This window comes from Phalacrocorax aristotelis, chromosome 7 (genome assembly GCF_949628215.1).
Source record: "Phalacrocorax aristotelis chromosome 7, bGulAri2.1, whole genome shotgun sequence".
NCBI lineage: Eukaryota > Metazoa > Chordata > Aves > Suliformes > Phalacrocoracidae > Phalacrocorax > Phalacrocorax aristotelis.
The window spans coordinates 14,648,089-14,769,984 of NC_134282.1; the positions used below are offsets into that span (position 1 = coordinate 14,648,089).

Sequence of the window (121,896 nt, forward strand, 5' to 3'; positions counted from 1 at the left end):
CAGTTATTTCAATGCTTCCCCATATTTTTCTAGAACATTTAAGTCCTCTGTTTTCAAAACCCCTGGGGCCTGACATTGCTGAGTTACATTCATGTATGCGATGTTTGCCAAAAGGGAGGAAGCTTCATGCTGCAGGAGCTGCCTCATCCATATGCAGAAAACATAACTTGTGCTCCAAGACCAAAACTGGCCCATGCAAGAGCGCCTTGATGACAGAAGCCAGGGCAGTCATTCCTCCTACTCCAGTATTGGTCCAGTAGATGTTGGACCTAGACAAAAATTCACACCGGGAATGAATTATCCAGACTCCAACTACAAAGGAAAAACAAAGGCAAGAAAGGGCTCATCAAGAAGCAAAAATTATATGGGTTACCAAATACAAGAGCAAAATATGGATACAGCAAGATACAAAGGAAACAGCAGTATGCTCCTGGAAGAGTCTTCCTGTCTTGTAATGCTGTGAAGTAAAACTTCAAAATGTTATGATGTGGGATATTAGGATGAAATGAGGAATCAAAGAAACTCTGCCAGGGGCAGGGTGGGGATCAAACCAAAAGAAAACTAGAGATATTTAAGAAAGTAAGATGTAAATATACTTAGATTTTATGTAGGCAACAGTTCCAGCAAGTTCTGGTTTATTTCTAAAGACTGAAAATTTACAAAGGATCAAAAATTATAAAACAGATTACATTTACAAACCATTATGAGCTAAAGATTGATAAACTAATAAATAATGCATCTGCATCTGAAACAGATTAGATTGTCCTTGTTTTAATATTATTTGTAATTTTAAAATAACATACATGAAAGTAATGCATAGCATATGCTACTCCACAACCAGTGTTTATTTATAATTCACCAGTTTAATGAGACAAAAAAAGGCATTGCAGTTTTTCTTTAAGGTGACTCTGTAGGAGGAAATTGTTACTATAACTAAATCTGAATGGACTCTTTACAACTCTCTTCCCCACATGCTTTTTTTTTCCCTTTTTATTCAAAACAGCCCATAAACAGATAGTGGAATTCTAATAACTAAGTTGAAAAATCCCAGCAATAATTCAATTAATAATTAAATTCTTCAATGAAAAGCTATGAAAAATAATGGCAAATAATTAATTTCATATATATGTGAACTGGAACATGCATTACTTTAACCAATTGCCAAAGTTAATGTATCTGTCATCTGTAGTTGAATGACTTCTGTAAGTACTACAAAGAAAATCCTGAATTCTGAGTTTTACAGTAAAGTACATACCAACAAAAGATTTCTGCTAAGGAAATAATTTATAGATAGAAAATTCATTCAAATGCTGTTGAATTAATGTTAAGGACAAGCCGTGCATCTAGAAAATGAACACAGCTGCAGCTGCCCTAACAAGCTTTTCAATACCTCTCTCACATTTTCCTCAGAGTTAAATTTTCTATCTCGATCAGACAGAATCAGCCCCCTGATTAACACTGCCCTTACCGCTGGGGACTAACTTAACCAACAAGCATCTCTACAGCTGTGTCACGTAACCAAACAATCTCATACTACACTGAGACACACCAAAGCTGGAAGAGAATGCAGACTGCTCTTACAATATTACGAAGTCAATTACTTAACTTTTATAAAGAAGAGAGACTAGAATGAGTGGGTGGTCAGGGGTGTTAATATGAATGCTCTAAAGCCAAGCAAGCCAATTACAAAAAGAAAGAGAGATGCATGTAATTCCACACAGTAAAAGAAGCTGCGAGCATTGCGGGAATCATCCTGTGTGCGCTCCAGTTTGCTTTTCCCAAGAGGAACTGCAAGACCTAGATTTTATCTCAGCTTGAGTGTTCATTCACTGATCACTTTCCCTTTCTTTGACATCTGTTACAGTCCTCAAAATTTGTGTTAAGATCTACTGCATGGAACTCCCAAAACTGCTATTCAAGAACATAAGGGTTCAGTTTTCTTCATATACTAACCATCCAAAGAGCTGAAACATAACATCTGACATAAGTGCAGTTACAGCTCAGTGCGAATATCCAAAATAACAGGACCAAGTACAGTTTACATTTCCACAACCAATATTGGACTCCCTTAAGCAAGCAGACAAGGAGTGAGTTCAGTGCTGAAAGGTCAGAGATCTCGCACTCTCTGTTCTCAGCACAGGATGAAAGAGATAGAGAGAGACTACTTTTCCTGCTCTACTTCCATGAGCAGAAAAAGCAACTGTTCCCAAGAACTGTCTCCTTGGGACAGACAAAACATAGCTGATACCACAGATCTTCTTTTTATTCACAGAAGGCTTAATATTATACATGCCACTAAGAATAATTTCCTCCTAAGGCAAAAAAATCCGTGTGCCTTTTTCCTTCCTCCTCAAGTGTCAAAGCTTGCTCCATTTGCGAAAGCTTGCAATTCAAATAGTTTTTCACTGAAAAGGATGTTTACAAAAGTGGTTTTCAACTATCTTTTGAAAAAATATCATCCCCTTGTTTCCATTCATTTGCCCCTTGAGTGCAACTAATGAATGGCTTTTGTTTGCATATATAGAGTGGTTTTTTGCCTTCAGTTTTCTTTCCTCTATTCAAGTTTTTAACTGAAGACTTCCCTCCTGCTAAATTTTTTATTTATGAGTCCTATAGAACTGTGTTCAGGAGTGCACAGAAGGCAGCAGCACATTTCTCAACACATGGGGTTCCATATGCGAGGCATTTACACATGTCCATTTATTGGATGCGCTAAAAGCGCTCTGACTGCAACAAATTGAACTGCTGCCAGTCACTACAGCATAAATGAAAAGTCCATACCTTCTTCCAACAATGACTTTAAAGACTATTTTGGTGCTTCTTCAAGTACTGCAAATTAAAAAAAGTGATATCCTGATCAGAAAAATATTATACAGTTTACATAGAAAAAATAACTGAAAGGTCCAGATATGTTCTAAAGTTACTTCTCCACAGAGTCTATTTGATCCACTGCCAATGCCATGAAAAATAATTTCTCAGTAGGGAAATAAAAATTGGACCATATGAAAATAGTACATACAGCACTGGTTGCAAGTACAGTAATCAGAGCTACACTACATGCCCTTCCTGATGGGATTACTGCTCCAGGTTTGCTCATTAAATTGTGAAGAGCTGGCTGTTCAGAGTCTTCTGGCAGGTGCTATCTGATGATCGGAAGGTCTTCCCAGCACATTACAGCAACCAAGTGGCTTGACAAACGTCCTGCAAATCTGGAATATTGTATCTCAGCAGTATGCAGTGGAGTTTTGCCAATTGCCTAACAGCCCTATTATTTCTCCCTGACAGGCTGTTTTACAGAAGTTATTATTTTCTGATTACACTAAATTAAAGCATGGGTTGCTGGACAGAACAGAAGGATATTTACGTTGGACCTCTGCAACCATTATAATGAGATAAAGGGCAAATACAAACCAGAAATGCTCCATTCAGAGTGACATTACAACTTGTTATACTGTATATTTACAAAAAAAAGATAAAGTAATTTAATCCTATTGCAATACAGATTTTTTTCCTCCTAAAGGTGAAGCCACCAAAAAAAGAAGATAAAGAAGCTAGCAACAGGAAAATACTCAACATTTCATAGAAGTGGGAAGAACTTAAGAGCCATGGGGCTGTGATAATTCAGACCAGCTGGAGATCCAGTCTTAACAAAACATGTCTATTATACTCAAACTGATTAACCCTCAAGAGTCAATAGCATATATACAACTGGACTGTGAGACAAATGTATGTCTTAACGAGTACAAAAAGTACATTGATAACAAGACCCTCCTTGATTTTAAATAAACTTCAGACTGAACTTTCCCTACAGGTAGTTTATGTTGAGGAGAAGTCTCTCTCTACTGTTGTAATTTGTCTCACTTTGTAGACACATAGCACTAATCTGGCAGTATTGGGTTCCTATGACAAACAACCCCCATGGAGATACAAACTATGAAATTCTGTTTAATAATTCGCCTTCTTTTCTGTACCACTCAACTGGGCATGGAGCGGATGAAAATGGATATTGAATGGGCAGAGTCAGCTCTGCTGTCCCATCAGCGTATCATCCAACAAAGATGAGGTGGCATCTAAAAGGAAATAGTAGTATGGCAAACAGACAGAACTATTTTTTTTAGACAATGAAGAGCAGGAGACTGTTTTTCTGTTTTGCATGCCTTCTGCATGGAGACGAAAGGTACATGAGTTCAGTATACAGCATGCTCTATTCATACGTTGATACACATAGCAAACAACCATATATCAGTTTCTAATTTCAAAAATATCAACCTAATTGTAAACGGTAATTAAGACATAATTATCCTGGCCCCATATCCATTACCATAAAAATTAAATCTTTATGACATTTGTAGTTTCCAACAATACAGTAAAATAATGCTGCATAGAAAAGAAGCAAGGCTTACATCTGTTACTTTAACTATGGGAAAAGAAGAATGGCACATATGTTAAAGACTAATCCTGATCAAGTTACATAGAAATCTGGGCTCATAGTAAAGCCAAAGGTGAGGAAACTGAAAAATCTATCAAGGGTTATATGTGAAATCTAAGAATCAGAATATAACAACCTTTCCACGTTAGTTTGCAACGCATCACTGATCCATGTAGGGACCAGTACTGTCGTACCAGAAACAGAACAGTGTTGTTGGTTTTGAGGCTGAACTTCCTGTGCAGGTTCTAATGGTTATAAAATCCATTTGATAACAATAAAGATACTTCTGATGTGCACCAGACTAACGCCTTGACAGCTCCAGTTACTTAAGTTGCTACCATCACCCTTTACGCTATCCACAGCACAAACAGAACTGAACATCATCTTACCTTTAAGTTTAACTAATTTTTTTACTCTATGCAACACCAAACATCAAATCTAGAAATCCTCGCTTGACAGAGAAGCCTGCTGTCTTGTTTGTCTGCAGTTAAGAGAGAAGTGACCATAGGAAAAATGAAACCATCAAATTAAAAATCTTGATAACATCATGAATACAGTCATTCATGTGGCAACTTTAACTTTACAGCTCCAGCCCAAAGTCTTTCAAAGCCAGTAAGACTCCCATTCAACTAAAAGGCATATGCAACAGTGAGATTCCCAAGGATTTAGAACGGGTATCACTATTACAGCTACACAGTTTGGAGGGGAAAAGGAGGCTGGGAAGGGAAAGGCAGAGTGCCTCTCTGAGCTGGATGCAGTGGTTTCACACTCCAAGATTCAGGTTTGAAATACACAGGCTGCCTAGAAGAGTCACGTCCAGGCAGAACCAGCTCTGACTCTTGACTAAAAATAGAGCTGGGCATATAATGTATGTAGTGAGTATCAGTTCTTTCTGGCTGTAATTTGCCTGCACCTAAATAGCTGAAGTACAATACCAATTTTTCTTTTTTCAAAATTCAGTTTCTTGTCACATACTTGTTGGGCTGCAGATCCCTCCTGAACTATACCTGCAAGATAAATCAAGTGGTATTTCTTTGGGACTTTCACTGTATGGTCTTCCAAACAGAAAGTGATCTTAACATGCCAAAGGAAAAACTAAACAGTCCTCAAAATATGTTAAGTACTCTGCTGATTAGTTTTGTGATTAAAACCCCAGTTTAAAATTCTACATATGCATTCCATGTCACATTCTGTTATTAAAGAAAATTCTTCTATATCAGAGGTCCGTATAAAGACTCTGTGAATGACCCATGTAATGTGATGCAGAGATCACTGTGTTCCCTCCTCTGGATTTTGAAAGTGGTTTGAATTTCACAAGCTAGCAAAGATTGGTCAGCAGTGAATTCATGGAAAGCAAAGGGCAGCAAATACTCTGTTTTCAAATATGAATTTGCATTTTGTTTTCTTTCTGTCCTGGACCATAGTCCTAGCAGTCATTCAAACCTGGATAGTAATGTGCCAAAAATATCAGGAGAGCTGACCACAACTGGCATGTTCTGAAAGGGGGAATTGTGTTTGTCAAATCATACTGAACTAAGTCATTAGTTTCTCCAGATATGCTACTGGAGCCTAAAAAGAAAATAATAGCCACAGCAATACACAGTTTCAGAACAGCAGCTGAGTCCACAGGGGCAGCTAGATCAGAGAATCCACAATTGGTTTGGGTGTTCCCATAAAAGGAGTGAAACATTTGAGGTGAGGAACTTCTCGGAGATCAAAAACTGAAACTATATTTATCAGGATAAAGTATTTGCCTGAATACTTTTAAAGGTTTATCTCAGCATGGCTGAATGAATTATTTTTCCTCCCCATATAATTTTGTGCTGCACTGCTAAGGATCAGGTAAATGAGTTGTCTTGGGCCACCAACCTGGAGCTTCAGCCTCAACGTACAAAAAGTGTTCAAGCAACCATTGCTTCAAAAGCATTGATCCACTGCCTACTGACTACTGCAAACTTGGGATTAGACCTAGAAATTCGTTACTCTTTTGTGGTGTCGAAAACACAACTTTCCGCAAACAACAACATGCACTGTCTGAAGGGAAAGGGATTACCTATAACATCGACAAACACATTTCAGTTTCTCCTTCTGTTTTTAAAAACCAAACAAAAAAGTGCTGAAGTAACTGGGCAATTCCAAAACCTTCAAGTTGTTGTACTAAAAAAACATTTTTAAAGTTTTTTCCAATTACAACTAGTTGTAAATTTATGCATGGCTATTTGGTACCATTTAGACAATATTAGGGTAAGTACAAAAAAACCTCTTCGCCTTCCTGATATAAACAGCCACAACAGCTGTTGTGGTTGAGGTTGAAGAGTTGTTATTGAAGAGCCTCTTCAGCTCTTCTTTTTTGACATTGAATACGTCATGTTTTTTTCACCTCCTCTTGTACAGGGAGTTCTCCATTCCTCCGATGATCCTGGCTGGACATTCCAGTTTGGATCGACATCTTTTGATCATGAGTGATTAAAATTGCTCACACCATACCCAGAGAGGTCTTCTGAGTGCCTGAACATGAGTATCAGTACTCACCCTTTGGGAGCACTTCACTGGATACACATTTCATTTTTCCACAGCCATGTGACACTGATGGCTCAATACTCTTCCTGTGTAGGAAGATTGCCAGGTGCCCAGCCCTGGGGTTTGATTTATTGATTTTCTATTAGTTTGGTCTCCAAGACTGTCCAGTTCTTTCATTTGTAATAAAAAATTACTGTCTTTAGGGTCCCTCCTAAGTTTTTGTCATCAGTAGATTTCATCAGCATAATCCCATTGTTTATGCCAAAGTCATTAATAAAAAACATAGAACAAAAGCAATTCTCTCCAAGCTAATCCTCAAGGAAATAAGAAGTAATCTCCATCCAGACAATCTTTTTTGTTCATAAGTATTCATTGTTGACGTACTTTAAATAGTTCCTTATGTGCTGTGTACATTTTCTACCACTTACCATTATAACTAAAAATTTGCCATTATTTCTCTGTCCCTAACTAATAGTTTCCCAGTGTTAGATTTAAATTGCAAAGACTCCAGAGAACGGTATAGAGTATTTAAAATTTCTCTGTGAATTCCTGCATTGAAACTATCAACTCTATTGTTCAACCCATGGGAGATGTATTTTCTCTTTTCCCTCCTGCGCAAAGAGATGCAGAACCCAGTTGCAGTGAGACTTTGAAGGAAGAGAGCAGACATAACTATGGAAACAGAACTTGCAAGAATATTTAAAATATCCATGAAGTTGAGCAGAAACCCAATGAGCTCCAGCAGGAAAATTCTACAGTAGGGAGTTAAACCAATCATCTTTGACAAATCTTTATCTAAAACAAAACCATGTTGTATTTCAAATTCTAGCCTCCTTAAAAGCTCCTCCTTTAGGTGTCAGTATGTCTGGAAAGGGTTCTCCATGAATCCTGTACTATGGTCAGCTCTATTTATAAACTATCAGTTACATATTCAAACTTTTATCAACATAAAATCCAGAGAGTAATTCTGTATATCTATTACTCATTTTGCAATTATCTTGGAAATAACAAATATTCCTACAAACATTTACCTCCTATAAAGTAGAAGTCTGCACATATTTAACTCAAGCTTCTTTCAAAGAACCACCCCCACACCGAATCACCCAACAACATCCCCCCTTAGGTTTACAGTGTCCTGAATAAACTTTATTTCTTAGACATTCTAGCTCAAAACCATTTAATTATTATTTTTGAGGCTAGTACTTTGGTCCACAAGTTCACTATGCATTTACTCGTTCACCATTCTTCTGGCATCTCTTCTAACATCCATACCTTAAAAGTTTAAAACTCAGCAAGATTCCCCCCAGTATCCACCTGCATGAAAATGTTTGCACTGACCTGCAGCATAAAACTAACACACGTGGTAGGTAATAACACTTCCTAAGCACGTATGAAAATACTAGCCACATAGCGCAGGAATGCTGGCTTGTAGCCCTTAGCCTCTCTCTCATTCATTTCCAAATACTTTTAGATCAAATGCTGTGTGTACGTGAGAGATCCTTACTGCAGTAAGTATAGCTACCAAAAGCAAGAGTTATTCAGCAGCAAATTCTGAAATAGATTGTCTGAGGTTTTTCATGTATTTTTCCGCTTCAAAGACCAACAGACTTTATAAAAGTAAACAAGGTTTTGGTAACAGATTTAAAGTTTCTGGTTTTAGCAATACTAGAAGAAAACCACAGAAGGTCATGACAGAAGAAATTGATTTAGGAAATCTCAACTCTTCCATTGCTTTCTAAACTCAGTTTCCCATCATCAGAGAATAATAGCACTTTTTGCTGTAACAGTCCCTGACAGAACATCCCAGCTTTCATATACTTAACAGGCTGATTTTCAGGGATCCAGCCACTAAAAATTCCAATATTTTTAAGCACTAAGAGCCTGGTCAGAGTCTAGGGTCTATCCATGAGTCTTTGGAGCTCTAGGAAAGTTTTCTAACTCAAGCTTAGTCTATCACATCCTCATGGGGCAGCTGGAACCCAAAATGACAACGCCTATTGCCAACACTCATCAGAGCTGCCTCTTCACGAATTCTCACTACAGATGTACATCTCCTGCTAAAGATTAACTCTTCAGAAGTCACAGCATAAGTATATCCAACCAGATTTACACATAGAAAAAAGGTTTGGCACAGAATTTCTAGAAACTACTTTGTGAACAAGAGAACAGAGACTATGAACCACTAAAAAAATTCTGGGCTGCTACTTCTATGTAACCTTTCCTTGAGAATCCAATCCTCCTCAGAGATGACTGAAGTTCACTGCTTTCTCAGACCTTTCTTCCGAAACTACCGCAACTATCCCATCTCTAAGAAGCATGTTCACTGTCTCCCTTACCAATCAAAGATTATGCCCCCCACCTTCTCTTTCAAAGACCTTTTAAAATTATTTTTTATACTTTCTCCTGCTATTAATAGCTTTCCACAATTTCAAACACCATTGCTTCACTGTTTTCATAAATACTGGCAAGCTGTTGCTGAGCTTCTGTTATCCAGCTTTCTAGAATAGTGTACACCACAGCAGTCTCCCTCTAAAAGTAAAATTTCATTAAAATTTAACAAACCCATTAAATAATACAATCCTACCAACTCACAGTAAAAATACAAAATAGAGATTCTTAGGCTTTTTGTGTATTCTTACACACATCACTTATTCTTTCTATGTTTCATTTCCTCATGTATAACACCGGAGCAATACTTTATTGCTCCTGTTCTTTGACAGGTCTCTGTAGACTCAAATCCTGCAATGCGGTGTATTTCTGAGGAGTCCCACAGTACATTTTCCTACTACATGTCTACAGCATCTTGCAGACAAGGATTTAAATCCTGGCAAAATCATTTCACTACTATTTTAATAGAAATACTGGTGCAAAAACATAACAAAAAAAGTTTAAGCACTTGATAAATAAGAAAGCATCATAAGTTAAATGATTTCTTACATAATCCCTTGGATCCCAGGCACAAATACCAGAAAAACAGTTCAAGAAGTGATCTTCAGGAACAGAAAGCTGGGAATTAGATTAATAACAACCCAGGACAAAAGAATACCAATCTTACTTAAACTTAGGTTTAAAAATAAGATGGCTTTATTTTGTAGTATTAACGAAGTCAGATCTTGCCATGAAAAGAACAACTGCATCAGTAACACAAGAAATCCATTAGAATAAACACTAGTGAATTAGTTTTCCATAGAAACTATAAAGAAAAAAAAATGATACAAAAGCAAAAACTTCTGTAGGGAAAGAAACTCATGATAGTGTATGATGATGGGCGTTACATGTGGTCATCGGTCATTACAATAGAGCGGGAATGTACCACCGCAAGCTTTCTGTAAACCAAGGCATAGCTAGTTAATGAGGCCATTAGCTACATCAAAAGTTGGATCTTTGATAAAACCCAAAATATTCAGAAGGTGAACAGCAAAACAAGGTGTCATGGTTTTAGCTGGGATAGAGTTAATTTTCTTCACTGAAGCTGGCACAGTGCTGTGCTTCGGACCTAGCATGAAAACAATGTTGATAACACACAGATGTTTAGGCTGTTGCTGGGTAGCGCTTGTACTAGTCAAGGACTTTTCCAGCTTCCCATGCTCTGCTGGGGGCACAAGAAGCCGGGAGGGGAGGGGGCACAGCTAAGAGAGCGGATTCAAACTGACCAAAGGGATATTCCATATCATGTAACGTCATGCCCAGTATGTTACCTGGGAAGGGCTGGCTGGGGGGAGGAGGGAGCAATCAGGGCTCAGGGACGGGCAGCATTGGTCAGCGGGTGGTGAGCGGTTGTATCGTTTGTGTTTCTGTTTCTTCCCTTTTCCTTTTTATTATATTATTATTATTGTTCTTATTACCATAATCATTATTATTATTATTTTATTGCAATTATTAAACAGTTCTTATCTCAACCCACAAGTTTTTTTGTGTACTTTTGCTCTTCTGATTCTCTCCCCCATCCCACAGGGATGGGGGGAGTGAGCGAGCAGCTGCGTGGTGTTCAGTTGCCAGCTGAGGCTGAACCACAAGGAATCAGTGAAGAGTAAATTTTAGCCACAGTTACTGTAAAGTAACTCTAATCACAGACTGGCAAGGATGAGATGTAGATACAAAAAGGTAATGTTATTATGTAAGATGGGACCTGCCATACTGGACCACTGCTCTAATTCAACCATGCAAACATACAGCCTCTGACAGCAATTTCAAACATTTCTCCAGAGGCACCATAACCACCCAAAACTGATAATTACAGATTATTCTGCTCATATAAATTTTTACTTAGATTCCTATTGTGGAATGATTACTGGGAGTGAGATTCCTGAGGTTGAAATTATTGAAGCTAAAGTTACATCCACATTTCATAAAAGTTAACTTCCAGAGTGGAACGCGGTTGGCATGCTGGAAATGGGTTCAGTGATTGTCCCCTAAGCAACACCACCTGCACTCTTAGATGTTAGGAACACTGAGGGAGCTCAGTGTCCTAATCTAAGGGAGATAACTGGAGGAAGGAGTGAAGCAAAGGCTTCATTGCCAAACTCGTCCAAAAAATCACTGCAGATATGGGGGCTGGATGGAACTATGGAACCATGCCCAGACATCATGCCCTGTGGGTGAACTTTGCTCATTATAACCTCATTGTAATACTGAAATACACACTTCCATCCCAAAGTTACCCGCCTCCAAGATACGACCACCCCTCACTGAGCATGCACTCCGAATTTCTCTTAGTCTATACCTTTGAATCGATGTGAGGAGTTTCTACACCAATCAATAACAAAAGTATGTATGACTAGAGTCATTCAAGCTCCACCTAAACATAAAATAGTATAAAAATGACCCCAAGAGAGAGGGACATTAGGGAAGATACCATCACGGACTACTGGGATCAGTCGACGGGCTGAACCTCTCTTCTCCCCCATAGGGATGCCTATTGGGTAAGACTCAAACACTTGGTTATACTGAGTGATTCCCCAGGAAATTTAGAGAAGAGGCTTGTTATTTTGTGTTTTGTGTTTTAGCACTTTATACCTGCACATGCTTTGCAGACAGTGTATTTATCACTGGTAGTCTCATAAGAACCTGCATTTTGGTTGCTTCAGTAAACTGCACTATTAGTGAATCTGGCCGTGAAGCATTATTGGGCACAACTAGACCAATAGCAGTTGTACTGTTAGTGAATCCCTCACAGACTAACAGTGCTGAATTGGGTATCACTCGGAATCTAAGCCCAGCAGCCCCAGCCCCACTGACATTGGAGGACCAGCTGGATATCAAGGGAGTTTATTTTCTGCCAAATTTCTTCATCTATTGATGCAAAACTTATAGCTATGTTTTCACCATGGCTTAAGACATGCCCCAAGAACATTTTAAGCACTGGACTAATTCTTCAACAATATAGCTAATACAAAAGGTAAGAGAACCATGAGAGGAGGCTTTGGTCCCCTACTCCGTTACTTGATGTAGGCGGGGGCTAAGAGGCTCAGCAGTTCACTCAGCCCATGCATCATTTTTGTATCATAGGTGCAGCAGTCAAGAAAATAGTTCCCTTGATGGTATTTCAGAAGACCTACTGAACAGAAGGACACCACCTTAAGCTCAAAGGAGCTCAAAGACATCAGAGAGGCATAGATAAAAAATATCCACCATCTAGTTGCCCTGACAGGCTCAGATTCAACTTTTTATTCCTTTTCCTTGTGAACAGAGCGCTTCCTAGGATCCAGGAGATGGTCTGTTTAATACCAATCCCAGTAAAACTGGGACCCCAGGATACTCCTACCTATTCACATAAGCCTGTACACGCCTCTAAAATCCTTTCTTGTAACCAGAGGTCTGGATGTTTTGTGGAAAAGAGCTTAATCTCATTCTAAACAAATATGGCTGCACACCAAAGCAGGCAACCAACAGCAAATTGAGAAAGCTAAAGACATTAGTGTGCGTCCAAAGTCAGCATGCAATCAGCCAGATTGTCAGATAATACAAACCAGCATTAACCTTGTTAATTTCTTTGGCTCAGAATCATATTCTAGACTTAGAGGACACACAACGCATATGACTTCTCCCATCAAATCTTTCACAAGCGGAATCTCAGCCTCACCCACCTCCTTCTCCCACAACCCCAGTTGTATCCTGTTACTGACACAGCTGGGCTTCATTACAGCACCCTCTGCAACCCTGTGAAAGCACGTCCTGCACAAAGCTAAGTGCTCCTTTTGCTTCTCTCCTAGTGCTTGAGAAGCTTGAAAGCACCACCTAATGGCACAAGTAGCATCCTGAATATTAATTTTTAAATTAATGTTTCTAGAGTACTTTCAGGAGATATGGGTTCATGTAAGTAATTTTAGTGGCCACTTTTCATAGAACATAAGGTACAAAAATGGGAAATATTATTTTTATCCCACATTAGGGACAAGGCATCGCACTTTGCCAAGGTATATTTATACAAAGGCATATCTTTCTATATTGTGTGTCAGAGTTCACTGATATCCTCAGTTTCCAAAATGGCTTAAATATGGAGTTCATTAGTGCAGTGACCACAATTCTGCATCTGCATTTTAGAAGCGAACTGAGTGAACTGTACTACAGATAAGTAAACAAGAACATTTCTAGTGTTAACTGCATCTCAAACAACAACAAAAAAAGTGCTGCACAAGATATTTCAAGAGCTCAACTGTGGCCTGACTTATATCATTAGTACTTACTAAACAGAAATTGGAAAAACTGGAAGCTGTCCAATTTCTTACTTTATCCAGGGTTTACCACTTGGCTACTGTAATGTTCCCAGCTACTTTCAAGAGTACAAATGAAATTGAAAACTGTGATTTCATTCACAACAGTTTGGAGTGGATTTTGGCAGGACACCACAGATTGCTGTGGTCAACCTCTGACTCTGAAATAAACTGCCTGTTATTTTATTCAACTCTGAGCAGAACCAAAAAACACCCTCTTGCCTCCACTCTCGCCATAGGAAGCCAGTACAGGAGTTAGTAGTCTGTGTACGTCTATTTACATCCTTCATATTTTAGTATCCAAACATGCAGAAAAGTGGCACATCATGACTAATAGAACTCACATTGCTCCAGCACCATCCAATATTTGTATCTTTATAGAAATAGTTACGCTAGATGAACTGATGATACTCTATCATTAACAGTAATGAGAATTCTACCTTCCCATCTAGAAGGTTTATTTAATGCAAAAAACCATTGTAATACTATTTCTGCAGGTACAGAAACTAAGACAAGAAGAAATTAAAATATTTACCCACATTTCACAGCAGGTCAGTAACAGATCAAGAAACAAAATACAGTATCCCAGCCCCGTTCCAAAGCTCTATTCACTCAACTGTATATAAAGCACATGTCTTCTAACAACTTTAATCAAAGCAATAGCATAGCTAGACATCATCTTCCCAGCTTCCAAGTCTTTCAGATTAAAACCTAGAAATATTGTCAATGCCGTTCTGGTTCCAACGCCTGGATCTGTCTTTATTAAAGAAAATGAGTTTCCTCTGTGAAAGTAAATATGCTTTAAAGTAGGTCTCCAGCACTGTGCAGGAACTTGAGTTGCCTACACGCACTAGGGGTTGGAAATATGAAACGTAAATAAAAACGTCAAGAGAATAAGAGACACAAAAGAGAATGTTTTCTTCAAGAGCATCAACATTAAGGGTGAGGGTGTTGGAACAATTTTATCATATACAGGAACTTTCTTCCATGTAGACTTTACAGCTCCCAGCAGTCTATAAACTTTTAATACTGAACGGATGACAACAAAGTATTCAGATGTCACATGGCCTCCACAGACACAAAGGAACAATAGTGTTATTCCTCCTTAAAAAGTATTCAACTGTTGATCCAAACACGAACATATCTGTACAATCTTTAACATCAGTTATTCTTAACTATTGAGATACTGACGTTGTCTCTAGCTAGGTTTTTTTTCTTTTGTTCATTTAAATCTTATAAATCCCTTAATCTGATCCTTATTTTAATTTCCATTTGATTCTGCTACAATAGTTGTCTCTGACAAGTGGCTACCAGATGAAGCTTTCTTTTATAAAGAAAAATTTAACCTACTTTGACATAAGCTGGTACTGAAGCTGTTCCCATAGGAGCTAGGCAAAAACCTGCACCTGTAAATCCTTATTGCTTATTACCTACCTTGCAGCTCCTTTTTTTCTTTTTTAATTAGCCAAGTCATAGTTTTCCTATATGAAGACCTATTTTATGGAAGACACATTCCTCTTTGGAACCTCAAGGTTTTCACTAAGACAGATCCAAAGCACTTTGAAGTTTAACTAGGGCTTTGGAGTTTACAATGAAAGATATTTTTGACTCAGCCATACTGACTATATGTTAGTCTTATACTTGCTTTGTATTTTTTTCTTATTTTGATTGCACAGTGGAAATATTAATACTACCCAAACAAATAGAGAACCAACTGGGGCCTGGGATCATCCATGAACAAGCAACAGTGAAGGAAAAGAGATAAACCCATTTGTTAGAGATTATAACATTTTTACAATGTGTTTTGACTTTTCTATAAGATTGCCGGTTATGCTGGGTATATGCACTAAACCACAACAATATTTAGCATACTGAGAACTGCTTATATATCTTGTATTTAGAAGTGCTTGCTGTGTTTGTTTAAACCAGATAACACAGATGGTTTCCCCCTCCACAACCATGTAATAAATCTAAATTGTAAATCCCCATTTATTTTGACTGTCTTGACATGGCTCCTTTGAAATTATCATGTATTTCATTTAAAGGAATTTTTCAATCTTCCCATGTTAAGGGGAATCTCCTGGGAAGGGGAAAAAAAGAGGCACTTTCAAAACAAAGAAGTTCCATTAATAGAAAAAATATTTTAAAACCATAAAAATGGAGCAGATTCAGAGCTTATTTTTTGTCTACAAATTGAGCATAAAGGTTTATTCTTTTTTCTTCCCCACCCCGGATTTTTATTCTTTTAATTAATATAAATTGGGCTAGTGGAAGAAATTTTTTGCCTGGGTTTTATAGCTTGCTTTGTAACTGAAGAATGAGATGCCATTGAATATTAGGGCCTATTTTCATTTCAGCTATACCAGATCAACAGATTGCCAAGTGACTTAGCAGGTACAGGACTGGAAATTGGAAAATCCATGCTCTACTTTTGTTTCTGGCACTGTCTGTTACTCCATCTCAGTTTCTCTAGAATTCACTGGCATTACACAAGGAACCACATTCTCCATTTTGTCCGTTCAAATTTCACAATAAAACATAACTATACAAGGGGAAACAAGTTATTCAAAGCATAACAAGTCAAATCATTAAGACAAAGTCCTCAGCTTCATTCAAGGGGTATATCGGATCTCTGTACAAGACATTTACCAGTCAGGTGTGCTAAAAACCCAGCATAATTAGATGGAGATCAGGATTGCTATTTAAATAAACCTAGGATAAACAATACAGTAGAAAAACATAAAACTGTTAGGAAAGTGTAAAAATACACCGATATAGGGTTGAAAATACAGAACTCCCAAAGCTATGCTGGATTCACCATAAGCATATTTCTGTCACTCCCTGTAACACCTCCACACCTATTTCTTGTTTGCAGAGCTCAAAGAACTTTTGAAAAGCTAGAAAATTATAACCAGGCTCTGTTTACAGATGGGGCAGCCAACAGCCGAAAAATGAATGTTCACGTAAAAAGCCACTAGAAGAACTAGGTATTAGACTTTAGCTATCAGGCCACTAAAATTCTCAGTTAAAAAGTTCACCAAAAAATCAGTGTATTAGAGCAGCAAAGAGGTGCTTGGTCCTTTTGCTTGCCCTTCTATGCTCCTTACCCCACCTACACCCTAAGTGTATTTCTCCATGGCAGTTTCACTTAAAACAAACATGAACTGAAAAACAGGAAGTGAGAAGGATGCTGTAATGAAGACAGACAGACCAGAAAGGATGTCAAGGCTGCCATGAAAAGGAGCCTGGCAGCCAAAGATAAGAAGGTTCTACAGCAAATGCCTGGGGCATCATGCAGCCACATGCTGCCCCTAAAGCCACTTTTTTCATGTGCAGCAGCCAAGAGTCAGGGCTTTCTACAGACTTTCCAAGCAGTCAAGAAGAGCAGCGAGCTTGAGAGAACATTGGCAGGTCAGTCATCATAGGCACAGGTCTGGTGTGTCCTCCTGTCCATAGGCAGGAGAAATGTGGGACCATATGTCATAATGTAAGGAAGCCAAGCTTCATTGGTTTTATTACTCAGAAACCTCTTATATGCAAAGGGGAATCCACAAAGGAGAAGTAACTAACATTGTAGACTTTTTTATCGTTCATATTGATAAAGAGTAGGATGACTGGTGGTAAACTTAATTTCTTTTCCTTTAAAGTATTTACTCAATTCATCCAAGCCTTTTACGACCTTGAAAATGGGTATTGCATTACAAAGTGACCCAAAAATAACCTCATGAAAGCTACAGCAGAAACTTGACCAGGTGTATATAGACAGCGCTCAACATCTACATAGCCATACCTGCCTGCCACCCTTCATATTTCCATGTTGCCAGGAGCCAGCAAGACTGCTGGCAATGCTGATACTTCCTCCACATCACATTTTTCCCTCTCATGAATTGATGCTTACCATTTCGCTCTAAGTGACCTTTGGGGTGGGGGGAAAGTAGGGAGAAGGAGGAAAAATAAAAAAATCAGCACCTGGTCTATTAGTTCTCCATTATTCTCAACATATACAGAAACAAAATATCATTTTTTGCCTTTCATAGACTAAAAGGTTTTTTTATTTAATATTTAAGTGGTGTACTTGGGAGTATAGTTTTCCTCTCACATCACTGCATCTGATGAAATACAACCTGATTTAAACAAATACAAGGGTTGGAACAGCCTAAGATTGCAAAACATACTTAAAGCTCTGTGGAACTCAACCAGAGGCTGTACATCCAGGAAGCAAGCAAAAATTAGACAAAAAAAAAAAAAACCCAGAATGACTGCCAGTGATTAGTTTTAAAGAAATTTTCATGTTTGTTAAATAACAGAAGTTAACAGAGCATTAGCATTGATTTTCTATTCTCCTATTTTTTCACTCCTAAAATAACCAGCATGGGCTTGCCGATACTAGTAAGTATAGTTATGGTTTTCAGCATAAGAACAAAAATTTCATTAGATTTTACTGAAAATAAATAATTCAAAGAACACTAGTTCTGGAACACTAAAGCACTCTGACTCAATTCAAGTACGGAACTAAATTATTAACTCTTTACATTCCTCCAGTTTTTTATGTAATCAAGGGAGCCTTTCCGTTACTTCAAAGAAAGGCAGATTTAACTCTCACCGACAGAGTTAAGGTGGAGACTGGGCACTACAATCCCCTAATACACACAAAAGAGAAGAGTCTTTTGTGTTTATACCAAACATACTCCATAGAAACCACTCAGTGATGGCAAATTATAACACTAAGTAATGCTGGGGACACACAAGAAAAACAAACCCAAAAAAACCCCCACACTTTTTCATAGGAACTGAAACTAAATCTTAATTTGGTTCTAGTTTGGTAAATTTAATCCAACAATAATTTTTTAAAATATCAAATATCAAAACAGTTCATTAGCTTATTGGCCAACATTTCATTGTATTAACAAATGGATTTTGTTTTGAACGCGATGCCTTAGAAGATAACAATGCCTTTGCAAGTACTAAATCAGCTGTTACCACACAACTGAGAGAGGACCTGCACCTCACTTGTATTTTGAGCTCAAGGTTCAAATTGGTTTTCTCGTCCCGGGATTCAAGACTGTCCTAATTACTGCCCCAGGATATTCTTGGGTGAGGATCCCCTTTTCCATGAAAACAGATCATCTCAATTACACAAAATCTGTAGAAATTGCCTAGAGATAAAAAAAGAAGAAAAAGTTTATCTGAAAAAATACTGCTGATCACACAAACCCACCATTAACTTATTATAAAGAAGAAATACTGCCTACACTTATTCAGAAAATTTAGCTCACCAAGAATGCCTTTTCTAAATAACTAAGAGTGAGAGATCTCTAGGGCCAAGAAGGAAAACACATTATTTCAAATTTGTCAGCGTCAATGGAATATGGGCTTGGAAGGACGTCAACAGTGTAGGAAGAATGAAATCTTTCAGTTCCCTTTACATGCTTCAGTATATTTAACTATGTTAAGATAAACTTGCAGTGCAAAAAAAAACTTGTCAGGTATTCTCTTTCTGAGCTGTTTCTATTGGTTGTCTTTATAAATTTTTTTAAAATGTTTATATCCTTCCCTCCTTCCAAGTGTTCCAACTCCACTATAAAAAGAAGATGTTGTTTCACAGAGAAAGGGTCCTAGTCAAAATAACTTCAAAAACTTCTGGAAGAAGAACTTGAAGAGGCCTAAGCAATTCAGTGCCAAACCTTCTCCTACTTCTCCTGTGCTCGGTGGAGGAGCCGGCTGGATGCACTGGAGTTACAGTGTGTGACACTACTCTGCAACAACTCCATCTCGACAGTCCTTTTAGGATTATTGTGCATTACTCCATCAGTCTGCAAATCAGGCTTTTCTTAAGTGGAAGACGGCAGGGGGTGGCAACAGACATGGAAATCCATAAAATTACCATGTGCTGAATAATCTTTTTTTCTGTTAGCTGATAAACCCCTACAACTCTTCCATGGATACCTCTTAGATTATTTCATGGATCTGTTGCTGAAAGCAAAACCTCCACAAACAGAATTAGGATGTATCACAAGATAGTAAAGCACAAAGCCTGAGAGAACCAGATGCAATTTCATCTTTAAAACATTTCAGTTGACTTTATGGATTTTAGAATTTACTACTTTATTTTATTGCACAGCAACAAGATCTACGTGTGAAGGAAGAACTGTTTCATAAAAGGCTGAATATATCCTTTGATACCATTTCTACATTGTCTTTTGTTTAGAAGAGTTAGGAAAAAAGGCAGATCACTGTATGGAGTTATGTATCATAGCAAGTACCTCTAAAGATTCAGTAGTGAGAAATTCAAAGATGTGTATGTTCAAAGACATCTCCACACTTAAGGTCTGTTCAAAGCTTTTGTAGAAACTACTTCAGCACATGCAAACACCCTTTAAAAGGTCTCCTAGCCAGTAAATTATGTTGGCTGCATGCTGTTGAATAGAGATAACTATACCGCAGGACTGCAGAACAGAGTGCACCTTCTTGAACAATGTGTATCAGTCTCATCTTTCCAAAGCTGGTATATAACTTTCATATATGTAAACCACTTCACCTTCCAAATAAGAGTACAGCTAGGGTTTTCCTTTGGTAACATGGATTTTGGCCAATGTAACGTTTACAGAAGCAAGCATTTGAGAAGTTTTATTACTGAGTATATTCCCAGAAAGAGCAGAAACTTTAAACCATGCCCCATGCCAGAGCAGAAGTGAAGTTAAAACTCCTTACTGCCTCCCTGATTCCTGATATTTACTAGGCTGGCTTTATAAAACCAGGCTGAAGAACAGATAGTTCTTTCAACAACGTGTTTGTTAGCAACAGGTTTTCACGATTTTTTTTCCAGACAATCCATCAACTAACCAAATTTTTTGCCCTCATCATCAGCTTGCAGATGTATGAATAAGTAGGAGAAAACCAGTTCACAGATCACAAAACAGAGAACACAAAATTCACAGACACAAGACTTTAAATATGCAGATTTACACAGAAATCCCCACCACTTGCACTGCTGACCAGTAACTACAATACCCGTGGCCTCCCTGCTCTCCTTATGAAGCATCAGACAACACCCTCCCTGCCTTCAATCCCAACAAACTAATACAAGGCGTCACACATGAGAAATTAGAAAAGGAAAAGATATTTTTCTTTTTTTTCCACAAAACAGCATGCGCAGAATGCCTCTACTCCAAAGCATAGGGCCTCTAATATAAATGTTCACTAAAATATATATTCCTTTTATTAAAAAAAAAAACAACGCTTTCAAAATCCAGTACACTGTTCTAACTAAAACCTTGCAAGATTTCTCAATTTCAGGCAGGAAACCATTATGGAAAATAGCAGCACATGAAAGCACAGCAAAAGATGGCAATGTTGCAACCTTCTAAAAACAGTAACAGGAAATAAACACCCAGCTCTTGGTCTGTAATGGAAAACACTCAAGAACAACCTGCAGCTTCACCTCTGTAATAATTCATTTGGTACTTACTGTCAACAGGACTAAATTCCTGATCTTATTGAAGTCAGCGGCATAACTCCTGAGTCACTGCTCTTCACAAAACTCTCTGCCCCCAGTTTAGCTTGGGGATGTTTGTTTGAAAAAGGTTTGAATCTTTCAAATGTACATATTATTATCAATCAATAGGACATTTATATTTCTCCTAAATGCAACATTTCGTATTAATCACCAAAATACAAATAATTTACCCCATATATCTATCCAGGACCTAAATAGTTTTCCTTGGAAACACCAGCTTTACTGTGTTGTGGGTTAGAGAAGAAAGCCTTAAAATATTAGCTTCTGAATTGAATTTAGACACTTTCTGAAATAAAATATCATCTCCTGTACTGAATTTAGTAATCAATCCTGATACTTCTCTTGAATGTAATTTTTCTCCTGCCCCAGACAGAGATAACAAGAGTCCTGAATCATCCGTTTCTTCGTTTTTCACACATTTAAACTTTCAAATCTCATAACAGTTTAGCTCTGATGCCAAGGGGAAATGACCACGTAAATGTGGTTGTCAAAGAAAAAACCACCACCTTAGCTTGACAGTGTTTTCTGAGACCGAAGTCTTTCCTTCAAGGGTCATAGGTTTCATTTAGAAATAGAAGGAATGTTTTTCATTTAAACTCTTAATTAAACAATGACTAATAATGCAGGGAAAAAATCATCCTATCAGGCTGTCTTCTGTGTACGAATCAACACCTCTGTTTCAATGATTTGAAGTTAGGTATTATTTTAGGACCTTGATAGTAACTACAAAAATAAAGAACAAAAAAATATACTCTTGGGACGGGAAGGAAGGAGCATTTTGCTTTGCTATACAAGCACAATATCCAAATTAAAATGTCCAGCCACACTGCAGCTTAAGTAAGTAATATTACTGGAAACAAGAGTGTAGAATTTGGAGAGGATTAACTATTCTGTGATGCTATTAACACATTATGTGCATAAGCTGGACCTTCATGCACACACACCGGCTGCAGTGAATCGCCAGCCACAGCAGGGATTCCATCCCGCTCTTAGCTGGAAAGGACTGACGTATCCCCATTAGTAAGGACCATTCATAAGGTCTGTAAATTGACTAAACTTCTGCACCTTTCAAATAACAAGACAGACTGCATGCCTAAAGGTTTTCTTTCGCCCTTCACATCATGTGTCTGATATGCCACTGTTCTTCATGGTTACACAGCACAAACACAGACTTTCACTAACTAGTTCCCATAGATGGGTAGATGCATGGGTACCGTCCTTAGGGTACTGTAGGCTTGTTCCTAATAATAAATATGCTTTGTACCTCTTTTAAAAGCAGCATTGGCAGACAGCTTACATCATTCTTTTCATGCCATGGGCCCCATGGCTCAAAATCTTTATCTGCATCACTGCTCTCAAACATATTACTGGCATTTAATATTTATGGGAGAGGGAAAAGCCACGACCTTTTCCATCAGGAAGTTGTTCATCACTGGATTTTATCCAAGAGGAATATTAATGATGATACAGAAAAGTGGTTAACCATTTTTCATAAATATAAAAGGCACTCCTGTTAAGGATATGTTTCTACCTTAATGTGGGAAATACACTAAGAGATGACATATTACCCTTGGTTTGTTTGTATGAACTCTTATCTTCAAATATGGACAAAACAGCTCCAAAATTATTCTACCTGACAGCTGAGGCACTATTCCAATTTGTCCACTTGAGACAAAAGAAAGATTTAAACTGATTACATAGGTGATTGGACCAGGCCCCTGTCCATATGTTGTACTGCACAAACATACTCCATGTGAGAACACTACGAGAAACTATTGGGAAGAGCATACAAGCACGCCCTATGTAGTCCCTTTACCTTGCCCAGTATCTATAGCTTACCTTACTTAGGAATACCAGAGGACACATCTCTACCTATTCCCTTCAGTGTCCTAACAGATACAGGCAATGGCCTCTGCCTCCTTCTCAATAATCTTCCTGAGGATCCCCAACATTTTCTTGGCTTTTTTGACCACTGCACACTGACACGATGACTTCAGGGAACTGTAAATGATAGCTCAAAGACCTCTTTCTTGAGTTTTAACTGCCAGCTCCGAGTCCAAGATCATGCAGGCATATTCCCACCACAATTCACTAACTGCACTGCTTACACCAAAGCTTATCTACTGCCATCTTGTCCACTTGCACAGTTATAGAGTTCCTCCCTATGTGCTCTAAGAAAATGAACTCAAAGGAGTGTTATAACACAGACACATTAAAAAATATCTGGTAACTGAATGGCAAAAATTGATAAAGGAGAACCAAAGGGGTTGTTCTGGTTAAAAATGAGAATTTTATTTGGAGAAATAGGCAATTTTTAAAATTTTTTTGATTCAGATTGGTAAACTAGGAATTTAAAATACATCATTCCTTTCATGTAGTAAGTGACTAGGACTTGCAGTTGAAGGAATAAATTAGGTTTGTTATGGCTAGAAGACAGAAACCATAAAAATCCGTTACTACTTTCCTTCTATGAAATTTCAGGGGTGACGTGGTGGTATTAATCTATAGAGGATGAGACAAGCCATCTATTATTATTGTCATACCCTTTATTTGGCTAGTGTTGGGAAAACTACAGTTCCCTTTTGCAGACTTCATGGTGTTGTGTTAAAAAAAGAACACTAGCACTGGCTCCGCAGCTGCTTATGCTGTGAGTAACAACAGGTAGCTTAATTGCTAAGTCCTGACTTTGGCTGCACCACTGAAGTTGACTTGGGCAGCAGTTCACATACAGCACAACTAAGAACAAGCACAGCCAAATACAGGTCCCATGATACAGCTCCCCAGAAGCAATAAATAAAGCACGAAGCACGTGACCTACAGTGTATTAGATTTGGCAGCTTTTTATAGGTCCATCTCTGCGGCACCTATGCAGTTGGAGAGGTAGAGGCATTCTGCTGGTGAAAGGAGCCAGCAGAGCTGCAGGGGGCTTTTTACTCTGTAGCAGGGATTCCTTTTGTCTGCTGTCCTCTTAAGAGAGTAAGCCTACTCACTCACACCCACCATGCTGAAGAACAGAGCAGAGCCACAGAAGACACTCAATATTCAGATTTTTCAAACAAATTTTAAAAGAAAGATAATTTAATCCATTTTGGAGATCTCTGGGTTTCTCTCCAGCACTTCCCTTTTGCTATCCAACTCTGATTAATAGGAAGATGCTCTTTGAGTCATTTGTAATACAAAATGGACCAAAACACAATCTCCTCCTTTGCCATACTGGAAATAAATTAATTTTGCTCAACTTCAAAGCAATCAGCAATTTTATGGGTGTTAAATGAAGTTAAGTCCTTATTTACCAATGGCACTGTTCACACAAATGAAGACAGATTACACAATAAAAATGTCCAGGGTTATATCCTTTAATAATGTCCAATTACCATTAGGTTTTGCTGTTTGGGACCTATTTTGCAGAATGTTGAATACTGTTGTATTACAATACATTTAAAATCTTTCACTTTCCAAAATGCTATTGGTACAGCGTTTCCTGTATTTCAGAATTGAATTATTTAGCAATTCATTAAATAAATCAGACAAATCAGATTCTAGCACAGCATGTAGTAGAATGGACTCCAGTCACTGATATTTATAATGCTTTGCAACTGAAAGCAAACATGCCCTTCCCAATTATATTTATGAGCTTTTTATTTGTAATTTTGTTTATATAAATAGTAGCTGCTTATACAAACAGTAGCTGTCAGATTGCATTAGAACGGAATGTTTGTATACACGTGGAAGGTGCATAACAAGAAAGGTTTTTTTATATACTTATGTAAAATATATATACACAATGAACCTAAACTGCAATAGCAGCTTTTTTATTGCAGATTGTCGTGAAGTATGAATCTTTATTAATTTAAGGTTCAATCTGTTAGTATAGCAGAAAGCCAGTTTATCAGCCTTCTCAAATATACCAAGTTATTTTATTACTAATATAAATCTTTCACTCTGTTGCTCTGCAAATCTCCTTTCCCTGCAAATGAAAATATGATTAGACATAGCGCCATGCAGTACTCTGGAGGTGAGAACAAATGTGCGAAGTGTGAAATAAATGTAACAGAACATGGATCTCACGTTCCTAACAGCTGTTTGGCAGTACAATGTGTGTATGTGACGGTAATGACAACATACTGTCCTCCAAGGTAATGAGGCTCATACCTAGACGAGCACAAAAGATGCGTCATAGTTCCAGGGAGCCCCAGGACAGACATCTTGCTGCACAAGATGTACCACTCTGGGTTTCAGGAAACCAGGGAGCAGGCATTCCTACACGCAACAGTGATTTCCCTACCCAGGTGGGAAAGCGGTATTGATTTGTTGTGTCACTCCCAGAGTGGCATGGTTAATGGTTAAGGCTGACGTAATAATATATTATTCTTTGCTGTTGTTAGGTACTGAATGCCCTACACTGGCCTCCTTTAGGACAACAGTATATTTGATTCCATTTCAGTGAGTAAACAAAAATAACAACAGCAAAAAAAGAGCTTTTTTCTTTTATCAGCTAGAAGGTGCTCTCATTGCTGACAAGGGAATAGGGCAATGCAGCAAAGGTGGAATGGCTACATCAGAGAGAAGCAAGATCATCGAGAGCTTCTAGTAGAGTATGAGAGACAAAACATCCATATAAAATGCACAATCAGAAAGCCCAAAAGACACCTCCAACATGGAAGGGGAGCAAGCACGACGAAAGCTTTTTTCATGGTTTCTATTATCCCTTTGCTCTGGTGAGCTCTTTCTGAAAACAACCCGGGTCATGAAAATTTGCAAACACCATAAAGGTCTATTCATCCACAGAAGTAACCAAGCTCACCTGGGAGGAACCACACTCTCCTCCATGCAGATTTTGCATGTACTCCTGTTGCGTGTGGGAACCAACACCTCAGGCAACAGAAGAGGCACAGCTGCCCAGTTCATCATGCTAGAAAGACACATGCTGTTACACGACAGGGGACACGCTACCTTGCTCAGCTTAGGTATGAGCCTTCAAATGCACCTTCTCTCAGCGTGCAGCATCACTGGGACTGCTCAGTGAAGGGGCAGTGCCTCTTCCTCAAGGAGTCCGTATCTCAGGTACCAGTGAGTCCCTCTTCTTGTTAGGAGAGAAACAATACACAACGTGCCAGAGATGGAGTGCAAGATCCAAGGGTCACCACAGCGCATGATTCACATTGCCTGCCAAAATCAGCAGGGAGCCGCGTGACCCCTCAAGTAGAGAGCAGTTGATTGCAGCTCTGTATCATCAGTTACTCTTTAATTTTAAATACCACATACTCAAAGGAAAGCATCAATAATAGCATTTTCTGTTTCTGACCCAAGAAAAGTTTTGTCCTGCAAAGCTTGAGAGGGTATTTGTTAGCTCACAAGGTGTTACTTTCTGTTGCAAGCACAGGAAAAGACATGCAGCTGATGCATGTTTTTCACAGATGAACTATGTGGAAGTTTCTGAAGGGTCAACACTGCCAAAAGATTGTTATTAGCCATACATACATGCTGAATATCCTGCAAAGTCAGTATTTGATAGTACACAGACCAGTCCCATAGTCCTCACTCGTATCAACGATCAATTAAAAAACAGTATTATTCTAACAGTAATGCACTTTTCAAAAGTAACAGAACCTATGTAAGGTATGCAGAAAAGAACAGCAACTGTTCATTTAACTATGCAAGGCTAAAAGGCAGACAACAGTAATTTTTATTTTTCTTAGAGTTGTGCTCCCTTCTCTTCCTACTTTCCAAGAACAGTTTTCAGGACACAACACGATGGTTGTTGACACCTTGTTAATGTTTTGGTCTCATAAAAGTAAATTTGGGTTACCGTAAGTCTAGATAGTATTCAGTCATTTCTGACTTCTCATAAAACACAGAAAAATTGATAAGAATCATGCTGAAGATTTGGACATCCTATGCTTAAGCTATAAATCTTCTGCTTTATTCTTCACTAGCAATTTCTCCAACAGCAGGCAAAAATAATAATAACCTGCCAGTCAGCCGTTGTATTTCAGAGGGACTAAATGAATTCTTAAGAAAGGAGCAGGTATTAGTGACAACAGGAGAAGCGATTTCTCTCCAGTACATGCTCTTGAGGGCATGCATGGGAAGAAGGACAGATTCAGAGAATGCTGAAAGGCTAATTGTTTTCTGAAGGTTTTTTTAAAACCTTTTCTTAAAAGCAGATATAATCTTATAAACAATTTGCGCAGAATACAGCCTGATTAATTTTGGAGCCAAGTGTGATATTTTAATCATTTATAAAGCTAATATCTACTAAAATTAGTATTTATCAACACTACTTACATATGCATTAAGTGTCATACGCAGACCATTTATACTTCAGTTGCAACTGTCCTTCAATCAATGCAGCAAAATGTGCATAGGCTAATAAAAAAACAACCAAAAGACTATTTAGCACACAGGATGTGGCAAGATTTGGTCAGGCAGGCACTTGTTATTCTACCAGAAACTCACATAACATTGTGATTCTCCAAAAGCTAATTCCTAAAAGCAAGTATGGCCAAAGGAAATCAAGTGCGTTTCAGATCAGGATCCTCTCCATATAGAACAGTAAACACTGCACAGTGCTCACCTACAGATACAACCGTGCAAATTGCATGGTTGCAATTTGGTGCATATTGCACCATGCAAATCGAAACATTAGGAAGCAGACGGAAAAATAGCACCAAAGTGGAATAGTATCACAAGAGGAAGATTAGAATGTAGATAAATTGTCTTTAATGTATAAGTCTACAATTCCTGGATATAAGAAAAACGAATCTAATTCCCTGAGTAAAACTGATAAAAAGGACAAAGCCAAAGAGGCATCTGAAGCAGGAATAAAGGTTTGCTTCCATCTATGGTACATGGCTCTGTCAGAAACCAAGGCTGAGCATTTGCCTGCAGTCACATCGATGTGAAGCTGAATGGCAAATTCCACCTTGAGCTCCAAGGCACATAAGGCTGTCCAGGCCATGTTAGTTCAGGTAAAGCCAGGACTCTCAATGGTAAGGTTTTGCTTTGTTTATTTTTAAACCAGACAAGTTAAAAGTCCGCTGGCAGGTGGGTGTGCAGGATGAGATTGCATTGGTACTGAAGGAGGAAGACCTTGGTCAAGTGTGAAGATATCTATTAGTGAGACAAGCTAGGACAGATAATTAACCAAAGGAGTCACCCAACACAGACTGCAGCTGGAGAGCAGAAGGGAGTCCAAAGAGAGGGAGGGAGCTTAAATGAAACACTGACAGTAACTGCAAGAAGAACTCAGGTGACCTGGAGTGAAGGCTTCACAGTTTACAATGCAACACAGAGCTGTTTGCTAACACAATGTAGAGCCCTATATTTTAAAAACACTTCGCCTTTAATTTGAAGCAAAATTTTTATCAAAAAAACCCATAATCAGATAAGAATGATTCATCACAGCAAGTGCAAGGACAGGATTAAACAAATATATAAGCATGTATCCAAAGTTAACACCCACGCATGGTAGACTAACATATTAACCCAAAATAACTTCCATAAATTGACAAGATGGTCTCTGTGCAAGGGACTGCAGAGCCACCAAATACCGAGCAATTTTATATGGAACAGATTTTCAGGGGAATATTATGAAAGGTGCATCTCCCAAAAAGTCATCCCATAAGTGAGAAGTACTTTTGCCTACTACTGATTTCATCATTCCATCAGGACTCAGGACCAGAAGATTTAGCAACAGTCTGTGACATGCAACCTTCCACAGAAGTGATTCAGTTTTACAGTGCATCCAAATCCACATTCTGCACAGCAAACAGAATTCACTGTGAAGAACCACACCCATTCAGTTACTGAGGTTGAGTATGAATTTTCTGTAACTGAAGAACAGAACACAGCAAAAACTGTTTATGCATTTCTAATCTTTAGTCAAGCTCACATTTACTAGTATTACTCCCTTTGAGAAATACTAGCAAATTCAAAGTGGAGCCAGTCCCACTGGATGTCTTACTTGGCCCTTAAATCTTGCTGGTGCTGCCATTAACCACCTCCACAAGCATGTCTCTGATACAGTTGGCTATGACCACTGCATACATTAACACAGTAAAAGAATAATACTTCATATGTTTTGATGAAACAGTTGTGAATAAGAGGAACCTGCTACTTATTATGTAATAAGCATCATAATTAAAACCAGATACGTGTGTGTCCTTAATCCATTCTAATTAGCAAACTGAGAAACACGCAGGAGGTTAGAAACAAGACAGGCATTGACAAGGAGTTTTCTTATCACTTACTGTAAAATAAACAGATGTGCTCTTTGCCACATTTAAGAATTTTTTCACATACAAAACAAGGCATGGCAAGACTGTATTCCAACCTGCCTCAAGTGTATTTTCTTCAAAGCATTAAGTAAAACAGGTGAGCATTTTGTTGATATCAAACTAGAATATGAAGTTTGCTTTGACCAAAAAACCAACAACTGATCACAAGACAACTTGGGACAAGATTTTCATTAAATAACCCACATTTGCAATGCTTCAGATTTTACCAGAAGGATGAATCAGTTATTGGTTGCGTGCTTTCACCACTCCAGTAAATTCAAATGGAAAACCATCCTTAACTCACCCTCACCTTCATGATACTATCTCTTGCTCACTTAATTTCACAGTTATAACAAAAAGTGACAAGAGAAGTGCCAGACCATGTGCTTCATTTTGTTCACAGGCCATTTATGTAAATGCTTTGGAAGAGATGGCCATATGGGCTTCCACAGTTTTGTTTTCAGTTCTTACAGTCCCCACTGATGAGCAACATTAGATAAAAAGCTGCTTACTCGAAGTCAACTGCGTGCCAGCAACAAAGAAATTGAAGGTGTTAGACAAGTGACATTTCTCTTATTAGTTTCACTGAAGGGATATGTTTGCATTATCTAATCCAAAGCTTTAATTTTGGGAGGAATAGTCAAAGACAGTAACTTCAGTCCCTTATTGTTCATCTAAAGTCATTAGTAGAATACAGACTTTACACTAAGCAATGAAAAATAAGCTTTAGCTGACATTTCAATAGCATTTCTCTATTAACATTTATCAGTGTTGAGAAGAGAGCGTCATTTCTCTATTAGCCACATGAAGGCTCCAAGAGTTGATGGTCCTCCAGATGTCTAGCACTGCTAACAAGTTGGAATTTTTAGATAAAAACCTTCAAATTCTACCTCAGAATACAAGAAAAGCAATTGCACTTTACATCTTTTCATGGGTGCAAATCGGTGCATAACAATAAGAAGTTAATTGCTTCATGTCAAAGTTAGCTACTCTGTAGAATCAATGCCTATCTCCTCACTAATAGAAAAACATACAAACAATATACAGTTCTCTGGTAGAAACTGCATTTAAGAAGTATATGTACATGCTCACCATAATCTCCTTCAAAGCCATTCTTTTAAATGGCTACATTATCTTTCATTTCATTTCTGCCTCTCTTATTTTCCCACTCCCCTGCCAGTGTTAAATACTGTTTTTTCTCTTACTTACCAACAGTGAGCTAAGCGTGAGCTCCCCAAGGCAAGGCTAATGGCAGTAGACCACTTTGCCTTACTAACGAAGGGCAGAGCCCTTCCCCTGCAATTTTAAAGGTCTTGACAGACAGGTTGCCATTGGGAGACTTCTGGCTGGAGGTTATAAGGACTGAGAAGCAGACTTAACAAAGCCAAATACATAGCAGTTAATCAAGACCAACATTTCCACCAGCTGCTTTAATTTCAGTGCTCTCAGCACAGCACCAGGTACGATATGATCTAGCTCCATCTGCAACATCCAGACAGACTAGTCTGCAAAGTGCTTAATACTGGAGCCGCACCCAGCCATGTTTATAACCTCTACTTTACTAATGAGCCAAAAGACACTAAAACCAAACAAATTACCACACTAGGAAAAAGAAACCTACCTAAATGGGTTGTATCACCTCTTCCCACTTCCCGGTATGGAAACATTTGGCATTTTTCACAGGTGGGGCAGGTAGAAGCTAAGAGCACTCAGCACCCGATTAATCCCAGGTGGGCTGTCATTATTTCAAAGCTGTTTCCAATATTACAGAATCACAGAATGGTGGGGGTTGGAAGGGACCTCTGGAGATCATCTCATCCAACCCCCCTGCTTGAGCAGGCACACCCAGAGCAGGGGGCACAGGAACTCATCCAGTCAGGTTTTGAATGTCTCCAGGGAAGGAGGCTCCACAGCCTCGCTGGGCAGCCCGTGCTGCTGCTCTGGCACCCGCACAGGAAAGAAGTTTTTTTCTCATGTTTAGCTGGAACTTCCCGTGTTCCAGCTTGTGCCCATTGCCCCTTGGCTTGTCATTGGGCACTATTGAAAAGAGTCCAGTCCCACCATCCTGACACCCACCCTTCAGATATTTATAAGTATTGGTGAGATCCCCCCTCAGTCTTCTCTTGTCCAGGCTGAACAAACCCAGGTGTCTCAGCCTTTCCTCATAAGGCAGATGTTCCAGTCCCCTGATCATCTTGGTAGCTCTCTGCTGGACTTTCTTGAGCAGTTCCCTGTCCTTAAACTGGGGGGCCCAGAACTGGACACAGTACTCCAAATGTGGCCTTACTAGGGCAGAGTAGAGGGGGAGGATAACCTCTCTTGACCTGCTGGCCACAATCCTTTTAATGCAGCCCAGGATATTTTTGGCCTTCTTGGCCCCAAGGGCACGTTGCTGGCTCATGGTCAGCTTGCTGTCCACCAGCACTCCCAGGTCCTTCTCAACAGAGCCGCTTTCCAGTAGCTCAGCCCCGAGCCTGTACTGGTGCATGGGATTGTTCCTGCCCAGGTGCAGGACCTTGCACTTGCTCTTGTTGAATTTCATGAGGTTCCCCTCGGCCCAGCTCTCCAGCCTGTCCAGGTCTCGTTGGATGGCAGCACAGCCTTCTGGTGTATTATCAGCAAACTTGCTGAGGTTACATTCTATCCCATTGCCCCATTGATCACGACCCTCTAAGTTTTGTTGTTGAGCCACTTAATCCACCTCATTGTCCACTCATCCAACCCACACTTCCTTAGCTTGTGGATCCATGCTGACTCTTTCTGATAACCTTCTTGTCCTCTACATGCCTGGAGATGACATCCAGGATGAACTGCTCCATCACCTTTCCGGGGATGGAGGTGAGGCTGACTGGCATATAGTTCCCCAGGTCCTCCTTCTTGCCCTTTTTGAAGACTGGAGTGACATTTGCTTTCCTCCAGTCCTCGGGCACCTCTCCTGTCCTCCACGACCTTTCAAAGATGATGGAGAGTGACTCAGCAAGAACATCCACCAGCTCCCTCAGCACTCGCAGATGCATACCTTTGGGGCCCATGGATTTGCAAGGATCCAGTTTGCATAGGCGATCTCTGACCCAATCCTTCTCGACCAACAGTAAGTCTTCCTTTCTCCAGGTTTTTTCTCTCTCTTCTGGGGGCTGGGATGCCTGAGGGCCAGCCTTAGCGGTAAAGGCCAAGGCAAAGAAGGCATTCAGTAACTCCACCTTCTCTGCATCCTGTGTCACCAGGGCCCCTTCCTTGTTCAGCAGTGGGCCCACTGTATCCCATCTTCCTTTTACTGGTGATGTATTTAAAGAAGCCCTTCTTGTTATCTCTGACATCCCTCGCTAGATTTTGTGTCAAGTGGGCCTTGGCCTTCCTCATCACATCTCTGCACACCCTGACAACTTTCCTATATTCGTCCCAAGTTGCCAGTCCGTTTTTCCACATACTGTGCACCTCCTGCTTCCATTTGAGTTTCTCTAGAAGCTTTTTATTCATCCATGCAGGTCTCCTGGCTCCTCTGCCTGACTTCTTCCTCCTGGGGATGCACCGACCTTAGCTTAGAGGAAATGGTCCTTGAATACTGTCCAGCTCTCTTGGACTCCACTGTCTTCCAGAGCCCTAGCCCACGGGATTCCTCCAACCAGATCTTTGAAGAGGCCAAGATCAGCCCTCTTGAAGTCCAAGGTTGTAATCCGACTTGTTGCCCTGCTTCTACCATGCAGGATCCTGAACTCAACCATCTCATGGTGACTGTATCCAAGGCTACGCCCAACCCTCACATCCTCAACTAGCCCTTCCTTGTTTGTTAGGATAAGGTCAAGCAGCACATCTCACTTTGTTGACTCCTCTACCACTTGCATCAAAAAGTTGCCCTTGATGCTCCGCAGGAACCTTCTGGATTGTGCATGACTCACTGTGTTGCTTTTCCAACAAATACCAGGGTCCCCCAAGAGGACCAGGGCCTGCAATTATGAGGCTACTTCCAGCTGTCTGTAGAAGGCCTCAACTACCTCTTGCCTGTAGCAAACACCCACAACAGTGTCGCCCATATCTGGCTGTCCCTTAATTTTTACCCACAAGCTCTCAACCTGTTCTCCTTCCACTCCAAGGCACAGCTTGGTGCATTCCAGTTGCTCCCTCACATAAAGAGCAACTCCCCCACCTCACCTTGCTGGTCTGTCTTTCCTGAAAAGCCTGTAGCCACCCATGACCACATTCCAGTCATGCGAGCCATCCCATCGTGTCTCTGTGATTGCAATGAGATCATGGCCCTGTGACCGCACGCAGACCTCTAGTTCCTCCTGTTTATTCCCCATGCTGCATGCGTTGGTGTAGAGGAATTTCAGAAAGGTGCTTGAGCACACAGGTTTCCTCGGAGGGTTATACGAGGACCCACTACAGCTATGCAAACCCTTGAGGTGGTTGGTCTCCTGGTTGCCATCGCATGAGGCCGCTATGGCACCTTTATCACTGCTCTGCTTGTCCTGTCTTATTCCCCCATTGTGTGGCATTAGCATCGCCAGTTTGTTCCCCTCTCTCTGAGTTCCTCAGCCCTCCTCATCAAGTTTGCCAGCCTGCTGCCAAAGATTCCCTTGCCCCTTCCAGACAGGTGGAGTCCATCTCTCCCTAGCAGCCTATGGTTGTTGAAGAATTTCCCATTGTCATAAAAGCCAAAACCCTCGCGTTGACACCAGCCACGTAACCAGGAGTTGATCTGCATTATTTGCCTATTTCTAGTCACCCACTTTCCTCCAACAGATAATATGGAGGAAGTGATAACTTGGGCACAAATATTTTTCACTTGCTTTCCCAGGGCATTATAGTCTTCCCCAGTTCTGCCCAGGCTCTGGCTTGCAGCATCATTTGTGCTCACATGTAAGAGTAGCAGAGTATAGTAATCTGTGCTCTTGACAAGCTGCAGGACCCTCTCAGTGATGCCTCGGTTCTTAGCTCCCAGAAGGGAGCAAACCTCTCGTGACTCCCTGTCAGGTCAGCAGATGGGCGCCTCAGTGCCTTTTAACAGAAAGTCATCCACTACGAGAACTCATCTCTTTTTACGGTATCCACTCTGTGCTGCTGGTACAGTTGCACCTTGTGGACCTTGCTCGTGGGTGTCTGCAGCCACTAAAGCTTCAAATCTGTTGGTGGTGGTGACACTGAAATATTCAAGTATTTTTAATCATCTCCTATCCCCACCAATTCCAACCACTGTGAGTGTCTTGAAGCCTTTTTCAAACTGATAATGCCTTTCCAAGATCAGCCCTGAAACTTGTATTAGAGCAAGTGTGCAGAAGTTAGCAAAACGTAACACACTAACCCTGATTTGGGAAAAAAAATAGTTATGCAGTCGAAAATACAAACATCTGCTAGCCAACTTGATGCAAAATTAATGCAATTCTATGTTACTATATGCTTTAGAGAACTCTCACATTTCTTTTTCAGTGGGAACATCCATATTAACCTTGAATAACACTGTATGCTCTGATCTCCTAAAGGCAGATAGGGCTCCTAAAGATAGGAAAAGACTGATTAGAAAAACAAAATATACCTAAGCTTCAGTTTCCACCCTTGTGGGCTCTTCAATAAGACAACTGGCGGAAGCAAGTTACACATCTTAAGCTGCAGGCATCAAAATTAATTATTTTACACCAAAGTATGCCTCAAAAGGGACCACTGTAATTAGGATAATAAGCATTAGTGCACATTGTGAATTTTATGTGAGGGGTTTTTTTATGTTTATAAATCCCTTTTGTACATAATCATTTTGTTATTGTTATTTGAAATAAAAACACAAACCAGAAATTTAAAATCTTATTAAAATACACGCAGTTAAACACGGTCTAAAGTGTATATAGTCCTCCCACAATTTCAGACTTTATGGACAGTATCTGTCATTCTAAATCTTTGAGTATATTAATTGCATGGATTTTAACTACCATTAACATTCATTCAATATAGTTATTCCAGAAAGCTTCCAGCTAGGATTAGGACCTTTTGGAAACAAAATTTAATTTGCAGGGAAGATAATCATAACATTTTAATCTATCTCAATGTATTAAAAATGAAAGGAAAAAAAATCAACTAATATTGTTTTAAACACTGGAGACCTGGCCCACGGCTACAGAAATTAAAACCTATCCCTCCGTTGATGGCAGACTATAGACCAGGCTATAAGTGAACTGGGGCCCCAGCTGAGGTGTAGTTCACTACGCACTACACATTTACTCCTGCACAGGAGGTGTGAGTTAATGCACCTTTTCATACTCTCACCACCTTGTCTGAGGCCCCTAAGAGAGGGAGCAGATGCTGAGATGGAAGTAGGCAGTGCATTCATGCCTTCTTTTAGGATCAGCATTAATGTGTGCAATGTATAACATTTAACCCCCCCTCTCACAAAACACCCTCTGCTCCTGCACCTTTCTATCAGTCACTAACACGCTGCACAACAGCAGAAAAGAAGGATTCTGCCTTAAGACAATAGAATGTTTCTAATCATCTGACTTTGTAGGAACAGCATAGATTAATCTTGCTCCTGGTTTTGAGTGTGGTAGTTGTTTGTTTTTGAAAGTACTACAAGGCAATGTTAGGTCGCTGGTGCCAGATACCATATTTATAATTACAACTCAGAATCAATTTATAAAGCAATTTGTTAACATAAAAATTGTTGCTGGTAAGAGGAACATTTCTGAAGGGCAGTTGCTCTGAAATTTAGGTTTCAGAGAAACCTAAATCTGTCCAAGCAATTTTTTTCTAATTAATTACTGCTTTCCTCCAAAATTTTCTCCAAAATTTTGGCTGTCACAGTACAAGTGGTTTCCTCCCTCAGATTATTTCATAGCATTAAAATTAGCTTTTAAAAAAACCTATCATATGCCAATCAGAACTTGCTATGTTTTAGAATTTAACAAAATTTTTTCTTACTTTCAGATCTGTTGTAAAGCCTAATTAACATACGTAAAGTACTCCCAATGCCCTAGATTTAAAGAGCAGGAAAAGAGTTGCTATAACTGCCCATGAAGTTCTTCAGAAAGAATGGGAGGAGGAGTCTTCTACAAATTTCTTTCCACTATTCCCTTTTAATAGAAACATTCTACATTATATGGCATAAAATTGGACAAAAATCACAATTTTGTTGCTAAGATCTATGACATGTATTCATTGAAACATTCCCTTTAGAGAGGGGACACATATGCTGCAAGCTCTGCCTGAAAGAAGAAAGGAAAATTCCACTGAGAACTTAATCTGCGTCTTACCATCACTGAAATAATGGCTGATAACACAGATCACACTAACTAATCACACTGTTAGCATTTCCTTCCACATTAGTTTACACAACTCCTATCTGTGAGCTGTTGTGGTATACATCTTAGTTGTTTATATGTATTACAGATATGCCCTTCAGGACATAAGGATTTATGTGATCCAAAGCTAAAGGAAACCTTGTTATTAATGCCAGTGGGCTTTGGGTAAGACCTCAAAGGCCCAGGCAAGGACAGAATATGTACGTTGGCTGTCTCGAGCCAGCAGCTACCAACTCCTCATCTACAAAATTAAAAAGGAAAACCTCAAAGTTAAGGTTTCGTAATATTGTAATCTACGGATGCAAAACCAACCTCAACAAGTTTATGTGCAACAGAACTAGAGCATTTGAAGTAACTACCAGTAGTTTTAAACTTTATTTTTTTGTAAAGTAAAAAAGGCAACAGTTTGTGAAGACCCTCAGAAGACACATTTCATTCCATGTATACAGGAGGGGACACAATTGGTGATTACATGACACTTGTCAGTGTGAGAGAATACAAGGAAGATCAGCTTGACTGCGTAAATTTTAGTCAGCAAAACAAGCACGTTTAGATTTGTCCAAAATCAAAGGAGAGGACTGGTTGCAGTAGTGTCTGGCTTATGGCAAGCCTCACATCATAAATGCTTGGGATAAATATCTGCTGACCAAACCTTGACTTGTTTAGGACTTTCCAGTAATCATTACAGAGCAGATTTGCTTAGAAACAAAGTTTAATGTATTAACTTTGGTCTGCTTTAGAATCTGTTTGTAGTCTACATAAGGGATCCAGGCATACCAAAGAATAGCTGGATATTGTAATCCATTCTCTCATGCCTACCTGAATGTGGATGACTGCCATTACCACAAAGAAAAAAGCAAGCTCTAAAAAAGGCAAGAGGCTTAAAAACAGGAGGAGGCAACTCCTGGACCTATCAAAATTGTTGATAAGTTTTAGGAAGCAGAAGAGGGCAGCAGTTGAAGGAACAGTGACACTGCTATAGCAGCAATGTTTATATTTAATTCCAAACAGATGGTGACCAACCCCAGCACACACAGAACACATTAGTCATTATAACTTTATACAGCTCCTAAATTCAGAGAGTACAGACCTACATGCACTGGTCAAGGCCTCTCTTCTAAGCACAAACCAGAGGTAGTACTGCTGCAGGGAAGAAAGATGCTACTGTTAAAGCATTTTACCACACAAATCATCAGTACACCAAAACCCAAGGCATTTACAAAGGAATACAATTTATGTAAAAGAATATACAACCCAGCTGCCTCTGATAGCAGAGTCTGGACTTGCTATCAAGTTGTACTTCCTACATCCCAAGATCTCAGTCACTTGGTTGCCAATCACAGGTAGAGTGCAAGCTGGCTAAAAAGGTTGCTAGAAAATGCATTTTCCTACCACCTACCTACTGCATTCTCAGGACTCCTGACAATGTACCAGTCCTTTTCCTGACACCTCTCTTTCAAAGACACATCAGTTTACTCCCTCTCCTAGGAAATTGGTTTTTGCCACTCCTTCTTCAGCTATCTTTTGGCAACACAACTGCAATTTGTGTAATCACTAGCTACATTTTAAGTTTCCAGGCACTTAATGGTTCTAATGCAATTACTTCTAAAAAACACCACAGTAGTGACCACAATGCATTTCATTCATTTCGCATTTCTTATCTGGATCACCACACCCATTTTTTCCAAGTCTGTGTGCACCCTCTGAACGCTTTTCTTCTATCAATTGTATTAAAGGCGAGAGTATCAAACCTTTTTGAAATCAGATACATGTTTACATTTCCTCCAGCCACCTACATTTTTAAAATTTTTTAAAAATGTATTTATTCCCTGACACTAGAATTGGCATTTCGTACACTCACCTCCTGTAAAGCCATTTTCTTTTCAGTTACTTGACCTTTAAGTCATTGCTTCTCTCTATCACTCAAGTTTTGCACCTGCATCTCCTCATCATCCAGCTGGAGTTCAGCCCATTCAAGATCCTCATGAGTTGGAAAATTTAACCTCGAAGAGGTCCTTCCATTTTTCTGCAGCTGACAACAGTTACTTTCTTTAATGAATCCTAGTTATGACTGATTTCTACTTCCTCTATTTGCTCTGTCAGAACAGGCACTCACTGGTTCCTCTCTTGTTTTCCTTTCTATCCATTTTCTCCTAAAGCAAGGCATATGGATGCACCGTGGTGAGCTTATGGCAACTTATCCCCACCCCCCTGCCCCTTTCCTCAGCGACATCAGCTACTTCCTTGGGGTCCTACCATTTCCATGCCTTCTTCCACAAAATAACATGAACCAATTTGCTTTGCTACATTTTAAGCATTCAGAACATACTGTTTTTTCACTTCCAAAAGAAAGCCATCCCATCCAACCATTCTACCAGCTGGGACTCTTCCTGTTGCGTGACAGGACTCACCATACCTCATGCACACTCCAGTCCCTGCTAACAATGGAGTTGGAGCATGCAGCTCCCTTAGCCAGGAGTTTCAATAGTCAGATTCAAACATCAGAGAAGTCCCACCCATTTCTCTCACAAACTGTTAGCTGTTGGTATCTACTTACACATCCATGGGGCTGGAAGAGTGAGCCTGCCCTCTCCAGGTGCATAGTACATTGTGATCTTCTCTCAAAACAGATTGGTTTCTTCTAAGCCATATTTTAGGGGATACAAGAATGTTTTAAAAAAACCAAACCCAGCCCAAGAAATAACAAAAACTAACAAATTGAAAACCAACAAACAAAAACTAAGTTACAGACCAGAAAATATTCAATGTCATTCAAATTGATTTGCAAGCACTGGCTATTTTAATAAAAGTCTCCCAAGAAGGGCTCAGAATTAATCTTGGAGATACTGGGGGTAGAGTATTGTAAGCATTGGTTAGATTTCAGAAAAGTAAAATAGAAAAATGGCCAAAGAGAGAAAAAAAAAATAATAATTTCTGATTTTCCAAGCCTCCTAATCAGGACTGTCTTGTCTGTCTCCATGAATAAAAAGGCATCCTAAGCACTTATTATGAGTTCCTATTATCAACACCCTACTACACTTAGCTGAACTCCTGTTTTTACTAGAAGTTTCCCCGCTACCAACAAGCCATAGACATATATCACTAAAAACAGGGAGAAACATACCACGTAGGACTTTAGTCCTCTTTTTTTGCTCACCTTATCTCTGTGATCTGTCTATAGCAGAGAGAGCATATCTCCAAGAAGTCACATTGCCACTCAGCTGAAACAACCCAAGCCATTTTCTTTTCATTTACCTTCATTTAATACATCTGGGGGCAATCCAAAGACACATGACACTGGTATTTGGGTACCAATTTTCAAACTATCTGCCCTATATTAGGTTTTAGGAATCATATACTCTCTTTTCTCACCAAAAACACAGAAGGCAATGATAAGTACTTCAAAAACTGGTGTTAGAGTCATGGACCTCACTGCTGCTTTAAGATACTGTGGTACTATAAGAATAAAATAGAAGAAAGCCAAGAGGTTTTTTTAATTGGGGATGCATGGAAGCAGGCAAAATACCTGCTTGTGGATTTATGTTCTTCCTTCTCTTTCATTTCCTGATTATTGCAAGGTTTTCTATTACACTAATGCCCTTTTGAAATAGCTCTTAAAAACAAACAAGCCCTATACTTTTACTTTCTTCAGAGCGTGCAAGCAGGAAAAGTCCCAAAACAATGTGCAGAGGCAGACAAACCCTGTAACACCTCCCTAAGTGAAGAAAGGGTTGGAGGTGCTGTGACAGCAGAAGAAAAAGCAAACACACACAGTTAACAGAAGGGGAGTGGAAAAAGCAACCAAAGAGATGGGATGATGTCTCTGGTAAAAGGTGGAATATCCTTTACAAAAGACAAAATAACATGCTGGTTACAGAAAGCCTCCTATCAAAATGCCTGTGGATGAAAGTTTGAGGAACACACAGCCAGGTCCTGCTTTGCCTCAGGGCAGCCTGCCCAAGAGCAGCATTGTTCTCACATCCAGAGGCTGACTTCTATGAGATTCCAGCTTCTGAAGTAACCGACAACCAGCACTGACCATTCCCATTTCACCCTCGCTTCAGGCACAGCAAAAGAACTGGAAGTTCTTTTCCCACCTATGAAAATCTCTCCTTGGATGCTGTTGGTAGTCTGTATACAGAAACAGACTCACGCCCTAAATTACAAACACAACTGACACAGTTTGGCTCAAGATTTTAATTGTTTGAAATCCATTGTACACATACTATTCAGTGAGGCGACAAATGTTCCTCCTCCCATCTCTATGAATTTCTTCAGTTCTGGATTCTCAGAAGTGTCAAAGCTCACAGTGAAAGTGAGACCTGCCAGATGTGTCAGCTCTTCTCCTGCCAGCTCAGTTCACCACATGCAATTCTGGAGAGATCACTACAGCTATAACTTCTGGTTAAGTAAAGGCCAGCCTTCCTAGCTCTAGGTTCTTCCACTTCACTCTGAATTAGAACTAGTTTTTGTCTTGAACAGATTTACAGAAATAAATGGGAAAATGAGAAAACAAAATACAGTTCTGTGAGAAAAAGAATGGCATGTCTTGGCCTTAAAAAAATCAGAGCAGAGTATGCTGATTTCACGTTGCTCAGATACAAGGCAAATTACCAAGAATGTTGCTGATTCTGTGAATTGATAAAGAGTTATTATATCACATAGCTACACTTTCCTGTATGGATTTTCTTTTCTTGGCTTAATGTAATTAAACCAGAACAGACATTGTTCCAGTCAACTTGCCCTAATATTGAAGTAAATCTCTTGTGGTTATAACCCTGTGCTCAAAGCCAAGAACCCAAGTACTGCAAAAGAAAGAATAGTTCTTGAAACAGATGCAGAATCTTGGCGCCTATAAATAGTTCATTCAAATACAAACAAAGACTTGTACCTGGCACTTCCAAACAGAGTTTGTAGGGTAGTATCAATTCACTAAGATTTGCATATGCTTATGTTTTATAGTTACATGACACAACAGGGAGGTAGTAACCATATTTTACATCAATTGTTCAATGTACTCTACAGTTCTTTGGTGGTACACCACTGTTCCAGCTGGGCTGTGTCAGCTCTTCCTTCAGAAAACAGGTATCCAAATCCTCGCAAATTGGTCAGGAAAACACACTCTGGGCTGAATACAAACTGGGAATGGCAGAAAAACATTCTGTTTCCCAGCCTCTTCTAAAAACGGATGTGAATGATTAAATGTGTTCATAAATACAGCCTCACTCCCTAATTACCTGTAGGAAGCACATATACTTTATCCAGTACATTTCTAAAGGGATTTATATGTCTTTGTGCCAGTATTTTGATTTTAGCAACATTTCAACATGTTGACATCACCCACTCGATGATTTCAACATCTAATGATTGCTGACTTCATAACACAGAGTGATCCCGACCCTTTATGTATGTTTCAGAAAAGAAAATTAAAAACATCAGTCATTATGACCAGAATTGTCCTCCTAAGCCTACTAGTCCAAGCTTCTGCTATAAAGGGCAACCACATCAAAAACACAGATCTGTACTTAGGACAAGAAGTTTTGAATTATAACACACAGCATGCTTTTTTATGTATGTTTATGAAAGTATACAGAGAATATAGGTAAGTATACACAGATATGTTTACATGTCCATACATTTTTATATTTCTTTGTAGGTACACTAAGAGAAGCTTTAAGAAACTCTCATTCACCTTTTATTTTCTGAAGATCAAAGCATTCTAAATGTTGCTACTTTTTGGTGTTAAAAACTTAACAGTATAAACCTACTCAATAAAAACACTTCAAAGAAAAAAAGCCTGATAACCATGCTATGATTTTCTGGTGGTTTGTTGTTCTCATCCTTGTATTTACATAGTTCACTGTTAATAAGCTAAGAGAGCCCATTGCAATAAACCAAACATCACAAGCTAAAGTCACCTAAATTATGAACAAACCAACGTGTTCCTACCATTCATTAAGGTTGCCTAGGAACTAGTTTTACTTTTTTGAAAAACAATCAATGTCTGGATAAACAACTCAGCCCCTAAAACGTGCAGTGAAAACAGATAACATCTGAAAGCTATGAAACGGGAGTCTCAGAGGCACACCCTGGCCTAGCCAGGCTGTCTGAGAGCACTGAGAGATAATGACTTACAAACAGGGATGACAGTGTGCTCTGGCCAAGATTTAAATAAAGAAAGCAGCCACCTAAATTAGACTTTTAAATCATAAGTCATCATACAGAGAGATGTTCCGATTCTTTGGACCATTACAAACCAAAATTAGCACAAATAGCTAGGTCTTCTAGACATTCATTAACCGTGAAAGAAAATGGCTCCAGGGGAGTAGTTAGCCCCACTAATCAGCCTTGTCCCCCCATCCTCTGCCCCAGCAGTGATCCCCATGTTTTTTACACAATTCCGTACTGTTCCGCTAGGCCCTCCACCCTTTTGACACGTAGTAGAGGGGCAGAGAGAAAAAGTACAGTAGAAGCATCTTTTCCCCTAGACATAGGGGAAACACAGAGCTCTTGCAGGTAAGAGAGGGGAGCTCCTGCTCCGTGGGCAGGTACAGCAGGTGGAGGCTGCTGCCACAGCCTGTCCACCCAGGTGCTCTTCCAGCTCCACAATGCATGAAAATTACTTGAAAATGCATGTTGAAGGTGTAACTCTCTTAATATCTGTGGTGGATTTTATCCTTTGAAATTTGGGCAAACGTAAAGTTCTGGTTCCAGTGCAAACACTCCAACCTGGTGGAGTGTTTGAAAATTGCAAGGTGATCTAGATTCATAGATTTTTGAAAAATAAATCTGTAAACACCAATAAAATATCCTGAGAAGTTGGCTTTTGTATTACAAAACATGATACAGCAAGGATACTTGTTAAGCTATTCAGGGGAGTGAGGAGAGTATAAAGGACCTTCAAAAAAACATGTTATTGATCCAAGGTGGTTATTCAAAGTTCATCTTTTTATGCTACAGTCACCTGCTATTTAAACAAATCAAAGATTTCACATGCACTGAAACACTACCAGAGAGATTCTCATTAGTGATCTTTGTACAACGATAGAATTATTCTGATCAGATAATCTGCTTCAATGAAGCAATGATGTATTTTTAAAGGTAAAAATATTCCTTAGTTTTCATACTGTCCTAAATAACATAGCATACTACTGTGTATTACGTTTACCACAACATATATACTATCACCTTTCAAATCAATCCATTCATTCTAGGCCAGTCTTTTCCTAACCTTTCCCTTCACAAGCGAGGCCAAATATTTGCTCCAGTTCAGGACACTAATTTTGAAATGTTGAAAATTCCTGCAAAATAGAAGCTCCCATTTTCTAGTCATTTACACTTGTTCACACTGGGTATTAATTGCCTCAATTTTTGCTCTGCCAGGACATTATATTTAGTCCATATATGTGTAAGCAGTGACATAAGGCAATGAAGAGTCAAATCTCTGGTCCTGTAGCTCATACACACCTTTCCAGTAGCACACTGGGTACTCTGATTAGATTTTGACTGGAGTGACAGATTTGCAAGGAAGGGTTACTTCTACAGTAGGTGAGGTACCACTCCGTCCTTGGAAACTTGCACCTACTTTTAACATTACCAAGCTGATGAGTATTGGAATTTAGCTGCTTTTTACTTCATACAATGTTTGCTCTTGTTTATAACAACTTGATTAGAAAGTACTGATTCGCAGATCATAGTGGTTTGCAGACAGCACTGCTCTGGGGCTGAGACAGTAGGGGGTTTGAGTTTTCACTCTTCCATAATCTTCCTGAGGACCTCCAGCAAGTTACTGAGTGATTAAGTGGCCTAATTCCCCTGGGAGATGACAATAATAGTACTTCTGCCCTGTTTTCATCCCACAGGAATTGGGCAAGGTTAGGTTGATGACCAATATGTGCCTGGAACTACTGGGTGTCAGCCACAACTACAGTGATTATTATTCTCATTCTTAACTGCTCTGATGAGGAGGGACAAAATGATGGTTTTGTGTAGAGATGCGAAAGAATCTGTTTAATACCCCTGTGTTAAAAATACCATCTTTTATTCTCCTGTTGGTTACATTTCTTTTTCAGAAACAGCAAAACCCCCTTCTAACTAGAAAATAGTATTTTCTTCCATCAGTCTGCACAGAGGGGAAAATGCATCTTTTTGTGCTTCTGCTTAGCTCAAAGAACATGGTAAATAACGTTAAGAGGGTCTTATAGCTGTAATGCTTGGTAAATTTCCAGAATTTCAGAAGTAAAAACTGAATTCTAAGTCCTTCCACAGTAACATTGGAGAAGAGGGTTTTTCACGTAGTACTTATCACTGATAACACTGCACACTCTCCATGAAATTTTAATCACAATGATTAGGTTCGACAAGATGCAGAGGACAGCTCAAACACCAATTTTTGTTTCTCTCTTGTTCCAAAGTATAAATGAGATTTTATGATTACATACCGTATTTAAGTTACCACAATGGGAAGAATTGTTTGTTGTTTTGAGAAAAGACATTTTTAAAATTGCTAATTACACATTAGTCCAAACCCATTTTTCGGAGATGATTAAGCAATGCAAACAACACCTTGCTGTACCATAACCACAGCCTTTTCCAGAAACTGATAATTTTATGATCAGTTAAAAATTAAATGGGATAGTTCTTATGACCTACAAGAGCCTTAAATCATTAACATGTCAACAGAAGGTGCCCAAACCATGCTGTTCTTGCGCACAATAAAATAACCACGTATACAGTAGTCAGAAATATTACAGCTCAGATTTCTCTATTTCAGTATTTAATATGCTCCTTTCAAATTTTAACTCAGTTCTACACTGAACATAATTTTTACATGAAGTTTGTTTCAGATGAGATTAAATTACTCAAAGGAATGGTAAAGGAAGGGCTACAATGTGTTCCCCACTAACAGTACTCAATTCAGTTCACACGTAGCATCACATACTGAGAATAAATCATGCAGCCTCTCCAAACACTCATCACTACCATCATCACTGCTTCCAGCTCTAAGGAATTTAAACATAATTTCTTTTACAGGAATACTTTTTTGGCTCAAATTCTGCCTTTGTATCACCTGCAACATAAATGATGCCACTAGTATGGCATTGTGTGGAGATCAGAGCTGAATCTGGACCAGACACAACAGTCAGTGATAGAAATGAGAGCCAAGTTTCACAGACTTTTGGATCATGATCACAGTCAGTGTTCAATGTCTTGTGCTGATTTTTGTAAAAATATTATTTTGAATGGCATGATCTATGTAATATTTTATCTAACAGCAAGTATGATTTTAGAAAACACATTTGAAATATAACATTTTGCTGCCAGTTCCTAGAAAGAACATGGACACAATCACACAGAACTGTTGGATGTCCCCAGGCCAGATTTAAATGGCAAAACCAAGCTAAATTATATGTTTGCCTGTGATTAGTCACTATTAAAAAGTAAAGCCTATAAGTCTGAGGGGGAAAAGCTGATTTTAATGTTTCATAAAGGATCCTAAATACCTACCTACTCACAAATGGCATAGTTTTACTCCAGTCTGACATTTCTTAGAGGCACTCAAAAGATGGCTCTTCTTGGCTCTCCCTGCACCAGTCAGGTGAAAGGCAGCATAAGCAGAATAAAAGGTTCCTTATCAAGAGTGCTCTTCATTCATTTAAACAGACACCAGATTTTTGACAGGAGCACGAAAGACCGATGAGGACAGCAAAAAAAAATAAAATGGATACACATCATGGAGTTAAAAAAAAACCTAAATCCTGTCTACTTTAATATTAATCTAAACAATGAATCTAGCAAAACAGGGCCTACTTTATATCCAGTTTGGACACAGATGCTTTGCCCACGCAGGAAGAAAGGCATCTGCTTTTTGGATCTGCCAGTCCTGCAGCAGCTCCTGTGACTACGCAGTTGGACTGAGTAGTGCATGAGCAGCAAACCCAGACTCCCTACATGCTCTCTCCACATCTCGCATGCCTGGCACGTGCCCACACCCGAAGGCCAGAGTGCACCACACCAAATGCAGCTCTACCAGCTAAGAGGGCAGCCATGGAAACAAGGTAAGAATATATAAGTGTTCATTGAATAATACCGTATTTCAACATTGCTGTCTAGGATTTTGCAAGCAGATGACCTTTATGTCATGAACTATTAAGAAAGTCTTCAAAAGAAGGGGAAATATCTCCCAAATTACTATTCTTTCCAGCTATTTTCTCGAAGAGCTGACTATGGTTCCCTGACCCTGTGGACTGCAGAGCAGTGCGAGCACAGTTCAGGGAGCCCAGCCCAGCCCCTGGATGCTGCCTTGTCAGTGCCTGGGCTCCTCTGGCTCAGGTCTTGCTTCCCAGCAGCACAGTGCCCAATACTCACTGCTTGTGTAGAGGTCCTGGCCTCAAAAAGAGACTGGTCTCTGTCATCCAGTTCCCAGGACAGTGAGAAAATGACATGGTTCTGTCACCTCTGCTTCCTACAGATCTCTCAGATCCCCTGGGAGCCCAAATAACATCTACAGGGGGACATGAAGTTTGTGCCAAGGCAGCCGGCCTTCTTCTGTCACAGAAAGCAGAAAGAGCTCCGGGAGAAAGGTCAGGGTTCTTCATTAATCTGGTGACATGACAGCTTCATCCAGTATGGATTTACTCTAGGAATAAAGAAGAGTCTAAGCCTCCATTCCTCCTCTGCCCATAGAACCATCTAACGCTACCTCCCCATTAGTAACGGCAGCTGCCCACGCAGGGCTGCATCCTTTGCACTCACTATATACCCACAGATGATGTACAGTCTCGCTGCCATCCAGACCCAGAAGGCAGACAGCCTGCTCTTGCCAGCCACCTGCACAGCCACCCCTGCACTCCAAGCCCATTACAGGAGTTGTATCTGCCACTGAATTCAACAGTCCAAGCGCGCAAAGCAGTTGCTGTTGTTGTTAAACTAATGATCTAGCAAAACCCAATCTAGATATAAAATAAGCACATAATTGCCCTATTCTACAGACTTTAGAAAATGAGGCTTTCACACATGCCTCATTCAGTTTAGCTTCCTAAATTCACAGAAGTCAAACAAAAACCCTACTACTTACCTATCAAAATAAAACCAGTTAAAATTTAAAGTGTTGAGAAAATGCTGAGATCTGAAACATTGACTTCCTTAGTCACTTCATATTTTCCAGCCTCCCCTTGTGCTGTATGCTATGATGATTATAAGGGATACAATTAAAGCATACAAGCTGAGGAAGACTAGAGGTTAAAGCATATAGCTTCCTGGAAAGAGATTAACTATCTTAATTATTCAAGGACCTCATCAGAAAAAAATAATAATGTAAATTTCCATAGCTCTGGAGAGGCAGACCTTGTGGATATTAGCACCACTGCTGCTCAAAAGTCTGCAGATGACCTCTCTCGCTTGTCCCAGAAGACATTTCTCCCTCGCCCACTCTCTCCTTCTCTCACATACACAAACACGTATTTCTCTTAGCAGAGTCTCCTAGCCTTAGCAAAACCTTACGGTCTCCCACGGTCTCACACACAGAGTGGATGACAGCAGTGACATATATTCCTATTCCTACAAGACAAGCTACCAACATTATTCCTTCAGCTGAACAAGCTTGGGATCAAGAAGAGGGCACCGAGACTTACAACATTTACTTTTTCTTCAAAATTTCATTTTTCTTAACATTTTCCAGTAACTTTCAGTTGTAGTAGAACTGAAGGAAGGGAACACACGCTGAAAATCAGTTCACTGACAAAAGAGAATGAAAATTCTAAATAATAGATGCATTGACTTGGGATCAATTCCTGGTCCCTTTTCTCAGGAAAGATTTAGTTATGTAAACAGGATGTGACTGAAGTACTCATTATGGCAGAAGGAGAGTCTTTTGACAAGAAGTGTTCCTAAAAAAGCATTTGTAATTTTTCTTATCTTCAGGCAAATCATCGGCATAATTAAATCAGCTTGCTACCAGGACATGCACAGGTTTCCAGGACAGGCAAAGACCTACCTCTGAATTACTCATTTTCCTCTATGCAAACGCACAGCTAGATTCTGTGTGCAAAAGTGCGATCTATTTCGTGAAAGAAGCAACAGTGGGAAATGTATTAGAAATACATACAAAAGAATACAATGAATAGAAGCACCACACCACAAATCTCACAAGCTGTGGTGCTTTCCTCAAGCCTGGCTCTTGAAGGCCAGAGGCATGGGGATCTATGTCTGGAACATCAGCTTTCAACAAATAAAATAATTTTCTACTTCTCATTCTTGCAGAAAAAAAAATCTTGAAAATGAGAAAAAAACACAACCAAAAGGTTCAGATGTGAAACATTCCAAACACGTTAGTTACTAAAAATCAGAGGGGTTTAAAGGCAATGTTGTTCTGAGGTCCCAGTGGAGATTTGTTTTAAACAATTCATTCTCGATATAGTACTAGTGATTTTAATAAACACTGCTATCAGAAAGCTATCTATTTGATTTTATCAAATTGCCCAGTCCAGTCACCTTCTCAATGACAGCTGTTTGCTCTAACACAAGCAGTAGAATGAAACCTGCTCCCTGAAGCCCTTTCTGCATTATAGACACCTCAATCAATTCTCATGGGATGAAGCCTCTTTATTTACAGCAGTTCAATGAAAACAGAATTCTAGTCATCAAGTCTATTATTTACTGGATGTTCCTGTAAATCATATTTCTATAGTGAGTGCATGTTTCATTGCTCATCATATTACAGTTCTGTTACTGGGATTCCAGACAGAAAACTGATGGTAATGAGGAGATTTCCCCAAATTACATGAAATTACATCTTCTCTCTTGTGCACATCCGTCAGAGATGGACTGAATGCAAGAGAGAGATGCAGACCCAAATTCAATTTTACATGCATCTTTAAAAAAAATCCAATTTTTAAAAGAAGTTTATTTTTTATTTTATTCCGGTCAAAAGTACAATTATCACCTACTTTCCTCATCCCTTTCCTGAAGAGAAGGAATGACAGAAGGTAATAAAGGGAACAACTGATCCCAGGCAGTGATTCACACATCCAGAGGCATTTTGTGACTCTAAGTAGCCAGGCTGTGATACTGGCACTGGGATTTGACTTCAGTTCCTTCAGTTCAGCTCTAGAACTGAAAGAACACTAGAGGACAAATCCCTGCGCGCATCACCTTATGGAGGTCTCCTTCCCATCAGCTCTAACCAGCAGGTTTTACCATAGAGCAGACTGAGGCAGATTTGTGCAACAAGTGCCAAATACATTGATACTCAGTAGAGTTGTAATCAGTCACACATGTACAAAGAATTGTTTGGAGAGAATAAATGTGTCCCGTATGTCAAGAGCCCCATGTAACACAACTAACAACATATATGGGAATAAAAGAGCACACTGCTGTAGCTCGCTTCAGGGACTGTAAGAGGCCTGAATAGTACTTACTGGCAAGTGGCTTCCAGTCCTTGTCATGATAAATCTGTGAACATGCACATAGTTCATCATTAGAAGATATCTCAGCATGATCTCTTCAGAGAGGAAGCCAATTACAAACTCCCCAAGTGGCAGGAGGGTAGCATGCTGCCAATATAGACGGCGTCGATCCTGACTGCTGTTGTGATGAAAATGCAGATGATTCTTCTTGACATGACATAAATAAGATCAGGGCAAAAGATTATGTCACAGGTGACTGAGTGCCTCCATGTAACGCACTTGTGGCCCATCAGACACAGCCTGGAACAATTAAGTTCATGTAATGTGCCTCACTTCTGCATTTCTATCCGAACCTCTGATTTAGCTAACAGACTTGCAAAAACAAATTATAGCCAGACAAGACCTGACCAATTATAAGTATGCAGATGCTGAAAAGCAATTATTATGCCAGCCAAAGTTGTTATTACTGCAGAATCCAAATGTTTCCTCTTGATTTGCTTTCTTCTGTCACTAAGTAGATCCCGATTACTCGTAGCCACAATAAAGTTACACTGACAGCCCTTGAAAGATATTACCGCCCAGGTCACAATGTCTTCCTTAAGAGGGCCTTCAAAACCACACTAGGTGTATGAAAAAATCAGATTAGAAAGCAATCTGCAATTGTGCCGTTCCCATTGGAAGCATTAGCCTGTCCATAACTATCGTCAGACGACCCTAAAATAAAACAGAACTTCTGAAATCCTGTTCCTGGTGAACATGACAATCTCAGAAATCCTGCCTGAAAAGTTGCACCCGTCCTGTTTTCCAGATCCAGATTAAGAAAAGAGAGAAACGAACACACACAAAATCCCCCAGATACGAAGTCCTTTTGGCAGCCAGCAGTGACACGAAGAGCATAACAACCTGGACACATATTCCAAGGGGGTTTAACGTACCTATTTCCTTTTCCCCTCTGCTCCCAGCAAATAAACTTTGTCAGATTTTATTATGGCAATTTTACATATATTGCAACCTCACTAGCGATGGTCTGAACATTTCAGTTGCGCTCAGGGGGATTCCTAGAGAAACTGGAAATGTTTGTGCGCCGCTTGCGACCCCTCCTCCCGAAGTAGAAGGCAGAAGGAAGGCGCGGCGCCCCACGCCCGTCCCGAGGGCAGCACCCACGCAGCCTGCGCTGCGCTGCCGGTCGCCCTGCGCCGAAGAGAGCCCCAGTCGCGGGGCGCCGGCGCCGCGGGACACCCCGTCCCGCCCGTCACCCCGCCTCGGGCACCCCCGCGGTGCGGGCCGGCGCCCCCTCCCCCCCGCGGGGGTGCCGGAGGGACGGGGAGCAGCGGGAGGGACCCGGGTCAGAGGGGTCTGTGCCGGGGGCTGGGTGGGTGGCTGGGGAGGGACAGCGGGCGCGCCGGGCTGTGCTGCAACGCCCCTCGCTATAAATGGAGGGGCCGCGCAGCGGAGCGGGAGGAGCGGCGCGGCCGGGCAGGGAGAGCGCGGTAGAGCCCAGCCCAGCCGAGCCGAGCATGGTGCAGTGCGAGCGCCGTCGGGGCTGATCCGCCCGCCCCCGCCGGGCCGCGGCCACTCCTCGCCCCGGGGCTGGCCGGCCCTCCGCGGAGCCAGGTAAGGCGCGTCCCTCCGGCGGCCCCTGCTTGCGCGGCCCCTGCGCGGCCCCGGGCTCTACCGCTGGAGCCCGGCCGGCCGTCGTGCCGCTTCTCGCCTGCGCCTCGGGAACGCGCTGCCTGGCCCCGGGGGAAGGAGCGTGCGTGTGGCTTCTGATACAGCCTCCTGCTGAATCTATGGTTTGGCTAGATGAGGTTGGCAGAGGAAGTCTCAGTTCTGGACAAAACGCAGGCACGTAAGCCCTCTGCCCTGGCTCACGAAGCCTGCACCACGTATTTATTTTGGAGGCAGCTAAATGTCCCACAGACCCCCCAGGCAGCCGTGCCCTCTATCAGCCCTTGTGTCTTGTCAGCGGTTTGAAGATAAAGCAAAGGCACCCTTTGACAGAAGGCACAGCGCTGGGAGCAGTAACACCTTCTCACCATCAAGGCTCTTCCCAACAGCCTACGAGAGCCAGCCCTCTTACGTCTGGTCAAGATCAGACGAGCACTTGAAATTTTTATTACTGTGCTAAGCTCATGATATAAATTAATTAAAAATCACTAAAGGCAATGCTGACGATTTTTTAGGCTTGTGCAAACGCTTCTGGTTTTCAGCCTCACAGCAATACAACTGCCACCAGTACTGGTCTGTGTAGCATACACTCTCCATAACCAGACTTATCTCTTTCTACAGGAAAAAAAAAATATTGAGTGATCTGCACCCAGAGATTAAATTTTAGTTAGTAGAGGTTAAAATACACACCCACCCACCCTTTTTTTCCCCCTGGCATCAGCCAGCTTTTCAACTTAGTGTGGACTCTTAAAAAGAAAACTGGACTAGAGTTCTTCAACATGTTCAGGTGAAATCCTGCAACATATTTACTGTCCTCCCACTCTCCACACATTAAAAGGCTTAAAATGTTATTGGTTATTTACAGGCACACAAGCCCTATATTATTCCAAGCAAGTAAACAGGCATATCGGTAACTAAATGTGTCAGATCACAGTCTGTACAAGCAATAAATCTGCATAATTCAGTTCCAGCCATTTCTATATATCTGCAAACCCACTGGAATTAACAAGATGTATGGCATAAGTGACAGCAGGATTCTGTTCAGAGCAGGCTACAGTTCACTGCAAACTTCTACCACTTCCGTGAGTGGCAGTACTTGTTTCGATTGTTGTGTAGCATGGGACAGGCTCGAAAATGGGCTCAGTAAAATTACAAACCCCAAACAGGGATGAGGATAAAGAGGGATTTTCATGTAAGGTGGGCTGTCTTCACTTTTCACTTGCATGAACCCACACCGCTAACATGATTAAACTTTTGCCTGAATAGGAGGATTGAGTATGACCTGAAGAAGGTAATTGCCATGGTGGTGTAGAAATGCACTTGTAGCTCTGTCTTAGCGTCAGACAAATGTTGCACACCTCTGACTATGGGAGTTAATTTTGCTTGTTGCCACCATAATCTTTTAAATTACAGCATCTTTCAAAAATGCGATGAAGTGCCTACAAATTAAACTTTCGCTCATGTTTTAAGAATTTTAACTATATGCCTTTCCAGCAGGAACATTTTATTTCTGTACACCTTTCCTCTCTACAACCTGAACTACATAGCAGAGAAAAATCATTTTCAACTAGAGAGTGCTTCCTAGTTTACATTGCTAAACTGAGAACGCAAAGTGGTCCTGTATGATTAAGAGAGGGAAGTCACATTTGTCATTAAATTCTAATACAATTGGTTTCATTCTCACCTTACTTTTGTCAAGGTAGGCAGTAAAGACAGGTAATTCTTACCCTGGAGTAGGAGGAGAAGTGGGCCCGTTTCCAATGGTGTGAGGTGTCCTGCCTTCCTGCTTGGAAACAGGGCCTTGCTTGGGTTGGTCAGGATGTGCAAACTGCAACTACAAGTTACGGGTTTAAAAGGCAGTAAATACCAGCCTGAAATACCAGTATCCAGAGCACTGGAGAAGGGAGGGAAGTACTGCCTTTCAGTTTACAATGTCACAACACCACAACCAGCTTTTTACATTCCACTTAGAACAAGGTGGTGCATGATTTGTATTTGTGTTACCCAGTGAATGAATAATATTATCTTTAATTGTATTAAATATCTGAAAATGTATCTCATTTCTTTTTGCTATTTGTAGTACTGTAAAAACAGAGGAAGCTGCAGAATGTAAACATAGTGCTTTATTTACACTTTCTAGAATAATTCTGTTGAAACGTATGGACTGTGTTTGCAGACAGAGATATGTGTCAGAGTCAATTCCCATTAAAAATTTTATTTCAGATAATGGGCACTCACAGTATTTTCCTACACTCCTAAGTTTTCTGCACTGTGGTAATTTTATCCTCTGTGTTTGTTAAAAGAATACATTTAGATAGTCCTTTTCCCTGGCACTACCTGTGGTTACTTATTACAGCTGCAAAAATTAATATGGTAATTTAAAGTTACATAAACTACAAACTCTCATTACACTATCCCAGTTAAACTCTTGCTTATGCAAAAGTATAATATTAGTTGAAAACGTCTTAAGATGTCATCGATTACTCTCATTTGCTCACTACCTCTCCTTTTTCTTTGGACCTTCTTGAGGTCTTGAGGCTCCAGTGCCTAATTATTGCCCAAATTTTAGGGCATCTAATCAGGCTGTGAGAAGCACCCCGTTGTTTCTGAGTGGTTGGCATGTATTTCTGTTCCCCACCCTTAAAGTCTCCTTTTCTGCCTTGGTAAGTTCATAAAAGATCAGGTTCTGTCTCGAGTTGGATAGAGAATATGGATATTTTTGCATTATGTTAATCAAATACTATGTCTGACTCACATTACATGGTTAATCTTGTGCTTTTTTTAGCTGAACTTCATGGTTATCTTCCAGGAGACACCTCAACACGAGGAGAAATAGACTAAAATTTAATTTGGATGTGTTATACTTAAAGTTGAGTTGGGGAAACAGGTTATCAAGATTTATCGGTACATGAATAGATCTACTGTGGCAGTATATTAGATATGCCAAAGAAAGTGGCCAAATGGCTAAGTCAGGGGAAGGGAGGTGGGCAGCAAAGCAAAATAAACCCCTCACCTATTTGTGACAGGAATACTGGCAACCCAGCAACACATCTGCTCTGGCAGACATGAAGACTGACATGAAGACTAACATGAAGAGAGGCCTGAAAGTTCAAACAGAAACACCGCAGTTGTTTCCCTAGCTATAATGAAGGCGACTTGGGCAGTTAGATGAAGCGGCACAGGCTGAGTGTAAGAGACTACTTATTTGACAGGGAATAGGATCAGACCTGCCCCAACAAGTGACAGACCAGAGAAGAAAAAAGGAAATTAAATGAACCCTAGCCTCACAATTAATCTAGATTGCACTGCCAGTTAAAGAGTAATTACACATCAGACCCCATTGATTTTAAACCATCATCTCTCTCCAGAAAGACAAGTATAATCTCAGAATCCTTTCAGAGTTGGAGCCCTGGTAATATTTATAGTTTACAGCTGCGAGGGCTAGGTCAGGGTATAGCCTGGCCACTATAGGCCCACAGCAGTCCGCTTGTATTGTAGACTCTCTTACATGTACAGCTAAATCTCTAGCCTTTGGTAATCTTGTTTCAGTTTTTAAGCCTTATCTAGCTTATCTAAGATCAGGTTTGAGAACCTAAGAGAAAATTGCAGAGCATCACAAAGAGAAATTTTTAGAAATCTTGTGGAATTCTGAAGACAAAATGAGAAATGTGGATCATTTATGAAGAGAGGAAAAGTGGAGGGAAGACTATTTTTTTCTTTTCACTATTGTAGAGTTAGTTTCCACCATGCTGACAGGAATAAGCAGGTTGCTGTTGCTGAGAATTGAACCCTAGCTACCTATCAAGACATGATGCATACAGGTTCCACTCTAGAAGTGTGATACTATTTTCCAGGTGAATAAGCAAGCAGTTCCGGAGTTAAAATTTTATGCAAAGTTAAAATCTTGGCATGTATACACAAGGTGATTTCAAATACATTGGAGTTTTGAGTAGCTGGCAACATAATTTACTCTTAGAGCTTAAAGGTGTGTAGATAGCATGTATGAGGCCCAAATGCTGCAGCCTGAAGATCAGAAAGGCTCCAGCAGAGCTGGTTTTTTATATCCAGCTGCTATTGCACAGAAAGTTACTAATCACGGTATCATTTTCTGTCTCTTCTAGTCCTAAAAACCCTGCAGTGAAAAGCAAGACAGTAAGCTTTTGCTAACCACAAAATTTCTTTTAGTTCCCTTTCCATCAACAAACTTGTCTCTTAAGATCACTTTCACCAATAGACAGTCATTGTACTCAGAGCACTCATACCATGTTCTGTACTATCTTCTAAAACTTATCCTTCTGTCAATTTTTTTTCTTGGCAATGGACTCTAGAAGAATCTGTGTCATTTTTGAACATTTTAGGGAATTTAACAAATCTGACGAACAAGAGGATTTATGGTACTTGTGCTTGATTCTTCTTACCTCAGCTGTAACAAACAACTGAAAAGAAGTTATCTTGACTGTAAGTCCTAACAGCTGTGATTGTCTGAGACAAAGCACATATGAAATAGAATGGCTGGTCTAATCATTTATGGCCTTATCTTCAGATAAATGATGGATTTTACTAAAATGACTTTGAGTTTAAGTGAATTGCAACTAGAGGTAGGAATATATCATGCTCCAAATAGCATGCTGTTAGTATTCTCTGTTGCACCTTCATCTGAAACAACTACAGATTTTGGGCTGTCAGGTGTCTTACAATTTTCATTCCATTTGGTTTTTGTTTGATAGCACAACTATCCAGGTATCCGCTATATAACAACACTAGCTAGAATGCTTGGTTACTATTTGTGGTGTTTATCTCCTTTTATTGTAGTTGAGTAGCATTTCTTTTATAGGCACAGAAAATGGGTAATAACTGAAGACGACCTCACAGCAGGAAAGTGAGATCAGATTGGCAATGCATCAGTGAGTGGCATGATTGAAGACAAGACAAAAAGCAGGCTACAGCAAAAGGTAACTGGCGATATCTAAAGAAACTGGTACTGAATTCGGGCAAGGTCAATCTTTAGACAGTATTTCACTGAGGTGAAAGCTGTAATTATGAGTTACGGCCAAAACAAAAAATGATTTAACTAAACGCCTAATTTTAGCTAATTCACCTATTCCTTTCTTTACTTTTAGGTCATACAAAGTTGTCAGTTACTGATAGATCGTTAAGTAGTGCAGTCTAATAATCAGTAGATAAAGTCTAGGAATAGAAATAGAAAATAAAACAGCATTCCTGAGTCCCCCCAGTTTTCTGAAAATTGAGAGGGATGTACTGAATGGGAGTACTGTGCCTCAGCATTTCTAGCTCAGAGGGACCCATGCAAATAGTAAAACATTCCAGAAAACCACTGAACAGCTGTACTTTTATGCTGGGGGGCTTACGCAAGAGAGAAAAATGCATTCGTTTACTTCCCTAAAAAATGTTCTGTTGGCAGTTATCCTCTTTTTAACCCTGCTGTAGCATCAGCAGAGCCTGGCCAGACCCTTTCCTTGAAGCAGGCAGCCCATGCACAAAGAGCTTGTTTGTTGAGGAACTACACATACCCCTCCCACTCTGAGTTTATAGGATATGTCGCCTTTTCATCTTTTTCTTTATAAACTCCTGTTGGTTTTCACCTTTTCTCCTTTCTCCCCTCATTCTTGTTACCCAAGCCTAAAAAGTTTATACAATTTTTCTTTATTCCCCTTATGAGGTAAATTGACCCTGAGAGTTAGTCTGCTACCACCCAGTTTCCAACAGTTGCTCAGGATTTCCTCAATGCACAACAGTCAGAAATGGAAAGCATGGGGCAGGAATCAACACCTGTTTTCAAACTGGGACTCTAGCTCTGCTGTTAAATTTCTCTCATTATTACTTTCTGCTTGGCTTTATTAGCAGCTTGCCATGATAAGACAATTACAGTTTTTCTCAAATCCAGCTTTATTTCAGGTAAAAGGTACTTCTTTACTCATGTGCTTCCTAAAAAGCACTTCAAAGGAAAAAGGTTCAAAAATATTTTGCCTTTAAATACATTTTATGATCATTTGCTATGTTCTTAAACATACCACCAGAAAAAGTCATGTGTACGGGACCACACATTCAAGCATGTGCTCAGCTCAGTTGGTAATTTTCCTAGTACTAAAGTAAAGCACCTGTGGCACCTTTTGGAGGGCACAGCACTACCTTTTCCAGGCATCTGCGCAGTTATGTTTGCCAGAGAACCAAGACTGCCCTTGGTTGAGGATCCACTGATTCACAGCATCACAGCTTAGCTCATACTCTGGCTGTAACAGCCTTCTTCGTTTTGCTACCTCTGTTGCTGGTCCTCAGTACCCACAGGAACATCTTAAAGCCAGGACAGTAGAGAAAGTTCACTAGTGAATTTTATTTTCAAAATAGAGCAATAAATTTTACTTGAGAAAAAAAAACAGGAAATGAGCTGTACAAATTTGGCAGAACATCTATTTTGGTATCATTCTATTAAGTGTACTGCCTTCCAGACAAAGCACCAGCGATCACAGTATCTGGTTTTTCCTGGGTGATAATACCTTTTACACTGACATGGATTAAGGTGTCTGTATTTGACCTTTCAATCTCTTTGATTAACCCCTTAGCACCTCGCTAGTCTAATTGACTTGTACAAAAATCACAGATACATTGCTGTCTATATATTTGGATACTCAAATTTTCTTCTAGTCCTCATAATGACCTGCCCTTAACAGGAGTTTTGTTCAAGTGAAAGCACAATTGGGCCTCTATGTTTTCCATGTTATACTTACTAAGGGTTACATGATACTAACTTCTCTTGGGCTTAGCTGCATTACCATTTTAAAAGATTTTTTTTTTTTTGTCTGAATAAACTCTTGTACTTCACCAGTAACTCATACTGTTTTCTCTCCTTTCTGCTTTTGGTTCCCTTTTCTGACCCTAATGAGGTATTCATTAAGAAGCCTCCATGCTGATCCTTTGCTTTTAATCTTTCAACTTTTCCCTCCAGGCTGTTCCTAACATTCTCATTTAAGGAAGAAAAGTCTTTTCTGAGGCATAGTGTGATATTTTCCCACTGTAAGGATATCTAAATTAATTATATAAAAGAAAAGTAATCAAGTGTCTCAGATCAGACACAGTGAACCAAATCCTATTATGTATTGCTGAATTATGACACATGGAAGACAAAGCTTCCTCTGAACAAAGGTGTTGAAATCTAATGTCTATTTCCTTGCACAGAAATCCACAATACCTTTGCTTTTGCTTCTCCAGTAAAAGAACGTTATTTTTCAGCATGAAGTCAAAAGGACAAAAAAAGATTCAACATGAGGTTTGTTCTCCCCAGAGCCATAACACTCTGACTAGTGGAAATTTATGTGGAAATCACTAGCCGTGGTCTTGGAAGTGTCGTCATAAAACTTCCACATTAGTTGGTGTAGTTAACATGACCCATACTTTAGTGATATTGCTATGTCTGTGTCCACATCAACACCGACGTGCTGCATCTGCGTGTGTGCTTGTTTTTTCAGTTAATGTTTTCATTACTCAAAGCAAAAGCTTCTATCAGTCACTTAAATCACATCACTGTTTCTTTCTTATCACCGATGTGGTTAGTTAGAGGTTTTTAGAAAGTCTTTTTAGATAACAGCGTGCAACACAAACTACTCTTAGCCAGCTCATCTAATTTCCTTTAGATTACAAAGTGGAGCACCTCTGTGACAGAGGTCTCCCAATTTCTAGTGTAGAAGCAGAGAATTTTAAGTGTTTCTTTTATCTCCCACTTTCTGACAGATTAGCCGTTGTTGCAGATGAAGACAACGCTATTACTCTGCACAATGCATTTCTAAAGCATGTTAGTTATTAATTTACACTTGCCTTCTCTATTTTTGTGGGGGGAGGGAGGGGTAAAAATAAAAAGCACCTCCTGCATATTAAGTCTGTAGAGCTCAGGTGCATCATGGCTTCACCCGGGTGATTTAGCTTAATGGCAGGAAAATGTCCTTTTGAGGATTAATGTATAGGTAAGGCCTCACACACATCAGAATGTTTCCATGCATGTCAGAATGTTACTGATTTGCTGCACAACCTGGCGCAAATTTATGTATGTAAGTTCTCTTGTAGCACCTTTCTTACTGTTTTACAAGAAAGTACAGGAAGGCAGTTCCTTGTACCAGAAAAGTAGAAGTAATATCTTGCAGACTTCATTGCTCATCATGTTATTTTCTCATTTTAACTAAGGAAAGTTGTTCAGGAGCTTAAGTTGCATACATAATGTTAACTTTTGCCTCTGCATCTTCTGGCTTAGCAGAAGAGTAACATGACTGTGGGAGAATACGCAAATGACACTGTGGTCTCTGAATAAACTAAGCTACCAGGACAAAGCAAGGAAGCCTCTATTTGGACTAACCTGAAATTCCACAAAAGTCCTATCACCTCCCATCTTTGTCTACAGAGTTACTAGCTGTGTCCCCTACCCTCCATCCTGCAAACATCTTTTCCTAGAGGAAGCAACAGAAAGCTAATTAAAACATCCCTTTCAGTAGTTTTATACTAGTAACACCAGTGACTTTGAGTTGTGTCTTTCACAATAAAGCTGTAAAACAGAACAATGCCAAAGAACTTGCACCTAGATTCATAAAAATCCTTTTCTCCCAGAAGCAGGTGATTTGGTTCATGAGGACACAATTGCATCCTTGACCTTTCCATCCCATTGTCTATTGTGGTCTCTGCCAGTGACAGAAGATTCTGACAGTGTCTGCATATTGCTGTGGGCATGTCATTCATGCATTAACCATTTTAGAACATTATAATTTCTAATTTAGATGCATGAAATCCCATTTTCTGCTAAATTATGAACAACCACTAATATAACCAAGAGTTTAAACTTAGGTAAATTTTACCTGGGTTTACCCAGAGGCTGGTAAGCATATACTTACTGATCTCAGTATCTGGACTTTCACAGAGTAGATTGTAATACCCCTCTTATAGCCAGCCCTTATCTGGCTATACTGACTTTTTTTTTGTCTGCCTCGCTGTAGTAATACTTATTTTCCATCCTTTAATGACACATCATTTTGTTATTTTACAATCTGACCAGAATTTAAGAGACATTTTATCTTTCTTCACATTTTTTTCTCCCTGGACCAAAAAGCAGAAGAGGCCCACATTTCACAACACACTACATTTCATTTCACACACATTACATTGCAGTGCAGCTACCCATAATAAACTAAAAGATATAACCTTTACCTTTGTCATTGGCTTATGTCAGCTAATAAAAGCTGAGAGTGTGGAGAGTCTTCATCACAGGAGGCAGGGGAGTCTAGAGAAGTGAACTGGGTACCTGGTGCTTCCTCACAGCTGCCTGCAGGAATAGCATCACATCCCTGCATGAAAAGAATCTGTGGTGCAGAAATTCCTCTGGCCTGTAGCAATGTTAAATGATGCACATTTCTAATATTTGTAGGCTTCAAATTAAAATACAAAAACATGTTAGAGTATTATATGCTGCCAAAGCTGTGAGGAAGAGCAATATGTAACACGAGCCCTCTCATGTCCTGGAGTCAGTAACAGAGTAACAGTTTGTGAACAAGGAATCCCATGAGACACTAATATTTTGGGGCTCATTTCTACATGGGTAGCTGTTACTCTCAAGACCCCAGAACATTACTTACACATAACTGCGATCATCAAATGATAAATGCTAGAATGCGAATAATAACCTCTAAAGAGGCAAAAATTTCATTCAACTCCCAAAAGGAAGATTTATGTAGCACTCCTGAGGTTAACCTCTCATTCCTTTCTGCTGTATAAAAATAATTTCCATATGCTGTGAATTTTCATTGTGTGTTTTAACAAAAGAAGGGCTAACTCTTCCTTTCCTGCCAACACTGCTGCATCTGATTCTTTAAAACCTTTGTGTTTGGACTCCTTAGCAAAGCCCAGCCTTCTTTCCTTTACCTATCAAAAATGTTTCTCTCTGCATCTTCCATGCCTGTAAGATCATGCTTCTTTGACAAGTCACTATTCACACAATGCCAAAAGAGCAACAACCTGTGACAGATTTCCAGCATCTGCCTGACCTTGTCTGTGGTGACCTCAGTAGGAGTTGCATCATCCCCTCCACTGAGGGTAGATTTCCCAGAGTTCGGCTGAATTTCAGGAGCTTTTTAAAATCTACATGGTAAAAGCACACGGTAACTACGTGCTTTTCTAAGTTAGCAAAAGCAGCTTCATTCTTACAATAGTCTGTGCCTTTTGAAGCAGCACCCTGAAGCATCATCCTTTCAGGTGATCTAGATAACAGAAATGCATCATTTCTGCTACAGGATCTTCGATATTTGTAGACAGCACACTTCTTTTCTGTTTTCAAGCAGCTGTAAAGATAATCTAACAGTGGCAACAATGTTCCACCAAAAGACTATCCCCAGCATTGCTACCAGGCAAGTTTCTTCATGTCTTAGTGAAACTAGAGAAAGAGCAAGTGGCTCAAGTAACAAGTCATCTGTTTTAATCACAGAATGAGATCATGCCAATAAGAGAAATCCTGAAAACTTACCTTTCCTTGAGCACTGGGGAAGGTCTCAGTTTGATAATCATATTGACACCTTTTCAACAGTTTTGAATTTCAAAAAGGGCATGAAAAGCCTCAGTTCTATAAAGGATCTTTACGTGCAATTACTCTTTCTTCCTGAGCCAATTCTGGCCTCAGCAATTCTTCGCACAATTGGGATCTCTAAGTTACATCTTGAGCTGAAACTATTGTCTATAAATTCAGATATTATTAAAAACCAGCAAAGCAACAAGCTAATTGCCTAGATGTCCCTCTGTGCTGCTCAGAATATCAGCTCTTCCTTGAACAGCAGTAGAAGAGAAAGGCTCTGTCTTGCATTCAGAGCATTTGGATGAAGGGGCCTTTATCCCCCCAAAAAGGCCACTCTCCAGGTGATAGCTACCTTCTACTGGACCAGTGAAACCATTGACTGAGAAGATCTGGACAGTGAAACTAAGAACTCTTTCAGTGTTCAATGCACAAAGACAGTCACTCCAGCAAGAAATAGGCCTGACCAGAGACCAGTGATACTCAAAACGGCATGGAAAATGTCTTGTAATCCCTTATTAAGCTCTGCACACTTGAAGTCACAGTAGTATTATCACTAATTTGATATTACTGATTGGTTAGTGATTTAGTGATTATCACTAATAACTAAATCACTAATTTCACAGGAGAAATCACAGTATTTCTCCTACAAGCTGGGAAGGAAGAACAGTTGTTGTTATTGCTAGTTTTGCATACTTATGGAGGCACCCATACCGCATAACCTTAAAGGCAAATTAATAGATATATGAAATATCCAGTAAGTCAAATTGCAATTTTATATATGATCTGAAAGGAGGTAAGATACCTCATATGTATCTGATCTCTGTTCCGTTAGAAGAGGGCACAATAAGGGCTTTCAGCAGCGCATTTTACTTCAGGAAGTCTTTTTTTCTCTGTTGCCTCTCCACAGCCATTTTAATATAAAGCTGAAATATAGATCTGGATCAACCCCAGAATTAATGTAAATTGCCTTACTCCTCAGGTTGGAAGAGTTCAGAGTAAAAGCTTGTGGTTCATTCCTGATGGAAATAATGGTGCTGATACAAATTTTAGGTGTGTGGCTAGGTGTCCAGGTAGGACATGCACTGCTGTGTAACTAAGAAAAGAATAAAACTTCTTACTCCATGGAACTAAGCTATCAGAAAAGAAACTTAAAATTCATCAGATGATTTCACTCGCACTTAACAAACCTGAATTTGATTTCTGTCTTTTATTAAAAATGATCACATGGGGCACACTATATTTTATATAGGCAATTCCATCTGCAATAAAGGAAATGTGTTAATCCGTTCATTTACTATCACTCAGAGAAAGTAACCGTGCAGCATGTAACCTTTCACAGCTCAAAATAATCTCACTTTTATTCGTTCTGGGACTTGATGGCTTAATTCTTGTTAACTATTGACTCTTTGGGGTACTTCCAAATACCGTAAAGATACTGCATAAGCAGGCATCAAATCTGAAGTTACGAATGTGCAGTAAGCTGTATATTTATAATAAAACAATGCTTTACATTGTGTTGCCCTTCAAAAATATTTTCATGTCAGTGATGAAAACCCTAGAAATTCTAGTCGTGCCTTGATCTGAAATAGATTAATTCTTCCTTTCCTGGCGTCTGATGTGCAGTAGATGGCATTGTTAGCAATATGAGCAGATGACATCCCTCAGAAGCAGACTTTAGGTAAGCCTGCTGATTATTGATCATTTTTGTCTTCCTTTTTGGTAAAGCTAATGGCTAGAACTGAGGTGCAAAAATCCATACTGGATTGATGATGGTAGTTAATGCCCTCATTTCAAAGTCTTAATATGTCTGTGTTCAGCCTCTTTTAGAAAAAAGAGGCAATTTTTTACCCTGTGATATAAACAAGAGTGACTGCCTCCTGCTATAACAATAAATTTTTCATATTTAAAAATTCAGCTATAGGTTTAGTAACCTAAGTAAGGAAAAGGTGATCTTCATTCCTGTCAAGAGAGTACAGCTGAGGTGACTGGGACAAGGGGATATCACATGAAGATTCACCTTTCAGACACCATCTTTTCTGAAGCTTAGCCTTTTGATGTTTAGTTTCAGAAGTACTGAACTAGAAGTATTGAGCTAGAAATATATTTTACTGTATTTTATTATCTTTTCTGCTTTAAGTTACTGCTGTGCAGATAATTTTATATTCATATCTCTTAAGGATGTATAATACCCAAGACATATTAAACACCAGCGAGTTTGCAACACATTCATGCAGCCTTGGTCAAAGAAAGAAAACAGAGGTTGCTGTGATAGATAAACATGAAAGAAAGAACCAGGAAATTACATGAAAATCTAAGGTATCTGGAGCATCGGATACACTGTCAAGCCAGAACCGGTGGTCTTTAAAACCACCACCTCACTGACCTTCCCCAAGAGATTAGATAAACACACTGCATGTTGAAAATGGTTAATCCTTCAGTGTTTTGGAGTCCTGTTCTACATTTATTGAACCCAAGAATGTTTTTCCTCCTCTTAACAGCAGAGAAAACAAAATTGTGTGTATCTAGAGGAAAAGCTCCCAGAAAACGTTTCCTTTTAAACCTAAACCTAGAAGATCCAAAAAATGAAACCTATAAACTAAAATACTGAAACTTACTCTCAACTGCAAGACTTTTGGCTAACCATAATGAGTACTCTGTGGATCAATCAGTCAAACCTGTACCAAAAAAACCCAAAACCAACCCCCCAAAAAAACAAACCCAAAACAAAAAAAAAACCCTAATAATTGCCATGCTAGCGTTCACTACAGCACTCAATTCTAGTGAGGCTGAGAAACTAGTGAAGTTGAGCAATCCTTCCTTGGCACTAACATCTGCAAGTAAAATTTTATAGCAATATGTACACCAGGATTTCCCAACTTCCAAGGGAATTGGTAGAGTTAACTCTGGCCAAAGAGCTAAGTAGCACAAAGAAATATTTCCAGCGTTTCTGGTCTCTGTAAGTATTATCACAGTATACGCAAAAAATAGTCCAAACTTCCACTGCTGCTGCAGATGCTAGAATTATAACTGTTATGTTATTAAACTGTAGGCTGTTAAAAAGAGCATGCAGAAAATGTGTCACGTATTACATTGTAGTATTATTAAGAATTTGATGTCCCAAAGCAGTACTTGGAAGATTCTATTCTTCTCTCCACAGCCCCATAAATTAGTGTTTTAGAGGTGGCCGTTCACTTATGCCAATTTTTGCCACATCCATTTCTAACACAAAGCCCTTGAGTGTGCAAATGGAAGATTAGTTTTCTTTATTCTGTGTTTTAAATCTAGCCAACTGCTTGCTAGCTTTCTGTCTCGAGATATCACGTCTATTCTCTCTAAATGCTATTTTTAGCAGCTTCAAGATATAAACATCATATGCTTGTACCCAAACATCCCTTAAGTGCATAGAGATACACTGACACTGTATAAGCAGTTTGATATAAAAATAGGACAAGACACTGATTATTTCTACATATCTGGCACAAGACAATATAGCTAATACAAATTTTTTGGTTCTACTTTGCTCATCTACTAGTTTCAATAAAATAAATGTCACTATAACACTAACAACCTTTCTTCTCTACCTGGATTGAAAGCTGTTTGCCCTTCCCAGCATTAGAGAATTATTTAGGTAAATAAATAATTTGAAACAGAGTAACATCATCATGTGGTGACACTGTCCAAAGGGGTAATGACAACCCAGGTGTATTAGTAAAAAGGAGCGGGGCGGGGCTAAAAAGTGTTGAAGATGCTTACACTTTCAGGTTGTGAAGTTGTTTACAGTTAATGAAATACATGTATAGCACTTGAGGTCTAAAAATACCCATTTGGATAATAAAAAATGTATAGGCCCATGTTGCCTTTTAATTTCCAAAAATCCCTTATATCACTTTAAAAAAAAAAAAGATTAAAAATAGTTCTGAAGTGGCATTTTCAACAATAAAAATACCTTCCTCCAAAAAGGAAAACACAAGTTTGAGTCAAGTTAACCTAGAATTACTTTCAAGACTACTCCCTGGCTGATACTTGGAAAAAAAGACTTGTATGATGAGTTGTATGATTAACAACATGTCTAGCTAGTTTTAAAATAATCTTTTAGTCTAATGAATAGGTGTCACTATTTTTCCATCTGCATTTTTAAAATAAACTATACTTTTACTCTCCATTTTAAAATATTCTTAATTTTTCTCAGAAACTAGAGAGTTTAGGCTGCATATGTCTTTGAAAAATATCAGGATCTTGTTCCATGACTTAAGTGCAAGAGTTGGACTGAAGGTTAGCAAAACCAGGAATGTACTAGAATAAAAGAAATTAGATACAAGCTAGTAGTTACTAAAATAAGATAGTTCACTCCAGTACATTATACTTTACATAAACGCAGAAGTTCAATGATAGGTATTTTGCCTTGTGTTTGCATCTTAAATAATCTTGAAGGAAGGGGATATTTTGAAAAGTGATGGCACTTGAATATAAAACAAAGCAATTCTTTTATTTTAAAATAGGAAATACAGACCTCTAGTGGTCAAATTATATGAGTTAAACTTCAAAGTGATTTAAATGTTACAGTGCTTAACTGTGTTACTTTCCTTTTCCTTTACATTTTCCTCTCCCCCCAGTCATTCAAAATCACACACACCCCCAATTCCACTGTTCAGTCATTCCACAAGCATTGATTTTTCCCAGAGGAAAAAATCCTTTCATCTGTCCTTTTCTCACATAAATTTTATGAGTGAAACTGAGTACAGTTGAAAGATACTTGGGAAATGAAGGGAAAATTAATGAGTAGTCTATGGAAACAAAGAGGAGAGATGTTTGTTCTTTTCAGAAGAAACTATGAAGCCATCATACAGAAGGACAGAATCTTTTGAAATATGCTGGAGGAATAAATACAGAGAAGTTCTTACAGACAAGGTCAGAGTACATAAACAGTTCACATTTACAGGGTAGCAATAACTGGTCCTCTGCTAGTGCAAAATAATTGATAAGTAATTTAGAATTCTGATGTTACAGAAGAACCAGATCCGAGAAGGACCACAGGCAGTTTATTTTCCAGCTATACAGAGCTAGCACAAATGAAGCAGATGAGTTTCAAGTCTTGCAAGGGGAAGGCACAAAGAGTCCATGTATAGGTTAGAGAATTAAAAAGATAAATATTTTGCTCTAAAATGGAAAAAAAAAAGCAAACACCACAAAATTGACAGCAATTTCAACAGACTGGCAGTTGATTCATGAAAGACTGACCAGGAGGACAGCTATTAAATGAAAATGCACAGGCCAGTACAAGGTCCTGCAAATTCTGTTTGTTCTCATGTCAGGCCACCTCCTGATCCAAAATTGCATAAGCAACAGCCAGCTTGGCATTTACTAATACAGATCTTCTGAAGCTTGCTTTCTGTTCTTGGTGCTCATGAACTGATGTACAGACAGTGTTCCAGTCCTGTACTACCTATTGCAGTTCCACTTCAGTTCTGTTTTGATTTATTGTCATTTACCATGAAGCCAGAGACCAACCTTTATGGGAGATAGCGGCAATGATGCCAGGACACCTATGCACACCACAAGGCCACAATAGTTTGAATTACATGCCCTTATTTGCCCAAGTGTTTGCATTTCTCCCACCCTCCACAATTCAGTTATCAACTCTGGACTAAAAATACTTTGGAAAGCCATGAATGGGGAACACAGACTGTTAGAAGGAGCAGCAGAAATAAGAGCTAGGACAAAGGCAAATTTAGGGGTTCACAGAAGTGCTGCTCAGGAACTCCAGGAAAGCAGAGAAGATACAGAAGCAGGCATATGAAGTAGAAGAAATTATATTCATTAAGGCAGTGAGGATAAAGGGGGTTGTTCTGCTGGATAGGAAAAAAAAGGCTGTGAAATAAAGCATGTGTGAAGTGTCATTAGTTTCTTAGCAATTAGAAAAAGAAGATAGAATAAATTAGGAAAGGGGGGACTAAAGTCTCAACATAAAGGAAAAAAGCTTATGCCACCAGAAAGAAACAAACATAGCTAATATATTGAACATACTGTTCCAAACATTTTTCAGCCTTTCTTCTTCTGGTGCAATAATTTTATATAAAAATAGAATGCATCATCATCTTAAGCATGGAAATATCTTCTCATTTGTAAGAAAAGCAAATAGTCCACCTACCACCAGAAGAAAAAAACCCCTCACATTACCTAATGGTGAGGTGGCTAAACTGTGGCATGATTGGTCAGCCTGAGTTTATTTAGTCTTTGCCAAAGCAAATACAAAAACCGCATATTTGTTCAAAATCTGACTTGTGACAGCTGCTTACCTATTTATAGCTGATGAAGTTCTCACAGAAAGCCACAGACAGTGCTATCTTATCTTTCAGTAGGCAAAGTGTTGTTTACCTTGCAAAGGCTTAGCATTCCTTGTTGTTTCCACAGGCAGTTTAATTAGGATGCATGTTCACCCAACAGAAGCAATGAATGGAGTGGTAAATAATAGTTGGTGGTGTAGTCTGAAGCATTTCATTATCAGTGACTTATTATAATCATTGTAATTAAAAAAGATAAAAGTTCAAAAAGGACAGTAACATACAATAGGGGTGGTTTGCTACTCACCAGATAATTTGTTTTAAGACTGATGTTGCCACACCATTCACAGTCCCATCAATTCAATCCTCTTAGAAAAAGCTCCTTGTGTATCAGCCTTAAAATGATCCAATTATCATTATGTTAACTCAGGTCATTTGACATGCTTTAAATGGAATTATCAACGTGCACAATTTCAATACTTGCATTTAACTGGCCAGTGGTTTAACCCGCTCTGGTGAATTCTGGCAGCATAAAGCTGTACCAGCCCTCTATTTCTGTAATGTTTTTAAACAATCTGCTCTATACCCATGTAGAAGTATCTGCTTTGCATAATGTGTATATAGCCATGATCCTGGGACAAGCAGGTAAACTGTGGCAAGCAAGAATAACGGGAAAAATGGCAGTGGTACAGAAAATAAATCATTGCCTTTAAGGAGTTCACACCACCACAGCTGCCCTGTCTCACCACTTAGCACTGCTATGGGCCCATGCCTTCCAGAACAAATTACTTTCCTCGCCTGTGCTGAAGCTTTTCCTAATGCTCTAAAGTTACAGGCAACCTCAAGGCATCAGATCTACCTGAGGCTAGATCTGAAACTTCAAAATATCCAGGAAATTTAAAAATTCAGCTTGGGATTAGCAGTGCCTTCCTCACTATGTTTCAAATGTAAGGCTCTTACGAGGTTCATTCTCACAGCAACATTCAAACTGTTTTCAGATATACATATGGCAATCCATATCTATTTACCGAAAGGCAATCTCATAATGTATTTCTGCTTCCTTTTCATTTACTGAAAATAGTGACTGATTTCTGTATTTATTGATTGTAATTCTTTAGTATAATTTCAAATTGGTAACATACCAAACACATCCTTTGCACAATTCTACTGACTTCAGTGTTACACCTTTAATTCCAGAAGGGTTATAGTCTTGTACAGGTAAATTGAAGTATTGTGCTATTTCCTGACTAAATTCCTGACCCTTCATGGGAATTGGTCTCCCTTTTTCACTTTACAAGCACTCCAAAATAAGCTCAGGGAATTCAATACCTTAGAGCCAGACACAAGTTTCCCAACTCAATTATTTTTTGTTTAACAGATTTCTGAAAACACAATATAATCATTACTACACTTTCTTGAAGTACATATGCTATTAATTACATTCATGAAAGCTAATACTGGCATGAAAAAGTACAGGCCACCATGTGGGTAGAAGAGGGAAACTAGAAGTTAAACAACAAAACACACTACACTGAAGGGGAAGATGAAGTGGCTGTGAGAAAGGTGCCTTGACATCTACCATGGCACAGAAACAATCCCACTGAAGGGATGTTATGGTTTAATCCCAGCCAGCAACTAAGCCCCACACAGCCATTTGCTTACTCCCCCCTGGTGGGATGGGGAAGAGAATTGGAAGGGTAAAAGTGAGAAAACTTGTGGAGTTTGAGATAAGGACAGTTTAATAGGTAAAGCAAAAGCCATGCACACAGGCAAAGAAAACAAGGAATTCATTCACTCCTCCCCACGGGCAGGCAGGTGTTCAGCCATCCCCAGGAAAGCAGGGCTCCATGACGCATAGCAGTTACTTGGGAAGACAAACACCACCACTCCAAATGTCCCCTTTTTCCTCCTTCTTCCCCCAGCTCTATATGCTGAGCACGACGTCATATGGTGTGGAATATCCCTTGGGTCAGTTGGGGTCAGCTGTCCCGGCCGTGTCCCCTCCCAACCCCTTGTGCCCCCCCAGCCCACTCACTGGTGGGGTGAGAGGCAGAAAAGGCCTTGACTCTGTGCAAGCCCTGCTCAGCAGGAACTAAAACATGCCTGTGTTATCAACCCTGTTTTCAGCACAAATCCAAAACACAGCCCCATGCTAGCTACTGTGAAGAAAATTAACTCTACCCCAGCCAAAACCAGCACAAGGGGGAACATTCATCATCAGCTACATTTGTCTTAGCCACTGAATCCACCAGTACACACAGAGCAGGACACACTTGCCACATAGTACCACCAATTGGTTAATCTAGTCACAGAGAAAGGTCTTGCTCAGCCTTAACTGGGCCCTGATCTACTTTATGGCAAATCTAACTTGCAGTGGTGATTTTATTAGTAGAGACTTCATACAGTTTCTTACTGCTAAATTCTGGGCTGTAATCTCAGTGAGTATATAAGTGAGCAAAGACTATGATAATGAATAGACCACACAGCACCAGCATGTAGCTGGGACAGGGCAAATATTGCAAGACCTTGATGTTGCAGAATCTATCAGTTATTGTCAAATCTCCTTGGCCACTTTCACAACCAAGGAATGAGATAAGAGGATTTATCTTGAGATCTTTTTATTGTAGTTCTCCCTGTTCTATGGATAGAATGACCTTCCACAGAGCCAAACACCACGTATACTAGATTTGGAACAGTTTGAAAGCCCAGAAGTTTTGCTCAGGATGTATTACAGTGCCACATGCAATCAAAATGGCATATATTTATGTCAGCTGTATTTGATTCACTTTTTAACTTCTTAAATATGGCAAAAATAGCTGATGTCATTTTGAAGCATCTGTACCAAGACAAGACTAATTCATAGAATTAATTGGAGAGACTGAGAGGTGTTGCACATCTTGACAAAGGGTTTATTAGTTGCATTTAACTATATATTCCAAACTTGATAGAATTATCAAGAACCTAAATCTTGAAATTACCCTGCTAGCTTTATGGAAATGAATCAGCTTATTCATGCAAAAATATAGTAGAACATGAGCTAAGAGAGAGAAATATCAAGTCTTTCAAAAGCTAATAAACTGAGACCCAAAGGGTGACCTTTCTAACAAGATGCTGACTGCAGCCCATATTCTGGGTTCAGTTCCTGGCTCCGCTTCAGATTTCCTGTGTGGGCTTTGCCAAGACATATCTATGCCTCACTTCCCTATTAAAAAAGACAATCCATTTGGAATAAGATTTGTCTCCCAACAAGAGCATGTCAGACACTTAACAGAGTAGCATTCTGCCCTTTACAGGAACATCAGTGCTGAACAACACAAATAATGAGCACCTACCTCTGTAAGAACGTAGCCCATATTTCTATGACAGGTATCTTTCCTTTCCAAACGTATCTGTTCTGCCCAGGGTGTATATTTATCTGTATAAAAGTGATTTACATTTGTAAGGGGTTTGGTTTTTTAAAGACAATATATTTCACTTAGTCCATGGTTGAGGCAGCACAGGTTGGGTTTGGCTGACAGCTGTCAGGATCCTGCAGACATCACTAAACATTACTCTGCAATAATATTTTTTTTTTAATATCTCCACTGTTTTTGAGGGAAGGCTGTCTATTTGTTGACTTTAGAAAAGATTTAGTGTCAGAGTCACTTAGAGCACATTACCTGCTTCCTGAAGTCATAAGTCATTATTAATGAAATCATTCTTGCAGAACACACAAACCGTGGCAAACCAAACAGGTGCCCTGTAAAGGAGATTTCATACTGTTGCCATACACTTAATACAGTCTGGGGATATTTTTCATACACAGACTACAACAAACTCTTGGATACATAAATTTTGTCAGTAACTGAAAAGGTAATGTGAATTGTGGTTCCCCCTTCCACCCTTCTTAAACTCTTTCTACAGTTTCCAATGTGCAGCAAATCAGCACATGTCTGGGTTTTCACAGATAGTTCATACACACACCCCCCACACCCCTTATTTATAGTTAAATACTATAGTTCCAAGCCAGATGGGGAGCTAGGTAACTTCTGAATATTTAAGGTATCTATGGTACAACAGAACATTAGATTACATGAGTATCTTCATCTTTCTCTTTGATGTAAAAATTGTCTTAAAGAATTAAGCTTAATGAATAGAAAAAAATTCTAGTGATTCACATCAGAGATTAAAATAAGTACCTAATCTGAATTCACTTATTTCCTTAATGCATTACATTTTGTAATTACAGAATGAACTGGTATTCAGAGTGCTTAAGTGTCATTTCTGAGATACCTGAATAACTTTGCTTATTAGATATATTACCTATTTGTGGAAAAAAATAACCTAAAGACTCTCCTGAATTTATAGTCATCTGCTATTTTGGGTCTATTATTTTTATGACATGTTCACTAACCAGTCTTATTTTAAATTGGAACCTTGTTAATTGAAAGAAGTTTGTTAGATTTCATTTACATTAAAAAGAATCTAACAACGCTCAGCCAACTCCTAACATTCTTTCTTCTGTTTGATTCTGCAAACAAAGTCTATGTTAGAATAGAAATTGCATGAGAAAACACTTCAAGATTATTTTTAAATTCAAAGACATTGATACACTGTGTTAGACAAAAACTTGACATTTAAATGAAACTTTTAAAAAATTAAATCCCTGTCATGAATAATATTTTCTTCCTCTTTTCCCCTCCTAGGTGTGAACTCTATATTTTTTCCCTGGAGCTAGGTTACAGCTGAAGAGATCAAGATGGTCCCAAATTACTCTACTGAAGAAACCGTTAAAAGAATCCACGTCGACTGTCCTGTTTCAGGAAGGCACAGTTACATCTACATTATGGTTCCAACTGTTTACAGCATCATCTTTATCATAGGTATATTTGGGAACAGCCTGGTCGTTATTGTCATTTACTGCTACATGAAATTAAAAACAGTAGCCAGCATCTTTCTTCTAAATCTGGCACTGGCTGACTTGTGTTTCTTAATAACTCTGCCACTGTGGGCAGCCTACACAGCCATGGAGTACCAGTGGCCTTTTGGCAACTGTTTATGTAAGTTAGCGTCAGCGGGGATAAGTTTCAACCTGTACGCCAGCGTGTTCCTCCTCACATGCCTTAGTATCGACCGGTACCTGGCCATAGTACACCCAGTGAAGTCCCGAATTCGACGTACCATGTTTGTTGCCAGAATAACTTGCATTGTCATCTGGCTTCTCGCCGGAGTGGCCAGTTTGCCCGTCATCGTTCACCGTAATATATTCTTTGCTGAGAACTTGAACATGACAGTCTGTGGTTTTCGGTATGACAACAATAACACAACGCTCCGGGTCGGGTTGGGTTTATCCAAAAATTTGCTGGGCTTTTTGATTCCTTTTCTGATCATATTAACAAGCTACACCTTAATTTGGAAGACCCTGAAGAAGGCATATCAAATTCAAAAAAATAAGACTAGAAATGATGATATTTTTAAGATGATTGTGGCAATAGTATTTTTCTTCTTCTTTTCCTGGATTCCTCATCAAGTGTTCACTTTTCTGGATGTATTAATTCAATTACATGTAATAACAGACTGCAAAATCACTGATATTGTGGATACAGCTATGCCCTTCACCATTTGCATTGCTTACTTTAACAATTGCTTGAATCCTTTTTTTTATGTTTTTTTTGGAAAAAACTTTAAAAAATACTTCCTTCAGCTAATAAAATACATTCCACCAAATGTCAGCACACATCCAAGCCTAACAACAAAAATGAGCTCCCTCTCATACCGGCCACCAGAAAATATACACTTGCCCACTAAAAAGACGGCCAGGTCTTTCGACACCGAGTGATGCCTATTGCAATCTCCTTTTCTTGAACAACCTTGTGAACAACGGAGCAAGAATGACAAAATTCATCTGCAGTTCTGAACATCACAGCTTACTGCTCATTACAGAAACATTAGATCACCTCAGAGAAATCATACTGTAAAGATTTAGCAGTGGCCTTCTATTTTGCATTGTGAAGAGGACTGTTTGGTTTTCGTTTTGTTTTTCTTTACCAAAAAGCAACATAAATGGTGAACAGGCATGTCAGAGTTTCTGTCCGCATCCTGCCATTTACTCAGGGCTACAAAAGAAGGGTAGAGAAAACTCCTAACTCAACTTCAGAGATCTTTTTAAAGGAAAGGCTTCTTGTATAAATTACATGAATCATGAAGGACCTGTTTTGCACATTCATGAGCTATTCCAAATTTTGTTCAAGAACCTGATGGAACGACACTGCTTGTTTTTAGGGATTTAATGAAATAAGTGTCATATCTTCATATTTATACGTTTTCAAATATATGCTATATATAGAGGCCCAATTTTAAACTCAAATGGAAATTTAAATCAGAATGAAACCAATTTCAAGGACCTTATGCTACTATTTTTCATTTTTTAAATGGCAAATTTTTCATAATATATGCAACAAAATGCAGATTTATTTATTAAATATAGAATAAATATTTTTAGATTTATATTCCTACTCATAGATTTCAAACATTGCTTCATTAATGTACATTTATATCCCAGCAGGTATTTTTATAGTAGCTTAAAAAAATATCTATATAAAAACAAAAATGGAGTTCACTTAACCTTTCCTCATGATATGCCACACTGACTTTGAAGAACATTACTTACGGAGTGGGTTGACTCCATACTCTATGTGACTAATAGTAAAATTCTGTATTTGAAAACATGAGTTCTGGGACAGAGGTGATCAGAAAACTTCAAACTATTTTTGTATAACCACCAGTGCACTTGATGATCAAATCCACTCAATTTTTCAAATTCCTGACATTTAATAAACCCCCATTCTGATAAACAAAAATGTAGCAATGCTTGTATTACAGTTTAGCTAATAATGCTTTTAGTCACATCACAAAACGTTCCAGATCAAACTTACTCTTGGCTTTTACGGACTTACTCTCCATTCATACAAAACTAAGCCTAGAGTATTTGCTCCCTGTAGAACTTTTTTTATGTGTATGGAACAAATTCAAATTTATACTAGCATAAGTCAGAACAAAAGTCTGGCTTAAACTCTCCATACAAATGATAGGGGAAAGATGATAAACACTGTAGGAAGTTTCAACTAATGAGACACTTATATGTCCTTTATACCTCAAATAACGAGCTCCAGAAACTATTAATCCTTGATTCACACTCATTTATTGTCTTCAAACATAAACAAGTTCATAAATACTTTCTGACATAGTAAAACTTCAGAAGAAATTCCAAAACTTCATATATATCATGTAGACAGTTACATGACCATTGAAAATTTGCAGTATTTATAACCTTCAAAATCATACATCTAATGTGGCTTTATCTCAGGTAGCAAGTGGTTAGATTATCCACATTTTCTGGTTATCAGTCCCTTGCATATACACAAATAATGCTTTAATTTTTTTTTTACTTTAGGAAATCATTTTAAATCAAAACACAACAGAAAAGTTATTTCTGTAGTTTAGTACTTCTTAAGAAAAAAAATGGGACTGCAACCAGGTCTGGAACCTTGTGCCTCTTCCTGCTCTTTCATTCACTTATTTTAAGGCAAGTTTCTTCAGTTTTGTCTTTGTTCTTCCAGTTGCAAATTGGGATCAATCTCTACTTATATATGTCACAAGGCACTGTGAAGATTCACTAAAGCTTCTAAAGGTGCATGTTTTAAAAAATGTTTTCACTGAAGGTTTAAGCTAATTTAATTGCAAGCTAGTATCTCAAAATCTGAAACCTGAGTGTCATTTAAAGACACGGTTAAATTATTCCTATTGTATGTAATGCTTTATATTTAGCTTACATCTATCCTTATATGTGAGACAGCTATTCGTTAAAAACGAATACAGCAATAGTCCCATGCATTACAAACAGCATCCAGAACAGTACCACTCCCTCAGCACTCAGTAAGCTGACGAAGGACTGACAGAACTTGCTATTTATCTGTACGATATTTTGTTCATGTACATGTGCACATGCTGAGCAGCAGCATCGGGAGCTTCCCCTGGCAGGAGCAGAGCTCTCAGACAGTGTGCTGTGCTTGCCACCTGCTGGATACAGCCACAAATTTGTTTTTCATCTCAAAAGTTGTTACAGGAAGAGGCAGCAATATTTCCCCGTGTCCTGATGGATCCGGAGATCCTCACCTTTGTCAAACCTTCTGTAGAAATTAAGTACAAACTTGTCCATCTGGGAGGCAGTTAACGTCCTTGACAGAGGCTAAGCATTTCCTCATCACCTGCTGATGCCTTTGGTCACTGAACTCTAGTGTCCCCAACGACCACAATAGCTCATTTGCAAAACGTCAATTGCGTAACTAAAAGAGCCATCCCAAAGAGAAGTATATACATATGAAAACAAAAATCAAAGCGTATTTGTGCACATGATAACTAAGTATTTAGCTGAAAGAACTTATTTATCACCAAGAAGAAAAAGAATCAGAATCAGTAGTGACCGTGAACAGTAAAAATGACTGTATTACAGCAGAAAAGAGAAAGAAGAGAAGCCATTGTTAGTGATTTTGATCGTTTCGTGCCAGATCCTGCATTTTCAAGGGACTGCGTAATTTAGGCTGCTGGTGCCACCTGTGCCTACCTGCATCATGGGAAAAAGCACGAGCATGCACATTTGGCTGGGCTGTTGCAGGAAAGGCAGGAGGGGATTGCAGCTGGTGTGCTTTGAAGGCAAGACTGACCTTGATTTGGTAGGCAAAGAAAGTGGAGGGCAAAGCTGCTGTTAAATAATGCTGGGAAATCTTTGTTCTCCTAAGGGTCCTAAGGGGTAGGTCATCATCTGCCAAATACAGTGGACCCTAGTTTAGTGTTCCCTTAAAAAAAAAAAAAAGATACTGAAAAGTATCTAAAGGTGAAACTCTCCAGCAACTCTAACTAGGCAGCAGCAGAGCACAAACTCTTCTGGCACACGGAGTGACTGTACAGCCACATCCTGCAGTTCCAGGCATACCCACAAAGCCCCAAACTGACAGCTGACTGAGCTGTCCCTGTTTCCCTCAGCACACCCACACCGCTTCCATCACGCATCTAGCTGAGCCCAAAGCAGGCGCTGAGCAACAGGTTGTTGGTGAGCCTAACACTCCCACGCTTAGCTGCTTGCTGAAAATACTGTGCTGGAGCCCATGCCTGGGGCACGAGCAGGCAGTGGAGCAGTGTGAGAGTGTGCAGGATCTGGCCACTGTTGTGGACCCTTGGCTGTATGGTCCCTCCTGAAGGGCAGGTAAGAGATGGCAAGAGTATCCTTTGGTCCCAGAACCTAATCATTGCCAACAGAGGAGGAGGAGTAAGATTTGGCTTTATGTGACTTCACCATCTTTAGGAGCTCTTTGTTGAGCCACCTTGATTTAATACAAAATAAGAACTAGCTACGTGTGTTTAAGAACAAACTCCCACTATCTGAAAGAACACAAAGCTAATTAAGATACAGTAGTATCCTGTTATTTTAAAAAGAAGTGTCCAAAGTGCTTTTCATTCTCAGGATGACCAAAGTAAAATACTTGACAAACTCTTAGCCTGTCCCTGTACTCTCCTGGTGTGAAGAACTCAAGCCAGTATTAATGGGGACAGCATACAGCTAGCCCTAAATCCAGGGATCGCTACTCCTAATCTATCGCAATTATACTCTGTTGACTTGTTTGAATTAATACTTTCTTTCTGCTGGCAGAATAATTACTGAATCACATTATGTTTGACATATACATATGTAATATTTATTTCTATTTATTGTGCGATAGTACTCTATACGACTTATATTTCATGCTCTGCTCTCTGCTTGTTTGCCCATTATATGCCTATCCTAAATCATACTATATAATCTGCACTGATTAGCCTAAATTCTAACAAAATAATTACAGATACAATAGAGATTAATTTGGCTTCTCAGTTTAACAATTTCCTCATGCTTACATTGCTAATCAAGATGTTGCAGAGTAAGTACAAAGCCAAAAGTCCTTTCCTTTACCAGAAATACTATTTAGGTGATGGTTTTCATCATCTACTTGAAACTGTGACAGCAACAGAGAATATAGTAGGATTCCCAGGTCTGGTTTAGTTTTGTTTGCATAGCTTCAGCAATGGTTTATCTTACTGACCTCTTTTTTAAATATCCTGAAGTGTAAGTATTCCCAGGGAGAAGTTTGCAATGGAAAGGACAAAAAATACTTGGGAGGGGGTGGAAGAAGGCCTAAAGCAAAGACTTGATGATTTTGGAAATATTTAGTGTTAAATGTAAATACTTAATTTTATTTTTGCAACAGATCAAAAAGAAAAATAAAAGAACCTAAGAATAAATCTTTCAGCCAGTAGTAAAAACTTCCAGAAAGTTCCGAGAGGCTCTTTTAAGTTTCTTAATAATGTCCTGCTCAGTTTGGAACATATCAAAACCATTCTTATCCCGCTCACAAGGTCAGGGTCCCCAGCTCTGCTCTTCTGTATCACATTACAGGCTTGGCCAGACCATCATCCCACCAGCTTGTGCAAAGTGATGAGGTGGTTCTATCAATCATCGAGTCCGTTTCATCAGCGACCTCACTACCAAGGCTGAACTAACAAATCCTCAATGTTAATGGCAGAGCTGTCAAGCTCATTGTCACTGGTGAGTTCTGCAGACGTGGCTAGATGCTCGAGAAAGCAGTACAGATCACATCTGAGAACAGCATTGGGCGATCTTTTTAGTGGACCAGTGCCATGGCCTGCAGCTTTAAAAGTAAATTAAGTAACAAGAACTAGATATTATCTTCTTTTAATTTTTTTTTGTGCAGTCGTAAGTTGTGAAATGGTAGATATTCATGTTTTCTATTTCAGTAGAAATGGCTTTATATTGTAGAAGTTTACTACTGGTATATAAGAACTTTTATTGTCTAAAGTATTACTGAAAACATACGTGTCATCAATAGACGTCTTTGTGAAAGTCATCTCCACTGCTCTATTAATCCACCCAAAGCAAATAAATATGTTTGTATATTATTGTAAATACTACACTATTATTAGTATCTATAGCTATGTATCTTAGAGAAGTATTTCTATTTAAGGCTGTAATATTTTATACCACCATTCCTCATCCCTTTTAATCCAAAGTCTAACCCAGCTCCCCCTAAACTCCTGAGATATATAGGCTGTGTCTGCAATTCATAGTGGAAAGGCTACCTGGCCGGCTCCAAAATCACTTGTAGAACAGCAATTCAGTAATTCACTTGTGTTTCCCAGAACTGGCCAAGCTGGTAAAGTTTCCTTGGAGTGGATACTTTGATGTTTCTAAACATTGCCACATTGTACAGTGGGTTCAGTGGAAACAGGATCAGGTTCCAGCATAGTAAGAGGGGATTGGTGCTTTCCCCGCCCACCCCACCCACAAAAAAGGTAGAATGAATCACATGTTTCCATTTCAAATTTGTAGGAAAATAAAATTGAATTTAATCTTACATATCCCTAGTAAATCCCACTTCATACTCTGTTTTATAGTGTCACACACTGGAAAAAAAGTGAAAAATAGTTAAAGGCTAGGCCTATGAAATTTTATAGCTTATCTACTGAATAACTTATGTATTTTCTATGTATTTTAATTATTCCTTAGCTTTATATATTGGCAGTTCTGTGAGGCTAGAGTCAAGCACAGGCCCTGGTGCAGGAGGGGGTATACATCCCTTGGAGCTTTACAGCTTAATCAGAGGGTGAAAAATTGATAGAACAGGGTGGAAAGCAAAGACTGTTGCTGAACAAATGCAAAACTGTGAAGATATTTCACCCTCCTGTTAAATAAAAACAAAAAAAATCTATTTTTTTTTTAACCAAAGTGAGCCAAAAAGAGAGCCTCTCTCATTGAAAATAAGAAAGCAAAAAGAGTAGAAATGAGGAACCACCCTCTACACTCAGTCCTAGAATCAAGGTTGGAAAAGTCCTCTAGGATCAAGTCCAACCATCAACCCCACACACACACACTTTGATGCATCTCCAACTACTATGCTCAAGCAAATGTAAACTTGGCCATTTTTATGAAACTGAATGAATAACCAGAAATGTTTCAGTCAATGGATGTGTATAAGATATTAGCAGCTGATTTGCCACTATTGGCTTTTCCTTCAGGAAAAAAAGTCAAATTAAGCATTATAAACCCATCAGATAATTATATGCTGAGGAAAGGAAGACCATGTACTGCATATGGACTTACATGAGCTTTGCCTACCTAGTCTGAACTCCTCCTCATGCTTAGTTTATCACACGATATACAAATACACCAAAAAGAAAAACCCTAAACCAGAAGCCAAAAAAAAGAAAAAAAAAAAAATCACAAAAAAATAGTATATGTATATTACAGTAGTGCTATGTATATTTAATTTTGCTAAACAGCTATGAAATACTAAAGGATCTAAAATAAGTTCTTTTCACAAATTTTTATTAATTTAAGTAGCCTTTTTAAAGCTTTTATAAGGGCTCAGTTTTCACTGTAAAAAACCTCCAAGCATGATAAAAAATTGCAGACCCGAAAGACCACTTTCTGTATAAGAGCAGCCATAAAGTGAAGGAATGTGTATGATTTGCAAGTTACTTTCCAAAGACAGGTCATAAGTAAATGTACAAGAGATGTAATTTCATCTGTCAGAGAACTGTTATTGCTGAACCTGAGGTTTATGCTATGATTACTCTAGGCAGAAATGTAAAAAAGGCATGCAGAAAGGCATACTTTACATTATATACTAGACTGTACTATAGAGTGCAGTGTATACATGTTAAATCCAGCAAAGTTATATCTCTGGTAGTCTTGAATTTCCCTGCTTATCTATGACAGCTTTCTGTACTTCATCTGTAATTTTTATGTGAGAGTAGACAGTAGATGTGCACTGCTCTCCTTCAGAAAAATTTACCACATTAGACAGGTTTCTGTTTAACTTAACTGTGCAAAAAATGTAAGCCTTTTTCACAGAAACAGCTACATCAGATTGATTGTATTTTGAAATATTGACAATATTAAACAATCCAAAATAACTTTAAATAAGTGTTGGTTTAACTTAATCTTCACACCATATGGTTAGATTGTTTGTTCCAAGTTTTGTTTCTCATCAAACCTACAAGTAACTGTGCTTTTAGCTTTAACTCCCAACACAGGTAGCAAAACAAAGTACAGTCTGATGAGAATGCTGGATTCTAAATAAAAATGTATGTTATCTGTACAGCTTATACCCCAGAAATTCTGAGGCTGCACATAATTTTGTTTTGATCAACAAGGTTGGTGACTCAATTTTCTGTTAATTAAAGAAAACTTTAAATGCACATTGGAAAAATACATTGTACTTATTGCTCAGGTCTAGATAATGTTCTACCAAAGGATATGCTCCTACAATTCTTTCACCTAAGGTCTCTAAGCACCTGACTTCAGTTTTCCTGTGGGACTCACCGCTAATGTGTATATCAAATGTATTTCAAGGGCTTGAGAGATCAGTGCCAAAACAGCATCAACATTCATTACTGTGACCCACAAGTGTGTGTTGGATTTAAATGTGGAACTGAATCATGGTACTGTCAAGACACTAGAAAAGTATACAGTACGTTTACAAAAAAAATCTAAAGGCATATTCCAATTTTACCTTCATTCCAAAAGACAACTGCAAACTTTACATACAAGATTAACATTTTCCTCACACTTCACTGCTTATCTTGGAGCTGTTTAAAGGCTAAATATTCTGCCAAGTTAATTCAACTATTTTGACAAGGCTGTAACGTGATAGAACATGCCTTTATCTCTCCTGTAATATCATTTGATTGATGATCCGCCCATGTCACAGGAGAAGCTGATTGACACTGCAAAGCAGATCATCCCCCCGACATTCAAGCTTGCACAGAATATCTGTGTGCTCTACACATGTTTATGGAATCCAGTTTCCCTTACTGCAAATCAAGTTTACACCTCTGGCCCAATAAAGCCATGGAGGCAATGACATCCTGAAAAAAATGCTGTAGCTAGGGACATCCCTACAGTTTGCCTACAATGAAATACCTGCAATGCCTGCAGTGTTGCATTTAATGATAATATATAATACTGACTGCCATCCAGCACATATCACAGAAGTGCCGCTGTTGAACACCAGCGTGCTGCAAATATGCACTAAAATACTCTATGGCTTGTTTTTATTTGGCAAAGCCTTGTATTTAATTAACCATGTCTACATTTAACTTTTGGTTTTTTCTACTATATGTTCTTCTCCTAACCGGCAGAGAGTATTTAATGTATAGCTGTTAAGTACACTATAACAGCGGCAAAAAAACCACGCAAGCAGTACTAAGGATGTGCTCTGTAACTGTGTGAATCCCACATTGTTTTTAAATCTTTGTTTTCACAGAAAACAAAGTCTAAGACTTTCTCTATATGCTTTGAATCTGGGAAATGTTTAATTTCCCAAAAGCACAATGAAATCCTCTCAGGAGGTCTCTACCAAATTTGAAAACAAACAAACATTCTTATGCAAGAGTTTTGAATCAAAATTTAAACATTACTTTAAAATTTAAACTAGATTTCTGGCCTACTATTAATTCTGCTGACTCTGCATTTGTCAGGATTTTGCTGGCAGTCCTTTCAGCATTTCTTTCTCCTTCAGAGGACCTCTTTAAGTAACAGGAGATAAAATATTTTTTTAAGCAGAGGGAAAAAATTAAAAAATACATAGAACAAGAAACACTTGAGGACAGCTCAACACAGATCTAGTTCCCACAGCTGTATTACACACCATTGCTTTCATTACCTTGGAAATAGGTAGATTTCAAACTAAAAGCCTATCTAAAAGGCAGAAGTTGTCTGAAGGCTCAGTATTACCTCAGGCTGTTTGAAAGGTATAAATCTTCAGGCATGACAGGAATCAAAGTTGCAAACATGCATTTAAGCATACTTTAAACCCTTTAATATTCTACATTTAGACTTTCACATTCCGCCTTGTGATAGCAAGCATTGCCATTGATTTAGAGAAGTAAAGTCATAGCAGTTCTGCAAACATTGGCCATAAACCTGTCACAGCTGATCCTGTGAGCAAACACTGCAGTCTAAACACTGCTCCTAAGATTTCTGTAGTGTGGTACTGGAATCTGTTTTATTTCTATCTAAAATGGTATTGCTGTATGGATAAGATTATAACTGCTAGCCTGTTAAATGACACTTTTCATTTTTAAGATGATACAAAAAAAGATGAAAATACACAATAATCTCCAATGCACAATACTGAAGAGCTTTAAGAATACAGGGAGTGGTACTGTGGTGTGCAAAAGATATTTCTCAAACAAGCACAAACGCAGGTTGAATCCCATTCACTCTGATGTCAGCTGAAATTTTACTATTGGCTTGAATAAAAAGACAAGGCTTGGTTGTAAAACGTCTCACATGCTATAATTGATTTTAGAAATGGAGCAAAATTAGCATCTGAACAATCATTTAATCTCCTCTTTTATAGAGATGAAAACATAGCATGCAACCACAAGGTAACTACTTGCACCATCATGGCATATACACTGTGCAATAAGCTGGGCGGTTCAACACAGAACAGATCAAGTCAAAATGACGGAACCAAGCATTTGATCCATCTGCTTGGAAAGCTTGTCTTAAATACAGACAAGACAATCTAGAAAATACCAAAAAATTAAATACTTTATTTCTTTATGCTATAAGGCAGCTTCCTAGCCATCATCCTTTTTTTTTTTTTTTTTTAGTGCATAGCACTTCTTTGTAGCATATATTAATCAGGAAATTAACCTGATGTTATTCTCCCTCACTACCAGAGAGTTTGAAGTCATTTGCATTAAAACCATGTACAGTGTTGCTTAGTAACAGAGACAGTGGAATAAAGCCATAAATTGGGAGGAAGAAGATGAGGCAGGAGGAAATCATAGCAGCATAAAAACTTTTATTGGCACTTAAGCGTATTTTCCCTGATTGAAGCAGAATTCATGAAACAATTACAACCCCATGACAAAGGCTGGTAATGATTAGCCGTTAAGAACTACTGTTATTTTCTGTCAGTTCAGAAGCTGGTTTTGTTTATTTCAGAAAAGGAAACATCAAGTCATCTTTGGACTACCCAAAACTGAAGGCACAGATTAGCACCAGCTAATTATCCAGTGCCAGCATTTCACTGAAGCTCCCACTGTAGAATAGGAGACTTGTGTAATAATTTATAGCTGTAATTAATTGTTGTCGCCCAATCAGAGTTCTTAAAGTAGTAATATACACTTCAGTACCCAGTACTTGCATTATGCTGTACAACAGCGGAAAACATATAATCCAATTATAGCGAAGAAATTATTGGAGAAAGTTGTGAAACAATTTTAATAAATTTAGTCAGATATGTTGACAGAAAGATAAATGTTGTAAGAAGAAAAATCAGTATTGTAGTAAAGTCATGTCTACACAAAGTCTTTCAAACAGTTCAGCAACATTTGTACCACGGTGTAAACAAAGATGCGCCTTTCTCAAAATAGCTAAAAATTACTTCTACCGAGTCACAGAACATAAAAGGTTTTTCATTTTAAAGGTCATACAACAAGGCTTGCACAAAACAGAGAAATTTTACCATTCTTCATAGCAGGGACCCAAACACGGCCCTCTGCCTTGGTATTCTCAAATGTTGTTAGAATCTTGGCTTTGATTTAATCACATTATTTTAGTAAACTTTGAAAGGTCCAATCCTAACCCTATCATTTAAAAAAGTTGCTCAAAGCTTTAGACAGACAACAGCTTACTCCCAACACCACTTCAGAGCCCACCATCAGCATGTAACCATAAAGCAAGGTAAAAATGCAGCAGTCCCCATCCCCACCCAGCAGATACATCTGTCAAACAGATAAGTATTGCAGGACACTTTCTCTGTCCAGGAGAAGAGGTGACCACCTTCATCCTGTGCTTATGCCACCAATTCCTTGAAGAAGCAGGGGTTTCCTGTTCTGCTCTTCCAAGAAAGCATCGAGTTGTATGGAGTTCACAGGGAGAGAGCCCCACCAGGGCAGAAAGCACTGTGATTTCTCTGTCCTCTCCCAATTCACATGAGTACCCTGCTTCCCCTGTATTGTTGTTGACCTCTTTCTTATGTCTAATCTTAAAATGAAATGTTGTGCAGACAAAGGAGACAAGTCCATACATTTGCTTTGTAAATTCTTTTGTATATTTATGATGCTGGATAAACAACAATACAATTTAGAAAACTATCTACATTTTAAAAAAAAAAGATAATTTTTTATTACAAAAATATCTGAGCTTACCTCATAACTCTGAATTCATAACATGAACCTTCGAAGATTTCTCTTTACAAAGACCCCACCACAGTTTAAATACCCTTTTTGATAGACAATAATTTTTAAACCTTTTCTGTCATCTCAAGAATAGGAAAGACAGAAGGGCTAAAACCACTTCTCTGCAAGAATTGTCATATAACACATGAAATGTGCATTTAGAAGCAAGGCCAGAACGTACTACAGAAATACAAAGTATTAGAGAAGTACTAAGACTAGACTCAGGCTAACCCTGCTTCCGTTTGTATATGTAGTCTGCCATTTGCTAGAATACATTGCCTCTCAGGAAGCTATTTTAAGACTGAAAAATAATAATATAATCTTTTGACCACAGCCTTTTAAAACAGCTACTTAATTTACAACATCACACCCATCAACCCAGTATCAAGTGCATCCACAGAGTCGCAACAATTTTCTTTTAAAGTTTCATTGACAGATTGTTAAATACTCCCCAGTTTGCCAGATTTTCCAAGAAATACAAACCTCCATTAAAAAATGCTGCTGTGAAAGACAATTCTGTGCAAAGTTAGATACACAAATAAAAATAAATCAAGCTGAGACATCGTCCCATGTGATTTCCTGAGGGAGAATACCCCATAGGATTTCCCGAGCTGGGAACAAAACAATAAGAAACAATCCATGAATTAATGCTCAAATCCAAACATAAGCACTTTATACATCAGAAAAATCACTTTTATCCCCTCTAAAACTTTTTAAAAATGTAAGTACTGTTATTTATCAGCTCCCTAGTGAAAAATATTTGTGGGTTTTAAAAAAAAAGAAAAACATGAAGCAAAACAGATGCTGCAGTGCAGAGAGCACAGCAAAACAAGGAACAGTTGTTTGCTTGCTCTCCAGCGTACCATCCCCATTATTTGCAACCATGCAAGACCTCAGTAGGCCATGTGCTGAGCCAGGATGCAGCCCTACTACCTTGGGAGCTGCACACGTGCATCTGAGATCAGGATTTGGCCACACACTTTGTTTCTCAGCCCAAAAAGCATAATCCTTGCAATATAACTTCTTACAGATGCATAGGCAGTCATGGCTACAGTATAACTTCACCGTGGCAGAGCTCACGTTCTCTGCGTCGGACACAGCTCACAGATATCATGCTTGGACTTTCATCAGGACATCGACCAATAAAACATGAAATGAGACTATCTGTTCACTTCATTTACCAGCTAGCACAAAGAGCAAGGAGCTCTTCATAATTCTGTCACGTCAAAGCCCACCAAACCGTCAGCTTACCCCAGAAAGCAGCACTGTCCTCTTGCTGTCAGGCAGCCAGTGGCCAGCGAGCCTGTGGCACTAGTCCTGCAGCCTGGTGCAAGCCCCCAGCTGAAGGGGAAGGCAGTTACACCAATCTTTTGCTCCCCCCAGCACAAAGAGTTTGTTTTCCATGCAGCACAGGGCTCACAGAGACCCAAGCCCAAACAGGGGTGCCCCGCTACAGAGGAGAGAGGCGGCCTGGGTGCTCTCCTGCACAGCTCCTGACAGGGCTCTGCCCCAAGGTATGCACCAGGCTACAGCCCGGCTGCTGGGAGAGCAACCTCAGTGCCCTGGGGGCACTTATGGGCCTTAACGACCCTGACAAGCACCACCTACGAACTCTCCACCCTACCCTTGGCCCAGGACCCCATTTCAGCCCAGCCGGGGACTCTCTGTCCCAGCTCCAGTGACACTGAAGGACACTGGTCTCTAGACCCGCCCCAGCCCAGCCTGTCCCCAGCCCCACAGCCCTGTCTGGCTGTCCTAGGCTGTGTCTGACCCTGGTGCCCCTCACCAGGCCTCATCCTGAAACAAGAAATCTGAGAGGTTTGAAATTAGTCTGGTTGGGGACTCTGGGATTAAGAGCTGGCTGTAGCAGAGACCGGGATGTAAAATTTTTCCACACAAGTTTAGCTAAATCCTACATTGCATTGCATCCTACATAAGCCACACTTCAGAATTCATAATGAGGGAGTGCTTTGGATGGGATTGCCAAAATAATTTCAGTCACGTTTTAGCATCTAGCTGCTTTTTAAGACTCAGTCTCACCTGGCGGCAAGTCTGAGTTTAGTTGGAGATTTAACTCAAGGTTTCTTCCAAACCTAAAGAGTCCACCTGACAAGCATTAAAAAAACAGGCAGTGAAGAGATGCACAGGGCAGTCTGGGTTTGGCCTAGCGCAAAACTCCTTAGCAGGCAGGTCAAATGAGATATTTAGAGTCCTGAACTTGTAGCTACACTCTGTTACCATTTTCTTCTCGGCTCCCTAGACCAGAATCCAGACTTGGTTTCCATGTTTCAAAGTTCAACCAGTTTTATCCATTCATAAACAGCTTTTTCTCAAAATGTTATTGTTTCTTTTTGCAACACCTATGAGGGGAAGTTTTGGCACTCTGTAGCACTGGAAAATTTTAATAACAGATGGTTCAGACAGCTATCAGGAGTAACATGTTATCCAGCTTTGGGTCAAAGCGATAGACTAGCTAACTTGTGAGAAACTTTCTATCAGTTTAGAGGCTACTTGTAAGGCAGAGGCTAAACTGATGGAATAATTTACTTACTAGACATCAGCTTCAGATTTCTCAACTCTTGCTGCAGTTCATAACAGCAGGCAAACTCTCTGCCATTCATTAGAAACAGTGTTGGCCTTGTGCTAAGGTCACAGTTCATGATGCTGAAAACATTAATTTATAGCAGACAAATACAGCCTGTGATAAGCTTGGAACAATTAGAAGAGGCCTTGGCAGAACTTTAGCACAATTTGAGATGTTTTTTGGCTTCTTGTCCCTTGGAATGGTATTCCTCTAATAGGTGTTGTTTCACAGGAAATCATTAAGATCAATACACTTGAACTACCTTTGACTCTTTCAGAATTTGCAGTCTCTCCCACCAAACAGCTTACAAACTCTGACAGCAGGATATACAGTTCAAAGATGGCAGGAGAGACTCTGCTTTACGATGTTATTTGTACATTCTGGAAGAGGCATGAGTCACGGTGACTTACATTTATGATGAACTGTTTGTATTGTGAACACGTGCTTTACAGGGTTCATCATTTTCCCTGCAGAGCCTGTAAAACCTTGGAAACATTGATGCTAGAGACCTGCAAAAAGTATACAATTCTTCAAACCTTGCAGATTTGCAATGAGGAATGTTCTTAGATTACAAAACCTATGAGTTATTTGACCCTGCATGTAAAATATAACTCCCTTCTCTCCCCTAGCCTTAAAACTTGGTCTAGCTGGCAAACCAAACAGAAATTACTCCTTTCAGGATTTGTGCAAGAGTTAAAAACAACAAACTGAAAAAATTTAGTTCTGAATAACATTGAAACGAGACTTCAGAGGAGCTAAGACAAAAAAAAAGTAAATAAAAGCTTTCACTTCTTTTATTTAGGGAACTTTAATTTTTCTTTTTAAACAAACAAATTTTTCTTTTTTCTCAGCACTGGGCTACTTCATAGCAACATCATTACATTTTTCCTAAAGGGCATAAACCTTAAACAGCTATTTTATTAATGTGCAATTTGGGACAAAATGGGGGAAAAAGCAAATAATGACCTGAAATAGTATTAACGCAACTTAAAAAAATCAACTTGTAACACTATATAGCCTCCCGTAATGATCTGCAAAGATCTTCGTACAGTTGCATCCTTGTGACTGCATGGGATTGTGGCCTAAGTCAGCACTTCTCAAAATGTGGTCCCTAGAAAGCAGACTGTTCCCTCCAATTTTCCATATGCTAAACTGCATTAAAAGAAGTACAACACATATTAAACTCTTTTTCCTTGTAAGTAATTGCTGCTGTAATGCTAGAAAATTATGAAAGGAACGGAGGTCAGCACAATTTCTGAATGGGCAGAAAAAGACTACACAGGCAATCTTTCTCTAACCACGTGGCCTAGCCCAGAAACAAGCTTAAGAACTCCTGATGCAAGTCGATTTGCAATGCAGATTGTGGATTGTTTTTTTCTTTAAATGCTTTTTGCTTGTCAGGTTGCTTGTGTATGCTTCCATAGTTTGTCTGCATTCTTTGAGTCTCCTAGCCTTCTCCCTGACTGCAGTTCCTCAGGGCAGAGTGAATTATAAAAGAAAAAATGGTATAAATCAAAAGTCCTTGTAGATTACACTGTGGGGGGAAAAAAAGAAAGAAACATAATGCTTTTACTGCCTAACTCTCAATTATAGAAAAATAACATCAGTGAGAAAATTACTACTTTCATAATTACTCCTCTCAATAACTGTTTTTTGAAATCCCATGAAAAGCTCTCAGAGAGCATTTTAAACTTTGAAGTAGCGAAGTAGACCAAAGTACGTGTATGTTTATTCTCTCTTATTAAGGAAGCTGTATGGTATTTGACAGCTATAGGCAATGTGAATTGTGTAAAACTTGTAGGATCGTAACAGCAATAAACTTGAAGCAGTATGTACCTTTATAGATTTAAATACCAAATAAGAATGTAATGTTGCCAGTTAAATGGATTGTGGTGTTTTTCTCTCCTCCTCAGGCTAAACATGCAGTGTTTTAGACAAGAAACAAAAAAAAACCTCACGGTTAGAAAGGCAAATGATATTTCTTTTAGCCATGAAAAGCATAGCCTTCCCGTGCTTTAACCAAACTGTATTTGGGGAAAAAAAAAACACAATTAAAACACAGTCTGAATTGAGGATATAGGGGGTAGGACATAGTTAAATGGATTAGATCACCTCTGGAACAGAGGCTTTCATCAGGAACATGTGTATTGCTACATCCACTATCACCAAATCTTCAATGCAGAAATACTGCTATGGATATGAATAAATCAGAGGCAGGGTTAACAGATGACAATATCTTCTTTAACAGAGAGAGCAATTGCAGAGAGATTAAGAACACCTTTTCTGTGTCAATCAGTGCCTTGAACAATGAGTCCATCAGCATATCTGTTTCTTATAAGGCATGGATACATTTGCTAGATCTATATCTGGAAAGAATGTGACCGCTTAGCATCACTGGCCCAGACTTTGCAAAGAAAAACTCACAGAGAAGCAAAACATCGAGGAAGATGTTTTGCCTGAAAGCACAAGTTCATCCTCTGAAGCAACATCTACCCTTCGCTTTGTCAATTTTCCAACAACAGCTGCTAGTTATCTGTCATATTAATATGCTTTCAATATACTGTGCTTGAAGCAGCTGGACCAACTTGAAACCAATTTGAAAAACATGTTTATAGAGAAAGGCAAAGGAAATGACCTGTAACATTTTAGACACAATATGTTCCACATGAGAGCTCCATCAGCTGAGTTTTTACCAACTCAGTTGTTTTATTATCATTCAAGGTCTCCAGTTTTCATTGTGCTGCTGTTAGTAGGTCTGGGATGCTTCTGACTTCCAATCTGTCTTCCCAGTATTTTCTGTGGTTCTTTGGTCCCAGAGAAGAAGCAGCAGTAAAACAGCCATTTAAGTGAACAGCTCCACCACACATCCCTGTGCATCTGCAGCGGAGTGCAATGACTAAACAGAGATTTGCTTACCTAGTAGGTGTGTGAGAATAAGCAAGCAGGGATTTCCATTCTTCTGTGGCTATGAAGAGAATGAGCTTTGAAGAACAAGTGCTACAACATGGGTCAAAATAAATGTTTTTTCTGCCAAACAACTTCCCTGTAAAATGTGACAAATCTTCCTTGTAACAGTGTGACCCACCTCCCACCCACCACCACTGATTCCATAAGAGTTTTGTGAAATATAGCAGTTAGAAAGATCACAGTTTTAACTATTTTGGATGTTAGGGTCACATCTTAGAATGTAATGAAGGAGAAAGTTGATGAAAAGATAATTCGCTCATCTTTCGTTCTGCATAAAATTCTTACCTTGATCCAGAATTATTTCCAGTAAGACAAACTAGTCACTTTTGTTTCATGATCTTTGAGGCTGAGAATGTGAATCTGAAAAAATAAAAACCAAATCCACAAAGAAACATTTTCCCTACAAGTTCTATATTTTTTCACATTTCATAAAGAAATGTATACATGCCTTTAAATGGGTATTTGATAAGGAAAGTACTTCAGGCCCATTGGTCTCACTTGGTAGTGATAATTTTGAATGTTTTGGTGTTTTTGAATTTAAATTCTCAAGCCTAAACCCAACATTTACAAGAAATCTCCTTTGTGCGCCCGTGTGATTTTAAAACGGAAGTTTTACGGTGATCAGTGGCATTTTAAAGTAATGAGCTTTGCAAAGTGTCAGTTAACTAGAGAAAAGATTAATGTACAAGATTGACTAAAACAGTCAGCCCTACATGTTCTCTGTCAGCTGATCAAGATGCTGTTGCTCTGCAGAAACATCCTTGTTTCAGTCGTGGTCAAAAACAAGATGATCATAAGCTCCTGATGAAATACCATCATGGGAAAGACATTTCAATGCTACAACGTGTGACATAAAGTGCTGTCAGGAGTTAGAAAGGCACTGATGCTATTAAGCAAAGTTTCTAGCCATTCTTCCTCTGAAATGCTAGTTGGTTAGCCAGAGATAGAAGCAGAAGTTGCGACTGAAACAGCACAGAGGAAGACAGTGAGGAACAGAGTGCATGCCTGTCTTACAAAAAAAAAAAAAAAAAAGCTTGTCTAATCCAGCAAATGTTTTGGTTTTTTAGTCTAGCAAAATAAAATCTGAGATAGGATTATTCCTCATAAACACAAGACAGAAAGGCAAATGAAGCTCTTCTAAAGCTGAGGGATAATGGTGGTATGTTAATAATTGAGTATCAGCTTATCATGAACAAATTAAGGTTATCAATTAAAAGGCAGTTTCCAACCATCAGAAGAGTGGTGATCACAAACAGTTTTCCAACAGAAGCAGTGGGAGCACCAGGCTAAACAGACCTAAGGCGGCAGTTGGTACATTTGTGAACAGGTTAAGACAGTGTGATGGCTGAGAAAGTAAGGAGCAAACCTGGTTTTGAAGCTCAAAGTTCCTGTTCCCCTGGAAAACTGCATTACACAGCTCCTGATTTTGATGCACTCATTGATCTGGAATATCAAGGGAAATAGGTATAAGACCAAATTTTTGCGTACACTGAACATCCTGGAGGTCTGTAAATTACTTTTTTTTTTCCTGCTTTTACTCTGTTCTGGCAGCATAAGGGAGTATTTATTTAAATAATACTTAGACATACAGTAAGTAAATGTGAGTGCACACACACCTTGCAGGGTATCTGAGCATGCAAATATAAAACCTTTACTAATGACAACCACATTTTTTTAGACAGAACTGCATCTAATAATGAATTGAAAGTCTGCTGATAGTGCAGTAGAGGATTGAGACTCTTCTAATCTCAGTCTGCCTTTCACCTCTTATTCTCAACCTGGCTTCCAACTTCTTATCATGCCTTCAAAATTTCTTACCTCTGTTTTACATCCAATCAGCCAGGGGATACGGAAAATCCAGCTGGAACTCAGCAGCTTCAGATTTTAAAGACTGTTTCTAACTTTTCTGTTCAGCATGTTGGCTGAACTGCTTTGCCACCCAATTTGAAACATTGCTTTTCTGTGAACCTGCTGACACCTGCATCAGGATTTAAGCTAGCAAATCTGCATTGCTGTGCCCTGTGCCACAAGGCCTTGTGAACTCTAGAGCCTGAAGTACTAGGCATTCCTGCTCCATGCTCCATTTATTACTGCAGAGGGTTTATACGGGTTTGGAAATGTCGCCATCCCAACAGACCCCTATAAGCACTACCAGGATAAAAGTATGAACAGCAACGCACCTTGAAGACACGTGAGGGCTGTAAAAAGACTTAGAAAGTCTATAAATTGACTCCTCTATATAATATCACTGAGTTCTGCACTGCAGAACCAATGAATCCTTATTGGATTTTTCATTCAAAATGGAAATCGGAGATCAGCAGTAGGATAAGGAGAAGCAGACTTTTTTCCCCTGGGCCTACGCATTCTTTCAGCAGTGCTGTTAGTCAAACCCCTCACCTACAAATTACAGTGCCACTGAGTATATAAAAGCCCTTGCCTATATATCACAAGAACTGCAAATCTTAAACATTAATAATTTTAAAAATTAAAATGCAAACGTATGTTTCATTAATAAATTATTTTCATGTGTTATTTACTAAAAGTATGATGAATCTCTCTAACAAATTCAACTCTGCACTTCCAAGTTTAAATTGAATGTTAAATGTCAGTAAAGCAAGTAATAATAATAAAAAATGACCTCTCCTTTAATCTTAAATACCTCTATGTTTAGCATAATTTGGAAGGTTTATTCTGGGATTGCATAAACCTCTCAAGGATACTTTTCATGCCTACTAAACGTAAGAGTGGTCTGTCTCATGTAATGTACACCCTGTTGGCTTGCTCATGAAGAACAGGGCTTTCCATTAGCACATGCTGAAGCTTCAGTTGAAAGACCTTAAAATGGCCAGAGGGAAAGGGGAAAGTTTCTGCATCTCGAGGGTACTGGGATATGACTGACAACCTTACTGGATTTGATTGCTATTCTTTAGCCCTGACAAAACCACTCAGTTCAAGACCCAGAAGCTTGTTATTCAGCGGGGTCGAGGGGGGGAGGTATTGAACACCATGATCTGTTCTTATTTTCCTGTAGTAAATGATGATTACCAGTTTCTTCAAACATGTGAGAAGCTCCAGCAATTTCTCTATCATTTCCATGAAGCACTACAGCAACATTTCCACATCAAAATATATCTTTTTTGAGAAAATGTTTTCAATAATTCACAGAAAGTGTAAGGGTTTCAGGTAGCTGTGATGTTTCAGGAGGCAGTGGATCAAAGCATGGCCTCTCTCTCTACTCCTCCTTCATCCTTTCCCAATAGATCTGATTTCAGGGTTGGAAGCTGAGAAGTGCAGAGATAAATTAGTAGCAAAAAGCCTCTGGCTAAAACCAGACCTGTGTGGACCCCATGTTTGAAATACCTGTATTACAAACTAGTTTTACAAACTGTTTCCAATCAAGTTGGTAAAAATAATATTGTTTCAATCATGCTCTACCAAGCAAAAAAGCAAAATGGCTGAATTTAAACATCCAGATTGGCATGGGCATAACACAGCAGAATCTGGACACTGAATTTGAAGCAGCTATCTTACCTCTGATACAAAAAACATTTCCATGTGTGCAGGCAAAAATATTTCCCAAGAATGGTGTTGGTTTGTGTTCTGCAGCTTGCTTTTTGGCTTCATCAAGGTCCTTTTCGTGCAAGTTTAACAGAGGTGTGTCCAGCTGAATTAATTTCCAGAAAAATTAATGAAAGTGAGATTAGACTATGGCTACATGTTGAAATTTTTTGCACTCTGCATGTTTTCCTTTGAAGCCTTCTGTTTACTGAAAAATAGCAAATTATTCATTTCTTGGGAAGTCCAGTTTTATCTTTAGTCATTGACTTCCTTCTATGAATAAAAGGAATTTTTCACCTAGACAAAAATCCATACCTCAGTCAGATTTGGTTCCACACACTTCAGTAGCATGAATTTGATTTCTTGTTATTTTTCCCTGTGATGTCTTACAAATAGCTAATACACTTGCTTAAATCAGACAGATTCTCCACTCAGTTTGAACTTTGTTTACTTACAAGTTCACAGAGGAACAAAGAGTGCCAAGATTAATTCATTCAGCTTAATTTGCTACCCCATACTCTTATAACGAGTGAGCTCTCACTATGGGTTTTGCAATTAGTGTGTTTTAATAATGCTGTCCAAGTATAGATTATTAGTGCAATTAATTGCTTTGGGAAGAGTTTTATGAACACTTCTGATCAACTAAGAACCACGAGTCTTTTGAAAAGGAACATATTGTTACATGAACAAACTGATGTGCAGAATACCCAGTTAATCTATTTGTGCTTTTTGGTTTGGCATTTTTTACAGGATTTTTTGTTGGTTTTTCCTTTTTGCAATAGGATGTATGAAATCTAACTCCAGACTCTGGTAAAAAGTAAGAAGGGAACTAATTTTAATGACATTTTAATGTATATGTTTTGCTGGGGAGGAAGCCAGAGAATTAGCTGAAGTTCTACTTGACCATAGTGGAGTTCTACTTTCTTCTGCAGCTTGTGAGTTTGGGTTATTTCAATAAGTGTGAACTGAGAAAGAGTTTATCATTTTCTAAATGGTCCTGTTTTTCTGAAACAGTAGAACTCCCTGACCTTTGCCCAGGTATAACAGCAGTTGATACAACCTGCCTCTCAGCAAAGGGCACCAGATTTCAAAATCATTCAGGGTTGAAGGTCACTATCTTAAGCACTAAGCTTCAAACTTTATCAAGTCTGCTGATGAAAAACAAGCTATACAGGAGAGGAAGAATGTTCATGATTTACATAATCCATGAAGGCCAACACATACAAAAAGCAAAAGAGAAGAGTAAATGACCCAGAAATCTGTAAAAAGAAATTTCAGTTAGGCCTAAGTGCGGAATGAAGCTGCTCAGTCCAATCTCTTCCTTGAACCTTTCCTGCTGACCTTTTTTTTATTGCGTCCTGGACTCTCCTGTCACCTTTCATCTGTCTTTACTCCCACTCATGGTGAGCCTGCTGTGCGGTGTTAACTCCAATACAGCATCGCTATCTGGATCATATTTAGCTGGACAAAATGGAGATTCATATCTCTGTCTAAATCCTTCTGTTAAAACTGGAGGTGGATGATTGCACACTGACAGCCTGATTTACCTTCAGCCCCTGCAGAGCCCAGAATTGGAACGAGGGGAATACTGAGAAAGACAATGTGCTAACAACCCGTATTAGATATCCTGGAGTGGCTTCAACAGTGGGCAGATACTCCTGTATCTCGTTACAGAACAATTCTAGCACTGCCTCAGCAGCATCTGTTTCTGGACTTGCTGGAGACATCATATAGGTGTAAATGTTGTGCTGATCTACACCAGAAGAGAAACTCCTACACCCATCAGATACTGCAAGATGTTGAGAGTTGAAAGTTCCAACTGGCTTCTTTTAGTAAGAGTACCGCGCATGTAGTTACTTGCGTACTTTTTCAGATCATTAAATTTTCACTGTAGTCATGATCTCTCACTATGCTGATCTCAGTGCCTTAAAAATTGTAAGGGGAAGGACCTTATGCTTTTTTTGTGTCTTTGATCTGTCACTGAGTCCTGCCACGACCCTGCTAGCCTTACAGATGCCAGGGAATAGGCTTGAGTATGAGAACCTGCCACACTCTTGTACATAACAGAAAGCCCACCCAGAGGACAAGCTAATTAAACAGAAGCTGTCCATAACCAATGGGTGTGAGGTCAGTCCTTCTCATTGCTTCATTAAATATCTTTTCTCTGGCACTAAACAGATTCTTTGTGCTTGGTTGCTGGCACCGCCAATACCTTCATTCACCGCTTCTATTTTTGTATATTTCAGACTTTGGATGTATATTTCAGAATCTGGATGTATATGATATATAGAGCAACTTCTAGCTGGGCATATAAAATACTTCCAAACACCAAGCAATCCATGCATTGATCATATAATGAAGCTGCAGTACATTCAGTCTTAATCCTGACTACTAGAGGTCAGTGGTAAAAATATGATATCTATTTCACAGGAGATACCCTGGCAAGAATCAAACAACCCTACAAAAGAACAGTTACAGTTTTGATAGCAGAAGTAGAAACACATCCCAAAGTCACATGAGCTCCATACCCTAGACCTCATCACTCCCATTCTTTCCTCTCCTTATCCAGTTCCTATTCACATGTTGAATAGCATCTGCAAAAGGGGGGGGGGGGGGGGGGGGGGATAAAAAAATACCTCCACATAGCTACCAAAACTGTAGGATATGATCATGTCCCAGGGCACTAAAGTTGAAAAAGCCTTTGATGAATTAAAAGATGCAATATTAATAATATATAAACACAGAGAAAGTGTCAAGAAAGCTTGGAACATATGCTGGATAGCAGATTCTGCTGACCCTGGCCTCTTCAAAGTACTCACAAAGGTCTTCAGAATATATTCAATAGTATTACTCTTCAAAACTAAGGTTAGCACACATTACCTTAACAAATACATGATGATAAGAAGGTCCCCATAATTCAAACACATATGGCTGGTGTGGCACATGTTAGGATTTTGCTACAAAAGCAGTGTTACGACTGGGCATCGAGGAGTTTCTCACTGATCTTTTAGAACATAATAAACATTAAACAATATTAAGAAGATAAATTTTTCAATCAAGGATTATAAGAACCGATGATACTTTGTGAATAAAAGATAGCAGACTTTTAAAAATATAGCTCAACAAACTATCTGATTCAGGAAATCTGTATCTACTGAAACTCCTAGAAAAAGAGACATTATTTATCCTCAGACTTTTGGACTTGGTTTGATAACAAATGCGATGAAAGGCTTCATAGGATAAAGAATGCTTCTGAAATGCTAACACTGATGTGTATTTTTTCATTTTATCAATCTGTGGTTAGCCTTTATAAGCTTTTCAAAGTGGAGTACCAGAGCATTTCTACTCCTAAAATTGAAATAAGAAATTACTACAAAAATGAATTTCAGCTGGAATATAGCCAATTACTAGCATAAAAACTTTTTACAGCTCATGTCACTAAACAGGGAACATACTTTGTGGGTGACAACATCATAGAAGGCTTTATTTTTAATCATCAAAAAAGCAAACAACTGCAACAAAATTGCAATAGCTGACACCTTTTCAGCTGTGCTCACCTTAAGTATAAGACAAAATACATGTCCTGAAGAAAATTACTACACACCCTCCTTTTGGGATTCAGCTGGTTATGTTACTTTCTTGATTAAAAGAGTTAAATCTTCCTTCTGAATCTTTTCAAAGATATAGGTAACACTAGCCTCTGCACTCAGTGTTAAGTAGTAAAGGTCAACTGATGTGCTGTTGGCTTGTAATCAGACATGAAAAAGAACAGAAGGCTTAACAAAATTTAATTTGCTGCCCCTTTATCATACAAATATTAAACATTTATATTGTACAGTTAGAAAAACAAGACAATGTTTAGAGCTAGTTTATGAGCTAATCTGACAAATAACCATCAATCCTGAGATGCAAAATAAATCACTTAATTAGGACTCCAGGTCATTGGTTTTTTTCTGACCTAGCCTGGGATGGAAACAGCAATGACTGCCATTAGAGATTATAGTATTCAGAAATGCTTGCCAGCTCAGTAGTTGCTGGCAGTAACGCTATGTCAGTGATCGTTTGGACAAAAAGAAGACATACAACAAAAAAAACCCATCTCCAACTGCATGAAAAAGCAAAGAATTTCTTACAAGTAAACTCAGGCATTGAAATCTGGCAGTCTTCTATCTCCAAGACGCTTCTCAGTGCTCAACAGGGAATGATGACATCTGCAATTTGTTTGATCACTTCTTGTGATCATGTACTCATTGCAAGATCTGGGCTTGATCATCTCTGCATTATTGTCTTAGCAGTGTTCATGGGATCAGACCATTTTATCTGATACCATTGATCTCATCATCATAAAATTAAAACTTCTGAAGACTTTGCAGTATTGGTTTGGCACTCTGACAGAGTAACTCCCTCTGTCATCCTTCTTAGGAGACTTGAATCTAAGATTATTGCTGGGCAAAAGCTGCAGTGCTACAAATTATGTCCTTAATTGTAAAGTAAATTCAAACTCTATGATTTGGCAAAGACAGTTTTGGATAAATAGGCTCAGTGCAGTTTCAGAATCTCCTTTGAGGAACATATTTATCATGGGTCATATTTTTAAGCATAAACCGCTTCATTTTTGGTACATTGATTTTAAAAATTTATTTCTAGGTATTCCGTATATAAGGCTGCTGCAGCTTTACTGAGTTGACTCCAGTGAACCTCACAAATAATAAGGTGCAGAGTATGGTGCCACATTCCTTCTTAGAATGGTCACTGACAATTCAAATTTGTCAATAAAACAGAAGGCAGAACTGAGCTCATAAATTCCATCTTTAAATATTGATATACTGATTCATTTCGAGGTTCCCTGTCGAAAACATCAGTCACATCAGGACACAGCGCCAACTGACAATTAACATGACATTTAATGCCAAGTACTCGTTAATGAAAACTAAACAGACGCAAGTGCAGTGATGCAAACACGTATTGTTTCTCAGATAGTTCAAGCACAACGTGAAAGGTAAAGCAATAAATGCTTTAGTATGGCAATATTTCATTGATCTTCTTGGCCTACATGTAGTGCCCACAATAGTGCTTAACTTAAAAGATATTTACCTCTGACCCTTATATGATTAAATTAGAGAATATGCAAGAATCAATGAATGTATTATGGGGAGTGTATGTACAACTCTACTGCAACTAGAAATTTCTGCACTCTCGGTTCTGCAGACACCTGACTTATAAGATTTAGCAAAGTGACTGAGCAAAGAACAAATTCAGTACTTTTCTCCCCTGCTGGGGAAAAAAAAAAAAAAGATAATTGGTACATCCCAACTGTGCTTCCTCTTCCTTTGTCAGAGTCAGCCCCCTATTTTTCAGGAAGAGGGACGATGCTGTGTGATTAAGACCAGTCACATTGCAACAACACCTGAGACATCTACCATTACATAAAATAACAATAAAGTATTATAAAGTTTGTAATCCAGCAACCAAATTATTGAAAAAAAAAAAAAAACTTAGTCAAAATTCGCATAAAACAGAAAAGAACAAAGTAAATTAAATTCACTTTCTCCTAACAAGAATTTATACAGCTCAAGTCGCAAGATTCTTTAGCTAGACACCCTTGAGACTTTCACCTGTTTTCACAGGTGTGGAGTAGAACACACATTATAAATAGTATGCAAACAAAACAAGGCCAAGGGAATAATCTATCAGTTGATCAGTGAGTTGTTCTGGTATATAATTGATTAAAAATATGATAAAACTTGTTATAAAAGCAGCATAGAAGAACTGAAAACCTGGAGGTTTTCCTTTAAGCAAAAATGTGGGCGCTCTTGGTTCTTATAGGTACTGCAGCTGTTTCTGCTCACCTGCAGGATCTTGCCTCAATGAGTAGGAACAGACATCAAGTTATATATTTGCACAATTTCTTCCGCATAAGCAAAAGCCTCTCAATTGACTTACCTGTTTCAAATGCAAACTTTTTCTCCCCTTTCAGGCAGAAGGGGTTTCATGTGATTCCACAGAATGATGAGCAGGTGGAAACAATCAATTCCCTTGCCAACAACGTGCAGGTGAAGAACTTGGGGAAGGGGCTACATTGCATCTGAAAGGAACATTTCTCCTTTTGTTCAACTAACACATATCTTAAACAAATAATGGATGTTACTGAATTAAAGACCTAATCTTGATTCCATTCAAGTCAGCTGGTGTGTTTCTTCAGAAGGAACAGGACAAGGTGATAAAGCTAGTGCTATGCAAATACATTCCAACACCTTCCTAGAAAATCTGGTTAACCCAGTCTGACTATCAAAGTTCCCACCAGAAGTTATTAATAGAATAAGTTAATCTGAAATGCTGTATTCAGTGTGGGGTGCTTTGAAGAATGTATTAGATGATAAAACATGGACATTCCAACTACCAGAATTTTTACCATTATATTTTGTTCGTGTAAATAATCTAAAAATCCTTACTCGCACCAAATTGAACTTTTCTTTGGCCTCTAGTCTCGCATGTCATCTTTTCTTCTCTGGCTTTTATTTAAAGCTTCCTTTCTATCCAACCAAGCTGCATGTTTCTTACTGACCTTGATGAAGATATATGACAAAAATCACATGAGAAAAACAATAAAGACAGCAAATGTGTTTTCAATATTTCTCTTCAGCTTTGATGTTGTAAAATAGCAGTTGGTGAAAAAGACACCACTATCTGTAGGATGAAAGGATGGTATTTTTAATAAAGTACAGATGTGGAGAACTATCATCAACAGGCTAGTATAGCATGCTGGAACAGCATTCTGTAGAAGAATATGATATTGGAATGGTGCTGCCAGTATTATGTAAATTAATATACCATGCTTTCTTTTAAGTGTGTAGTATAACGGGATTGTTTATTTTGTTTTTCTTTTAAGCAAAGAACATATTCCTGGACTACCACTGTTATAGAAAGCAATTGGTCAGGATTGATGTAGTAGTATATCCTGGAATAGTCATCTCACCTGAAGACACATAGTCCATGGATATGCCCACTAGCCCCAATTCCCTTTACATTCATGAGATGGAAGACTGAAAAGGCATAAGGTTGGCAAACTAGCTTTGCTTTCATTGGCCTTTAATAGGGTGCTAAATCCAGATGTCTGGAAGCTGACCAGCAAAAATACGTGAAATAGTAATAGCACTGTCATTTGTCCACCCTTAACTAAACATCTCCAAAGGCACAGGCACCTTATACCAACTTTAGTGAACTGAGTCTTAAAAGCACACATACAGACCACAGTCCTTTCCCACCTTATTTGTGTAAAGTATTCATGTACCATTCCTCTACTACTGAGTCAGGAGTCCATTCCTGTCTAATGCTTATAGACAAAAACCTCCAGTGAAATCCCTACAAAGAATGAAAGAAGTTGTAAAGATAGCTGTAATATTCACAAGCCTGTACGCACTCAGATGCTGTAGAATACTTGGCATTTGTGAAACTGTCACTGCCGTCTCCAGAATTCTACCATATAAATTGCAGGGCCTAATAAAATCTTCTTAATCAATTTCCAGTTAAAATTTAGGTTGATACTTCTGGCAAGCAAGGTTGGGTCACTGTAATAGAATAGGAATGAAATTCAGTATATTAATCACAATCAACATCACCGTCACACATACACCCACCTAAGAATCACAGCCATATGTATGTATTTATTTGTTTATGTATTCATTTGGCCTTCTTTCAGTTTGGCTTTTGGCAGCCAGACTCTCACACTGGTAAGGCCAAAAATGCAAATTCATTTCCGAGTTGAAGCTGACAAATCTTTTGAGGCTGAAGATCTTTTGAAAGAAAGGGGAGTATAGGTAAGTTTGCTCTCACTACTGTATTTTGAATAGAAGGAGATTCAATACTGGGGAAAAAGTGTTTGATCTTTTCATATTGGTCAACTGATTTTCCTGTCACAAACTTCATCCCTCCTGTGGATGCCTCTACTGGGTTCAGCTTTCCTATGGCAATTTAAACCGACTGTAGCTGCTCTGCATTAAAGGAGTGAAGTGAAATGTTGTAAGAGGTAAGAGACAAGAAGCAAAGACTTACTACCAGGAATTTCCCTGAGGTAAAAGCTCACTGCAGTGCACAGGGCTGGAGTACCTAGAGGGGCAAAAAACACAGCTGGTGACAGTTGCTGGGTGAAGGGCTAACGGAGTGGGGAAGAGATTCCCAACATGGCCTTGGGGTTACGCAAGTCAGATGGCAGATCCATGGCAAGGACTTCTCCAAAGACAGATCTCTTAATTGGCTGAAATATTTCATAAGTATATTACCCAGAAGAAAAAAATCCCTGAGTTTTCATGACCAAATACAACTGCAGCATAAGTGGAAGGAACAGACCACACTGCCACATTACACATCCCTGAGAACAGAAGCATTGTAGTGAGTAGCACTAATGGGAGGGTAAGGAAAAAAAGAGCAGGACCAGGCAACTGCTTATGCTTCATACCTTCCAGTCACCATGCAAGCATTAATCAAGGATGAGAAGTTGACTTGGGGCTGGAGTGGAGCGCGGCTGCCTGTCTTCATTGCTCCTTTAGCTCCACCTGAGCTTTGCAAATTGGATCAGCCCTGGCTTGATTATCAGGCAGCTTCAATGTGTAATGGCTATTCTGTCAACATCATGTACTCAGACACTGAAAGTCAGTGTTAACTTGATCAAATTCTCATGACTTCATTTGGCTGAGTGGAGAGTTTTTGTCTCTCAGCCCCATTGTTGTTGCCACCAGACCAAAATCCTTGATCGGACACCACACAGTTCTCATTAAACATAACTTCTATGATCTGCTAAACACAAGCACAATCCATCCCTAAACTTACTGGCCTCATGTTAACCATGTCTGATTTGGATGCCGCTAGAGGAACAAAGTCTAGAAACATTCTAGAAGAAATAACTTTCAATAATGCCACAGCCCGCATACAGCACAGGAATCCAATTTCAGTGGAATTTCCTCTTTGGCAAAGGAGAAGTTACTCCACACGTGTTAGTTTTTCCTATGATATTCATGAACTCCCTCAGGTCCATGCACAAATCTTTTGATTTGAATCTTTTTTTGAACAAAGGCCATAATGTCTGGAAGGCGTCCCTGGCAAACTTGAGCGGAGCGTCCTTGTGACAACCCAAGCTGTTAAAATTCTTTTGAAGTGCAGCTGCAGTGCCATGACATCATGTCAATGTAGTCATTTGCACTGTTTGTTCTGAAGGCTGGTGGTGCCCCACAAACTGGCCTCCTGCTCTTCTATCCAAATCACAAATGATCAAGGACATATCCTGGATGAGTAAGATTTGTAAGAATGTTAAGACAAGCACTGGAAAAACAAGAGGACTTCATTTTTTTGATAGCCAAGGTTGAAATATAAGCAAAAGGTCCTCAAGAGTATGCTAGACCATGAGCTGTGCCTTTGTGTGAGCCCCAGGGAAAGAACAGGAGAGATCCAACCAATCCAGACAAGACGCTGGGGTTTTCTTGCCATTGTGTGCTCTGCTTTAATAGCCCAGCTTCCATGCAGTAAAGTAGCTTGGAGGATGGATAACACTACCTGCAGTACAGCTGTCAAACCACACCTAAACTTTGGAAGCTTGGTTCAACACAGAATTTCATCACGTAAACACCTCTGGGTTGCTGCATGGGAGTGTTACACTGCTGCAGTCTAACTGACCTCCAGTGCCTTAAGTTCAAGTGAGAGCCCCTTTCCTATTGAGGCAGAGGCCATCTGGCAGCATGAGGTCAGCCCAGAGCTCATTTTCTACACACACTCTGTCTCAGCATTGCCATTCTTCTTAAGGCAAACCATTGCCACCCTGGAGGTTTGTTAGTATGGGAGTAAGTAGGCAGGTGCTAATTAGAAGGAAGCTATTGCTCCCTGATCATTCTCACAGCAAGGCTGAGTCAGGAAATAGGTTGAAACCTGAACCTAATATCTCTTATTTTCAAATGCATAAATCAACCCCCCACATTTTCCTTCACAGTCCATGCAGCCTTAATTCCAGGAAGACCCTGAAATGTCTACCTGGTGCTTACTTTCCTGCCAGCAAATTGTATGTTTCTCCTTACAATTTTCATGGTGCCTTATTGCAGAGTTCTGACTGACAGCCTGCAGGCTGCACTGGATGCCCAGTTTGACAGCAAGGCCCATGCCACCAGGCACAGCTATGAAAAGTACAACTGGGAAATGGTAAAGCCTAGAAGTTCGGCACTTTATTAGCTTGGTACCTTAGCCTCTGTAGTCAAAATGGCTTCTGATGTGCTTCCAGCCTTCTTCCCTTTTCCTCTTCTGTTCCATCCATTAACATGATAACTCCTTCTCCAACCTCTCCTTCTCCTTTATTGCTCATTACTGAGTTAATCTGTATAACCCATCCCCCTACAATTTCCTCTGCTTCTGCTCCCGGTGCTGCAAAGAAACTGGCAGAAATCCAATGACTAAGCTGCCATGCTTCACTACTAGTTTGCTCTTTCCTTTTTACTCCTTGCCCCCATCCCATCTGCTAAAACACTTTATTCCATTCCTTGCCCCCAACTCTAATTCTTCACCTTCCACCATAAGCTCTCCCGTCCTCCCTCCTTTTTCACAGCCATGCTCATTGTTCCTGACACATACTCTTGACCATGTCACTCTTCACACCTTTGCAGTGGATCCTTATCATCTATTGCATCACAGTTCTTATACTTAAAAGGATGACAATCTCCCTTTCATGTCTTTCCTTGCAAAAATCTTTCTTTTTTTTGCCAATCGTTGCCCACTACGCACCCGTTACATTTTCAAACAAGAAAATTCATATTTCCTCTCCAAGCAGTATCTATAGATGATATACAGACCTAATCAATTTTTTTCCACCAGAACTCTCCTAAAAAAAAAAAAGTTTCCTTTTACAAGGCTATTTAAAGAACAAAAGCTCCTCTGACTCTGCAAAGGTTATTGGCATGCAAAAAACCACCAACATCCATAATGTCAACCATTATTTCTGTTGTATTCTGTTGCCAGTTTGTCTAGATCCGTCTGCTGTTTCCTGTCTTTTTCTTAGTTTATAGGTAGCTCTTTGGGCATGAAATAGATTTTTTTGTGTGGCTGTGACAACTTTTGGTGAGCTTCTGAGGGCACCTGTAACAAAGGGAATCTGTTTCAATATTAAGATAATAAAGGCTGTTATGACTTCCCTTAAATAATAAATGGAATGAAGGAGATTTTCTTTCTTTTGTACCTGGCATTGGTGAATTTCTCCTACAAATGCCCGTCCAGAACTGCTGTCAGTAAATCAAGAATGATGATGAGAGCCATGAAACTGAAAAACATTACAATGTGTATAAGATGTAAGGCATTCAATCTACTTAGCTTAGAAAAACCGTTTTCTTTCGTTAAGGGAGTTTAAGAGTTGACAAGGTCATAACTATATAGGGTTAGCATTCAAACGGTTTTGTAATCCACCAGACATACCCCAATGGCGGGTTTAGATAAATTCATACTAGAAAATCTTAATTCAGACATATAGCTCTAGTACAAGGAGGAATTAATTCTTAGAAATCTATAAACTGTATTAAATGTTAGGTCAAGTTAGATGCTCAGAAGGACTGCTCTGGCTTGAAGTCTGTGAACTAGTTACTCTGGATCTGAAGATGGAGACGTCAGTAAATTCAACCTCCTTATAAAACAGATAGCTGCTTGGACTGCTGATATTGCTGCTCAGAACCCAGACCTTGTCTCTTGCAGTGTAATTGGGGAAAGGTAGGAAGGCTGGCCAATGTACCTTCTCAAAGTAAGTGCTTTGATTTCTTTGTACCAGACTTGTCCTCTGTTAACCTCCACAAGCTTATTATGTCTATTAAAACACCAATGATGCTAAGATAGTAATATACATTTTGCATAAAGTTTAATACATTCTGGTCAATACTACTATGATATTTTTCACCTTTTAAGATTTTTCTTAAAAAGAAGCATGATGAATTATTACAAGTTCAGACATGAATTTAACCACACTCCTAAGAGCTATTTGAACGATCATATACCTTTATGTTTTCTCCATCTGTTGTTTGTAAACCCATTTACTCTACAAGTATCTAGAAATGTTAGTGTCTCTAGCAATAGTAAACAAATTTGTTTGTATCTTCATCTTATATAATTTTTTGGCATAACTTTTATGAACATACATGATATGACGACTTAAAGGTGAAAGGATAAAGATTACTCGCCAAAATTACATAAACATTTACAATAATATATCAGTCAAGCAAACAAGATCGACTCTTAGAGACACTACAGGAAATAAATCAACAGTGCAGAATAATCAAATAATTGGGGGAAGCTTATCTACATTAATAAAAATGAAATCATTAAGAGTCTATAGTTTTAGCTTGAATATCATGGTCAGCTAAAGCTGAGAGCACTTGATAGATTTCCAGTTAATCCAGGAATACTATATTTGTATAAAGTTTGACTTTTTAGGCCAGCAAGCTGACTGGCTTGTTCTGCATACAAATTATTTTGTTCAAGACCTGGGGTTTTTGTTGGTTTTGTTTTCCTAGACATAAGAAAAAGTGGTACAAATGAGAAGGCCATCTTTATGGAGTGTAGTTTCCTTGGAAGAGAATGGATCTCCCCTGCTTTCTGCCAGTGTTTTGTGAAAGAAGTCAGTAAGCTTAATGATGAAAAAATATTTTACAAAATGCAACTATGTTTAAGAAAATCTTAAGTGAGCAGCATGTGCTGAGGCTAGCGCATATTGCCTTTTTACCTCTAAGTACCTTTCTGCACATCCCTTCTCTCACCTCAGATGGTTAGGAAGTAACTACTTAAACCAGATATTAACGGTTGGACCAGTAGCCTTTCAGCATCCTAAGACTACCTAAAAACATGTGTAAGAGGTACTGACAACTACACACGTTACTTACGCAGTCTGTAAATTCCTTTTTGCACCTATAGTCAGAGAAAGGTGAGAGACAAGCAAACAGGTCTTATAATACTATAAATATAGTTCTGTTCAAAGAACATTGTCATAAGGAGTAAGGAATAAGAAAATTCAAGGACAGATCAGAAGGCATCTGAATGCACGTCAGAACAGCCACCTTCCTACAGTGTCATGTGCTGTATGCCCTGCAACCAGCTTTATTCAGTAAGGCAACAGAGAGGGTGGAAACCTACCTGCACTGAGTAGAAATGCAGCGCAAACTTGGTGCAAAGGGTGCACTGAGGAAATGTACCCAAAAGAGGAGGAACACTCTAAATGAAGCTCCCTAAAACTCCACTCAGGAAGAAGGAAATGCATATACCTCCCTTTGAGCTGCCACTTCAAGTGGCCACTTTAAGAATTGTTTCTAAAATGTGAAACCATAATTCAGGAAAGAGCTGCACTGATGAAATTAGCTTCACTTCAGGCTGGGATACTTTAGGCCTCAAATTAAACAATTTTATCTTCTTTGTCGTATCCTTCTCACCACCTCCTTTTAAAGCAGGTGGGAGTTATCAAATGCTGCAGAGTCTTCTCTACAGAGAAGAGGTATATTCCCCCTCAGTGGGGAAAGATCAATCAACTTAGCAGAACAACTCACCGATTGAACCTCAAATTTTGTATGAATTCCTGCTTGAAAATTTAAAAAATAAAAAATCAAACCCAGAAGCAGCAGCTGGGATTTAAAACTCAAGTAAAGGAAAGCCAAAGTACGTGAGTGAACCACGCTGGCAGAGGCCTTGGTGGCAAGTATGATCTCAGTCTTATCAGACAGCCATGAGGTTCTGTGTAGGGATCAGCGGAAATTGGAAGTGACATCTAAGTGGAGTCAATGGGAATGTAATTTCATTATCTCCTAATAAGGCTGCAGACAGTATGTGCTACCATTTTTCTCTTAGCAATTCACGTCACTACAGCTGTCATTTCGCTGTCTGGTCACTTAATTCATGGGTGTACCTGACACCAGCAATGTCTCTGCTCAGTGGATCCAAGTGTGGATAGGCAGAAGTGCTTTAAAAGTGCAGTCCTCTGAGAGTCATCAGCGGTCCACTTGGGATTGCTGCTAGACATAAAATAAAAAAAAAACTAGAGAAAAACATGACCAAGATGGTTTGTTATACATGTCTCAAAAAAAAAAACCATAAAAAAACAAAACAGGAAAAATTAAGTTCTAGTGATATGAAACTGCTTTTCTAGATTCTACACCCAACCTTCCCACTTGCTAGTTACAGGACAATAGATGCCTTTCTCCATTCCATTGCTCCCTGTGTTGTCCTCTATGTCTGTGTAGAGTAAAGGAAACATGGGTGCAACATGCCGCTTTGAGCAGACTTCCATGTTCATTGCATGCTCCCTTGAGACTGATATGCATCTGTGAACGAGCACACAAAGTGTCAGGCCATGAACAATCAGGATATACAGGTTTATGGCAGGAGTTCTTATGTTTGTTATTCATTGTGTGTCCGGAACAGCGCAGGGAAAAATCTGCCTCTCTGTGAATATGTGCATTCACGGCATTATGACTGGAAATGCGTAAGGATATTCTTTGGAAATATTCTCTATAATTTTGTTTATTGATGAAATTTCTCTGCACAACAGATATAAAAAAATGGGAATAATGATTTTTCCTTCTCACATAAATTAAACCCAAACCTTTAAGGTGACAGGATTTAGGGAGAATATAGGGACAGGAACTTTGCTCTGTCTTTAAACAAGAAGCTCAGTAGATAGAAATCTCTTTCCAATGATTTATTATCCTATTCAAAATCAACATTTCTTTACCATATAATTTATCTACCAGAATGAGATGGCTTTCTAACAGCAGTGTGGTTTGAGTCAGTGTAAATCCTCTAAGTATATGTAATATCACAGACCTGCCATCTCACAATGTGGAGTGACCTGGAGGAATTAATTTGTTCCTGATCTAGACCCAGGCCTTTAACTACACACAGAAGATACAGATCTATGAAGGCATCATCAGCTTTTTCTATTTTTCTCCAAGTAGGCTGTTGAGACCTTTGGAAAAGATACTGTCATGACCACACTTCTCAACAGCTTGGACTGTTATTAATATTGATAATTACATTTACACTTGGACAAATAAGTACATTCTTCTTTCTCAAGAGTATTGCTGGAAAAGCCAACTGTTAAAACTTTCTCTTAGTTTTAATCTATGCTTCACCATTCTATTTCAGGACCCAATGTGGAGAAAGACACACTCTAAAAATTCTTGTAGCCATTGCATTGGTACAGATCCCAACAGGAATTTTAATGCTGGATGATCCAGTAAGTCTTTCATAACAATAGCTGCAAGTGATCATAGAGAGGTGCAGTAGCCAAGATGTTTAATTACGGATATTCCCTACTTGATGGTTGGTCCACCTTAAGCTTGAGTGAAGACCACCAGTATAGCATTGTGGAGTAGCTCGTGTTCAATTTTGGGGGCAGTTTTGGGCAAGAATCAGACTTTGGTTACTAGCGCCATCAGTATGGCTACTTCTGTGAAAATAAACATGCACGTGCATTTATAGAGACATATATACAGTTACACACACGTATACACACACATATATGTATATATACAAATGCATACTTCTATGAGCTCAGAACAGAAGGAGTTCTCTTTTGGTTGGTTTCACTCAGTGGAGAGGGGTCTCTTTTGAGTGGTTTCCACTTGGCTGTTCCCTGGAAGCATCCTAGAAATGGGGGAGATATGCAAGGAGAGGACTGTCAAGTGCTGAAGCAAATCAATATCCCAAATCACTTACATAATGTAGGGCATTACATCAATACTCATGTTCTTCCAACTATACACACTGTACAGTGCATATTTATTTGATGCTATGTCATGTTGCCCAGTGCCTTAATGGTGCAATAAAATATTCTCTCCCCTGATATGGCATGTGTATCAGTAGGCTTTCCAAGGCTTTTCTACAAAAGTGGTGTAACATGACTCTCCTAACAGCCAACTTTCTTCATTGAATACTCATTAAATTCACCTTTCTTCCCAGCTCTTGGGGCCTCAGAAAATCCTTGTGATTCCACTTACTGTGGCTGATTTTATTAGTGAACATCTTTCTACAATCAAGGCATACTTGAGATTCACTCCTATTCCCAGCTGCTACTGTTTCCTTATCTGTATACTTACAAATTACCATTGAATTACAACGAACTGGTAAGTCTTTTTGTCAATTTGACATAGTGAAAAGAATAAGTAAAAATCATCACTTGCTATTTAAGTCCGTTTAACTTCAAGCAGTTTCTTTAGCATCTGGAAAGAATCTGTACTGCCGGTTTTTGAAAATACTTCAGTCTTTCATAGCAAGAACAAGGGAAACCATGATGGTTTCAAGACAGTTTAAGCACAGGATAAACTCAAGAGCTTTATTTAATTTCCTCATACACAATGAATTTGCCACAAGGTCAGGTTTGCCTTCCAGTCATGCTATACAGAAATCCACTGCACTGTGCAGCACTGCTCCAGCCTGACTCAAGAGGTGGCTGTGTATGCAGCTTTAATACATTACTCAGAAACATTATGCCCCCTAAGTCAAGCTAACAGCTTGATAACTGGTATCATCATCAACAGCAGACAAGGATCTCTGTCTACCACTTCCTACTGAGGTAAAATGGTGAAACTCCTATTGATACAGGTTCAGGCCAAAAATTAAAGTGTAATTAAAAACAGTTAGATACAAAACAGGTAAGATGTTTCAGTTCTGAGGCCTTTCTAAACAGGGCTGGATTCAAACACATCTTTTATTTGGAAGAGGAGAGGATGAATGTGGTGTTTTAAAGGACAACACCTCTTTTATTCATCCTAGAGAAAGGCCACACCCTAACACCACCTAAGTAAGATAACAGGAGCCTGGAATATATTTTTTTTTATCCTTAAAAACAGAGAGAGGGATTACAACTATTAAATATGTATAAAAGTTGTAAACATTTTATAAGGTCAACAATCAACACTCATGAATAACGACATTACTTCAGTTCTCTGGCATATTAGTAATTAGAAGCTGTTGGCAGGGAAAACAACATAGCAAAACAAAACAAACAAATCTTGATTCCTCCTCTTTCCTGGATGCTGCCAAAAGTCCAAGGCAACAACACTGTGTTTTGCTCTGCTGTGCCGGTTTGACAGATTTATGACTGCTTCCAAATCAATGTCATGATTCTGAAGCACAAATACAAACCGGGGCCAACAGTGAAGTTTCTTGTTACATTGTTTACAACTTAAAAGAGAGGATGAATTTTAGATGAAGATTTTGTTTTCTTAATTTATATTCCAGAAACTTTTAATCGTAATTATTCCAGGGAACTATAGTAATTTCTTGTCTTCAATTTTTACAAAAGCTTCACATTTCACACACTGCAGTTCAGTCTAAAGTAATAAACCAACACAAAACCCTTGGAGGTACTTTGTTGTCAAGATCACAAAGTTCCCATGTGTTAAAAATTTGCATGACATTCTGCCCAATTTTTTGAATCAAGAGCAACTGTGATGAAACATAACTAAAGGTACAACATGTTTCTCACAGTATTAAATGGGAAAAGTTTACACTGACAACTCATTATTAAAACAATGCTTAACAGAAGAATCTATGTGCTTTTCTAGGTTTTCAAATTCTTTTACTAGATTAATATTTTATATTAGCAATGTTGTATTCTAACACACAGTAAAATTTAATGAATCACCCCTCAATAAAATTTTTATCAATAAAAACTCTCCTGACATAGAGGGCAATTCTGCTGTTACTGTTCAGCATAAAAAAGAAATAGCTCAGGAATACAGGCTATATATTTCTCTTCAGCCATTTGATTTCACTTTGTAAGTTAGTCTTTCCAACATCACTTTATCCTGTATTTTAAATCGGGCACACTGATCCCAGAGGGAGTTCCATTATTTTCCACTACAAAGCAATCACAAATCTCACCACCATGACAAGGTGACCTTATGAGTGTTTTTCGCGTCTTAATTAAGGGAAAATATTTCCTTTATTGGTGATCCCAACAAAAAGACAGCAGGATCCCAGAGGTGTTCAACTTGTGCAGTATCTGATTTTAACAAGGGAAGACTTCTTGCCCAAAATCCTTCTTTTGGAGAATGAGATCAGAGTACCACCCAATCAACATTGCCTGTAGTTGGGATAATTAAACAGAAAGGGCCTAATTCACTCCAATGTCAGTGAATTAAATAGAATGACTGACTTCAACAGGCTCTGGGTCAGGTTCGAAAGTGCAGCTTTTCAGGTTACTTCAAATAACTAAAACACATTCATTTAAGCTCTGACTAAAGAAAATATGAGATTTTCAATCAACAATTGTACTTGCTTGAAATGAGTCAGCTACCAAAAGAGGTATTATTTTGTATTCCAATTGTTGTGTTTCATGTCTGAAAGTTCTGTCTAGATTTAGAATTTAGAGCAATGCCAAAGAATGAGAATCTCAACTGTTAACAGAAATTGTTTGGGCAAATAAAAGGATCATAAATCATTTTACAAATGAAAAAGCAAAATTTATAGCGCCATTATCTTAGATGCTATTTTTACTCTGACAGATCTAATAAATTAAAGGAAACAGTGTTGCAATTCCTTATCTCTTTCAGGGAGCAACTGGACATGTGCTTAAACAAAACCTCACATGTCTGCTTATCATTAACAACATTTTGTTGCATTGTATTTAATTAAAGGTAGCATACTAGCATGGGTCTTATGCTGCATTTCAGTGCCTGAGATACAGAAGGGCACAAAAATTGAGTAACTTGAGATTGAAGACACTAAGTCTGCAGAAGAGAAAGATACAGAGAATGCTTGTACCTTCCTTTCCTGCAAACATACTGAACAGTGTGTCCTTGTGGCTTAAAAGACCTTTTCTGTTCACAGCCTCAAGAAATCACCAGAAGGCATAAAACTGTTCTGGTCTTGGTTTCGCAGGTAGAACAGGACACTCAGAGAATCCCAGACATCCTTTATGCTCCACTGTATTGCTATAGCAAATCAGAACAACCTCAAAGTTACTTTGAGTCGGGGATTAGAACTATCCCTCAACCACCACCAGCCCTGGGGTGTAAAACATGATGAAAGTCACATATGCCCCTTCCTTCCCACAACTTCCCACTCTTCACCTCAGATGCAAGAGGATCTCTGAGAATCTCAACTCCACAGCTCACAAAGATTTTCCTAAAACTTTTCTCCCTCTATTCAGGGTTGTTGTTTTGCTCCTACACACACACACACTCCTGGGGTCTTGCATGGAACTTTCACTGTTATCCAAACAGTACTTGAACAACAAAAATAAAAACACCCAGGACAGGAAAATCTAGGTCAGGAATTTCTGAGAAGTTACACAATATTCTTGTGATGACACCCTCAAAGAAATATGTACTAATTTTTGGTGAATCACACTTTGCCTACTTCATAATCCTCTCTTGACTTATTTACTATACCCTGGAGTGTTCCCCTGCACACGGAATACACTCTTGAATCCATCTCCTACAGAGAATAGAACCATTAGCTTTTCACAATTAAAAAACGTGCTTGGCAAGACCAGTATCTCTCCACACCCCAAAAAGATTGTTTTAATCTTCATTTTACTCTACACAATTTTGTCCTCTTGCAATAAAGAGCTCTGTATTTAATTGTACTTTTCGTAAACAGTTCAGCCTATATTTTTTAATCAGTTCATACTTTGGCCTTAACTTCCTATTAGGTCACCATATGCTTTCCTCATTTTCAGCAGACAAATCCAGCTTTATCAATTCTTGTTTGTATTTGAATTGGCTCTGAACTATGATTTGAAAGAGCTAAGGAACGTATATTGTGCCCTTCCTTCCTTTCCAGGTTCGATTCCATTTCTCAGTTAAACAACAAACTCAGCCCCAAATACATGTCTGCAGCCAGCTCATACACGTTGTCAGATTAATGTATGTGTATTATTACAGTTTGGCAGGCTACAGAATATTACATTAAATTACAATCCAAGATAATTTTCTAGACACGTGATTCCAGTTTGTATTGCTTGAAGGTGTACTGGCCATACTGGTTACTGTTTAAACTCACTGAAATTCACCTCCCATATTGGGTTAGTCTAGTATTTCATTTCCTCTTGAGTGCTTAAAAAAGGAAAAGTGGAGGGAGAAAGTGGAGATATGGCCTGAATCTGTGCAACCTGCAAGAGTGAATTTCAAATATATTGCATGACTTCGTGAATATCAGTCTGATTATTTAACCTGATGTCTGGGAAAAAAAAGTCTCTTCACTCCTGACTTCATTCCTGAATGTGTTTAAGATATACATGTTTAAGACCTGTGGGTAAGAATTTTTGAACAGCAAAAATCCTATCATCTAAGAGACTCAGACAAACCAATGAGGAGTTGCAGCCTATGCTGCTGTTGTATCTGGGCTGTTGCAACTCCTGTGATTGTACTACTTGTTACAGGTAAATACTGGTAAAGGAAGCACAACAAACAGGAAAGTCAGCTGAAAAGCAATACTTGGAACTGGTTTCACAGCTCCTCCAGTAGTTTGCCACAACAGATGTCACGCAACAGAACTGCTCCGTACTGACAGTCTTACAATTGTGAAAATGATGTTTTAGTAGCAGAATCTTCCAGATGAAGCTCAAGTATGAATCTGGCTCAAAGACGAGAGTTTCCAACAGGTGTAGGGCACGTTCACCTTACCTCAGTCACACTGGAAACCCCCTCACCAAGGACTGATTTCTTAAACACTCTGTGAGACCACCACAAATGGACTTGCAAAGAAAAAAAAGAAGCATCATACTGAAGTCCTCCACTTGGCTGGATTCCCTGGACTCTTAGGGGATATGCTTAACTATGAGCAACAACAGAACGGTGAACTAAATCACACATCAATCATGGACTCTTTTGAGGGGAGTCTGTTTTTATTGGCAAAACAAGAAGCCTCAGAAATGTAGCTTCATTTGGCTAAAGCTAACTTTGTAAATACCACGTTTTCAGGCTTCTATTACAAAGGAAGTTGAGGGCCACATAAGTAGCACATGAGACCAAGGTGAAGTGAAAATACAGTCTTCAGCCTCGCAAATCAGTTTGCAGTCCAGCGAGGGACAAGAGCAAGAGGCCCAGTTGGTCAGTGAAGAGGTTTCTCCAGATCACTGTCAGTCTGTGAGGGCAAAGGGAGTTGTCCACATGCAGCAGCTGCAAAATCAACATCCCTAAAGCATTTCTAAACAGCCACAATTCGCTGACAAATCCAGCCTGCTGCTACAAGAATAAAACGAGGGACATGCTTCCAAAAAAATTACCTGTTAGTACACAGAAGATGCTTAGCCTGATCATTTATCTTGTTAGTTCAAAACTGCAGATGTGGTGAGAAAGAGAGGCCAGTAACATATCTTTCATTAAAGCTAATAACTGAAAGAATAGGTTTAAAGATTGTCAACTATGTAAGATAATGTCAACTGAGAACACAACTCTGCTGCTTCACTGGCCCGTGCACTCTACACAAGATCAAGCAAAATGGTAGTAATTGCTGGGTAAACACAGATGGGCGATGCAGGGAATACTACCTTCTGCTGAAATGACCAGCTCTGCGAGTTCAGCTGCAAGTCAGAAGCTGAAAAGCCATTTCTGCTCCCAGTTACAAGGTATTAATTTGGAATTATTTCTAGGACTTCAGGGCACCAGTTGTTTCTCTGCTACTATAACTCTTAGCAAAATTTTCCATGCAAGAGAGGGATTCTTAACAGTAAATAAAAAAAACAAACAAAACCCCAAACAAACTCCAAACAAACCACAACAATTCAGTTAAGCCACTTATACAAAGAGACCTAAAAAATCACTCAACAGCAAAGAGTATCCTCAAAGGTCAAAAAGACAGCAACGTTTCTCCTTGCAGCTGTATTCCACATAACATACATGCTTGAAAATCCAAACCACTTTTCAAAAGCTAAATATCACTTTCCCTTTTGGAAAATGTCGGGTGTTATTTATATACCTCTGCATAAATCTCTATGTTATTTCCCTGTTACAGATGGTTTTGAGTAATTGTATTATTTTAAAAAAGACAAAATTTTCCTTATATTTTGTATTTACATTCACAAGTATTTACTTAATTTTTATTTTTTCCTGTTGTTTTATATTATATTATTATTCTTAAAAGGTGATTTTAGTTCCTATAAAGTTGAAATTTCTTTTTTTTACCTTTAGGTTTCGGACTATAACTTTATTAGGAAAGCAAATGGTAGAGAGTCATTTCAAGTAAAAAAAAAAACAGCAAAACTTTTGATAAAGTGTCATTTCATGATGAAGTCATAAATGCTCAGTCATGTTTTTCACTTAGAGACGACCTGCTTCCAGATCCAGAAACCTGGATCTCCAGCCTGGAGAGCTTGAGGAAGTTGTTTATTTGGATTCCAGGCTCTTAGCTGCTGGAAATCTCAACTGCTCTTTCTACAAATCTCTCTTTTTACAACTTCCTGGCAATAAAAAAATCCCTCAGGTAAAAAGATTTCCTGACATACTTTTTCTGGTATCTGTTCTGGTATGACTTAAAGCCATCATTTGGCAGCTGAGTGAAAGGAATGCTCTATGCTTCCCAAAGAGCAGCTCTGCTGTTCTATTGTCCCTACCATGCAATTTGCTAACGAGAGAGCAAATACTACTTACCAACAGGTCCATACATAGTATCAGACTATCTTTACAAATTTAATTTCCACTTTGTGTGTATTTGAAAAGAGGAAGACTCAGTTTACATCTAAAAATTCATTTACTATTGAAAGAAGATTTGACTCAATCTCAGCTGCTGATTAAATGTGTACATTATAAACAAAAGATGACTGAAGAAAACAAGGTATCACTAGCAGATAGTAGCATCCAACCTGCACAATTCCCTCAACATGTGTTAAAAATTATTACGGATTTTAGAAAAATCAGCTTGTTAAGGGATTAAAAAAACCCAACCAAAACAAAAAAAAACCCAGCACTGGAGAAAGCTCAGATACCCCAATTGCTCTGAATCCTAGATGCTGAAATGCAAAGCAATAACATTCTTCCTACAATTGCTTGTGTTTGGACAATAGGGAAACCAGAAACTAAATCCCACAGTCAGGTACAGTCAATGTTAAAAGGTGGAAGGACAAGCTTCAAATACTCTTTGGTCTGCCTGGTTTAAATATTCTTAATGTGCTAAATGACCATAGATTCCTACAGCAAACTCCCACAATTCCAGGATGTTCAAAATCCAACATTTGGGAATCGGGAAACACTTGCAATTCTGCAATAAAGTAGGCTGCAAGTGCTAATGCAAACATATTTTGATGCTGTTTTGTAGAAGCTGAGAACACTCACTTAACTAAGATTTTCTAAACACATTGTCCAATATGCCTTTTTTAATATTTCACAGGAACACTGAAGCATAGGCATGAACAGAGAATATTTTACAATATTTCTTCTGCTGGGAAGTAAGCCAGAGTATAACCTACAGAGAAAGAAGGGGTTTGAGGAAATTCCTAGACTAGTAAGCCATTCAGCTGCAAGCTATAAAGAGAGATATGGCAACCCATTGCTTATTCTTATACTGAACATCTGCTTTCAAAAATCGTTCATATTTATCATCTGTTAGTAATAGTTTTCATGTTTTATTACCAACATGCTGTATAATGAAGAACTGGAAAAGCCACAGGTTCCAAAGAAAAGTCTGTAATTTTCCTTAATGCAAACACACAAAGCTTCAGAGTACTATTGATGGGCCTGATCCAACCCTCACTGAAATCAGTGGGAGTTGAACGAGTCCCTCTGTGCACAGGAAATGAATTGAAATTAATGAGACTACATATGGTTCCAAGGTAATTTATGCCTTTTTCTGGCTGTTAATATTTATAAGACCTTAATCTGCTTCTACTTTTATCAGTGTTGAACTCCACTGACTAAGCTGACTCTACTCTGAATTTATAGCTGCATGAATAGAAGGGAAGGAAAGCGCGATTGACTGTACCAAGTTATTACTATTCTCTAAGATTCCCTTATCTCTAAATAAGATTCCTTATTTAGTTTTAATCTTCTACAAGTTTCTTCTAAGTATAGAAAATCCTGTTACCTATTGTCCCCTTACCTATCCAACGTATTCCAGACTACACAGCAGGCTGTACACGAATAGAGCAACACACAGACTGGACTATACTCCATTCAAGCTTGGAGGATGAGGTCTTTAGTGATAAACTCTTTCCACATCAACAGGACAAGATGTGCCTTGTCAGCTACTGACATCCAGTCATTCCGAGAAGTGAACAACAGTTTTCAAATAAAAACTTCTCAAGCATGGCTTTTCAGTTTATTCAACAATGTATTTCTTTAGATTCACTCAGAAAGCTTCTGAAAATCCACATTTATCATTCTTCTTTTCGTACAGAATTCCATTGCTCGTGCTGCATCCAAACAGCTGGGCAGTTTGTATAACACCAAATACACATACGGCCAAGGAGCTAAAATGATCTGTAAGTACCGGCCTACATATACTTGCCATACATATCAGGTGCTACTAGGACTATCAAATGCAGTTTTCTAGCAATTATTGTTCGTCTCCCTAAGCAGTCCCCTTCTCTCTTTGCAAGCATATACTCAGAGGTACATATGGAATCTATAATTTCTAAAATATGTGATGATATAGTCCTTAAGGATCCCAGGGAGTACATGACCCCTGGAAGGTAAAGTGATATGGTAAAGTGTTTAGGAATCCATGTGCATAGCATGAATTCCTAAATCATACTCAGCCTAGATCTAAACATAAAAATCTCAAAACGAGATTTTCTACATTTCCGGTATCTCCAAGTCAAAGTGAAAAGATGATGTGAATCCTAAAGAATGGCTTCAACCACTCTAGCAACACAGATAATTATTTCTTTTACTTTGCATTACAGTCTGAGAAATATACTAATTACAGTTCCATTCTTTTACCCTTCTTGAGATCTCAGCTGTCAGGATATGGCCTTTGCAGTGTCAAAAGCCAATCTGAGGTTGCTAAATCTAGATTTCTAGAACTTTAATATCTCCTATACTTAAGTTCTCTTAATTTCCTTTAATATGGAAACGAATCTCTTTTCCCTATTTATCTTGCCTTAAAGAATTAAAAAAAAAACCCAAACCAACATTTAAAAAACAGTTTCTCCCAATGTTTAGAATATTTATGGAGATTTTTCCTTTAAAAAGGCTTTGGTGATGCTTAGCAATTCTGGAAGCTCCTTCCTTAGCAAAAGAGACTGCCTTCATTGTACCAAAGTACTGCAAAGGGAGGGCACCATTTGTCCAGGAGAAAAAGATGGAGCTGATACCCCAGATCTGCAGTTCTTTCAGATCTGTATGAACCCAAAAAGCTACCCAGTGAGAGGGTATTTGCTTCTGATACCAAATTTTTCTAAACAACCCCATGCATGCGTGCCCTTCTCCTCTTCCCCCCATGGTCTCACCACAATATTGACAAGGAAGGAGCAGTTTAACTTGTTTACATTTGCTTGGATGCATCAGCTGGAACAAAGCTCACAAATGGCCAAAAATCACAAAAGTTTTTCCATGAGCAGAAGAAATCAACCAATTCACTGAATATTCCTTTTTATCTGTCCTTTCTGCATTTCTGGCTACGTGACTTGACTCCAAAGTATATCACATTTCAATGTATAGCCACACTTTTCCAGTTAAGCTTTATTTTATTTCTTTATCAACAGATCCTGCTGCAGGGGGCTCTGACAACTGGGCTTACAACCAAGGCATCAAGTACTCTTTCACTTTTAAGCTCCAAGACACTGGTAGATATGGTTTTGTTCTCCCTGAATCTCAGATAAAGCCAACCTGTGAAGACTCTACTTGCTGTTAAATATATTGCCAATTATGTACTTGCGCACTTGTATTAGAATCGAGTTCTAAAAACTGTTAAAGAAGGTTTTATTCAAAGATTCCTTTCTTTTTATTCTTCCCTAACAATAGGTTTTTATTTCTCTGTACTTAATGTTCTTAGTCATACCCTTAGTCTGTCATAGGTCAATAAAACTACAACTTTGTCAGGAGAAATTATACCTTTTATTAAGACAACTGATGTAGTCAGGAGGGTCTAAAAAGAAAGAGCACAAGAAGCTTAATCAACTTAAGGTAAAGGTTGCCTTAATGATTAAAATTATCTTTACACAGAGCAGACAGGCAGAGCATTAGAACTTACACAGCCGAAATGCTAAACAGAATGAGAACCGCTAGGTGATTCACGTAAACGCACTTTCACCCAACCATTCTTTGCCTAATGGCAACAGGTGCAAGAAAAAGTTCACATCACATACTTTTAAAACAATGTTACCTGTGATATGCTCTTGTGAATGTTCTCAAAATCCACCCTGGATCTGCCCTGTCACTGAAAACTAGTTTGGATCTGAGGTCACTGCTAGTCTGATCTGAACTTGGTGCTGAAGCTTATAATTACTATTAAAGACCAAGACTTGATACAAATCGTGCTATCAACTACCCTGCATTTAAGGCTGTCATGCTCACCACAGTAGCATTTCTCAAAATATTCGCAGAGTCCTGGTACTTTCTGGGGCTCCACATGTTCCTACTGTCATGAGCAGAAGAATCAAACAGCCATAAAGACTAAGTCTGGTGATAAATGATTAACTGTTTCTTTCATGAGAAGCTGTAAAGAATTATCCCCTCCCGATCAATTTTCTATACAGGTAACGTGGGTCTGACTGGGTCAGAGTGAGTGAGAGTGATAAATAGTCACTCTGGGCAGCTTTCTCATGCAGCTGCAGAAAATGTGTTTGGCATTTATTACTGCTGTTTAGAGCTTGGCTAATATGGGACGCACTCTGCAGAAAGATCGGTAAAAACCTTAAGTCAACACAGAACCTGGCTGATCTCCCTGCCATTGATGGAAGCTCTGA

At 39.0% G+C, this 121,896-nt stretch overlaps 2 protein-coding genes and 1 long non-coding RNA gene across 8 annotated transcripts; 2 read left to right on the forward strand and 1 right to left on the reverse strand.

Moving 5' to 3' along the window:
• The first annotated feature begins 51,526 nt into the window (after positions 1-51,526).
• On the forward strand, positions 51,527-81,940 carry AGTR1 (angiotensin II receptor type 1). Of its 4 annotated transcripts, none has more exons than XM_075098889.1 (4): positions 51,528-51,760; positions 56,649-56,766; positions 63,996-64,050; positions 73,339-75,492. In XM_075098889.1, exon 4 carries the CDS (start codon positions 73,392-73,394, stop codon positions 74,469-74,471), a length of 1,080 nt encoding a protein of 359 aa, XP_074954990.1. In that variant the 5' UTR covers positions 51,528-51,760; positions 56,649-56,766; positions 63,996-64,050; positions 73,339-73,391; the 3' UTR covers positions 74,472-75,492. The 4 variants fall into 4 exon arrangements, 3 of the variants coding, with proteins under 3 accessions (XP_074954991.1, XP_074954990.1, XP_074954989.1); XR_012661517.1 differs by lacking the exon at positions 63,996-64,050 and adding an exon at positions 79,119-81,940 and having other exon boundaries at positions 51,541-51,760; positions 73,339-73,515; XM_075098888.1 differs by lacking the exon at positions 63,996-64,050 and having other exon boundaries at positions 51,530-51,760.
• A 7,364-nt stretch (positions 81,941-89,304) lies between these two features.
• On the reverse strand, positions 89,305-106,736 carry LOC142059797 (uncharacterized). Of its 3 annotated transcripts, none has more exons than XR_012661519.1 (6): positions 103,098-106,736; positions 95,019-102,613; positions 92,854-92,930; positions 91,773-91,847; positions 91,437-91,485; positions 89,305-90,054 (listed from the first exon to the last, which is right to left on the reverse strand). It is a non-coding gene; the product is annotated as an uncharacterized LOC142059797 (long non-coding RNA). The 3 variants fall into 3 exon arrangements; XR_012661520.1 differs by having other exon boundaries at positions 90,633-91,485; XR_012661518.1 differs by having other exon boundaries at positions 89,305-91,485.
• Positions 100,815-120,937, forward strand: CPB1 (carboxypeptidase B1). The gene is given in 17 exon segments (XM_075098891.1): positions 100,815-100,933; positions 101,030-101,098; positions 102,745-102,767; positions 102,769-102,862; positions 104,727-104,731; positions 105,131-105,227; positions 106,705-106,810; positions 107,573-107,676; positions 110,000-110,055; positions 110,057-110,094; positions 110,188-110,280; positions 111,006-111,048; positions 111,050-111,090; positions 111,093-111,169; positions 119,385-119,469; positions 120,694-120,823; positions 120,825-120,937. Coding segments are annotated over 17 exon segments (1,203 nt in total). The 5' UTR covers positions 100,815-100,846; the 3' UTR covers positions 120,880-120,937.
• The last annotated feature ends 959 nt before the right edge of the window (positions 120,938-121,896 follow it).

What these genes read in the sequence shown, in the direction of transcription:
- AGTR1 (XM_075098890.1), top strand. Translation starts at nt 73,392, where the DNA reads ATGGTCCCAAATTACTCTACTGAAGAAACCGTTAAAAGAATCCACGTC.